This window comes from Canis lupus, chromosome 25, assembly GCF_011100685.1.
Source record: "Canis lupus familiaris isolate Mischka breed German Shepherd chromosome 25, alternate assembly UU_Cfam_GSD_1.0, whole genome shotgun sequence".
Lineage (NCBI taxonomy): Eukaryota > Metazoa > Chordata > Mammalia > Carnivora > Canidae > Canis > Canis lupus.
In genome coordinates, this window is record NC_049246.1 from 7,649,347 (window position 1) to 7,750,524 (window position 101,178).

At 36.0% G+C, this 101,178-nt stretch overlaps 1 protein-coding gene and 1 long non-coding RNA gene across 13 annotated transcripts; one reads left to right on the plus strand and one right to left on the minus strand.

Moving 5' to 3' along the window:
• Positions 1-4,167: 4,167 nt before the first annotated feature.
• Positions 4,168-24,506, minus strand: LOC111092442. The gene is made up of 3 exons (XR_005378362.1): positions 23,763-24,506; positions 23,364-23,487; positions 4,168-4,443 (listed from the first exon to the last, which is right to left on the minus strand). It is a non-coding gene; the product is annotated as an uncharacterized LOC111092442 (long non-coding RNA).
• Positions 24,340-97,224, plus strand: N4BP2L2 (NEDD4 binding protein 2 like 2). Of its 12 annotated transcripts, none has more exons than XM_038573317.1 (10): positions 24,353-24,538; positions 26,006-27,246; positions 35,545-35,669; positions 38,982-39,070; positions 39,464-39,540; positions 42,714-42,860; positions 88,639-90,398; positions 93,303-93,388; positions 94,643-94,686; positions 96,778-96,959. In XM_038573317.1, exons 2-9 carry the CDS (start codon positions 26,006-26,008, stop codon positions 94,664-94,666), a joined length of 3,549 nt encoding a protein of 1,182 aa, XP_038429245.1. In that variant the 5' UTR covers positions 24,353-24,538; the 3' UTR covers positions 94,667-94,686; positions 96,778-96,959. The 12 variants fall into 12 exon arrangements, with proteins under 12 accessions (XP_038429250.1, XP_038429249.1, XP_038429248.1 ...); XM_038573324.1 differs by having other exon boundaries at positions 24,356-24,538; positions 90,196-90,398; XM_038573321.1 differs by lacking the exon at positions 26,006-27,246 and having other exon boundaries at positions 24,342-24,538; positions 96,778-97,224.
• The last annotated feature ends 3,954 nt before the right edge of the window (positions 97,225-101,178 follow it).

Here is a 101,178-nt window from a genome sequence, read left to right on the forward strand (position 1 = left end):
AAGGAAATAGTGCCATTTACAGCATGGTCGGATTATGCTAAGTGAAATAATAAGTCAGACAGAGAAAAACAAATAACATTTTTTTAAAAAGGCTCACAGATGCAGAGAACAAATTGGCAATTGCCAGAGGCATCGGTTGAGAAATGGGTGAAATGGGACAAACCTCCACTGATTAAAAAAACAATCATGGGGATATAATGTATAGTATTGCAACTATAGTTAATAATTCTCCATTGCAAATTTGGAATTTGTTAAGAAAATAGATCTTAGAAGTTCTCATATAAGAAAAAAATGGCATCACTATGATGACAGATGTTAACTGGGCTTTTAGTGGTGATCATTTCACAATATAAACAAATATCAAATAATTATGTTGTACATCTGAAATCAACATAATGCTGTATGTCAATTATAGCTCAATAAAAATTAAAATTAAAAAAGTAAATTCCAAGGGGGAAATAAATGAGCCATGGAAACATTTTGAGCATTAAAAGAGATTAACTGATTAAATGCAAGCATGTACCTACTTGGATTCTGATTCGAGAAAACAAAATGTGAAAAATAATTATGCATTTATGAGACCATTGGAAATTAGAACACTGGATATTTAATGATAGTAAAGAATTATTGCTTAGTTTTTAGGTGTAATAAAATAATAGCATAAAAAGTAAAGGCTTAATAAATAATAATAGTAATGGTAAAAAAAATTTTAACTGGTATGAAGGATTCTGTTTGTTTTTTTAAGATTTTATTTATTTATTCATGAGAGACAGAGAGAGAGAGAGACATAGGCAGAGGGAGAAGCAGGCTCCATGCAGGAAGCCTGATGTGGGACTCAATCCCGGGACTCTGGAATCACCCCCTGAGTCAAAGGCAGATGCCCAGCCCCTGAGCCACCCAGGCGTCCCATGATTCTGTTTCTTGATCTAGGTACTAGTTGCCCAGTGTGTTCAGTTTGTGAGAATTTGGTGTGTAGCACTGGACTTAAAAATGGACCAAAGACACCCCACCACAGAAGATATACAGATGGAAAATAAGCATATGAATAAATGCTCCACATCATATGTCATCAGGGTGTTTGAGGAGCTCAGTAAGAGGATGTGATGGTCTATTGACTTTTTGGCTGGACCTGGACAATCAGAGCTCCTCACCCTCATCCTTGTCCTTGGAATGTGCATTTTACTTGACTTCCCCATGGTAGAACCTGCCCCAAGGACATAGCCTTAAGAAAGTTATGTGGTGTGTGGTGTTGAGACCATCTAAACAGTATATGACCTCTACATATACTTTTAAGATGGATGTGGAGATCTACTTGCCTTTTGGACACACAGGACAAGACTTGTAAATAGATTTCCCTTGCTTATTAAAACTGCCTCATACCAACCTAAAATGGTCTGCCTCTTCTGTCTCTCTTTGCCCTGCATGTATGGGGGCTAGTTTTGTGAAACAACACAGAGAGACACAAATTAAAACAACAATGAGATTTGCACCTATTAGCATGGCCAAAGATCAGAACACTGACAAGACCAAATGCTAACAAGGAAGTGAAGCAACACACATTGCAGGGGAGAATGCAAAATGGAATAGGTATAGCTACTTTGGAAGACACTTTGGCAGTTTCTTACAAAACTGAATATATTCTTACCATATGATCTAGCAATCACACTCCTTAGTATTTACCAAAAGAAGTTGAAAATTTATGCACATATAAAAAGCAACACAGATATTTATAGCAGCTTTATTCATAATTTCCCTAACCTGAAAGCAACCAAGATATCCTTCAGTAGGTGAATGGATACAGAAACTATGGTACATCCAGACAATGGAATATTATTCAGGACTAAAAAGAAATCATCTATCAAGTCATGAAAAGACATGAAGGAAACTTAAACATACTAGTGAGTGAAAGAAGCCAATCAGAAAAGGCTCTACACTGTATGATTCCAACACTCTGTGAAGGGTAAAACTATGGAGACAATAAAAAAGATAATGGATGTCAGTGGTTAGGGGTGAGGAGGAACAGATGGGGTGCAGATGATTTTTAGGACACTGAAAATATTCTATGATACTCTAAGAATGGTATATGTCATTATGCATTTTTCCAAATCCATAGAATGTACAACACCAAGTGTGAATCCTGATGAAAGCTATAGACTTTGGGTAATTTTAATGTGTCAATGACGGTTCATAATTTTAACCAATGTCTCACTCTGGTAGAGGATGGTAATAAGGAGAGAAGTTCTGCATGTGTAGGGGCAGAGGGTATATGCGAAATCTCTGTAATTGCTTCTCAATTTTGCTGTGAACCTAAAACTTCCCTTAAAAATACAATCTTTATTTTATTTTAAAGATTTTGTTTATTAATTTATGAGAGGCACACAGAGAGAGAAGCAGAGACATAGGCAGAGGGAGATTCAGGCTCCCTGCAGGGAGCCTAATGTGGGACTCAATCCCAGGACCCCGGGATCATGACCTGAGCCAAAGGCAGGCACTCAACCCCTGAGCCACCCAGGTGTCTCCCAATCTTTATTTTTAAAAATTTGGTAAGCAGCACATTTCTCTCTCTTTTTTTTAAATTCCAGTATAGTTAACATACACTGTTATGTTGGTTTCAGGTAAACAATATAGTGATTCAACAATTCTATACATTACTCAGTGCCTGTCAAGATAAGTGTACTCTTAATCCCCTTCACCCCTTCCTCCAGTCCCTCACCCACCTTCTCTCTGGTAACTATCTGTTTGTTCTCTATAGTTAAGGGTCTGTTTCTTGGCTGGTCATCTTATTTTTCCTTTATTCATTTGTTTTGTTTCTTAAATTCCACATGTGAGTAAAATCATCATAGTATTTGTCTTTTTCTGACATATTTTGTTTAGCACTATTCTCGCTAGATCCATCCATGTTGTTGCAAATGACTAGAGCTCATTCTTTTTTATGGCTGAATAATAGTCCATTATATATATGGCTGAGGTACCTGGCTGCCCCTCCATTATATATATTTTTATATATATATCATGTCTTGTCTATTCATCTATTGATGGATACTTGGGTTACTCCCATAATTTGGCTATTGTAAATAATGGATCAGCATATTTCTTTTATTTTTCTCTAAAGATTTTATTTTAAGTAATCTCTACACCCAACATGGGGCTCAAACTTACAACCCCAAGAGTCACATACTCTACTGGCTGAGCCAGCCAGGTGCCCCTGGAATAGCACATTTCTATGTATATATTACACTTCAGTGTAAAGTTAAAATGTAAATTAAAAACAATGACATAAAATGATTTTTTTAGAAAAAAATGATAAGATATCTAGAATTCAACATAATACAGATAGGAGGAAAAACGTGGATTATATATGAATCAAGACTGACTCCTAGTTGATAGTTATTGAAGTTAGGTGATGGACACATGGCAGTATATTATATTCTTCTGTCCACTTTTGTATATATTTGAAATATTTCAGAATGATGAGGGTTTTTTTAAGTGGACAGATTTTAAAGTTTGGGTACATATTATCAAATTACTCTCTATAACATTGTTCTAATTTTTACTCTACCAGCAGTGCAAGTGAATACCCATGCATACCAGAATTCATGCAGTTTTATAGAAACAAAATTAGGGGTAATGACATCACTAGGTATTTTAGTTTATACGCCAATTAGTTTGAGATTTTGCTTGGTACAGTATTATAAAGTATAATAAATATCTCATATGAACATATAATTTGTTTTCATTAAATAATAGTTACTGAAAGGTCTAATGTCTAGAGACAGACTGAAATAAATTATAAAGAAGCTTAATTAAAAATGAGTTAAGTCTTCAAGGTGAAACCTACCTAAAGTATTTAAGTACACACACAACACGTCTGCACAGAAAGGCATTGTAAGTTTGTGTAAAGAGAGTGGATTTCAATCCTAACTACACAATGTCAATCTTGGGCAAGTTATTTAACCTTTCAAGTACTCAAATTGGTGATTTGTAAAATCTAAATAATAATATCAGCCACCTTTCAGAGATGTTGTGATAATTCAAAGTGTTGTATATGAAGCCCCAAATACAATTCTTGGGATATTGTATTCACTTAATAAGTGGAAATTATTATTAAACTCTCTAGGTAAGTAATTTTATGTTCTATAAGAAACCTCTTAAACTCAGGTTGGCATGTTGCTATAATTTTTAATGTATTTTTTATGTATTTTACAAACACGGTAAAGAACAAGAATTGGTAACCTTCCATAGATGGTGTGGCAAATCTTCACCATTCGATTCCTTGGCAGGGACACTGCAATTCTTTTTATGACTTGGAAGCATCACCAGGTTGCTAAAGGCACTGATACCATTTCAAAAGCATTTCCTTAAAAAAAGCAAAGTTTGCAGTAGAGGGGATGCTGGCGATGAGGAGGCCACGTTTAAGTCAGCAAATAGCTTAATTGTCAGCTGCTGCCAGTAGAAAGGAGAAATAAGTGAGCCAGAGGCTAGGCATGAGGGGGAAGCTCAATACACAATTTGCTTTACCCAAGACCCCCACTTCTATGGTTTTACCTCCAACCCTCATCAATGAAAGAGCCTCCTCTTTCTAGCTCTGTCCTCTTTATAACCAAACCCCCACAAAGCTCTATAAAGCAATTCTTTTTTTTTTTATAAAGCAATTCTAATCTTGCCATTGCCCTACTTCCCTTTCCTACGAGTCATAGCCTCAAAATCTTTGTATGCTTTACAGAGCTTTTGGTGACACTTACCCCAACTTATCTTTCTAATAAAATATACACAATGTATGCTCTGGCAGTACACAAATTATTTGGAATGTTCTCTGTCTTGCCTCCTTGACTTTAAATATTCTAAATGTTTTATGCCTTTCTTCTCCAGAAAAATCCCTAGACACTCTTTAAGACTCAACTTTGTCCATCCAGAGAAGCCCATCATAATGCCTGGGTAGACTTGGACAGTCCTTTAACCATCTTCTCCATGACCCTTGCCTAGTATAACTTTATTCTCACTCTACCTTGTATTTTTGTTATTTGTTTATGTCTAAATCCCCCACTACACCATGAGTTCCTTGAAGATAACCATAATTTATGTTTGTTTTCTGAACTGTTTGTTAGGCTAGAGAGGGCTTCCTATATGTTGCATGAATAAATGTAAATGGCTATAGAATATGAAAGATTTCATATAGATGATGAAAGATGGTGATATTTGTGTACTGGAGGAATAATAGGCAGAACAGCATAAGCTAAACAAAACTGAGCTAGCAATCAGACTCCAGACTTAGTAGCTAGCTATGTGATCTTGGAAGATATACTTAACCTTTTTGAACCTCATATTTTCTCACTCATAAAAGTCATTTTTAAAAAGACTTTATTGGGCAGCCCGGGTGGCTCAGTGGTTTAGTGCTGTCTTCAGTCCAGGATGTGCTCCTGGAGACCCGGGATCAAGTCTCATGTCAGGTTCCCTGCATGGAGCCTGCTTCTCCCATTGCCTGTGTCTCTGCCTCTCTTTCTGTGTCTCTCATGAATAAATAAATAAAATCTTTTATTAAAAGACTCAATCCCAGGACCCTGGGATCATACCCTGAGCCAAAGGCAGACACTCAACCACTGAGCCACTCAGGTGCCCCTATTTTCTCACTTATAAAATGTTTTATGACCCTCCATTACAGACCTCTATCATTTCTCTCTACACTGAGTATATTCTAAAATGGAAATCTGACCAAGTGACTTCCTGGATGTAATGGCATCTCACTACCCTGAGAATGGATTCTCACTTAGAATTAGTACAAGATCCTCAACCATCTAGCTCCTGCTAAGTGGCATAGCCTCCTATTTCTCCCTAAACCCGGAGGGGCTTTGAGTCCTTTGAAAGGCCAGGGCACTTGACAGCCACTATGAACTAATTCCAATGGTTGCCTTGAGATGAAATCTTCTTGCCAACCTGGATTGAGATGTTTCTTTCTCTGACCCTTCAAGTCTGAGTTAGGTGTCCCTTGTATAGGCTTCCATTTTTATGGTCTGATTTACTTTACTTTTTAGAAAATAATTTGTCACCTTGTGGGGAATGGGCTATAGAAAAAAAGAATAGATAGCAGCAGCAGTCTGCTTAGGAAGCTATTTCAATAATTCAGGGGAGAAATGATGAAGGTGTGTGGCCACAGTAGCAAAGAAGAGGGAACAGAATTAAGAGCTATTTAAAAGGTGACAGATTAGATGGAGAGAGATGGAAAAAGTCAAGACATTCAGATTTGAGTCTTAGGGAATTAGTTGGACAGTGGTATCATGAAATTGGAATAAAAAAACTTGCAAGAATGGGCCTTGTAATGGGGAACAGGTAACGATGAATTCAAATACAGCACTTTTGATTTGCCTGGAAGATCTCTAAATAGTGATGTTGAAGATATATTTGCTGGATTCAGGAGCAAGGTTAGAGATAAAGATACAGGGAGTTTTCAGTAAGGAAGAACTAGTCGAAGCATTAGGACTTGGATTAATTCATGTAAAGAGAATATGGAAACAAATATTAAAGTAAAAGGCTGAGGTCAAGATCTTCAAGACTGTTGATATTGGACAAGAAGAAAGAAGAGGAGACTAAAAGAAAGGAACACAGAAGTAGGAGGACAAAGTATCAAAAAGAGAGAAACAGTCAACAATGTCAAATGCCACTGGCGGAGAAGAACAAAAGGGAATCCATGGATTTGGAGATTAGGATCTCACAGGAGATATTAAGGCAGGCAGTTTTCATGGCACAGTGAGGGATGAAAGGTTGTGGCAGGGTTTAACTGTGAATCAGAAGTGAGAATACTCTCTTTTTAAAGCATAGCTATGAGATTGTTATGATGCCCGTGAGATACTTTACAGTATTTCCCATAGACAATGTGATAGAAATGTGTGTTCAAGCTACATTCTAGGTGCAGCTAGCATTCTCATCAGTCATTCATGTGGTAAGGGAAGTGAGTCAGCTAGCCTTATATCAGAAAGGCCATGTTCCAGAGGGTATTACCACCACCCCTTTGGCTATTCATATCTCCATCAACACCACTTTGCTATCTAAGGTCAGAAATGAGTTTTCACAATTAATAGACTTGTAAATATCGTGAAGGATGTTAGAAATGAATTTTCATTGGTGAGATGAAAAGTATTCAGACTAAAATATTCTGGGGATGCTGCTCGCTTGTACATGAACAAATGATAAGCATAGAGAGAGACCTGTGGTCTGTACCCTTCGGGATGGTATTCAACCACAAGTGAGGAGGGTTTCTGGTTCTCTAATGCCAACTATGAAGAATAACAGAATTTGTCTTTCTGTTTCAAAAGAAACGTTCATGCAAGGTGGTGGTCAGAGCACTAAAGAAACAAAGAACAAGCTTACGGAAAAGGTTCTGTGAACTCTTTTGTGTTCACGTCTAAATGTGACTGTTAGTAAATATCTGTAAGTGAAACAGAAATTTGCTTTCAAGGTGATGGGGCAAGGGTGGGGAAAGTAACCCGGACTCAATGCTAACTGATGAAGGCAATTATCTATCAAAAAAAAAGAAGCTAAGGACACCTGGGTGGCTCAGCGGTTTAGCGCCTGCCTTCGGCCCAGGGCATGATCCTAAAGTCCCGGGATTGAGTTCCTCATCAGGCTCCCTGCATGCAGCCTGCTTCTCCCTCTGCCTGTGTCTCTGCCTCTCTCTGTGTGTCTTTCATGAATAAATAAATAAAATCTAAATAATAATAATAATAATAATAATAATAAGGTAAAAGTTGGGTATTACTAAATGGGCTGATGTCAGCTCAAAATAGAAATAAAAAAGAAAGATGAGGGCCTCCAAAGGAGGGATGGAGGACTTTGAGAATATTCTCTATGGTACCAGCTGTTTTGCCTCATCAAAACTGTCATGGCCTTGGTGCATCTGGGGTTCAGTCGGTTGGGCATCCAACTCGATTTCAGCTCAGGTCATGATCTCAGGATCATGATCTCAGGATCATGAGAGTGAGCCCTATGGGTTCCAGGCTCAGTGGGGAATCTGGTTCTCTCTTTCTCCATTCCCCTCTGCCCTCTGCCCTCTGCACCCCGCAACCCTCATCATATGTGCATGCTTTATCTCTCTAAAGACAAAAAAAAAAGCAAAAAACAAAAACAAAAAAACCAAGCCTGCAATGACCTCACCATTCTCAAATGCGTGACCTGTTCTACATGAGATAGATGATTTATCATTGCTTAGATGGCAGACTTAATCAAAATTCTGTGACTTATTCCTCCAAGGAAGAGATCCCAAAAGTTAAAAAATGAGAGTGATAGCTGCATTTTTTACCTACAAATGGTTTAACAATCAATATTATCATTTTATTTTGCCATAATGAAAATCATGATAGTGACAGAGATACCTAGTAGGAGAACAAATAGAGATTTTTAGGCACTTGGATAGAAAGAAAATTCTTTGAAAGAAACTAAGTGGAAAAAATGGCATTAAAATATTATTATGTAAAATACCAGAAAAATATTGCTGCAGAGATGATAGACATATTTCTTGCTTGAAATTTGTCCTGTTCCTCCATTAACTTTTCCAAATAAGGGAATGTAGCTGCCAGATCTGGCAAATCCTGGGATTCCACTTTTTTTTGAGGATATGGTATGGTTTCCTTTCTGATGTTAACTGCACTTGATGCTCACAGGATGTAATCCCTTCTAATCTCTAGCAATGAATAAAACATAATGCTTTGAGAGGGGGCTTTGCCTTGATGCATAAATTACACTGAAGAATAAAAATGTCACACTTTTCCTTAAATGTTATTAGAATAAAAATTTTACAAATCAGCCTTAAGTAAAAAATCTAATGGAAAATGTTTATCACTTGACCAAAAGGCAAGGTAATGAAAGTTTCCTTCCACCCCACTATTGGATACCCTAAGCAGGGTACTGGCTTCATGGACATGGTACCTGGGCAGCAGAACCAGGGACAACACTCAGAAGGGCCAGCATTTGATTTAATGCTCTGCTGTCACTATCCTGAAATTCTTAATAATTCTTTAACAAGAGGCCCCATGATGCATGTCACTGGTCTTGCCCATGAGCTTTCTACAAATTAAACCTCTGACCACTTGGTTGTCCTTTGGCTATCCCAGGCTTCATTTGGGCCCTGCCAAGGACTGATTAATGTTGGCCAGTGCCAACTGATCTGGTCTTGGCATCAAAATGGGAGACACCTCAGCTACCCATTTCTCCCAGACAAATACAGAAATGCCTTTTGTGGGATCCCTGGGTGGCGCAGCGATTTGGCGCCTGCCTTTGGCCCAGGGCGCGATCCTGGAGACGGGGGATTGAATCCCACATCGGGCTCCCGGTGCATGGAGCCTACTTCTCCCTCTGCCTATGTCTCTGCCTCTCTCTCTCTCTGTGTGACTATCATAAATAAATAAAAATTATAAAAAAATAAAAAGAAATGCCTTTTCTTTTATGGATTTGCCTATTAACAATTATAAGGATAACGCAATTGCCAAAGGAACAATTCCAAAGACTTCTCAGCAACACAGTGTCAGTGGTGTCCTTTCTTGCGAACAGTTACAGTGTCCTTTCTACAATGGCCACAGGATCATCTTAGCCATGTCAGATACCCACTTACAGACCCAGGCTATTAGTTAGACAGGACTCATTTTTCTTCAAAGGCCCTTTTGCCCAACACTTATTGGAAGAGGGAATTTCCAGAGAGCAGCGGAATGCAATACCAAAGTGAAATATTCCCCAGCAAAGGACTGGAAAAAAAGCAAGTGCAAGAACATGTGAAGGGAATGATCCCATTTTGTGAAAAGAAGGAGCAGAAAGAAGGAAGGAAGGAGGAAACCTGATACATATAAAGATTATAAGGTTTTATTTATCCATTTGAGAGAGAGAGAGAGAGAGAGAGCATGCGCAGAGGGAGGGGCAGATGGAGAGGGAGAAGCAGGCTCTGAACAGGGATCCCAACTCGGGGCTGGATCCCAGGATCCTGGGATCATGACCTGAGTTGAAGGCAGACACTTAACTGACTGAATCACCCAGGTGCCCCCATATGTGTGTATGTATTTGTATAAACATTGAGAACGAGGGGCACCTAGGTGGCTCAGTGGTTAAGCAACTGCCTTCGACTCAGGGTATGATCCTGGCATCACCGGATTGACTCTTTCAACCAGCTTCCTTCGGGGAGCCTACTTTTCCCTCTGCCTATGTCTCTGCCTTTCTGTTTCTCTCATGAATAAACAAAATCTTTTTTAAAAAATGGAGAATGAAGTGGAGGGAGATATGCCCTCATGTTAACATTGGTTACCTCCGAGGAGTTGGGTGGAGTGCGGGCTGGTGGGGAGATGATTATCTTTTCCTTAACATACATGTGTTTTTGACTTATTATAATGAGTATATTATGTACATTTTTTACAAGTTCAATTACATTTTATAACACCCTTGAATAGATCAAACTTTTTATAATAATCTTGACATGAACACATTCAAATTCTCCTAAAGTTGAATATATTTACATATTTCCTACAAGACATTTCTGCTTTAAGTTTAGGGTTAGGAGTATGGGCCCAGAGGAGGATTACAAAGTTTTAAATTCTGGTTCTGCCTCTTACTAGTATCATTAACCTTAAGCAAGTTACAGCTATAAAATCCTTCTGAGCCTCAGTTTCTTGGTTTGTAAAATAGGGATCATAATAGCATCTACTTCATAGGACTGTTCAGGAGATTCAATGATTGAAGTATGTAATGCTGTAGAAGAGTGTCTGGCACTATTTGTTAGTTACTTTAAAAAGCTCTCTGGGTTGAGAACACATCATTTATGAATGTAGATTATGGCAGCTGAGGCTTTTGAAATAAAGTATTTTTTATTGCTACTGTATTAGTAAATATTTGTGCAAATATAAATAAAACTGCCACGTACAATGAATTTTAGGTAATATGCTATCTATAACAAGTACACTAAAATGTTCTATTTACTAGGAAGTTTAAATTATATTAAAGAACTTTCTCAGGTTAAACTACATGAATAATGAGCATAGAGTAGAGGAGGCAGCTAGAACACTTTCACATGAAAATCAAATCTATTATGAGAAAACAATAATGGGTGCCTAAGGATTGAAAAATGGCCCAGCGCTGTGGGCTGGGCCGTGGAAGGATCCTGGTGAGTGCAAAGAGGTGGATATACTGAGGAAGCAGTACTAGGCAGGCTTGGTGCTACCTTGTAGGACAGTTCACCAGATTCTTCACAGCAGGAAGGGTGGAGACAGTCTCTGAGCACACCAGGCAAAAGACACTGCCTGTAGATTGTCTTTCCTCCATAAGTGAATGTCTTCTCCCTTTTAGATAATGTCCTTCATCCTTGCCTCTTCACCATGACCTTCTCTCCATTTGCCCCATGCTTGACCTTTCTATGGAATTCATCACTCCCAACAACTGGGTCAATTTCCATCGTCCCCCTCTCTAATGCTCCGTTCTGGGGCACTTCACTACACTTGTACCTCTCTACCTTACACAGTGCAGTAGATCTTTGGATCTTAAGTCTCTAAACAGAGGCACACAGAAGATTATCCTTTTCCAGTACAGAAAAAAAAATTTTTTTTTTACTACACAGCGTTCCATTGTGTGAATGTACCATAATTGTTTAATTAGTCTTCTATTGATGAACATAAAGCTGTTTCCAGTCTTCTTAATGTAAAGATCCAGTTCTGAGTTTCTTGTTTTTCTTATTCTATATTTTTTCCCTTGAAGCAACTTGTTCAATTATGGCTTTACTGATTATTAGGCACTAGGCAGCTGACAACCACATTATTTCCTGCTCTGATTTTGGGTTTTTGTTTTTTGGATATTTTTTAGTGAAATTAAGCCACACATTCTCACCTGCCTACTAGGAATCTCCTTTAGAAGAATCCACTCCCTCAAACTAAGCATATCTAAAATAAAGAATAATCTCCCCCTCCCACCCATCCTGCTGTGTTAATTTTATCTGAGATGCATGGCATTTATTCACAATTCCATTCACTTATCCCCACACATCCATGCTGCTGTTGCCACGTTTGTGGTGTTCTATTATTCAATGCACAACCAACTACTATTACAGAAACAGAAAAACCAGAGTTGTACAGTTGCATAGCTGGATGGAGATATCTAAGAGACCATCAGATTGAAGGTGTGAGTACATGATCTTGAAATGACATTTGAGCTATACCCCCAATCTCATCATTGAGAACCTTTAGAAAGTGTTCTTTTAAGTCTCATTTCAATCAGTTTGTCTTTTATCTCTTTCAATTTTAGAGACGTTTAGCCAATTTGAGGGGAATCAAAATCAACTGGTAACAAAGATGGAGTTCCTGAAACTGAAAGAGCTTTCTAATGTAAGGTAGGAACTGCCTCGTGAGAACAACAGGAAGAAAACTCCTTGTGTTTAGGTCTAAGGCATGACACCTGTGAAGTAACATCTTACCAAGGAGAAAAAACAGAACAGCATAGAATCACTTCCCAGATGGAACAGGGCAGGTAAACTTTGGTGAGGGAGTCACAGGAGAGCAGCAAGGTGTGGGATAGGAGAGAGTACTGGGAGCCTAACGTTTTTTAAGTTTTTAAATTACAGACATGCTTATATTTAGAATTTTCTGTCTCTTCTCTTTTCATCATTTGGTGAGGATTTTAGTTTCTGAAGGCAATCCTGTGTTGGAATATCTATGGCTTAGCTGAATAAAAAAAAAAAAAAGAGTCTAGTTCATTTAAAATGTTTCCAGTCTAAATAGAAACCAGGAAGAATACCACAAATAAACAGGACATTTTAAGGAATCTTTTAGAAGATATAATGTTGATAAGATTAATTAATACAGAATCAAAAAAGCTATACAATAAAATGCACAAATATGAGTGCAATTTTGGTGTTTTGAAATATTCACCTGTGAAAGCAAAAACACAATCAAATTTAAAAACATAGCCACACTCCCAAGTATTGTGCCCCATTGCAATCCTTTCCTCCTATTCTTTCTTCTTCTTCTTTTTTTTTTTATAAGGGGCGCTACATTTTCAGATTTCTTTTTTTTTTAATTTTTATTTATTTATGATAGAGAGAGAGAAAGAGAGGCAGAGACAGGCAGAGGGAGAAGCAGGCTCCATGCACCGGGAGCCCAACGTAGGATTTGATCCCGGGTCTCCAGGATCGCGCCCTGGGCCAAAGGCAGGCGCTAAACCGCTGTGCCACCCAGGGATCTCCCTATTCTTTCTTCAACTCCAAACCCATCTCACCCTCCCCTGATTCCCTATGTTATTTTGCTTTTTGCCACTATAGGTTAGTTTACAATTTCTAGAACTTTGGATGAAGGGAATCATACTTTACTGTCTGTACTCTGTTTTGCCTGGCTTTTTTCACTCCAAGCAAAAAATAATATTAATTCTATTAATTAATCTTATCAACATTATATATTATTATCTTAAGAGTCATCCTTGTTTTGCAATAGTCCTTTTTTTGCTGAGTAGTCTTCTATTGTATGGCATGTCAATTTATTTATCCATTGACCTAGCAATGGGTATTTTCCAATATCCAATATCCATTATTTCCAATTTTGGACCAGATAGAGTTGTGATAAACATTTTTTCATTTGTCTACAAGTATTCATTTGGATATATGTTTTCATTTCTTCTCGGCAATGCCTAAATTGGAATGGCTGGATCATACAGTGATGGATCTTTAACTTTGAAGGAACTACCAAACTGTTTTCCAAGTGTTGGTAGCATTTTATACCACCAGCAATGTATGAGAATTCCAGAGGCTATATATCCTTGCCACTATTAATTTATTATATTTTTATTTGTTAATATTAATTTTTTATTTTTTCTCTTGACTGATAATGTTGAGCATCTTTTCATATGCTTATTTGCCATCCATTTATCTTCCTTAAAGTGTCTATTCAAACTTTTGCCCAATTAAAAAAATTGGGTTTTATTACTTTTGGATTTAGAAAATTATTTATATTCTGGCTACATATCCCTTAGCAGATAAGTGATTTGCAAATATCTTGTGCCAGTCTATGGCTTGTTTTTTTATTCTGTTAATAGGCCTTTCAAAGAACACAAGTTCTTAACTTTCATGACAATCATAATTTGTCAACCACTAGTTTTCTTTTATGGATTATGCTTTTGATGTTGAATCTAAGAATTCTGCCTAAACCAAGGCAAAAAATAATTTCTCCTATGTTTTCTTTGAGAAGTTTTGTGTTTTGGAGCATTTTTGAAGGCCTATAATAGAGTTTGTGATATGATATAAATCATATGATATAATTTTTAGATATGATATAAATCATGGATCTTAGTTTTTTCTTTTTAAAAGTTATGGATTTCCAATTGTTTCACCACCATCAGTGATACATTTGTTCAGTACTTCTATAACTGAGATTTTGTTTTTGAAATATAGTTTCACTGGGTATAGAATTCTAAATTGACCTTTTATTTTATTTTTTTTTTTTTAAATTTTCATTTATTTATGATAGTCACAGAGAGAGAGAGAGAGAGAGAGGCAAAGACACAGGCAGAGGGAGAAGCAGGCTCCATGCACCGGGAGCCGGATGTGGGATTCGATCCTGGGTCTCCAGGATCACGCCCTGGGCCAAAGACAGGCGCTAAACCGCTGCGCCACCCTGGGATCCCTAAATTGACCTTTTAAAAATTAATTTAAAGATGTTACTTCATGGGGTGCCTGGCTGGTTCAGTCCAGTTCAGTCCAGTTATTACAATAACTACATATTGTAATTTGTGCAATAAAAAAACCTAAAGGACATGCTGTGATAGAGAATAACAAAGAAATATAGTATAAATAAAAACGTTAGGAAAGTATGAGGAGGCAACAATTTCAGCATAGACTGGAGAATGAACACTGATGAATAAATCACATATTTGGGGATGTGGGAGAATCAGAGAAATCTGGAATATCTGGCTCCAATTTGAGTCAAAATATTTTGAATTTGGTCAGGACTGGCTAATAATTTCAAGTCCCCACATAAAATGAAAATGCAGATCCCATGTTCAAAATGCAGCAGAAAAGTATCATTAAAGGTACAAAGATATAAAACTTTTTCCTGTCTTGGTGATTTTTATTTGCCATTTAATGTCATGCTCCATTTGATGTGGGAATACTCATGGGGCAAGTGTAGGCCCTCACAGGTGCCAGGTGCACTGCCCATTTGCCTTGAGGATCATGCTGGATTCCTTCTGCTGCCAGTGTCAGAAGGAAGCTCTGTATCCCAGCTCAGGATGAGGGAAGTTAATCTCCCCTTCCCAAGGGCCCATCTCCCTATCCTGCCACAGATAGGAAACTGCAAAGGATTCCGTTTCCTTGCTGGTTCATACTTGGTACCTAGATTAGGGATAAGCAAGAGGCTCATCCCTGTTGGGTTGCCTGCCAAACATACTGTGGTGCTGCCAACCCAGGATGGAGACAGCTACCACCCTGTTTCACCCAGAAATGACACTGGAGGGTCACCAAGCCTCATTTTTTTCTACACCCTCACCTAAGATCCCTCTGAAGTCAGAGGGTTTTAGTGGAATGCAGACCTTCCCCCTTCAGTGTGACCAGGTCACTACCCGAGGTAGACAGTATTTGTGGAAATAAGGAGACAGAGTTTTCTTTTTTTTTTCTTTTCTTTTTTTTTTTTTTTTTTTGAGACAGAGTTTTCTACCGGTGCAGAAGGGTCCTGAGATGGAACCCAAGAACCAACCAAGAACCCAACCTTTAGAGGTAGGGAGCTGGCAGGAAGCTTCTGAAATGTGTACCATATCCCATTTGCCTTACAAAACACAAATTCAAAAATTTAATGTTTAAGAATTTCAAGATGGCAATCACAGAGTACTAAATCCTTCATGGGATGCCATTCTGATCACGGGCCCAGTGCAATCACATTGGTTGCACACTTATGCACTAAATGTCTGTGTCCTCCTATAGTTCATATGTGGAAATTTTAACTTCCAATGCGATGGTATTAAGAGGTGGAGCCTTTAGGAGATAATTAAGGTCACGAGTGTGGAACCCTCAGGAATGAAATTAATGCCTTTATGGAAGGAACACCAGAGAGATTTCTCTATCTGCCATGTGAACATACAATGAGAAGACAGTGGTCAGCAAATCAGGAAGCAGGCCCTCACCAGACACTGGATCTGCCAGTGCCCTAATCTTGGACTTCTCAGCCTCCAGAACCATGAGAAACAAATATTGTTTAAACAACCCAACCTCTAGTAATTTGTTAGAGCATCCTGGATGGACTAAGACACATTCCTATGAAATTGTCCCTGAATCTGGTTCATCTGTCAATGGATAATAAGATCAAAATATTTGGTCTGCTAGTCTTGTTTTATAGAATTATTTTACCCTTAGAAATCTCAATTTCCAACAGTAAGGAAATATTTATTTATTTATTTATTTATTTAGATTTTATTTATTTATTAATGAGAGACACACACACACACACACAGAGAGAGAGAGAGAGAGAGAGAGAGGCAGAGACACAGGCAGAGGGAGAAGCAGGCTCCCTACAGGGAGCCCGACGTGGGACTGGATCCCGAGTCCCCAGGATCAGGCCCTGGGCTGACGGTGGTGCTAAACCACTGACTCACCTGGGCTGCACAGGGGAAATATTTAAGTACATTACTACACATATGTTGTGGGTAATTATTTGACCATTAGCAATGACTGTAAACATTTTAATCATGTAAAAAAGTGCTTATGCTATGTTGGTAATTAAAAGAAATAGGACTTTTAAAAATTGTATTCTGATTCTGTGATTCAAATTATGTAAAGAGCAGAAAAATGCATTTAAAAAGCCTGAAGGGAGAGGTACTGAAATGTTAACTTTTCTTTGGATTGTAAACTTATGTGTAATACTTTTAATATTTTCCTAAGGGATTATGGTCATTTTTTGGCTGTTTAATATCTGATTCCAACCTTTCCAATGGAATAGCCAGCTACCTGGCAGAGAATACCACATTCTACATAGTCTTGGTGGTAGGTAGAGCTGCAAGGAGAGTTGAAGGGGCCAGGCTTACCATTTCCCCTATTCTGGCATAGTCACTACGTAGGCACATGACCTAGGATTTGGATAATCAAATGTTTCTCCTAGGATTCTGAATCTTAAACTAATGTTTAAAAAGTATAGAGGGGCACCTGGATGGCTCAGTCTGTTAAGCGCCTCTTAATTTTGGCTCAGGTCATGATCTCAGGGTCCTGAGACTGAGCGCTAAGTTAGTGGAGTGTGGTGGGAGGGGGGGAAATCTGTGCCCAGCGGGGAGTCTGCTTGAGATTCTTTCCCTCTCCCTCCTCCCCTTCCCTTGCTCATGCTCACTCTCTTTCAAATAAAGAAATAAATCTTTTTTTTTTAAAGGAATATGGCAAGCAATGTTCACTGTAGTGCTGACAAAACTTTTCTGCAGATATAATTACTGCTGCCATAATTCTTCTAGAGAGTCACTCCTGAAAAACCTTGCAGCTATTCATTCATTTCCATGCTGGGTGCCCAGCTGATCCTGGGTTCTTTATCCTCTGATAGCTTTCCCCTAAATTTCCTTCTGCTTAATCTAGTCAGAGTTGGAACCTATGGCTAGCACCAAATAATATAACTTCTTTATCATTTCTGTATTTCCACATTTTCTGTGATAACAATGCATCAATTTAATAAAATAGAGGACAAAATCCTAAACAGGAAAACCCACTAAATCATCCTTCAATCACTCTCCTCTCAGTAGTCTTTACCAATCATTGAGTTAAAAAATAAATTCAGCTTCTGAATTTGTAGGTTCTAAAAACAATAACTATCATCTTTATATAGTGAAATGTAATTATTTTTAAAAACTAAATTTTAGTGCATGATAACTACAAATATTTATAATGGAAAAATCAATAAATCACATTACTGATGGAAAATTACTGAAACCCTGCAATTCATATATGAGGTTTTATTGAAGCTGCATAGTTTTTTAAAAAGCAAATATATTGACTAGCTGCTCTGAAAAATTGCCTACAAGGTATACTTTCCAATGACCTTGGCACTAAACAGCCAAGAAAGATGTTATTTCTGCAACTACTGATTAGAAACATAAATGGTTTCATGTCCAAATCCAAAAAAAATTTGTGGGAATTAATTATATTCCATGAAGTAAAACTATAAAATATTTTATTGCATAAATTAACTTTTTTTACTCAGCCCCCCGAAATTTCCTATTATAGATATAAAAATTATCAAATGCAGATTTTCTTTATGACTAGGATAAAAATTTATGTGGCAAGATAGTTTTAAGAAGAGCTTCCTTAGGGGATCCCTGGGTGGTGCAGCGGTTTAGCGCCTACCTTTGGCCAAGGGCGCGATTCTGGAGACCCGGGATTGAATGCCACGTCAGGCTCCTGGTGCATGGAGCCTGCTTCTTCCTCTGCCTGTGTTTCTGCCTCTCTCTCTGTGTGTGACTATCATAAATAAATAAAAATTTAAAAAAAAAAACAAAAGAAGAGCTTCCTTAGACTTCATTTGAAAAGAATATTTTATTTCTTCTTCCATTTCTTTGTATCATTTTATTTGTGTGAAGTCTGGTACACCATACCCTTTGTAAAGTTTGGCTTTTTTGTGAAGATAGACTGAGAAATGAGTGGGTGTAAATAATGCCTATCACCAGAGAACATACTTGTTAGAAGATAGAATGATGGGCATTGTAAGATCTGGGCCAACTTGAGAAGCTAGCTGGCCCTTGCCTTGGCCTCATTATACCTGTGCTGTTACCACCTTCCTTGCTGTCATCACTGCTAATGAAAAACACTCTCCATATTTTCTCTGTTTAGGATTTACTCACACTGTCACTTTTAGAGACAGTGCACTGAGCACAATAAGTAAATAAATGTGTTATATTCTTATTTACAAAATGCCTCCTATGGTCATTTTGGGAGCAGGGCAATACAAGTGGGAGAGGCAGGACAAAGGAACCGGGACTTGGTTTATGTCCTGTTGTAAGTTGTGTTTAGTTTATTTTTAAATAATTAAGCATAAACAATGTGGCTACATACAAAAGTTCAAAGATAGTGCACTCCAAGGATAGTCCTTATTCATAAAAATATTAATATAAAAGTTGAAGGCCCACAAGAATCAAATGTGAGGACAGCAAAATGTGGCTTATTAAAGAATGCTTGGAGAAAGATCAAAGGAGACTGGGAAAGTAGAACTCTCAACTATTTGTTTTTAATTTCTCCATCAGTGACTAGTCTTTGATACCTAAACCTAATTATAATATGACCAAAAAATTTACAAACCAACATCATTTATAAATGTCAATACAAAAATCCTAGATAAAATACAGTGAATAACTGCCAGTATTACACTAAGAAAATAATGTATTATGACCAAGTGGGACTTTTATCAAGTATGAAAGAATGCTTTAATATTAGGAAATATTAATGTAATTTGCCATATTAATACATCTAGTTGCTGAAAAACACTAACAAAATTCAACACCCATTCCTAATTTAAAACTCTTGAGAAAATAGAAATGGATGGATACTTTCTAACATGACTATAAATATATATGCATATCTTACTTGATGGAGAAAAATTAAAAATATTTCCACTAAAGCTAGGAATCGGGAAAGATGATCATTATCTTCATTTCTATATTGTGCTGGAAGTATTAGACAATGTAATTAGACAAGAGAAATCAATTAGAGATATAAGAATCAAAAATAAGAGGAAAAACGACTTCTGTTACAAATGACATATCATACCTGTTAAACTCTAAGAGTCAATACTAAACCAACTCAAACAACAAAATAATTCAGTAAAGTAGCAGGATATGAAATTAATATGAAAAATAACAGCCTTAAAAAAAAGAAAAAGAAAAATAACACCCTTAACTTACACAAATAATAACCAGTTAGAAGATCTCAAGAAAGAAAAAAAGAATGTATCATTTACAATAGTAAGTAAAAAGATAAAATACTTGGGAATAAACTTAATAAATGTTCAAAACCTATGTGAAGGAACTATAAGTATTCCTGATGCAAAAATTGATTTAGAGAGATGTCCAATCTTAGGATGTGTCATTATTATCCATATATCATTCTTCTTTAAGCTAATTTATGAATAGAGTGCAATCCCAACTTAAAAATTACCAAAAGGCTTTTTCTTAGAGCTAAGGAAATTCAAAGTTTACATGGAAAAATACACACTTGAGAATAGCTAGGAAATTACTAAAAAGAGCTATTGGGGAGTGGATAAGGCCTACAAAATACTATTAGAAGTATAGTATTGGTACATGGATAGATAGCCTAATAGAATAAAATAGACAATTCAGGCTTATGTGGACATTTAATATATGATAAGAATGGTATCACAAAACACTGAAGTAAATATTACTTGCCTAAATTATGTTAGCGAAAATTAGAAATTCATTTCCTATACCATATATAACTATAAACTCCAAATGGATTGGAGATCTAGCAAAAAGCATAAAATAAATTCCTCTTAACCTACATGTCTGTAAAGGCTTTCTGGCTATGACTTAAAGTACAGATGTAATAAAACCATGATGAGTTTTTCCAAAAAAATAAAATTTTTACGTGGTGGGGAGAACCAAGCACATGTGAACAGACACATAAATTAGGAGAAACTATTGTGAGAAATATACCAGGTTAAGGGCTAACATCCCTAATATGTAAATATATTTTTAAATTGAGTAAAAAAAGACTAAAAAAATCAAATACAACATGAACCAAAGCCAACAATCTGCGAAAAGATACAAAAAGCTCCCTAACTTAGAATAAGAAAAAAGTAAATTAAAACTACACTGACATACCATTTCTCACTCATTATGTTGGCAAAAGCTCAGGTAAACTGGCACTTTCATAAATTGGTGGTGGGCATGCAAAATGATACGATCTCTATGGAAGAGAATTTGACCACATGCAGTACATATTAATTTACCTTTTGATTTAGCAATCCCACTTTTGGGAGCTTACTCCAAAGATAATTCTCTTAAAATATAAACACACAGGGTACCTTATTGCAGCATTATTTAAAATTGCAAAATGTTGGATACTACCTAAATCAGCATTGGATTTTAAGTGAATAACGATAGTATATCTACATCTACACAATGGAGTGTTATACAGCTGTAAAAAAAAAAAAAAAAAAAAAAAGAATGAAAACCGTCTCTGCAAATGGATGCAAAGTGATCTCCAGAAGATATGGTTAACTGAAAAAAGCAAAATGCAAAACAGCATATGTGATATGTTCACTTTGGAGTAAAAAACAAGAAAGAAAGAAACATACATTTATCTGCTTATTTTTACAAGAAGAAACACAGGAAGGATACAATTAAATTGTATACATATAAAGGGTGGTAGCAAGATGCTGGATACTACCTAAATCAGCATCGAATTTTAAATGAATAACGATAGTATATCTACATCTACACAATGGAGTGGTTCAGGAAAAACAGAAGAGTGTGATATTTCTCTGATCATACTTTTTTGGATGCTTTAGATTTTTGGAAGCATTCTATCTTATATATTCCAAAAGTAAAATGAAATTACCAATAATGGAAGGAAAAATAAACTAAAACTAGAAATATAAACAAGTGAATTGATGTGTATTTCAAATAACAGAAACCCACCAAAGTAGGATAGATAGTGTAGGGTGAGAGAACTAATTCAAGTTATTTTTTGCACATAGCACTTTGACTTTCAACCTTCAATATAGGGGTAAGAACTACAAACAAGGCATGAGCTCCTTCTAGTAGTTTGCTTTTGTAATTATAGGAATGTAACAATTCTGAAACTATTTTATGTGCAATGCAGGACTAGGTAAATAAGTAAACATTGCTGTTAGGAAACAAGGTTGTCACTGTTAATGAAGGCAGATATAAATATGAAATGGAGGCGACAACAGAATGGTAAGAATTGGATTGGATTGTAAGTATCAATATTAATGATTTCTTAAATGGAAATATATATCTATTCCTTTCTCCCTCACCTCTGTCTCCTGAGAGGGCCTAAAAGCAGTAATACCCCAGTATCAAGAAGCACATTTAGTTCTAAGGTCTTAGCTTCTAAATACCATTCTCCAATTAAAAAAAAAAAAAAAGAAGAAGAAGAAACTGTGGACTCCAGGATAGGAGTAACAAATGTACTAGATAAACTTGGAAAATTATTGTGTCACAAAAGTAAGAAAATGTTCAACATGGAGGTCAAAGGGAGCCACTCTGAAGCCAAATCTGATAATTTGAGCATCAAAATAAATAAGGATAGGGAAGAAGAGAACAATATCCCATGTGGAAGAATTCTAAATAAATTATATACATACTCTAATGGAGGAGATTAATAACCAGAAATGTGCACTGTGCACAGTGACCCCTGGAAAGGGGGAAACAGAGTAACTTTACAATGGAGAAATTTGACAAACACTGCTTTAACCAGGTGATCAAGTTTAACATAAACAATCATAAATTATGTTGGTAGTATGTACCCCTGCTAAGATGTGATGAAAGTTACACTTTATTGCTGCGGTCTTCTCCTCAAAAACCTATAACCTTAATATAATCATGGGAAATCATGAGATAAATTCCAGTAGAAGAGCATCCTACAAGATATCTGACCAATTTTCCTCAAAATTATCAAGGTCATCAAAAACAAGCAGAGTCTGAGAACTATCATAGCCACGAACAACCTAAAGAGAAATGACAACTACATGTAATATGGTATCTTGGAAGGAATATTGGAACAGAAAGGGGATTAGGTAAAAATTAAATCTAAATAACTATGGACTGTAATTCAGGTGACTGTATCAATATTTGGTTCACTAATTGTAACAATGTATCATCATAATAAGATGTTTATAAAGGGGAAACCTGTGTGGTTGGGAAGGCGTAGTCCCTGGGAACCACGTACTCTACCCAATTTTTCTGTGAATCTAAAACTGTCTTCAAAACAGTCTAATATAACTAACTACCTGAATAACAAAAGACAGTAATGGATTTTTTTGATGGACTTTTTGAACAAAAAGGAAAATCTAAATTCATGCTGATAGTAAATAAGGAGAACTCTTCTTTATAGTAGTATCATCACTATTAAATGTGGAGGGCTTGAAGGAATTAGGGTGGGGGAAAGCTAGTTTGTAACCATCATTGAAAGATTGGTTGCAGCAAGGATCATCAGTGGAGGTTGAACCATAATATGGGGCTTGATTGGCAGCAAGATATTTGCGTGCTTTCAAAATACCTCCTCAAAGATTGCTTATTAGTTGCAAGGGATACAATAAACAGTGGAGAACTTGGAAAACATCTTGATAAGGTGGTAAAGATTAATATCTTTATAATGAACAGACATCCTGAACCTCCAAAAAAGACCCAACTTCACTTACATGGTTGTTTCCACTGAGGATACATAACTTGGATCTAACGACGAGGAAACATCAAAGGTTGATTCTTTCTTTGTAAGGGGATGGTCTGCTTTGGTCATAAGCCTAAGCCTTCTCGGTCATAAAGCTGTTAAATAATCAAACGCAAATATTCCAGACTGTGATTTTAACTGTTATATTGATAAACTAAAAACTACCACAATAGAAAGATTTATTTAAAATCGAAGACGTTAGCGGTTTCACTTGCAGTGGCAGGAAAAACTGCAGGGGAAGGAGCGGATTTAGAGGGTGTGGAGGTGGAGAGGTGGGAAGAGAAGGGGCTCTAAGCTGAGGATTGCCAAGTCGTTCGGTTATTAAAAAAAAAATTCTATTTTAAAAGACACGCAGCACTTATTTATTTACCAGCTGCGATTCTGAGTGCTTGTCACAAATTAACTTTTTAGACGGGAAAGCTCAGTAATTGGTCTTTGTTTCTCAACGAAAAACACAACACGGTGATCCTGCGAAACGACTTTCTCCTAAGTACTTAAGGCTCTGCTGTAGTGATTGTTTCCAGGGACAGAAGAACACGAGCCTGAAATTACTGAGTGGTTTTTCGTAGAAACGCCGGCAGTCCTACTTGGATGATCATCACTGGGGTGATGCCAAATGTCGAGAGCCCTTTGAAAAAGCCTGATTCCTTGTATCCTAGAAAGTCTTAAAAGCATGCACCGAGAGCGGCTTATGTATCTGTTTGGGGTGCCAGGGACTCTCTTTTCTTTTACGGATGAATCGCAGAGTAGGTCGCTGCCTTTTTCAGCTAAAGTTGACAGTTCTAAATAACTTCCCAGCTCCAAATCTGGGAACTAGTTAGGGTTTACTTTGGTTATCGCTACTGCGTCTATCACGCAATGGATTCTGGGAGACCGAGTCTCCGAGCGCTGAGGTTTACCAGGCCCAGGGCGAACGTTGGACTTCAGTTCCCACAATGCCGAGCGCAAACCTGTAATTCCTGCCGGGGTAACCGCGAGGTGGCAGCCATCTTGCGTACGGCGGTGCAGGTCCCCAGATGCCGAGGGCTTGGGCGTTAGTTCCTCTCTGCTTTGGGGTGGTGTTTGCGCGTTGCTTTCGTCTTTTCAGATGTTCGTGTCTTTCTAGACTGCGATTTTATTGGGAAGTCACAGTCAATGTAGTGTAAGGTGAGTAAACACCCCATTTTAAGGGTGGGGTAGTGGTGGTGACGTTTTTCTGGGTTTTTGGCATCTCGTCTGCTCTGGGCTAAGAGCACCCCTCTGATAAGCTTTGTAAACGTGGAAACCCAGAGTGAACCTATGAGTCTAGGAGATCTATTGAATTCCTATACAGAACCTGAGCATGTCTCCGTGGGAGAAAGAAACTGGGTGACGCACTTTTGCCCGGGCCGCCTTCCTTGGAGGTCGGGAGGCCGGCGGACTCGGGTTGTGTATAGGCCATGCTGTTGTCTCACTGTTCCTGGAGACTCTTAATGATATTTCGAATGAGGAAATGAGAACCTGAGAGGTGGTTGGAGGCAGGGAGAGGGGGTTCCGATAGGATGGCGTTCTTTGCAGTTGTATTCTTTTTGTTTCTGTGGGCCTACCTGTATCGCTGTCTAGTTCGTCTTTTTTGCCCTTTTCTTGTTATCTCCTGTTGGAGAATACCAGAGGGCGGGCAGAATGAAGAAATATTGAGTGAAACAGCCTTTGGGATTGCAGTTTTGAAGGCCCTTAAGAAATTTCAAGGGAGGCAGAATTTATCTTCGACATAGACCAAGCATGTGGAAAACATGAACGCTTTGATTGGGAATTGCCGGATTTCTAAACATAACATGACATATTTGAGTCATACTTAGTGCAACTGAAGTTATTTTTTTTTTCTTTTAAATTAATGGACTATACCCATTTGGAAACCACGTGTACACTACTCATAGGAATAGGGTCTGTCAAATTTGATTACTGAGGAGATGCTGAGGTTTGGGAGCTGGATCCATTTACTCCGAAGCATATAGTGGTTTTAAACAGTTTATGGAAACATTTGTCACAACTGGTTTGGATATGTGGCACTTTGGCTGGCAGATTTAAGATTTACTCTCCATTTTAGTACATAGTTGTGTACCTATATCATCAAAATATATATTATTGATTCAGTTTACCAAACTTAAATTCTTCAAGTTCTTTAAGTTCAGAAATGCATCATTTAGATTAAAGGTGAGATCTGTCTTTTTTTATTTTTTTATTTTTGTAAGATTTTATTTATTTATTCATGATAGACACACAGAGAAAGAGAGGCAGACACACAGGCAGAGGGAGAAGCAGGCTCCACACCCGGAGCCCGACGCGGGACTTGATCCCAGGTCTCCAGGATCACTCCCCGGGCCAAAGGCAGGCGCTAATCCGCTGAGCCACCCAGGGATCCCCGAGATCTTTTTTTAAAAAAGACATTTGTACTTACCTTCCGTGAGGCCCCTCCCCTGAATAAATCATTATAACAATACTTAAATAGTGGTTATAAAATTACAACTTTGTAATTTTTGTATTTTAGGAAAATATTACCATTTAAATGTCTTTTCTATTTTCTTGTTTCTGAAAAACTTTTGTTTAGATATTTAAAATATTAGCTATTAGTTATATGATTTATTTGCTCCTCAGATGCCTTATGGTGAAATTGAAGCGAAATCCTTGGGTCATGGTGAAGAAATAACAGGTGAACCATGCTATAAAAAATTGAAGTCAGCTGAAGAGACTTATGTTTTTTCCCATCGTGGTAGTGCTAATTTTCTCAGAATCCAAGAGAAAACTGGGAGTGATTGGGTCCCTGTGACCACTGTTGATGTCAGAGGACATATTTATGCTCAGAAGGACAAAACCAAAGCTACAGACTCACTGAAACCTGTGCATGAAGAGATGTGTAGTAATAGTAGATCAGATGTTATTGAATCCATTGATCCAGGTCCTGCATTGGTATCCACAGATGATGAGATATATAGCACAAGTAAAGCATTTATAGGACCCATTTACAAACCTCCTGAGAAGAAGAAATGTAACGAAAGGGGAAATCACTCCGTCACCAGCAGTGGTATAGATGGCAAAGGGAGACGAGAACAGAAACAGAAATTCAACTCTAAAGTATCAGAACTTGACAATGAATTATTCCAGTTTTACAAAGAAATTGAAGAGCTTGAAAATGAGAAAGATGATTTGGAAGGCAGTTATAATGAACCTGAACCCTCTGAGGAAAAACTTGTTACATATTGTCAGGATCATAATAATGATTTGTTAAAATCTGAAGAAGGAAAGGAAAGAGATAATAGTAATGTTCTTCAGTCACATTGTGGTTACCAACAGCACGTGGGGAACGAGCCAGGCAAATATCCTTATAATGGACAAGTAATACCTACATTTTGTGATGATTCATTTACTTCCTTCAGGCCTGAATGGCAATCAGTGCATTCTTTTATAGTACCCCATGGTCCTCCTCCTCCCAGTTTTAACTATCATTTAAATATTCAAAGATTCAGTGCTCCACCAAATCCACCATCAAATATTTTCCATGTCCAAGATGGCTTTCAGCATCAAAATGGGTATTATGTAAATAGTTGTCACATTAATTGGAATTGTTTGACTTTTGATCCGAACAATGACTATATTGACTGTAGTGAGAATACCAGTAGAGATCATTCCTCTACAAATGACTACAGTGAGCAAGATGAATATGTGAGTAATGGTTTCTGTGAAACCAGGGAAGGATGCTGGGAAAATCCTATGGACAAGCATAATGGAACAGGCAGGCTTATGAACCAGCATTTTCAAGAGGAAAAGTTAAATAAATTGCAGAAGTTACTTATTCTTTTAAGAGGTTTGCCTGGTTCTGGGAAAACAACGTTGTCTCGGTGAGTAAAGGATACCAAGTGAATGCTTGGTAATTCACTTAAAAATCGTAGATAATAGTAATCAATGACAAATGCATCCATGTTTCTAGTAGAAAATCTTTGTTAACATTTGATAATGACATCTGACAGTGTGAATATTTAAAAATATGTTTTCTGATGGAGGAAAGGAGAACTGGCATATAAAGATTCTGCTGAGAGTTTTAAAAATAGATATACCATGTATAATTATGACAGTGATGTAAGTAAATGCTATTTGAGAACTGTACTGGCCTTCCCTTTTTAGGTCAGCTCTCCAAGAAGAACTGGACTTGGGGTTGGAAGATTTGGGTTTTTGATCCACTTATTTCAAACTTTATGGCCTTGGACAAGTTTTGCTATCTGTTAATAGAATGAGAATTGTTATTTTTCTGGAATAATTGTGAGAAGCAAATGAGATAAACCAAGGAAAGGAGGTGTGAGTTTGTTTTTAGCACTGTGCCGTATTTATACCTTTGATTGGTAGAGGGAACTCTCTTTGTTCTTTAAATTTAAGGAGTGTGAAATAAGTAGTACCTGAGTTATAAATCGAGTTAGAACTGGTTATGTTTTATTGTATAACAAAATGTTTCAAATTTCTGTTTTTGTTTGCATTTTTAAAAAAGAATATTGATGCACTTGAATTCATTTGTGCAGTTGTGAAAAATAATACAAAGAAAAGCAGGACGAATTGTTCACAGTTTTTGTAGGATGACTCAAGATTTATGCCAGATCAGGAGAAAAGGAAAATTGTTTGGTGTCTTCCAGGAAGGATAAAAAAAGTCCAAAGAACCATTTTATGAATTTATATTTACTTGCAAAAACAATCTAAACAGAAGTTTCTCCAGAAGCAATAAATTAAAGATTACACTTAGGATACATTTCAAGCTAAATTGTAAGCTGTGATTTTTGTAAATGAATTTAAATTTAGGTCTTTGCATTTTGATTCTTATTTTTAAAATATTTTTAAAAATTTATTTGAGAGAGCAAGAGAGCATGGAGGAGGGGAGGCACACATAGAGGGAAGAAGCAGACTCCCTGCTGAGCAGAGAGCCAGACTTCTAGGGACTCTATCCTGAGACCCTGAGATCTTAAACTGAGCCAAGGCAGATGCTAACCTGACTGAGCTGCCCAGGCGACTTGATTCTTCTTATTTTAACGAAGATTTCGTAGAGAAGATGAAACTTCCAACTCTTTAGAAAGGATAGAAATCGAATGAAGTCTCACAAACATGGGTAGTCTCCTAGATTTAGAATATAATGACAGAGGAAAGAAATAGTTGAAATTTGGAAATTATAGGAATCTCCTAGCTAGGGTCACCTGACTAGGTGTGGGTATAAAATAAATTTGAGAAGGAAGGATTAGATTTGGAATGACATTGGGGTATGTTGAAACTGAAGATGAATAAAGTAGTGGTAGTACAATAAAATTTCAAGGAGACATAACAAGTGGAAGGTGATAGATGCGATTATATATAATATGCATATTTGAGGAATCAAATGTATAAGAATGCAAGCTATATTAGTAACTACCATTTGTATCATGATTTACAGTCTAGAGTACTTTCATATATAAAAATCTTGTAAGGTGGGTTGTGTTGTTTTCATTTCATAGAAGGAGCAGAGGCTTAAGAGGATAAGTTCGGGTTAAAGGACTTGGGAGAAGTCCAAAGAACTGGTAGGAGGTCAAACTAGAGGTGTAAATGAAAATGTGTTTTTTCCCTGCGCCTTCACTTTAATATCTGTTGCATCCATGGCCCTATACCTGACTCCTGACTTTCAGGAGCTTGTTTAAAGAAGCAGGAGTACCTGTTTAGGTTCTTCACATTTTGTATGACTTAAGATTGGTTGGTTGGGATTGGATAGAAAGCCATTTATTCTGTGGTGGGGAATGGCTTTATATAGGAGTTAGCTTTCAAAATGAGCTTTGAAGAAAGAAAGGAGTAAGATTTGGTAGATCGGAGTTGGGTTCATTTGGGGCACTAAATTAAAGGTACCATTATTTAGTATTGTGTGGTAATGAGCACAGGAGGTTAATGTTCAAATTCTTTGGGGGGTAGTATTCAAGTCCTCTTCTTCCTTAATTTAGTTTTTACCCACCTCTCCATCTTCATTTCTTTCTGCACTTGGACTAGCACCTACCCTCCACCGCAGAGACTTACTTGTTCGTTCATTGTTTTAGGACCTCACTTATTCAGAGGTTCTCTCAAATGCCTCTGCTTTTTGAGGTTTTGGTTTATCATCTCAGTCCTCTGTAATCCTTCTGAACTCATATAGTATTTGTCATTACCAAGTTTTTACTAAGTTGCTTACCCACAATCTGCTAACAGATTTTAATGAAATCAGTTTTAGGTTAAATTCTAACACAAATACAGACTTTAAATATTTATGAGTAAGCTAGTGCAAAACAGTTTATCCATCTTTGTAGGTATGTGAAAGTCCTCTTTGTCCTTTTACACAAACCGACAGCACTTTGATGAAAGGTTCGTCTCAGGCACAATTCAACAAATTCTAAATGTGGAATTTTGTTACCATTGTAATTGTATCAGCTAAACAGAATCCTCTAAGTCAGTGATTGGACATGGGACCATTTAGGGATCAAGCCTTGGGTGTCATTCCTCAGGGTGTAGGCTATACATTTTGCTAGAATTCCTATACCCTGTTCATATGAGGAGAAAGGGTGAACCTAAAATGTTTTAGCCAATATGCATTTCTTCTACTGCACTGATTTCACCAATGAGAGAATGTATTTTCAGAAACAGACTAATTTAATTACTGTATTAGGAAAATATTGGGAGTTGATGTTGATCAGAGATAAACACAAGTATTTTCAAAGTGGAGAGAAGATGTCACACTGCTGGTTTTGAAGATGGAAGAAGGGACTATAAGCCCAGATATGCAGATAACTTTTAGAAGCTGGAAAATTTGGCAAGGAAACAGGTTCTCCTTTGGAGCTGGCAGGCGGAATGCCAGCCTACCTACACCTTGATTTTTAGCCCAGTGGAATTAATTTCAGATTTCTGACCTTCAGAACTATGCACATTGTCTTAAACCACCAAATTTGTGGTAATTTGTTGTAGCAATCATAAGCAATTACAGTTTAAAAAGAAATCTCTTTAAAAAGAGATCTTCAAAAAAAAAAATAAAAAGAGATCTCCCTGCTTTTGGAGATCTCAGTTTAAACTCTGGAGGAAAGACTGACCTTTTCTTTTGTAGATCTTTTCTTCTGTATTCTTAATTGAAGGAGTGTCAAGAGAGTGAAGTGCCCCTGTAGAGTGATTCTGGGATCGAGGTATGCAGGGTCACTCAGTAATTAAGGAGATAAAGAGTTAATTAAAGTATCAATTCTATTCAGATATTTTTGGGAAAATCACTTCTCTTTGTATATGCACATGGGTGTACTAAAAATAATGTACAGTTCTTAGAAATTTTAAAAACAAAGTATGAAAAAACCTATTAAAGTTAACTTTCATAATAGGCCATGTGAGGAAATAGGGTTCCCAAAACTGGGTTAAAGAACAGGATTCAGGACAGCCCCGATGGCTCAGCGGTTTAGCACCACCTTCAGCCCAGGGCCTGATTCTGGAGACCCTGGATCGAGTCCCATGTCGGGGTCCCTGCATGGAGCCTGCTTCTCCCTCTGCCTGTGTCTCTGCCTCTCTCTCTCTGTGTCTCTCATAAATAAATAAATAAATAAAATCTTTAAAAAATATTTTAAAAAAAGAACAAGATTCACTTGTTCTTAAGTGAATTTTATAAGCATGGACTGCGTTAGTTATCTATGGCTGTGTAACAAATTACCTTATTAAAAACTGAGTTAAAGCAACAAACATTTCACAGTTTCTGAAGGACAGGAGTCTGCAAGCAATTATCTGGGTGCCTCTGGGTCAGAGTCTTTAACAATGCTGTGATTAAGATGTTGCCTAGGGCTGTGTTCTGATCTGAAGGTTTATTTTGGGGTGGATCTGCTTGGAAGATCTCTCTTGAGGTTGTTGTGAAGACTTAGTTCTTGTGAGCTGTTGGGTGAGGGGGCCTCAGTTCGTTTCTGGTTGTGTATAGGCTGGAGACCTCCCTTGGTTTTGTGCTCCTTGTACTGCTCACCACTCACAGCGTGATGAAACAAAGTGAGCCAGCTCTGAGCCCAAGACAGAAGCCACTTTTTTTTTCTGTAATCTAGTCTCAGAAGTGACATTTCTTTTAACTGCCATATTCTATTAGTTGGAAACTAGTCACTGACTTCTACCCACAGTTACGGGGAAGGGATTATATGTGAATACCAGGAGGCAGGGATTGGTTGTAAGCCATTGGTTTTGGCTCCCCCATGCATCTGTGTAAGCCATTGGTTTGTAGGCCATTGGTTTTGGCTCCCCCATGCATCTATGTAACTCTACTCTGGTGGCCTGATTTCTGAAATCATTTTCTTTTCTTTCTTTTTTTTTTTTTTTGAAATCATTTTCTTTTTCTGGATTTGTAAATGTCAAATAAGCAAGGGTGTTATGAATATTAAATGGGATGTAGATAAAATGCTTGTCATTCAGTAAAGTTTCAAAAAGATAGACATGAAAAAATGTAAATCAAGTAGCCAGTGAGCCCATATCTCATTTTTTTTTTTATTAGACACTTGATTTTTCAGAGTTCTAAGTTTTAATGTTTGGAGAGTTCATTTTAATACCTAATTTAACTTGTGAGAGTTTTAATAGAATTGGACTATAAGAATTGTGGAAATACTAATATTCCCAAGTAATTTATTTTTGACTCAAGTGATTAATATGGCATCAGATATATCCAAATTGATTATAAGTATTTTTTTTAATATAAGTCCCCAAAATATAGCTTTATAGTTTGAGATAATTCAGGGAATTTTATTATTTTTTTTTTATTTTTTATTTTTTTTAATTCAGGGAATTTTAAAAAGCTGCATGAACAGTCTGAAAGGAAAAAGTCTCTAACCTAAAATTGTTTGCTATAACTATGATTTATATTCTTAAGATATTCTTCATAGAGATTTATTCATGTTTGATGTTTACTTGGTTTAATGATGTAAATTGATTTGCTATCTCCTACCCTCTGTCTCCATGCCTCCCCCACCCCCACCTTTTTTGAGGTTAAAACATTTTTTGGAGAGAAAAGCCTCTATACTCTTGTAGTATTATATTATTAATATTTGAAAAATCACTGGTAATAATGTAATAGAATGGAAAAAATGAAATGGTATTTAAGAAAGATGGTAACAGTTTTATGGTACTGTTAAATATAACTAGGCATCATGAGGTTGATTATGATCAAAATCATTTTAGGTAATTGAGCTTTGGTTTGGAGTGCTAATATTGTAGCTTTTTTTTTTTTTTTTTTTTCCCCAATGAGAAGCTTGAACTCAGAACCCTGAGATCAAGACCTGAGCTGAGATCAAGAGTTGAATGCTTAACTGACTGAACCATCCAGGCAGCCCATAGTAGCATTTTTATATTCTAGGTTATAACAAGTAAGATGCCAAATATGTTAGATGGCATATTTTGAGAAAATCATGCTGGCTTAAATAAGATATCCAACTCTAGCTTCACAACCAACCAACCATTTAATTTCACTTGCTTTGCTTGAAATAATTTGAACTATAATTCTGTAAGTGGAAATGCATGTTTAAATTTTTAAAATTTTTGTATATGCATTTTCTATAAAATATACAAACATAACTTGTTTAATTGCACATCATAGATACTGCACTTTTTACAAATTGAAGGTTTGTGGTAACCCTGTGTCAAGCAAGCTTTTGGCTCCATTCTTCCAACAGCATTTGCTCACTTAGTGTCCTTATGTCACTTGGATAGTCTTACAATATTTCAGACTTTTTTGTTAATATATTTGTTATGGTGATCTGTGATCAGTCATCTTTGATGTTACTATTGTAGTTGTTTTGGGGTCTCATGCGCTGCACCCGTATAAGATGGCAAGCTTAATTGGTAAGCATTGTATATATTCTGACTGCTCCACCAACCTGCTCTTTTCCCATCTCTCTCCTGTTTTCAGGCCTTTCTCATTCCCTGAGACACAACAATATTGAAATTAGGCCAATAAATTACAATGGCCTCAAAGTGTTCAAGTGAAAGGGGGAGTTGCACATCTCTCACTTTAAAATCACAGGCTGGAAGTGATTAAGTTTAGTTAGGATTAAGCATGTCAGAAGTCTAGATAAGGCTTCTTGAGCCAAACAGATAGCCAAGTTGTGAGTACAAGAAAAGGGTCTTGAAGGAAATCAAAAGTGCTACTCCAGTGAACACACAAATGAAAAGAAAGCGAAATAGTCTGGATAATAGATCAAACCAGCCACAACATTCTCTTAAACCAAAGCCTAATCCAGAGTCCTAACTGTAATTCTGTGAAGGCTGAGAGAGCTGAGGAAGCTATAAAAGAAAAGTTAGAAGCTGGCAGAGGCTGGTTCATGAGGTTTAAGGAAAGAAGCTGTCTCCGTAACATAAAAGTACAAGGTAAAGCAGCAAGTGCTAGTGTAGAAGCTGTAGCAAGATCTAGCTTAGATAATTAGTGAAGATCTAGTTAAGATAAATAAAAGTAGCTACAAAAGTGACAGATTTTCAATGTAGACAAATGGCCTTCTACTGGAATAAGTTGCTGTGTAGGATTTTTATAGCTAGAGAAGTCAGTGCTTTAGCTTCAGAAGAAGCTGACTCTTCTTGGGCTAAGGCAGCTGATGACTCAGTTGAAGGTAGTGTTCGTTTACCATTCTGAAAATCCTAGGGCCCTTAAAAATTATGCTAAATGTACTCTGTCTTTGCTCTATAGATGGAACAACAAGGCCTAAATGATGGCATATTTGTTTACACTGCAGTTTACTGAATATTGGAAGCCCGCTGTTGAGACCTTTGGCTCAGAGAAAAAGATTCCTTTCAAAATATTACTGTTCATTAACAATGCACCTGGTCTTAAGAGCTCTGGTGGAGATGTTGAACAAGATTAATGTTGATTTCATGCCTGCTTCCACAACATTCATTCTTCAGCTCATGAATCAAGGAGTAATTTTGATTTTCAAGTCTTATTATTAAGAAATACAGTTTTTAAGGCTGTAGCTGCCATACACACTGATTCTCTGAAGGATCTGGGCAGAGCAAATTGAAAACCTTCTGGAAAGGATTCACCATTTCAGTTGCCCTTAAGAATATTTATGATTCATAGGGTGAGGGCAATATTAATATGAAGAGGAGTTTAGAAGTTGATGCCAAACTTATGGATGACTTTGAAGGGTTCAGGTCTTCAGTGGAGGAGACAACTGTGGATGTGGTGGAAACAGCAAGAGAGCTAGAATTAGAAATGGGGCCTAAAGATGGGACTGCATTGCTGCAATCTCATGGATAGCAAGGAAAGTGGTTTCTTGAGATGAAGTCCACTAGTGAAGATGCTATAAAGATTATTGAAATGACAACAAAAGATTTAGAATACTCCATAAACTTAGTTGCTAAAGCCATGGCAGAGTTTGAGAAGATTAACTCTGATTTTCAAAGAAGTTCTCTTGTGAGTAAAATGTTATCAAACACCATCACATGTTACAGAGAAATTGTTTATGAAAGGAAGAGCCAATGGATGGGGTAAACTTCATTGTCCTATTTTAGAAAATTGCCACAGCCACCCCAGCCTTCAGCAACTACCACCCTGATCAGTCAGCATCTATCAACATTGAGGCAAGACCCTCTACCAGCAAAAAGATTACAACTCGCTAAAAGCTTAGATGATGGTTAGCATTTCTTAGCAATAAAATATTTTTGAATTAAGGTGTATACATTGTTTTTTTAATAATAACTTTTATGTACTGGGAAACCAAAAATTAATTTTGACTCTCTTTATTGTGGTACTCAGTTTATTGTGGTGTGAAACTGAACCTGCAATCTCTCTGAGGTATGCCTGTATACAATTTTATAATAAGCTGAGGAAAGGAGAGAGATGTTTATTTTAATAGTCGAAGTCCTTCTTATTCCTTTGTATTAGGAGGTATGTATTCTTGAATCATCCCAAGACTATACTCTTACATTCTTAATCCCTTCCACCATTTTCCACTAAATATAAATGCCACCTAAAAAAGTACCTGGTTGTAATTGTGTAGATTTAAGTGTGAAGTGATATTTGAAATCTGAAAACTTTTAAGGTTCAGCTCCTGTACTATTATTCTGTTTGCAGTATATTTACAGGTAAGTACCAGAGATTCATTTAATAACCTTTCCTATGTGGCTTATTTTTTTGATGGTTATAAATGGCACTTTGTGATTTCTTTTATTAACAGAATTCTGCTTGGTCAGAGTCGTGATGGCATTGTGTTCAGCACTGATGACTATTTTCACCACCAAGATGGGTACAGGTATAATGTTAATCAACTTGGTGATGCCCATGACTGGAACCAGAACAGAGGTTTGTTTTGGGCCAAGTCTCTGGGATGGTGTATTTGACTAGGAGTCAGAAGACTTGAGTTTTTATTCTTGACTTAACTTTTACCAGCTGAATGACTTTGGCAGGCCATTGAAATAGCTTTGAGACCCAATTTTTTCATCAGAAGTTACACTTGCTTTACTTTATTAGGTTATTGACAAATTAGAGAATTTAAATAGGTATATTTTGTAAACTGTAAATAGTGTACCAATATAAGCTGATAAAATAGAGGTGTAGGATATTTTGATAGCCTTTATTTTATACCTCATGAATAAATTCAAAGAACTCTTCATACTGTTATATATTCCCCAAAGCTATTTCCCTAAGAGTAATAAATGCTGATGTTTTCTAAGGCTTAATATAAGGTCTTTGAATATTAAAGTTTTCCCTATTGACATTACTCTACAAAAAATGTACTTTAATACTTTTTTAGAAGCATATCAGTCAATATTTTCTCATTCTGGAATAGTGATTTGAACATTGACTGCATATCGTGTGTTTCAAAGTAACCTTTTTCTTATTTAACAGCATCTTATTTAACTGCAGTGCCATCATCACACTTAAAAAAGAAAAAAAAAAAGACAATTCCTTGACATCATATAATATCCAGCTTGTAATCAAATTTCCTGTTGTCTTTACACTTGTTCTCTTTGAATCAGGATACAAGCCAGATCCTGGCAGTGCATTTGGTTTTAAGTACAGTAATATCTATCCTTTTTTTAATCCCTTCTTTTTGCCTTTATAACATTAATTTGTTGCAGAAATTGGTTGGTTGTCCTATAGAATGTCCCATATTTTTTAGTTGTCTGTTTGCTTCCTTGTGGTAGCTATTTAACCTGTTCTTCTTTCTCCTCTATTTCCTTAAATAGAACTTAGTTCTAGACAGGAGGATTTGTTAGTTTCAAGTTATTTTTTTTTCATAAGCATATGTCTAGTTGTCCTAGTTTTAATAATACTAAGATTGATTAATAGCTTCAAAGAGACCGCCTACTCTCTCCATTATCAAGTTCCCTATCAAACTTACATGTAATGGTTTTATCCATCAGTGAACTGTTTCCCGAATGAGACGTTTCATTAAACATTGCAAAATGGTGATTTTCTAGGTTTAAGATTCCTTCCATGTTAGAATTCTTCTATAATGAAGAACATTTCACCTAGAAATAGCTTTAGGAAAAAAAAAAAAGAAAGAAATAGCTTTAGGGTTGTCCTAAAGTACAGTATATACAGGAAGAACAGGATGAATGCTTTTCTTTTTAATTGTCAATTTTCACAGTAAGGAATTTCAGGATATCTTTGAGTAAAATCTTTAATGTGAAATAAGTTTGATTTTGAGATTATTTCCTAGTGTTGGTTCTCTGACACTCTAGGATTCTCCACAGAGCATTATGCCACAGAACATTACTGCATAAATCAAGTAATAATGGTATTGCAATTCTGAAAAATATTTGGAGTTATTGGACTAAAGTTAAGGGCACTAGTAGTAGGTGATGAGTGGAATGAATAAGCAGTCACTATACTGTTGGAGAACTGTGAAATGTGTTTATGTAGGACAATTTTTTTCTCTTTGCAATACCAGTCTAGAATATTACATTGAAATTTCATGCCATGTGAGTTAATACTTGCTAAACAAAAAATGGTGTTTCGATAAACTACTAGTTTTATTATAACAGATTTTTCCAAGGTAATGATAGTAATGATAACTAACAATTGTTATACATTTTGCGAGTTATAAGTATGATACTTAGAACTAAATTTTTCTTTTCAACAGATGTTTATTGAATATTTTTAAATGCCAGCTACTATTCTGGCAATCTCTGCTTCATGTGTGTTATTAGAAGAATCCTAAATTCATGTTAGATCACCTATAAATTAAAAACCTCTCCAGGGTGTCATTCTGTCTCTTAGAGTATGTAGTTATTTTGTTTAAGAAATGACTCTCATTATTTGGGTAGTCAAACATTGTTTACTTAGAAACTCTTTCCTCCTAGAGTACACTGGAATGTGGTATTGCATTATGATTTTTCATGAAAAGTAGATCATCATCTCATTCCTGCAAATCAGAGATTTAATCTTATTATTAAGCTGCTCTTCTAGGATATAACACCTTAACAGGTGCCAGCCTAACTATCAGACATTAAGACAATTAGTTTAGCAATTTTTTTTTTAATGAAAGAGTTTATCACTATTTATGATTGAGGATAGAACACTGTAAGATGATAGCATCTTGATATCCTATTTATGACCCAAATTCTAAAGTTCTTTTGGTATTTCAAGACATATTCTCCCAAATATATATTCCACCATAGTCATTATAATTTAACCCTTAGAATTCTCTCTCACCCTTAGACATCCATGTAAGTGTTTTCATTATATAGAACTTAGTGTTTTGATTTTAAGTCCCAACAAAACTCCTATATCATTGCCTTTTGCCTCAGCCTTTTAAATTGTATTGTAGGTTCTTGATTATGTTTCTTGTCTATTTACATTTAGGGGTACACACACCTCTGTCGTTAACAGTGGCTCACTGTGGCAGTGATTCTTATTACCTCTTGGGGAAAGAGAGGGCAAAGGGATAGGAAGATGTAGTTTAGAAAATTTCTATGTGATGCCGGCTCCAATTTGAGAATTGCTAGTCCTAAGAAAGACTTACAAAGTCAGTTGAACTGTGGTCCTTAGCTACTTGGTATGTAAGTTCTTATTTCAGAAACATTATTTGTAATTGTAGAACATTGGAGAATATAGATAAGCATATATTGCTGATACTACCATTACCCTCAGATGACCACTTAGGATATTTAGTTTCTCTTCCCAGATCTCTATATTTTGACCATAATAAGGGTATACTTACATATTGTGTTATAATTTGCAATTTTCAGTTAACAGTCTTCCATCTTTCCATGTCAATAAATGTTTACCTCTTTTCATACTCAGACTGTATTCAGTGTAACTTGCTCTTGTATTTCCTGTAAATCAAAGTTAGCTCTAGACTCAAGGCTTCCTTACCTGTAGCTCAACAAAATGTTTTTCCCCAAATGTCATTGTCAACACCAGCAGCTGGTCCAGAGAATACACATTACCTGTGGTTATGTCTCTTAATTCTCTTTTAATCTAGTAATCTAGTGGAGTCCTCTTTTTTGTTCATGACACTAACTCAAGAGATTGCATAGTTTTGGTTTTAAATACAGAGATATAGGAAATTTCTTAATAATGAATATTTAAGTTTTATTTCATATATTTTATTCTAATAGTTCTCTGGTTTCTGTTTTTGTTTTTTAAATTTATTTTTTATTTCAGCAAAACAAGCTATCAATCAGGGGAGATCTCCAGTTATAATAGACAACACTAATACACAAGCTTGGGAAATGAAACCATATGTGGAAATGGTAAATATGTGATATGGGAGAGTTTTAATATTTTATTCTTACCATTTTTTTCATACTCTGAAATTTTGGTTACTTTGATCTTCATTACATAAACATTTGTCCCTGTTTTCTAAAGAGGTGTGTTTGTTAACTTGGTTTTTAAAAAACTGGGAATGGTACTTACTAAAAAATATGCTCATCTTGTTAGTTTTGCCTGGACTTGAAGACAGTAATTCGAAATTGTCCAGTTATGTGGTCTTAACATTTTTATAAACCATATTATTTAAAAGTAAAATTTCCCTGATCAAACAAATTTAGAAATATTGTCTAAATGAAGCCTCTATTTATCTGACTTCTTTTTTTACTTTAAGAAGTATTCTCTGGGTTTTTGTTTTCTTCCTTTCCTTTGTATAGGCCATAGGAAAAGGATACAGAGTAGAGTTTCATGAACCTGAAACTTGGTGGAAATTTGATCCTGAAGAATTAGAAAAGTAAGGCACTCAAATTTTTTTTGAATCCTTTATCTTTGAAAAAATTTTTTGAATCTTTATCTTTTTTCCTTTCTCTTCTCCTTTTCACAGTTTCTTTACTAGCTTTTGCTTGTCATATGTTTGCTATTTGTGAATAGGGACTGTTTTCACTTTCTGTCAAGAGGAACATTGACTTAAATTCAACGTTTCTTGGGATACCTTGCCTTGATCAATTTTATTAAATTTTCCTTGTTAAGTGTGTGTGTTACTTTCTCTTATGTAAATTCCTACATTGCTTCATAGTTATTGAATGCTAGCAGGGATCTAGAACACTTTGAGGGAAAAGTGAAGTAGGCTACTTACCTGCATCACTTTTCAAACTTTTCTTCCCATTTTAGGTCACATCATCTTTTTACCTGGGTCATCTTCTCTCTCTTTACCATCTTTACTACTATAGATTCATACTCTATAGATTCATAAACCGAGATCCTTGTAATCTGTGTTTTAGAATTCAGGGTCTGTTTTTGTTTGTTTTTTTTAATACAAAGGTAATATAATGCATACACATAATCATAATGCCCGTAGCAGAGTTTGGGGTAGCGTGTCATCATCACATATTCTATTTTTTTTCCTGTGACATATCACTACTAGTCCTCTAAGTAGATAAGAAAGATTCTGCATAATGTACTTTCATTCTGAGTAGATTGTGCTGCCAAATGAGTATAGGTTTGGTTAGATTTTGCTGCCACATGAGTCAACAGAAAACTGAGTTCTTAGGCCATTTTAATTTCAAAATTTGTGGTGAGGGATTGTGGACTTTTATTCCTTTCATCCCTGGCCTTCCATTTGTGTTTACCTTTATCTCTTTCCCCTCATGTCACTGGTTTTCCTATGACTCTTTTTCTTTCTTTGTTTTTATTCTCCTTCTCTGCTTTTGGTAACAACTTTGAAAAATAATTCACGTACCATACAATTTATGCATTAAAAGTGTACAATTCATGGTTTTCAGTACAGTTGACTTTTTTTTTATTTTTTTATTTTTTATTTTTTATTTATTTATGATAGTCATACAGAGAGAGAGAGAGAGAGGCAGAGACACAGGCAGAGGGAGAAGCAGGCTCCATGCACCGGGAGCCCGACGTGGGATTCGATCCCGGGTCTCCAGGATCGCGCCCTGGGCCAAAGGCAGGCGCCAAACCGCTGCGCCACCCAGGGATCCCTACAGTTGACTCTTAATGCAGGAGTTAGGGGTGCTGACCCCCTGGGACAGTTAAAAATCCATAAATAATGGATTTTTGAGTCAATTTTTGATGATGACTTTTGATCCCCCCCAATCTTAACTACTAATAGCCTGCTGTTGACCAAAAACCTTACTGATAACATAAACAGTTGATTAACACCTATATTTAGTTACATGTATCATGTACTGTATTCTTACAATCAAGTAAGCTAGAGAAAAGATGTTACTAGGAAAATCAAGGAAGAAAAAGTACATTTACAGTACTGTATTAGGTCCACTTACACGTGGCTTTTTTACTGTACTGTATTTATTGAAAAAGCCACGTGTAAGTGGACCTGGCACAGTTTGAACTTGTGTTCAAGGGTCAACTGTATATTCACAGAAATGTGCAACCATCCCTTCCTTTAAAAAAACAAACAAACAAACAAACATTTTTTTCTTCCACCTCAGCTTGCCCTCTTCCAACTTATAGCTGTTATTCTGTGTATGGTATTCAACTAATTTCTTTTTCCCTTGCCTTTTATTCATTTGGTTACCCTTTTTCCCTTTCTGATTTGCACACTATGTGTTCATACATGAGTAAAATGGATAAATTAATAACTAGTATTATTCATCTGCTTCTGTGTGTGTTTATTACACCTCAGGTAGAAGAGACAAATTTAAAAACTAAAGCTGTTTGGATTAATGCAGAATAAATGAATTGATGAAATACAGTTAGGCTTCATTAACATTTGAGGGACCGTCGAAATGTATTAGTATTCTTAATATTTGACTTTACAAAATAAAGTCAATTTAACATCTTGCGAATTTAGTCATATTTTGCCAATTTCAACCTCAGGTTCCTCTTTTTTTTTTTTTTGTCTTCTAGTCCTTTTTGCTTTTCTAATCTTTAACATGAACCTCAGTAATTTTAAAAAGTAAACATTTCCTTTGTGTCCCTTTTCTGGGAAAAATGAATTAGCATTAGTAAATCTAGAACTGTAACAGTAAATATAAAGTATGTTCCTATGTGTTTTGCCTGTCCAAGTCAAGTTATAGAAAACTACAAGGGTAAAATAAATTGTAAAATGTTTTTTGAGGTTCAAGTATAATTTTAAAATCACTTTTTGTTGTCATAATTAAATTCAGAGAAAATTACATATAATATAAATTTACAGCTTAACAAATTTCTTGTAAGGCAAATACTCATTTAACTGGTACCCATGTTACAAGAACATTATCAACACCTCAGAAGTTCTTTGAATTCCTTTCCCAGTAATAATTCCTTGGTGGGAATTATTTTCTTTAATGTGTCTTTTTTTTCTTTAATGTGTCTTTTTTTTCTTTTTTCTTTTTTTATGTTTTTTTATTTTTCTAAAACATATTTTGTCTAACACCATAGTTTAATTTTTTTCAAACTTTATATAAATACAGAATGTGTTCATTGTGTCTAGTTTCTGTCACTCAACATTATGTTTGTGAAATATGCCCAAGTTGTTGTCTCTAACAGTAATTTGGAATTGATAATAAATTTTAAAAATGCAATAGGAAGTGTCCTAAAATAACTTTGAAAAGTGATAAATATTTTATATTGATTTTTATAATTGTAAAAGTCCACTCAGTTCCTGTGTAATTCCCAAAACACTGTCTCATAATCTTCAATTTTGTTTTAAGGGGAAGGGGTTAACTCCATGGTTCAGTGAATTGGTAGTTAGTTTTATGTGAGGAAGAGGGATATTATCAGTTAACATTTTGTTATGATTTATGGTGTCTTTAAGCCTTTTTAAAATATTATTAAACTTTTTGAGAGCCAGTATAACTTTTTTTTATCTAAAATGTAGGTAAATGAGATGTATCTTTTAGTATTTATTTGCAAAACATAATTTAGAATCTGTACTCTGTTACTCTAAAACAGTTTAATCTCTAGGCCTGCACATTCTAAAGAATTAAAATCCTTTTATTTTTTTTTTGGTAGGAGGAATAAACATGGTGTATCTCGAAAGAAGATTGCTCAGATGTTGGATCGTTATGAATATGAAATGTCCATCTCTATTGTAATGAATTCGGTGGAACCGCCACACAAAAGCACACAAAGACCTCCTCCTTCACAGGGGAGACAGAGGTGGGGAGGCTCTCTAGGCTCACATAATCAAGTCTCTGTTACAAATAATCATTAAATTGGCTCTTTTCAGCTAACATGTTTGTTGCTTGCCCTTGAAAAGAATTAGTGAGCCTATCTTGAAGTTTAAATAGTTTCAAATTTAAAAAAAGACTATGTTGCCTCACAAAGGATGTTACCAGCAAGCTGTTTAAATCCTAAAGTGTAAATAAAAATTATATAAAATTGTTTTTAAAATGTTCTTATAATTTTTTGTTGTAATTCCCTTGGGTTATTATGAAACACCTTAGAGAGTAGGTAGGACCTAGAATAGTTTTTCTACAACTGAATTTTAAACTAATTGTATCTATTTTATAGGTAATGTTGAATAGTTTTATAGCTCATACCTAAATCTAATTTTTCATAAAACATTAGTATTTTTTTAACTACCTTAAAAATATAAGAAATACTAACTTGATATAGGCACTTCAGTTGATTTTTCTATAATACAGGTAAAATTAGGTTTCTGCAAATTCATCTGACAAAAATATTTCTAAGCTATAATTAACGTATCAGTTAAAACAAATTCTCCATCAAATGCTATACAGCAGTAGGTATATCAATCACCTGGGTGGTTTTCTCCATAATGTACATATCCATAATATATAATAAATACATATTTTCACCCTTCTCAAACCATCTCCTGTCCCTCCACACTCCCCAGTTCTAGAATGAATAAATAAGGAAATCACTGTATATTTAGAAAAAGCTTTCCAGGTTATTTTGATAATATATCACTTTTCTCTATTTAACACTGTATAATTCTAATATAAAAAATAATTTGGACATGTCCTTAGTATTAATTGTCAGAAGATTTGTTGTAGTATATTTTATTTCTCCTGGTTTTAGTTTTTTTGTAGATCAACTATATGTCTCATTGGATAGTTTTCTTTGTTAGATTGTGTTTTGTCACTTAAAATTTAAAAACAGAATTCATTTCAGAGATTTTGTAATTCATCCTCATCTTTGATTTGCTCTTTTTAAGGAAAAAAATCTCAGCTAATTACATGCTATTAAAAAATGTTACCTTCAAAAGTTTTACATGATAATATTTCATGGCCCGTTAACTTTCTCCTAATCCAGCCCATCCTAAATCTAGTAATCTTTCTTCATGTTGTTTAAACCGTTTGCTGTTATTTTCAACTTTACTTTAAAATGTTCTCCTACATCTATATATTACTCTTTAAGTAATACTAAGTGCAAGGCTCAAAACTAAATACAGTACTCTCAACAGGTCTGTATTACATTGCCTTTAGTGAAATAAGAGTATGATTTCTATTTATTTGTACTTTTCAGTGCTGTTTACATTTGGATGGATACTACTTTGCTTTATTTTGTTTAACACATATGTTTGTATGTATTTGTTCTTAACTAAATATGATATAGTAAGAAAATGCTAACTCATGTTTTGTGTGTAAATGTATATATATTTATACATATACACATTTTCTTCATCCACTATTTTCATGTATTCTTTTGCTTCAGAGTAATACTTCTTGATATTTGGGCTATATTTTTCAGTGTTTTATTATGTACATTAGCACATTTTGAAAGTAGTACAGAAGGATTTAATTTGGGGACAGATGAAACCACTGTTAGATATATACTGTGTGTTCCTTTGTCTTTATAAAACTGTTGGGAGTAATAGTGCTATGAATCTATAGTTTTTTATTAATGCTTCATTAGCCAAATTTATTTTAAGGAGGTAAATGTCTTTGAAAGGTACAAATTATAAAGAAATATGTCATGTTAGACAGTAAGTCTGAAATAAATTTCCAGATTTTATTATGGATCAATTTCATCTTTTAGTACTTCTGAATACTTAAATAATCATGCAGAGATCATTACTAATTCCTGATTTTTTTTTTAGTATAAATCCATAATGAGGCAAGGGAATTAAGATTCTGAAAGTTTTTTTTTTTTAATAGGTTTTATTTATTTATTCATGAGAGACACAGAGAGAGAGGCAGAGACATAGGCAGAGGGAGAAGCAGGCTCCTCACAAGGAGCCTGATGTGGTACTCGATCCTGCACCCTAGGATCATGTCCTGAATCAAAGGCAGACAGACGCTCAACCACTGAGTCACCCAGGCATCCCAAAAGTTGTTTTTTTAAAGACAGAAAAATTAATAGTTCCTCTAAGCATATTAAATTAATACCTCCTCCATTTAGCTTATTTTAATTCTTTGAATAATAACAATTAGGCATGAATACACAATAAAAGATACCAAAATCACTGTTACAAGTCATTGCTTTGACTTTATTTTTTAATTTTTTCATTGCTTTGACTTTAAAGGTCTATACAAATCTTTAAAAAAATCAGAAATTTACTGATTAGAGAGGTATTTCATCAAATTTTTCTTCTACTCATATTCTTGAGTTTGGTTTATTTTATTTTAATTTATTTTTTTTCCAGTTATATTCCTAATGAAATAGCTTCCTGTTGCTCTGCCCCATTCTGAATTGGTCTCCATCCCAAAGAATAAATGAAGCATTAGTCATATTTAATAAGATAAAATTCATTTAGTTAAGCAGAATATAGCTTAATGTAAGTTGTTTTTTCATAGGCTTGGTATAAAAATCACTTCCTTTTTGATAAGCAAATTTATAGTTTTCTATATGTCCTAATCCTGCTAGCAAAAATACTTACTGTTATTTATTTTTCTTTTTTTACTGTTATTAAGTTGAACTTGATTTTTAAATAGATAATCTTTATTTTTAGTATTCACCTTTTCAGGAGAAAATGTTAACTTTTTAATATTTTATGTCTATTTTAATGTACAATTGTTTACAAAAGATTGGGTTGCCTTTTGTTGGAACAATAGGTGGATTTAAGTACTTGAAGTTTATTTTTTACCTAATTAATATAGATTGTAGAATTTTCTAGTTTTATGTATAGGTAAGTTTTGAAAGAGTGCATTATTTCAGAGGATATGAAATATTTATTTTGACCACATTTGAGTTTTTATTTTGGGAAAATGTCTGATTTTCTGAGCTTGGTTTTTTAAGTATTTATAAAGAAAATTGGTAGTTCTCTTTGGGAAATGTTGAAAAAATGTGGTTATTTATATATTAGTGCCTTGAGCGGATAGGTTTGCTAGTCTTTTTTGAAATTTTATGTAATATTCTAATATGAATGTAGTAACTGAGAATTTGTTATTAGGGCTGAAGAGAGAGAGAGAGAGAGTGTGAGTGAGTGAGTGTGTGTGTGTGTGTGTGTGTGTTTTAACATTTGGAACCCATTAGGTCGAGTAACACTAGTCTAGAATCATGACAAAGTATTGTTAAGTTTTTGTTACAATGGCCATTCAGAATAAATATTTGGTGGTAGCCGAAAAAGAAGCTTGAGGTAGTGGTTTTAAAGTTAAATTTTAGGATCCCTGGGTGGCTCAGCGGTTTAGAGCCTGCTTTCGGCCTCCAGGGCGTGATCCTGGAGTCCCGGGATCCAGTCCTGCATCGGGCTCCCCGCATGGAGCCTGCTTCTCCCTCTGCCTGTGTCTCTGCCTCTCTCTCTCTGTGTGTCTCTTGTGAATGAATAAATAAAATATTTAATAAAAAAATAAAAAATAAAGTTAAATTTTACAGGTTTCAATTTATAAATAAAACATTTTTTTCCATTAAAATTGTTAGCTGTAATTCTTGTGAATTTACAGAGGAAGGAGGGAGTATATTAAGAGGTTAATGAATATCTTTGGTGATGGTTTTCTTTCTCTTCACAAAATTAAGATTGGCATACCAATTTTTATTTTTAAGATTAAAATATTGTTAAAATAATTGATCTCCCTATATGTATATCAGATTTCTTCTTAAAATAGGAGGTAAAAGGTACTATTAAGTTTGTTGAATGTAATGGGTTCTGAAAGAGGAGTAATTAGTGGTTTTCTCCTGTGTCTTTTTGATCCCTTTTTTCACATTTAAAATTAATTCAATTGATTTAAATTGCTAAGTATTTTAAGCCTAAAAATTTTCACTTTTTGCATGGTTTTACATTGCAGAGCAAACCCTGAAAATTTTATAATGATGATGTTAGCAACTTGGTTCAGAAAACTTGTAATAGAATGGTTATCATTTACATTCAATATCTTTATTTAGACAACACTAAAAGGCATAATTTTTGTAATAGAATATATATTTGTAAGCTTATTTTTTTATTTTTTTTTAAGATTTATTTATTTATTCATGAGAAACACAGAAAGAGAGGCAGAGATAGGCAGAAGGAGAAGCAGGCTCCATGCATGCAGGAAGCCCGATGTGGGACTTGATCCCGGGACTCTGGGATCATGCCCTGAGCCAAAGGCAGACACTCAACCACTTACCACCCAGGTGTCCCATAAGCTTAGTTTTTAATATATCTCCTGTGGAAATTCTTAATACATTGTCACTGTAAAATTATGTATAGAAACAAAGGGAAAAAGCATAAATAACTTTTTGAAAAAAGAGCCTCAACCAAAGTGGAAAAGGTGTCTGTTGGAAAATTTTGACTTTTGGGTGCATATAATAGAAGTTTATTATAATCATTTAGATTAGAAATAGTCTTTTCTTTCTCCTTTTTCCTAACAAATCTTGTTCTCTGAATGATAACCCTGTTGGGTTCCAGGTGTGATAATTGTAGTAATCACATATTATAATACACTTCCCACTATAGGCCCTATTAACTTCAAAGCTGTCTTAAATTTAAGTAATATAAAATGGATTATTTTATAGTTAATAGTTTGTCTGCTAATCTTAGAGCAAGACACTATCGCATTAATAAGCATTATCCCTACTTTGGTGAGTAACTGAAGACTTTATCTAGGAATGTATTCCAGTTGTAAAAATATTTCAATTATCTTTAATTGAGCTTTTTGTAAATTAGTGGGAAGACTGAGAGATTTTTAAGATGATCTAGGTGCTTTTGCCTTTAATTTATTAGTAACTAAGAAAAATAATAATCTGTTCATTTATGTTTAAAATTGTGAAGTTGAGTCCATTGAAATATGCTTTATTTGGATTTTCTTGTCCTGCATTTTCAGAGGACATATAAAATCAGTTTTACCCTTGGGTTAGTTCATCTACAGCTGTTATTACAGTTGTACAGCTCTGTAGTGTCTCTTTAATTATAATCCTGAATTCTTCAGTTTTTTTAGCATAACAAAGTGGAATTTGATTTTGGGAAGGGATTGTGGGTTCTTCCTCTGCATTTATTATTTTCTCTTTTTTTTGTCTTAATAGTATTAGAAATCATGTTTCTTGTTTCTTTCTTTTCCTGTACACATTTTCTTTTTCTTCTGTCCATTTTCTGCTCAGCCATCCTTGTGTAACTGCATAACATTTTTAATGAAGATGATGGGATGGTAAGTGGCTGACCAAAATGGAGGTAAATTTTTCCCTCCTGTTTCACTGAACTCATTGTTCCTTATGAACCTTATTTAGTTAACTGCGTTACATTTATAGATTAGAAGCTTTGCAGTTGGTTTCCTGACTGCAGTTTAGTAAGAACTTAGATATGAAATTACTTGGAAAGATTTATAAAATTCTAACAATGTGTTACTCATTGGTTAAGAATCCCATAAACATAAATAGTGTTTGAATGTATGAATTCGAGAAAAATTTATTTTATAATACTTAAGCATCATGATAGACTTGTTGGTAAGTAGTAGTTGGGAATTCAGTAGTGTAGAATTCACTATTACATCATGATTCTCCAATCCACCCTTATTAAAGAACTGAGTAGTTTTTAAGGGAAGCTAATAGCTTGTTTTGACAACCTCTACAAGTGTTTCATATTGTGCAATGCTGCTACAGTGTGCAGTAGGAATTTAATAGCAACGAGCCTTAATATAATAATGTTCATTTAATAGCTGCCATTTATTTAATGCCTGTCAATGCCAGGTTCTGTTGTAACTGTGACTGTTAACAGGCTCCACGTTTTCATAACAGCCCTATAAGGGTTTTAAGAAGAGGAAACAAAAACTTAGGTTAAACAAGTTCTCCAGCATAATTTCTCTGGGGGGAGATGTAACTGGATTCCAAATCTAGTTCAGACATATTCCTCACTATAGCCCATTTTATCCTTTAAACATAGTTATCTTTTTAAACATTATCTTCAATATAGCCTTTTTTTTTTTTTTAAGGTAGGAAAGAATTTCAGGTGAAGAGTTGAGTGCATCTTTAATGGTACTTTTGAATTTGTAGGGTTGAAGGGATGTTGATTTATCAACGACGTTGAGTGAAGAAACTTGTAAGTGGCCATTTATTTAGAGTCCTGTTTTTAAAAGTCAAGACAAAGTAGAGATACTGTTTAGTATTAAATGTTTTCTACAAAGTATGCATTGATATAATTGATAATCATATTTCAGCAACATCTTTTCAATTGAATTTTTATATATGCTGTTGTGCTTTAATGTTTCCATTTATTTTAATTTTTAAATTTAATTCATTTTTGAAATGTGTAGTATTCAATAAATGGTTTGTTAAATTATATAAGCTGTTTGTTTTGCTGATTTTGAGGCAGTACTTCCCAGAATAGATCAGCACTGTGTGTAAGTAGTCTTAATTTTTTTCTTTTAATGTTCACATATTTTGTAAGTGTGCTATAATAGATATTGTGGAAATTACCTCAGTTTTCTGAATTTCTGAAGAATTCAGCATTTCTTTCTTTTGTAATAGCATCTTTTTCTTCTGCATTGTTTAATTTTTCAAAATTAAAGAATAAAAGAGCCAGTTACTAAGTTTACTATATAAATAATATATTGAGTTAATTAGATTCTACAAGGAAAACCTTTAAGTACAGAGTGAAGAATTCTTGCTGTTGAATATTTGCCTTATTTTGTTTTAGTTAACCTAAAAAATAGAAGGACTGGATCTTGTTTGGTTTTTCTTAATCCCTAGAGTAGATTATGATTTTTAAAAATTGTAAAATGTGAAATCAGAGGTAGAATTTTTGTTAAATAAAGAAGGCTTCTTAAAAAAATAGCATTAGTTTCATCAATCGATTAAAATAGTTCGGGACCTAGAAAGCAGCATGTTATGGAATTGAGATTATTGGAATCTAGTACAATGTGTAACACTGGCAAAGATGTGGCTAAAACATTTTAATTCAAATATAAGTACATTGAAGTATGTACAGGAAATATGATAGGGTCTGGGCTAGACATTTTGAATTAAGATTAGTGAGGGAAAGACCCTATTTTTAAAAATATTCCAGGGAATGATAGGAAAGAAATTGTTAAAGCTGGAAGGATCCTGGTCAAAAGTAGTATTTCTCCCTGCCTGTTTTATCTTTGCTTTTCAAAATCCAGTAGCCTAAGTTATTTAAAAAGATTATCTTGTATCCTAAGTGCCACAAAACAGGGTGTTTCTTGTCATTCTTGGTCACTACTGGGTCTCTTTGGATCTTTGTTCTTCAAAAAGAGTCAATAAAATATTTGTTGAATTTAGACAGTCTTCTCCCTAAAACAATTAATAACCTTTTTATATTAAGGACACAATTGATCTAAAACTTTATAGGATAGTTTGTAATTAGGAAACATGGAGATGGATTGTGAATTAGTTGGGTTTGATACTTGCTAGAGGTGAGTATACAGTTAAATGCTCATCCATTTAACTTGACATATCTAATACCATCAGAACCTTTTATTTCATGATTTATGGTCAAGAAATTAAATCTTAGAATACGGACAACTAAAGCAACCTTCAGGCTTTTGATTATCCATTTCTTTTACAATTACTTAAAGATTATTCTCCCTGCTTTCTGCTTTAAGATTTTGCAGAATTCCCAAAAAACTGAGAAAAATACTTCACGTATTTATCCTAAAGTGGTCATTTTTCAGAACCCTTCTTCAAAGAACTGTGATCCTAATAAAAAAAAATCAAGTGCTTGATCTCTTTTCATTTTGAATACATTTATCTTTATTCAGCATAAAGAATAGCTGGTACTGATACATATCTTCATATAATTGTTTTTTTATTTGAAAAATAATATATATTGAGTTATTGTTTGCCTTCTTTAGCTTAAGTAATCTCAGTTTAGCTTTTCTTTAGTTTGTTGTCCTACTTAGAACACTTTCCAGCATATTCATGGCATAATTTTAGTGAAAAGAACACGTTATTGTAAGAGTCATACAATATGAGTTCCCCTTCCTTTTTTTTTTTTTTTTTTTAATTTTATTTATTCATGAGAGACAGAGAGAGAGAGAGAGAGAGAGAGAGAGAGGCAGGGACACAGGCAGAGGGAGAAGCAGGCTCCATGCAGGGAGCCCGACATGGGACTCGATCCCAAGGTCTCCAGGATCACACTCTGGGCTGAAGGCGGGGCTAAACCACTGAGCCACCTGGGCTGCCCTTGAGTTCCTCTTCCATTTGTATCCATTTCTTTTCTACTTCAGTAGAGAAGGTAGCCCTCCTCCAATCTAAACTCCTGTGTTCTGGATTGCACCTCATACTACTATCTTAGGAATTTTTATATGTTGTCAGTTATTTCTTCTCTTTGTAACTTAAGTCTTGCCATCTTTGTCCATATTCAGACATGATCAAGTCTCATCTCTTAAAGCCTGCCTTTCTTGACACCTCTCCTTTACAACCAAACTCCTCTAAAGAACTGTGACTATTGTCATTCTCCCCTCAACTGTTTCTGATACTATCAGCCCACTCCATTTTAGTTTATTCCTCTATCATTCTAAGTAGATCTTAAGTAGATCTTGTATTGATTAGCTTTTTTCAGTCCTATAACTACTCAGCATTTGACTCTTGACCACTTTTTTCCTTAGTATGTTTTTCCTGTATAAGGTTTTTGTTCATATCTCTAGGAGTATTTCTCAGTCTCAATTGCTGCCTTCTCTTCCTCTTGGTTTTTGCTTTTTAGAATTACTTAAGTTTTAGTTCTAGACCATCTTCTCTTTTTACTCTTAGCTTTCTCCATAAGATTACATCATTTCTCACACATGGTAGTCTCCTACTTTTTTCTTTGTCACCCTATAATTTTATCCACAGAGCAACTAATCTATAATTAAAAAAATTTTTTTTAATGTAAATTACATCACTTCCCTTCCACTTCTTCCCTGATCCTGACTTACGCAACTCTCCCCTTCCATCTATACTGGTCTTTTTTGTCTGTTCTTCAGACATGCTAAGCTTGATTTTGCTTTAAGCATTAGCTCTTTTCCTAGAATGCTATCCTACTCTTTTCTACCTAGCATTGTTTTCAACATTCAGGTCTCACCTCAGATGTCACCTTTGCCAAGATGCCTTCCCTGATTATTTCAATCTTAATAGACCTGTCACTCTTAACTACGTTGTCGCATTTTGTTTTCATCATAGTACTTACTAGTAGTTGAAGTTACCTTATTTGGTACTGATTTGTTGGGGGTTTTCCTGAAAAAGAATATAAGTCCCATGAGAACTTGTTTATTTTATTCACAGCTGTATCTGCAGAATCTAGACCAGTGTCTATAGGAGCTCATTAAATATTGGCTGAAGGATTTTGTGCTCACAGCTTTTGTAATTAATAGTATTGATCCATAAATGTATTTTCTGCTTAGACCTGGTTTGAGCTGGGCAGCTCAGGTGGCTCAGCGGTTTAGTGCCTGCCTTCAGCCCAGGGCGTGATCCTAGAGACCCGGGATCGAGTCCCACATCAGGCTGCCTGCATGGAGCCTGCTTCTCCCTCTGCCTATGTCTGCCTCTCTCTCTCTCTCTCTGTCTCTCAGGAATGAATAAATAAAAATCTTTAAAAAAAAAAAAAAAAGACCTGGTTTGAGCTTCAGCCTGTTTACTTATCTGCCTACCTAATATTTCTACTTTTAAGTCTGGAAAATTGGACAGGGACCTCTCCTATTTCTGGATTTCTAGGATTTCCTTATATAATACATAGATATACCATCCATTTCTGCAAGCCAGATACTCGGGAGTCTTCTTTGATGCTTCCTTTCCCCCTTCATATTCAATCCGTCAACCAGCGTCTGTGGATTTTGCTACTTAAATATCTCTTGAATCTATCCATTTTTGACTGCCATCTTTCTAGTTTGAATTATCATCTACTTTGAATTATCTCTTACTGAGAATTGAGTCCCCACATTCCCCACATCAATTCTTGCTTTGTTCTAACCCTTTCTTTGCACATTCTAAGCAGACTAAAGTATAATGGACATACGGAAAGGTGCTTAAATTATAGCTCGTATTTTCACAAAGTGATCATATCCATGTAAACAGAACTCTACTCAAGAAATGGAGCATTACCAGCATCCTCCTAGCTGAAGTAGAACCTTTAAAATAAAAATATAATGTGTAAAACTTTTTAGGTGCTTCCCATTGCTGTTAGGCTAAAGACCAAAAACTGTGCAGTGATATTAAGACTCTGGTTGATGTGACCCCTACCTTCCTGCCCAACCTCATGTTTTACTATTATTCTTACTTTTTGTACTACAGCCCTACTGGCCACTTCTCAGTTTCTTGATTGTTCTGTTCAGTTTCCCTTCCTGGAAAGTTCAGTGTGCACACACCCCTTCCATACTCATCCTTCAGATTTGAGCTCTTCAGAGAAGTTTTGGACATAGGTTGGTGCGGACCAAAATACATGGTATATGTTTTCATGTACTTTATTAATTTATATATGATTGTTTCCCCTCCGTATTTTTAAGTCATATTTTGAGTCAGACATTGGATCTGTTTTCCTCACCTTTACATATGTGGTCATCAGCTAGACAGTGGTTAGGAAAGAGTGATATTCCATATTTATACAATAAGTGAATATGAGTAGCTTCAGCTTGTTGTGGGCTGAATTGTGTTGCTTAAAATTCATGTTTTTGAAGTCCAGTACGTAGAATGTGAATATTTTGGGATATAGGGCCTTTAACAGTAACTACATGTGGCTGGGCCTGAATCAAATGTGACTGGTGACCTTATAAGAAGAGATTAAGATAGTCACACACAAATGGGAGACCTTGTGAAGACACTGGAGGAAGACTGCTATCTAAAAGCCAAGGAGAGAGACCTTTCAAGAAATCAACCCTGCTGACACCATCATTTTGGACTTTGAACCTCCAGAATTGTGAGAAAATTAGTTTCTGTTGTTTAAGCCACCCAGTCTGTGGTACTTTGTAGATCTGGCAAACTAACATAGATTTTGGTACTGGGAGGTGGGATGCTGCTCTAATAACTACCTAGAAATATTGAAGTGACTTTGGTGCTAAGTTATGGTAGAGGTTTGAAGAATTTTGAGGTGCATGTTAGAAAAAGCCAGGGTTGCCTTGGGAGATTGTAGGTAGAAATGTGAATGCAGAAATGTGCTAAGTAAGGGCTGTGAAAGAAAAGAGATGGTTTCTGTTGTTTTGGATCACAAACAAAGTCTTGGTAGAAATGAGAAAAATGCTTTAGTGAAGCCTCGGAAATCTTATTGGAGAATGCGTGAAAAGCAATCTTGTTAGAATGTGGCAAAGAATTGGCTAAATTGTATTCCAGTGTTTTGTGGGAAATAGAGCTTGTATAATGAACTTGAATCTTTAGCTGAGAATTCTAAGCAAAGTGTTAAGATCCACAGCCTCGTTTCTCCTTGTTGATAGAAAAATGCAAGAGGAGAGAGAAATTGAGGAAGGAATTGTTGAGCACAAAGGAACCAAACTTGAAGATGTGGAAAATTCTCAGCCTATGGTTATTGTGAAAAGTTAGAAAGTATGTGTTCTGGAGATAACATATAGGTTACTGCTAGACAACCATTTGCTGAAGAGATTACGGTCTTGTGACATAGGCATCCATTAAGTCACCTCAGCAGAAATAGAGATGAGATTATGCTAGCAGAAACTAACAGCTTGGACTAAAAGGGATAAAACAGGCTGAAATGAAGGGAGGCCCTTAGATTTCTGGGATTTCTTGAGACCAGTTGGTAGAGCCAGCTGGCTGTGATCATGTATGTCTTTCAAGAACATAGAAGGATAGCCCTGGAGGCAGTTCAGAAACTGACAGGGCCGCCACTGCTATTGTGGGATCAGAATGCTGTAGGCCCAGAAGGCAGGGCCTTCACCTGGAAGACCAAGCATGGAGCCAAAGAGGGATTCTTTAGCCTTAAAATCTAATGCAACTTGCCTTGTTAGGTTTGAACTGGTTTGTGACCCATTACCCCTTTCCTCTTTCTGATTTTTGCCTTTTGGAATGAGAATGTCTATCCTATGCCTGTCCCACCATTGTATTTTGAAAGCAGATAACTTACCTAGATTCACAGTAAAAGAGGAATTTTGCCTCAGGATGAATCCTAACTCAAGTCCACCCATATCTGATTTAAATGATATTTAGTTGAGGTATTGGACTTAGAGTTGATGTTGGAATGAGTTAAGACTTTAGGAACTGTTGGAATGCAGTGAATATGTTTCACGTATGAGAAGGCCATGAACTGTGGGTGAACTGTGGGGACCGGAAAGCAGAATGTTACAGGACTAAATATATATGCTAAAGTCCTAACTCCTAGTACCTTAGAATGTAGCTATTGGAAGATAGGGCCTTTAAAGAGGTAATTAAGATAAAGTCATGTGGATGGGTTCTAATTTAATATGACTGGTATCCTTATAAAAAGAGTATATTAGGACACAGACACAAAAGGAAGACCATGTTGAAGACATTGGAGGAAAACAGCCATCTGTCAGCCAAGGGGAGAAGAGGCCTTAGAAGAAACCAACACTGGTGACAATTCAGTTTCAGACTTGAAACCTCCAGAATTCTAAGAAAATAAATTTCTGTTGATTAAGCCACCCGGTCTGTAGTACTTTGTCACAGCCTTACCAAACTAATGCACAGCTATTACATTTAGCTAGTTGAGCATTTGTGAGACATTTCCTTCTCTCTTCTGCAATTCCTTCATGTGTATAAAATAAGGATATTTGGATCAGTGGTTCTTAATTTTTAATTCAAAGCTTTCTGAAAATGGCATGTATTTCATTCAGAAATATGAATTGCCTGACACTGGAGATGTTCACAGTATGATAGAGTTCTGTGTTTTAGACTGTTCCTTCAAGGTACCCTAGGGATTGTTGTGAAGAACAGAAACCTCCACTTGTATAGAGCACAGATTTTGAAATTGCGCAATTAGAACATAACAGTAGCAGTTCTGACTACAGCTTAGGTGAGCCACTTAACTTTCTGAAACTTGCCCCCATAATTAAGGATAATACTTTCTCACTACAATATAGGGTTATTGAGTGGAAAAAACGAGATGGGTGTGTTAGAGTTTCAGCTGAAATAGCTCTTTGTTAGCCTTGAAATTCTGTGATTTTATTTTACCTCTTGATGATTTTACCTCCTTTTGATATATACTAGGAATAGGCAGAGAAGGAAATAAACCAATTTTTTAATACTAGTTAGAAATGCTGAGAGATATGTGGAAGAAGGTTATTTATCAAAGATCTTCGTATTTCTCATCAGTATAGGCACTTGAGTTAAGCTGTAAAACAGCTGAAAACAAATTTTGAAGATACATGTGCCTTTCTATTATGTATATCAGCACTATTAATTCATCTGTGTTGTATGGATTGTTGGTATGATCTAATCAATTTAATATTCCCATTTTTACTGATAAATTTGGTATGACCAGTTTCACAGAGTAGTGTCTTGGCAAGACCACACAAACCTATTTCTTTAAAAGAAGAAGGATTTTGTTTTGTTTTAATGTCAAGCATTAGGAAGAAAAAAAAAAAGCATTAGGAAGGTAGTGAGCCTTTTCAACCTCCTCCTTGTCTTCGTGGAGACAATTTTCCCCTTGTTTTTCATACATGAACTTTCAGGTAATGTTCCTGTCATGGTATGGTATCAGCTTACCTGTAGTTGTATGAAACAGTTATTGTAGTCTGAGCTTCTATGAAATGAGTTATTCAAAATGGGAACATCAGTTTGAGTGTCCATTTTCTATTTGTATAATACAATCAGAGAAGTGATAAAGAGTCGCAAGATTTATTAGACAAAGAGGAAGAAGATATAAGTTGGAAGGTAAGAGGCAGGTTGTAATATTTTAAGATGTAATTAGTACCTCATTTTATTTTTAAAGATTTATTTGAGCACACACAAGTGGGTGGGGGTGGGGCGAGGGAAAGAATCTCAAGCAGACTCCCTGCTGAGCATGGAACCATACACAGGATTCATTTCAGGACCCTGAGATTGTGACCTGAGCTGAAATAAAGAGTTGGATGCTTAACTGCACCACCCAGGTGCCCCTGATTGTATTTTTATAAATGATAGCATTCTAAATTATTTATAAACTGCCATTCTTTTGGACTCAGATTATTATGTACTTTTACAGTGAAGTAAAAAAAATTAGTGTATTTAGAAACAATTTGCTTATAGAAAAATGACATTATTCATAAGCAGGACAAATAGCATTGAATGGAGAAGGGAAATTAGAAGAAAAAGCAGTTTTTAATTAATTAATCTTGAGACTTCCCAAGTAGGATGTCAGTAAATTCTGTGGTATGGAAATAATGTGGAATGTTCAAGACGTGTGTTTGGTTATATGATTCCTCCATTTATAGGAGCTACGTTATTGGGTTTGCTGAGAGCACAGAGCCAATAGTAGGTCTCCAGAACTGAAGCTCAGTGGAGCATCTTGCCCACAGCAGGAAAAAAGAGCCATAATGGGTCTTAACTATAAGTCTGAGAAAACACTAACATTATGCTGAGGAAACATAAGTTCAGTAAATAAATATGAAGCAAAGATGCGGTAAACTGAAAGACAAAACCAGAAAGTGAAATAGAACTTAGTAACTAAGGCTGCATACAAGGATATCATGAGTGGTGTTGAAATGCTGGAGGCCTGCTTTATTGATTGTTAGCTGCATCATTCTTGGTAGGAAATGGATTAATTTTAGGTTACAGAATTGAACTAGGAAAACAAGGTTTCCTTGAATTGCCTTGCCTAGTGCATATCAGAGTGCTTCATGTTTCTCCTAAGTACATCAGGTATATCATGACTCTTGGAACAATCTATGCAGATATGCAGCAGAAGTACTCCGTGCAGTAGGGTAATAGGTGGAAGCAGTAGCTACTGAGAATGGAATGGTGTTTTCTGATTGGAGGAATGTGTTTGGGAAATACAAATCAGTAATGAGGCAATAAAATATTTTCTGCTTTTCCACTGCTCAGTTAATGAGTTGGTAGTCCATGAAATGTGAAGACTTAGACTTGGGGAAGTCTTCCTGGAGGAGTTGAGGCCTAAGCCTAATTTAAAAGTGGGATTTTGGCAAGGGCTTGTAGGCAATACCACCTGAGTGGCCAAGGGATCAGGCAGGAAACAGTAATGCATTTATTCATGCATGTATCTATTCAACTGTATTTCATGCGTGCCTACTATGTGCCAGGAGGCATTGTTCTAGGTGACAGAGATACAGCAGTGAACAAAACAGACAAATCTTGTGCCCCCCCTGGAGTCAGTGTAGAGAAGCAGACCCTATACCAATAAACAAGTATCCAATAGGTCAAGTTTAGATAAGTGCTATGGGAAAAATTAGAAACAGCATAAATGGGACAAGGAGAGTGGGGCATAGGGGAATGTGTGCCACTTAACCTGTAGTCATCAGTAAAGGCCTAACTGAAGAGGTGACATTTGGGTAGAGTGAATTAGCCAAGACAGCAGTGAGGGAAGAACATTCCAGACAGTGGATCCTGCAAAGTGAAGGCCCAGATGAGGTGAGACTGGGCTTAGTGTGGTTCCTGTGGAACTAGCAGGAGATCCATTTGCCTGGAGCCAAGTGATCATAGGGCAAAATAGTAGAAGAGACTCAAAGAAGAAGCAACAATATAACATCGGCCTTATAAATTATTGGAGGAACATAGGTCTTTACTCCCCTTGAGATGGGAAGCTATTTGAGAGTTCTGAGTATAACTCACAACTTGTGTTTTGAGTTACACAAGTCAGTTCTGGCTGCTGCCTTGAGAATCAGTTTTAGGCAAGAAGGGAAGCAGGGCTCTTGTCATAATCCAAGTGAGAGATGACCATGACTTCAACCATGGGGTAAAGGTGTAGGTGAGAGTTGTTGAAGCGGAGTTGGCAGGATTTGCTGAATAGATAAAATAATGGGCATGAGAGAAATATTATATAGTTGCATTTATTTTAGATAGGTACCTTTCAAACTGGTGAAAGATTTGTTTTTAAAAATTTCTAATCTATCACAGTCTGATAGCTCAGTAAAATGAGTTATAGAAAAAAATTAAATATAAATAAAATATTTTATTAATTCAACAGATATAAAAATCCAGATTGCTGTAAAAGTTTTTTTTTTTTTAAAGATTTTATTTATTTATTCATGAGAGACAGAGAGAGAGAGGCAGAGACACAGGCAGAGGGAGAAGCAGGCTCCATGCAGGGAGCCCGACGTGGGACCCGATCCCCGGGCCTCAGGATCACGCCCTGGGCCAAAGGCAGGCGCTAAACCACTGGGCCACTGGGGCTGCCCAGCTGTAAAAGTTTTTAAAACCTTACTCTCAGTTTCTATAGTTGTGGACTAGTAGCACACTGTTTATGGACTGGCATCAGTATGGATAATCCTTTTGAGTAACACTGTTTGGAATGATTATACTTCACAGTGAGAGTGGTAATAGAAGGAAACAAATGTGGACATCTTACCAGTTAGTTGGAAAGCCACCAAACATTTTGTCATGTTTGTTGATTATGTGGAATGACCTAAGGCAGCCTCTTAAGGCAGTGGTTTGACAGAGGCATAAAACTTGCGGTGGGGCTCACTCAATTGGTAAGTACGAGTGGCTATTCTGATAATGTGGTCTCTGCCATTTCTTCTTCAGCATTCTGCTGTTGTGGAGCCACTCCGGGGTGACCTGGAACTTGGTCAGTCTTTTGGTTGGTAAAATCTGATTATTTGTTTTAGTTTCAGTGGTGACCAGAGGGTTACAAAGGATTTGGGTGGAACACGGTAGAATGACCTCTGTTGTTGCCTGGTTTTCCAGATCATGTGACAGAAAATCACCTGGATTATTTTAGCTGTCCGATACATAGGTTATAAAAAAACAAAAAACTTTGGAGCAAGGGGGTCTCTCTGAATTGACTAAAAGATGGTGGAATGATTAGCCTTTTTGTATAGTTAGCGCATGAAGGCTAACCTTGTCTTGGTAGAGCCAGTGTTACTTGTTGTTCCGTTTCTCTTCTCCTACTAAAAGCACCAGCATTTAATAGAAGAAGATGAGATTCTCCTGAATTCATATTATGTTTCTCTCTCTGTATTCTGGAGGACCTGAGCTGCACCCTGGAAGTGAATATAATGACCATCTGCCAGAGATGTGGGATCACCAAGTATGTTATTCAATTGAACTTTTTTTAGTTATTTGAAAAAGGCCTTGTTTGTCTGTGGTAAGCACAGATCTACTTCCATTTGTATGGATTCCTCACCACACCCCTACTTAGCCCTACTCACCCTAACTTGGGCTGATGGCAGTCAAATCTCGGGCAAGAATAGTGAGAAGGTGCTGTCAGGTTAGAACCCATATTCTTGGGACACCTGGGTGGCTCAGTGGTTGAGTCATTTGCCTTTGGTTCAGGGCGTGATCCCAGACTCCCAGGATCAAGTTCCGCAGCAGGCTTCCTGCATGGAGCCCACTTCTCCCTCTTCCTGTGTCTTTGCCGCTCTATGTCTCTCATGAATAAATAAATAAAATCTTAAAAAAAAAAAAAAACATTCTTAGGGTAGCTGATAGATTTGAGTGTTCTTTATTGATGAAAATATGCTTTCAGTGAGGGGATCATTACAAGATGGCTCTTGAGTATATAGTCAGATTTTGAAATCTGGTGGCATGTTAACTAAATGACCCATTCCTTGGTACCGTCAATGAGTGTCTTGGTTTTCCCTCACCAGAAGTGAGTCTCAGGTATGTCAAAAGGGTGGTCAAAACCCAGAGGTTTTGCATATGTGTTTTTGCAGAGGTAATGTTCAAATTATTTAATGGTGTGGTCAGTTGACCAGCTTGTGCATCTGCTCTCTTTCTGGCTCTGTCAGTCAAAATTCTGGGGGAAGTTGCAGTTCTCCTAAGTAACCACATGAAGGCAACTCTGAAGAGAATCAATGGTGAGTAGTAACAGCCTTTTGGTCAGGGGGCCAAAAGGGCCTGCTGAGACCAGTGGTACTGCAACTGGTATCTCATGTCCCACTGTCTTCCAGGCCAGCTTTGGCAGAGGGATGAGGATCAGGATCTGGCTGGCTGATTGCTGGTTCCAGATCTGTTCCTTGTCAAGACCCACTTGAGTTTCCCTAGGAATGCGTGGGAAAAGCATGTAAAACAGGCTTGCCTTTGGGAGATGCGGGTGGTCCATCCCTGAAGGGAGGCAGTAGCAATGTTCGGAGGCAAGATTTTTGAGGATTGATTGCACAGGCAATAATGGTCATAATGAGTCTGGTCACTGTGCTAGAGAGGAAACCTATGGGCCCTTTGTGGTGCCAGTCACAAACCTGTTGGTGGGTCCATGGGGGTCCTACAGAAGGGGCTGGGCTGCACACTAGAAAGGGCTGAGGATAACTGTATGCTAAGTGGTACAGAAGAATTTAAGTATTTTAACAAGTCATGTTGGCCACATTATTTTAGCCCTTTGAGGTCTGAGAGTCATGGACTCTTGGGTATCCATGGCAGTTTTTACATGTAAAGGAAACTCTACTTTCTCCAGTTTTTTTTCTAATTCTTTTCCTGGAATAGGTGGTGTCTCCCAGAAAGACTTGAGATGAGAGTGTCTGAAATTAGGTGAATAATATCTCCTTCACCTCTGCTATTGGCTGGAATTGATTGGAAGTTAGAATTTGCCTCCTCCCCTCTCTTTTCTGAATCCATGGAGCAGAGTATGCCTCTCACTTGTACATGTTGAATTAACAGTGTCTCTGTGCTTGCTAGTTTTAGGACAAGTCTGAAAACTTGTGAAGGAAGATGGTAGCAAATGGACTTGGTTGAAGTTCTGGTCAGACAGGTGGGCCAGAGTGCTTATGTCTTGGAGACCTCAGATAGGCAAGGATATTTTTAGGGAAGCCCCTAAGCAGAAGGGACATTCAAGCCAAATCTTTGGAATACTCATTTCATAAATTGATTTCCAGGATCAAGAACTTGGGAGTCCTAGAGGGAATGTGAGTGAGAAAGGCCACCAAAAGAGGAAGGTCCCAAACTGTTGAAGCAAATAGTATAAAAAAATCTCTGATGTCCTTTTCAGTCATTTGATATTTACGATGTTCTGGGTCTGTTTAAAGGTACAAACTCCAAGCAGATACTGGTCAATGTAGAGATGGTAGTGACAGATATTTCTGTGTGTGTGGTTGAAATTTATTAGAAAATTAATAGAAATTATGTAGAAAATGATACAAATACTATATTCAGAAGTCTAAGGCATGTCTCTAGGAAATAGGTGATAAAGTATCACTGGTAATTATTCCAATGAAAGTTAAGGGACAAAGAGAATGAAACAGAGACTTCAAGCAGGAATTGAGCAGGGTAGTTTTGAGTACATTAGAGAGCAGATTGGTTGATTGAGGGTGAGAAGGGTTAAAATGTAATCCTTTGTAAATCTAACAAAACAGCAACAAAGATTGTATAGTGAATAGAATACTACAATCAAGAAATTAGAATCATTGTTCTCATTATATTATAGTTTTGTGACCTTTTATAAATTATTGTCCCAGTTCATAACTGAAAATGTTGCATATAAAGATAAAATAACCTTTTTGGGGCACCTGGGTGGCACAATCTTTTGAGCATCCAACTCTTGGTTTCGGCTCAAGTGGTAATCTCGGTTGTGAGATTGAGCCCTGCATCAGGCTCCAAGCTCAGTGCAGAGTCTCAATGAGCTTCTCTCTCCATCTCCCTCTGCCCCTTCCACTTATGCTCTCTCTCTCTCTCTCTAAAATAAATCTTAAAAAAAAAAAGATACCTTTTTGTTTTCTTACAAATACTGCAAATATTAATGAGGTGCTATTTATGGTATACTCTAGATTCTGAAAAAAAATACTGAACATATTGGTGGTTTTACTTGGCAGAGTATTTTAATATGTTAAAAAAAATGGGATGTTTGAGCTGAAAGGGATTTTTAGGACATCTAGCTAAAAACTCATATTTGTAGATGAAGAAATTGAGGCCCAAAGAGGTAAAATAACTTACCACTTAAATTCAGTGAAGGTGCTAGAACTAACCTCTAGGATTCCTAGCTTTCAGTCATTTTGGTATTTATGCTGAGTAATATTAGCTTGTAATATCTTAATAGCTCTTCAGTAAGTCTGAATCCGTGGCAGTTGCCAAGTTGGATACCCAGAGAAATTCATGAAAATTTTTAAGGCACTTACATGAAATTTGATTTCCTTCTTCATTTATGTACTAAAAATAGCATAAAGCATGATTGAAAATAAACCCAGTTTTAGTCACGTTTTTAACTACATTTAACATTTTAATAGAAAACACTGACGAGACTTTGCTATAATTTAGGGGTAGGGTGGGGACACTTACCCAATTCAGCAATGCTCAGCATCTGGGGTTCTTCAGATAGTCATAAGGAAACCAGAAGTTATGTGACACTTTGTAAACTATTTTGTTGAATGATTGTGGGGCTAATGGCTAGTGAGAAAAGCCTAAGGAAGACCAAGCTCATGTACCAACTTAAAGCAAGAAGGTACTATATATAGGTAAGGTTTTCATTACTTTTACACAACTTAAAATTAGCTCTACATGTCACAAAATCACAATTCTATGTGTGCAACACAATAATGTATGGTATAGAGAAGTGAAAACTGAATCCAAGAAGTCAAGCTGTTTGCTGCTTGGATGAGAGCCAGAAAATGTGTTGTGCCCTATCTCTTAGAAAAAGTCTATTTCTTTTTAGAGGTCTGGCTTTTATGGCCATAGACTTAAACAACCTCAGATTGAACTTTTTAGACAGTTTCTCCTTTGGAACGTGAAGGGAAAAGTAAAATCATTGTTGAGGTCCAGGAAAGCAGCCAGCCCATTACAAAGATTATGTAGTCTGGGTCATAAGTCCACTGGTACTCTATGTCTTAGGATCCACTTAAGTAATAGGTCATGAATCAAAAAGGGAAGAGCTGCAAGCAGGAAAGCAAAAAATCTACCAGTGTACTCTGAAGCATGATTTAAAACCATGCTCTTTAACTGTCACATGAGGGAGGGGAAAAAACTTTGGTTAGCATGCTATGCAGCTTTCACAAGCAGGAGCTGCTCCCTGTGAGCATTTCTTGGGGCAAGAAGAGAGAACTCCAAGTATGACTGGCATGTACACAGTGAAGACAGTCATCCAAAGGACATAGTGTGGAAATGATATGTTGTGCTTGAATTGTCTTTGGATACACAAACCAGGATATAAATTATACATACAGATAATTCAGGCATGACCAAAAAAAATTTACACAGAAAGAGATGAAGCAAAAGTAACAGTCCTTTTTATTCCTAATTCCCTTCACATTCTATATCCTAAACAGAGTTAACAGTTTGGTTTGCATCCTTCAGGCCTTTTTTTGTGTCTGTGTTAAGAAAAATGAAATACACAAGTGCACATGCGTGTGTGCAGGCAATAGGTATAGACATTAATTGACGACCTATTATGTTCCTGATCTTGTTCTAGATCTTGTTTTTTCACTCCAAACACAAATCACAAATACAAGAACAGCTTACTCATTCAGTAGTCATTTCCTTATGAACTTTGGAACATGACTCAAATCTCAAAAGTAAGAAAAGAGTTCTGATTTGCTAAAGTAGATGGCACATGCTCTGTATAGCTACATCCCTATTTTAAAAGCTATCTCTATGAGGCATTTTACATTTTCTATACACAAATCTAATAAGGCTATTTAAATGGTTTCGTTACCACAAACCTAGCAGTAGCAGGTGGTGGTAAAGTTGGAGCAGTCCCTGAGAGAAGAATAAGAAATTTAGATTTGAGGGGATCCCTGGGTGGCTCAGTGGTTTGGCACCTGCCTTCGGCCCAGGGCGTGATCCTGGAGTCCTGGGATCGAGTCCTGAGTCGGGCTCCCTGCATGGAGCCTGCTTCTCCCTCTGCCTGTGTCTCTGCCTCTCTCTCTCTCTCTCTCTCTGTCTCATAAATAAATAAAATCTTAAAAAAATAAATTTAGATTTGATAACCTGAAAACATTTGATGATATAAAAACACATCAAATGCAGATAGAAGAACTCAAAAAAGCTGAACTATGGCTGTTTGAAAAAACCAGTAAGTCAGTTTCCAATACATTTGAAGTCACTTAAGGTAAAACTACAGCTCAGTGCAGTAACTTATTTGCAGGGACAATGCATGGAAGGCAGTAATTGACATAAACATTTAAAATATCTGGGGGCATCAACCATTTTCCAGTGAATAGAATTATTGATGTCAGTTGACCAAGTCGTATATGATTCTTGCATGTGTTAGAAAATAAGAACTTCAAAAATGCACGCATTTTATTGCTCTCCATCAATTCTATTTGCATAAATGATGGGCTTAAAAGTAACCCCCAATTTTTTGTTCTTATGAACCATCCAGTTTTGGAAATTGTTTATTCTTAGAGGGGATGATATTTTCTTCTTAATTTCATGTTTGGAAAGATTTAGATGTGTAGTTGCTATATTTATTTTAAAACACCAGCTGTGACTTTCAAATGTGTCAAACATGTTAAGAACTTGAGAAGTTGTAGCAAATCAGGACTATCATCTTAAGACTGCTTGCTACTAATGGGATTTATCAAGCAAGAGTAAGTTTGCAATTTGAAAGTATATTAATATTCTTTTCAAACATAGTAAGTTAATAAATTCTCACTTAAGTCATATTAATTTTTTTAAAGATTTTATTTATTTATTTGAGAGAGAGAGAGGCAGAGACAGGCAGAGGGAGAAGCAGGCTCCATGCAGGGAGCCCGACTTAGGGCTCGATTCCGGGTCCCCAGGACCACGCCCTGGGCTGAAGGCAGCGCTAAACCGCTGAGCCACTGGGGCTGCCCAGTCACGCTAATTTCTGATAAGAAAACATGTTGAGCCTAAAAATACTTTCAGGATGCTTGTAGGAAAAATGATTTTAAAAATTTTATTTTGGTGTTTGGGCTGTTTAAAATAAGCATCATTTGAAAGTGCTAAATCCTAGGGCAATAGGGGTGATGTGCATATGAGATCATGCATGGGTATCACATATCTCATTTCAGGCTTAGGATAAGAAATAAATGAGCTTCGTCATATATTTTTCTTCCATGGTTTTCAGAAAGTCATTTAGCTTTAGCGTTTAATTTGTTGCTTTTTCAAATTGTCTGAATTAGGCCTTCTGGGGGGAATCTATAAAAAAGATTTTTTTCACAAAGTAATTATTTTTTCCATATATGCAAATTCCATAATAAATGAGCATTTCAACCAGGAAGAACTTCTGGTAAGTAAAATTCTTTGCTGATAAATTGTTGTGAACTTCTGGGGTTTTTTGCTTGTTTTGTTTCCCTTTTGATTCTTGGCTTCACTACTTTGTGGTCTAAAGTTTCTTTGATATGACTAGTCCATCAAAAGATATTGTTAATAGTTTCAAATTACTAGAACTTTTTACTAGAAAAATATACAGAAATTCTCTGTCTTGGTATTTGGTCTCTGCTTAGTATAACATGAGTAGTTAGGTGATATTAGGGATATTGGAATCTATGAAATTTACATGAATTCATATGACCATGTAAATTTGTCATGTTGAATTGGGGAGCAGAATTGCATAGTGTTTAAGAATGCAAACTTTAAATGCCAGAGACCTCTACCACCTAACGTTTGGGAAAATTACTTAAATTTCAATGTCTTCTATTTGTAAGGTGGGTTTTTTAAATGTCTACTTCATAGGGTTGTTGTGTAGATTAAATATGATAATATGTGTAAAGTATATATAGTAAGTACAATGAGGAAGAATACTGATATGATTAATAACTAAGAAGAGTCATGTGAGACCCAAAGAATATAAAAAAGAAAAGCGGCCCCTTACCCCCTTTCCCTACAAAATCCTATACCTATGAATTTTCTCTGCATGGGTTTGTTTTGTATTTTCAGGTTCCGGGCCACTGTCCTAGGGATATAAGCCTCTCTTCAACTGTGAATGCATTGGTATGTCTCAGTTGAGGCTCCTGGAGAAATTGTTTTCCTGCTCTAAACAGGGTGAAAAATGAGGATTTGCTCTAATTAGAAAATTAAATATTGCATTTCCCATATATTTGGAAAAGTCACCAAATAAGCTCAGACAAGAGCAATAGCTGCTCCTGTGGTTAACCTAGTAGTAAAATCGCATTCATTTACCAGCACCTTTTGATGTCACAGGCACTATCCTAGGTAGTGGGGGTCAGCTGGGAGCAAAACAGACAAAACTTCACAAGTACTCAAAGAAGACAAATTAATCATGTGGTATGTTAAGAGGTGATAAGTGCTAAGGAGAAAAATAAAGCAGGAGAAAGAGGATAAAGAGTGCCTGGCCTAGGGTAAGAGGATGTGTGTTGGGGGTGCGAGGGAGTGGTTGCAATTTTATTTTATTTTTTTAAAGATTTTATTTATTTATCCATGAGAGACAGAGAGAGAGAGAGAGAGAGAGAAGAGAAAGAGAGAGAGAGAGAGAGGCAGGCAGAGATACAGGCTGAGGGAGAAGCAGGCTTAAAGTCAGTGGACAGGATAGGCTTTACCTGAGAAAGTGACATTTAAGTACTTAGTTCTCCTAATCTTGGTTTAAAGTTATTAAGGGAATTTTTGAACAACAATGTCCAAGCCAAGTTTTTTAGTATTTATTTTGTGATCATTTAACAAAATAAATTATAATTAACTGTATATTTTTCTTAGTGAATAGTAGGTATCTGTGAAGCAATACTGTCAGTGTAAATTATTTCTTAGCAGTGAAAATGAACTGCAAGTATCATTTAAAAAGAATTAGAACTGTCCAAATCAAAAAAAAAAAAAAAAAAAAAAAAAGAACTGTCCAAATCTTGGCAATTAAACCAGATTTGTAATAGAAGATAGGAAATGTAATTGATAAAACTGGAGTTAATATGTTAGAATATTGAACTCATTTACCTTTTTAATCATGAATTTTATGCATGCAGCAGTGTGATCTTGTCAAAGGAAAGTAAAAAGATTTTTCTATTTGAGGCAATCCCACTGCAGTAATGAGAATTTATTTGAAAAGGTGTTAGAAGATTGGGAAATTAACTAGTTCCCTTGGGGAATTTAACTTCCAGAAAAATGGTGACTTTTATCCAATATATTTTAAAATATATGCTACTTTGTCTTTTCATACATTTTTAAACAATTTGAGGATGGATATAATGAAGTCAATACATTTAAGAATAAGCTAGATGTTATCTTTGAGGACCTGCAGTTTGTCATCATTACTGGCAATAATAACATTTAAAGCAAAGTGAAATCTTCAGAGCTCCCATGATAGAAACAGGAAAAACTGATTCAAAACACTGTGTTAGAGTTCTAATTGGAGTTAGACTTATTCATAACTGATGAGGATATAGAGAGGTCATCAAGTAATAAAGAGCTTTTTTAGAAGATGGGTGTTATTTTTGGGTATTATTAGCTAGAACTTAATTTGCACACAGGCTATTTTTGTGTGTGGGATAAGTTTATATTCAATCAATGCACAAGTATATTTATTATTCTAGGGCAAAGCTTAAATGTTGAAAAAAGTTTAACATATTTATATTTTTTCTTTGCCTAATTTATTTACTGAAGAAGATCCCAGGGATGCACTTATGTATTTTTTTATATTACAAAAGTAGGACATGCTCAACATAGGAAGTTCTGGACACACAGAAAATCACAAAGAAATAAACCCTGTAATTTACCACCACTGACATTTTGTGTATTTCCATGTTTCGGAATATATGTACATGTTTTAAAATACGTAAGTATATATCTTTATTGTAGTTGGGAGATATATAATATTTTTTAAGATTTTATTTATTTATTCATGAGAGACACAGAGAGGCAGAGACATAGGCAGAGGGAGAAGCAGTCTCCCTGTGGGAAGCCTGATGTGGGACTCACTCCCAGGACCCTGGGATCATGCCCTGAGCCAAAGGCAGATGCTCAACCACTGATCCGCCCAGGCATCCCTGGGATATATAATTTTGACGGCTATGTAGCCTAATGATTGAAAACATAGACCTTGGAATTAGACTTGAGTTTAAGTCTAACTCCCCATTTTTATTAATTATGTGGCCTGGGCAAGTTTCTGAGTCTCAGTTTCTTTATGTGTTAAGTGAGGAAGATGATGATAGTACTTTCCTCACAGGTTGTTTGTAGGTAGGATTAAATGAAAGTCTATGTATATAACAAATTTCTGCCCCATGGGTATATAGGAGATATGATGCATTATTGCTGTTTTATAGTAAATTTTTTTTTTACTTCAATATGTTGTAGGCAGTTTGACAAGCTCAATCTTTATTTTTCTGAAGGGTATTTCCTCCTTTTTTTTCCTACTGTATTAACAAATTTATTATATGAATATTTTATTTTTTCTTTTAAAATTTTAATTAAAATAATGACATATAACTTTAGTTATAACTATAAAAAAGGTTTATGTTCATATTTTGTTACTGCCAGCAAAGTATATAATTCAGCAAGGAGTACATAATTTTCTGAATTCCAGTTTCTCCACACCCATTCTTGTTATTGTTGATCTTTTTTTATTATAGCCATTCTAGTGGATATGAAATGGTATTTCAGTGTCTTATTTGCATTTCTTTGATAGCTAATGAGGTCGAGCATCTTTTCATGTGCTTATTGGCCATTTGTATATCTTTTTTGGAGAAAGATCTGTTCTTTGTCCACTTTTAAATTGGGTTTGTCTTTTTATTATTGCATTCTAAGAGTTCTTTTTATACTCTGGGTACAAATTTCTTATCTGATACATAATTTATAAGTATTTTCTCACATTCTGTGGATTGTCTTCATCATCTTGAGATCCTTTGAAGAACAGACTTTAAATTTCGATGAAATCCAATTTATTTTTTTATTTGGTTGCGTGTATTTTTGTTGTTATCTCAAAAACCATTGTCTAATTCAGGAGGATGGAAATATACATCTACCTTTTCTAATAGGGGTTTTGTGGTTTTAGCTCTTAAATTTAGGTCTTTATTTTGAGTTAAATTTTGCATATGGTATGAGGTAGGGTTCAACTTGATTCTTTATCATATAGATATCCAGTTCTCCAACATTTATGTAAAAGGCTGGTCTTTCTCCATTGAATTACTTGACAAAAGTCAGTTGGCCATAAATACACGAGTTTATATGTGAACCTTTAATTTTCTTCCATTGCTCTGTTTGTTTATCCTTCTACCAGTACCACCCAGCCTTAATTTATATTGCTTTATGGGGCAAGTTTTGAAATTAGGAAGTCTGAATCCTCCAGTTTTGTTCTTTTTTGAGATTGATATGGCAATTCTGGGGGCCTTGAATTTTTGTATAAATTTTAGAATCAGTTTGCCAATTTCTGCAAAAAAGGCAGGTGAGATTTTTGATAGGGATTGCATTGAATCCCTATCCCTAGATCAATTTGTGGAGCATTGCTATCTGAACAATGTTGTATCCTCTGGTTCATGAATATGAGATCCCTTTCCATATACTTAGATCTTCTTTTAAGAAGATCTTTCATGTATAGAAATACTATTGATTTTTCCATATTGATCTCATACCCTGAAACTTTTGCTGAGCTAGTTTATTAGTTTTATTTATTTATTATTATTTTTAAAGATTTTATTTATTTATTCATAGAGACACACAGAGAGAGAGAGAGAGAGAGAGAGAGAGAGAGAGAGAGGCAGAGACACAGGCAGAGGGAGAAGCAGGCTCCATGCAGGGAGCCTGACATGGGACTCAATCCTGAATCTCCGGGATCACGCCCTGGACTGAAGGTGGTGCTAAACTGCTGAGCCACTTGGGCTGCCCTAGTTTATTAGTTTTAATAGTTTTTAGTATATTCCTTAAGATTTTTTCTATATAAGAAAGATCATGTCATCTGTAACAAGAGATAGTTTTACTTCTTTCTTTCCAATCTGGATGATTTTTAATTTCTTTTTATTTCCTATTTGCCCTGACTAGAACCTCTAGTATTATATTGAATAAAAATGATGAGAACAGACATCTTTGTCTTTTCCTTCCTTCCGTCCTTCCTTCCTCCCTCCCTTCCTTCCTTCCTTTGTAAATTTTTTATTTTTATTTTTTCCTTCCTTTTTTTAAAATTAAGTAGGCTCCACACCCAAGGTGGGGCTTGAACTCACAACCCTGAGATCAAGAGTCACTTGCTCTATTGACTGAACTGGCCAGGCACCCATCCTTGTCTTCACCATTAACTATGATGTTAGCCATGGTTTTTCATAGAAATTCATAGAAGTCTAATATCAAGTTCAGGATGTTTCCATCTGTTCCTAGTTTTTAAAGTGTTTCTGTCTTGAAAGAATCTTGGATTTTGTAGAGTTTTATCTGCATCTATTGAAATAATCATGGGGTTTTTGTACTTTATTGATATGGTGTATGATTATAATCGACTTTTGGATGTTAAATCAGCCTTCCTTCCTAGGACACATCTCACTTGATCGTAGCGTATAATTCTTTTTATATGTTGCTGGATTCAGTTTGCTAGTTTTTATTTTTTTGATATTTCTTTTTTAGGTTTTTGCAGACATATCCATAAAAGGTCTGTAGTTTCCTTAGGATGTCGTGTTTGATTTTGGTATTAGAATGATACTGACTTCATAGAATAAATAGAAGTGTTTTTCTTCTTGTTTTATTTTTTTGGAATAGTTATGAAAAGTGGGTATATTATTCTTCTTTAAATACTTGATAGAATTCAACTGTGATGGTGCCTGGGCCTGTGGGAAGTTCTGAACATCTTTTAAAGTGTAAGTTGGTTTCCTTTCCAACTTTTTAACTTACTTCAGGAACTCTTTTTCATTTCTTCTTGAATGGGTAAAAAAGTATGACCCTACTCTTATTTGACAAGAATAATAATTATATTATGCCACTTTCAAACCAAACCAAACAAAAACAAAATAGAAAGAAACAAAGGAGAGTGGGAACAAAGGAAATAAAACAAACCACACATTTTCAATGAAATGTTTTTGTGATTGGCCTGTGGATAATGTCATTTTATAGCATTGTATCAGTTTTTGCTTCACAGTAAAAAAAAAAAAAAAAAAAAAAATTCAGCCATTTAGGAAAGTATTCTCTGCATTTTAAGTATTCTCAATTCTTGTTATATTCTCTTTCTCTTTTTTTTTTTTAAGATTTTATTTGTTCTTGAAAGACACAGAGAGAAAGAGACAGAGACATAAGCAGAGAGAGAAGCAGGCTCCCTGCAGGGAGCCTGATGCAGGATTCAATTCCCGGACCCTGGGATCACAACCTGAGCCAAAGGCAGATGCTCAAAAGCTGAGCCACCCAGGCATCCCTATATTCTGTTTCTTATGTTTTAATTTATAGCTAAAGTCTGCGCCACATTATGGTAATAATTTATTATAAGGTTATCTATGTAAAAATGATCCAACATAGTTTAATAGTATTTCATATACTTTAAAGTAATACTAGATTTTCTAGGCATATTTTAATAATTACAATTTTAGATCATAATCATCAAAAGTAACATTTAAGAAAAAATTACTGCACAGCCCCGGTGGCTCAGCGGTTTAGCGCTGCCTTCAGCCCAGGGCGGGATCCTGGAGATCCAGGATCGAGTCCCACGTCAGGTTTCCTGCATGGAGCCTGTTCTCCCTCTGCTTGTGTCTCTGCCTCTCTCTCTATGTCTCTCATGAATAAATAAATTAAAATCTTTTTTAAAAATTACTAAGAATGGAAAACTTTTGGCTAAATGTTTTAAAATGATATGTGTGAAGTTCAATGCAATTTATAATACTTCAGACTGATTTAACTTAGACCAACTTACACAACTTCTGGTATTGAGCCTGACAGTAACAATTCCACCTTGTAAATGTGTTCTGTAAATGCTAAGGGATGTTAGTAAGAAAAGCTGTGGCATAAAATTATGCAATTATTATTTTATAAATTAAGTTTTAAAAGTAATAATATAAACAAAATAAAAGTAACAAAAATAAACATTTATCATGCAATACCATTACCCATTCCTGCTTTACACCCATTATATATAGGTAAGTATAATAAAGGGTACCCGGTATGTTCTGGTCTTTCACTGTATTGTCAATCTAGATACCAGATGTGTCTGAAATTTAATCATGGGCATCCTCCAAAAATCAATTGTATTATTATGCACTAATGAGTACTACTAATAAGTAGTTATAAGCGAGAAACATAGTTTTAATGAAATTTTAATAAGACATTATAGAGTATCTAGGTTAAAATAAACTGAAGAGAAACAATCTAGTCATCAAATGCCATCTTTGTTCTTCCTTTGAGTTTATTCTTTCAAAGACAAGATGGCACTTCTTCCCATCAATAGCATATGAACTTGACTTATTTTTCTAGTACCTTGATGGATTTGCTTTGCTCATTCCATGCTCTCACAGGACTCATCTTCAGATAAGCACATTTGTAAAAATGCTGGTTATGAAATACGTGTATATAGTCATGGGTAGGAGGAGAGTTTACCAACTTGAAACTTGATTTGGCTTATAAACATTAGTGCTAGGCTATAAGTGATCTAGTAAAGCTAAAATAATGGCTAGTGCATTCAACATCAATGTTTGGGTTTATCACCTTAGTGAAATAACTAGAAAAAATTCATGGAAATTGAAAAAGTAATTGAATGGAGAATACACCAGTATAAACATAAAAGTCCAAATATGTGTGTGTTTGCCAAACAAACTAGTAGTATATAAAATCAAATACCAAAATTCAACATAAAAGGTAATATGGTGACATGGAATTAGTATAAGAGAAATTTAAATTTTGTATTCAAAACAAAATGAAACATTAACTGCTCTTAAGACAAAATAACATGAAAATATATGTAAACTATGTATAGTTTTATAATCTTTACTTTTGTTCTCTAGGATTCAGGGTAGAAGCAGTCTTTTTTTCATCTACCTACCAAGAGGAAACCTATATGAGATATGATGAGAGTAAAGAGTCTAATTATAGGCAATCTATTTATAATCACACTAGATATAAAAAGCCTACTGATCAGTTCTTTGTATATATTCAGATATACCAAAGATCAATGCATTTTTTTGTCATCTAACTTTAATGACAATCTGATATAACAACTAAACCCACTATGAATAAGAGTTCATTTATTCACTAAATTACTTCTCACCACCCATTAAGAATCAGGCAATGGCTGATTCCAGTATTCTAGGATATTGGAGAGTATCATTTGGTTAAGTTTTGTATAACTTTCACTGACATTTTATTTTATTTTATTTTTTAAATTTTTATTTATTTATGATAGTCACACAGAGAGAAAGAGAGGCAGAGACACAGGCAGAGGGAGAAGCAGGCTCCACGCACCAGGAGCCCGATGTGGGATTTGATCTCGGGTCTCCAGGATCGCGCCCTGGGCCAAAGGCAGGCGCCAAACCGCTGCGCCACCCAGGGATCCCTTCACTGACATTTTAATGCAATATTTAAGAAATTTAAAAAGATGAAAGTAAGCCAAAGTATCTTTGGCCAGCCATAAATATTGTAAATATTGCTGAAGGTCTCTGTATACATACCCTTTACCCTGGAAGATATAAGCAACAGAGCCAATGAGGGTTTAAATTATATGTATTTAAAAAAAATAAATTATATGTATTTGCGTTGACATATATACACACATACACATTTAAGTTTTTTTTTAAGATTTTTTATTTTTTTAATTTATTTATTCATGAGAGACACACAGAGAGAGGCAGAGACACAGGCAGAGGGAGAAGCAGGCTCCATGCAGAGAACCTGACGTGGGACTCGATCCCAGGTCTCCAGGATCACACCCTGGTCTGAAGGCGGCGCTAAACTGCTGGGCCACCCGGGCTGCCCCACATTTAAGTTTTGAACTGTGTTATACTATGAAGTTCATTACACAAAACAAAGACAGTATGGGCCACATTTGGGTTTAGCTCCAGAGGCTGCAGTAATACAGGTCACTGTCTCATTGGGATATAAATTTACAGAAACTGGGCTAGACTGAGTGATGTATTTTTTTTTTTTAAGATTTATTTATTTGAGAAAGGGATGGGCAGAAGAAGAGGGAGAAGGAGGAAGCAGACTTCCTGCTGAGCACAGAGCCAGATGTGGGGCTTGATCTCATGACCCTGAGATCATGACCTGAGCCGAAATCAAGAATCAGATGCTTAACTGACTGAGCCACCCAGCCACCCTCTGAGTGATGTATTTACAGAAGAAATTGAATAATGGTCAAGGAGGAATGCAAAAGAAAAAAACAGGAAAAGTGGTCATGAGTATGAGTTGAGGTGTGAATTAAAACCATGATATGATGAACTGGAAACAGGGTATCAACCTTTTTTGGGTAAGAGACCACTTTAAGAATTCAATGAAAGCTCATAGTTTCTCTTTCTATAAAAATTACATACATGTACATATTTACACTTTACTCCAATTTCAGGGAATTTACAGATCCTCTGAAGTCTTGGATACCTATACATGAATATTGGCATAAATTTGGGGTAGAAAATACAAAATGGGTTAGAGAAAGTGGTTTGGGTCAGAATATGAATGAGTTGGAGGCTTCATAAAATGAGAGAAAACTCATGGCCTCAAAAAGCAATAGGCTTCAGATATCCCACAGAAGACTTATTTTCAATCATACCTGAATAAAAGGTGGTGGGGGCGAGAGTTTAGTTACTGCTACAATTAGGTAGTAGAAATCTGGGAAACTGGGGTTTTGGGGCACAGTCTTCAATCAAATGAGCTTTCTCTACTTTTACTTGTTTATTTGGATTCTTTTAAAAATATTAATAGATGGGTTCTACTCCTTGTAAAGATATTCATGTATCTTTTAAGACACTGCTTTCAATTATTTTGGGTACATACCCAGAAGTTGAATTGTTGGACCTTATGGTAATTTGACTTTTAGTTTTTGAGGAATGACCAACTATTTTCCATAGAGATTGCACAATTTTACATTCTCACCAACAGTAATGCATAGGGGTTCCAATTTCTCCACATCCTCACCAACATTTGTTTTTTCTGTTTTTATTAATAATCATCCTAATGGCTGTGAGGTAGTATTTCATTGTAGCCTTGATTTTCATTTCCCTAATGATTAGTGATATTGATAATATTTTTCATGTATTTATTGGCCCCTTGTATATCTTCTGTGGAGAAATGTCTTTTCATGTCCTTTGTTCATTTTTGAATCAAGTTGTTTGTTTTGTTTTGAGTTTTGGAAGTTCTCCGTATGTTCTGTATATTAATCCCTTATCAGATACATGGTTTACAAATACTTCCTACTGTTCTGTGGGTTTTTTAATTCAGCTCATATGTTTTTTTGACTCTATGAACTATATGTTTGTTTCTATTTTTATAAATACATAACTGGGATTTAGAGAAAGATTGCAGTGAATCTGTTGGACACTTGGGTAGTATTGACATCTGAACAATATTAAGTGTTTCAATTCGTAAACATGGGATGTTTCCATTTATTCATGTCTTCTTTAATTTTTTTTCAACAATGCCTTATAGTTTTCATTGGACAAGCCTTTCACTTCTTTGGTTAGTTCCTAAATATATTACTCTCTTTGATGCTATTGTAAATGGAATTTTTTATAATTTCCTTTTCAGATTTTCCATTGTTAGTGTATAGAAAGGCAACTGATTGTTGTGTATTGACTTTGTTTATGCTGCTACTTTTTTGAATGTATTAGCTCTAACAATTTTTTGTGTAATCTTTAGAATTTCTACGTGTAAGATTATATGATCAGTGAACAGGTAATTTTGCTTTTTCCTTTCCAGTTTAGATGCCTTTTATTTCTTGCTTAATTGCTCAGGCTATAACTTGTAATACTGTATTGAATAGAAGTGATAAAAGTGAGTACCCTTGTCTTGTTTCTAATCTTAGAGGAAAAGCTTTCAGTCTTTCAACAATGACTATGATGCTCATGTGGGTTTTTATATGGCTTTTATTATGTGGAGTTAGTTTCCTTCTATTCTTGTTTGTTTTATTTTTTTTTTATCATGAAAGAATGTTAAATTTTGTCAAATGCTTTTTCTGCATCTATTGAGATGATCAACTGAGTTTCTTTTTCCTTGATGGTATATGACATTGATCAATTTTCATATGTGAACCATCCTGGCATTCCAAGAATCACTCCACTTGGTCATAGTTTATAATCTATCTATCTGTCTGTCTGTCTATCTATCTAGTTATTTAATTTATTTTTTAAAAAGATTTTGTTTTTAAGTCATCTCTACACCCATCATAAGGGGTCAAATTTACAACCCAAGATCAAGTGGTACATACTCTACTGACTGAGCCAGCCAGGCAGCTCTATAATCCTTTTAATATGCTTTTGAATTTGATCAAAGATTTTTGCTTTTCATGTTCATATGACCTATTAATTTGCAGTTTTCTTTTTTTGTGTCTTTGTCTTGCTTTGGTGTCAGGATAATACTGGCATCACAGATTAATTACAGTGTCTTCTCCTCTTCAGTTTTTTGGGAACACTTTGAGAAGGGATTCATGTTTTAAAATTATGTGATAAAATTCATCAGTGAAGCCATCAGACCCAGGATTTTTTCTTTGTCCAGAGATTTTTTTCTTTAAGATTTTATTTATTTGAGAGAGAGCAGACAGCACAAAGCAGGAAATGGGGGGAGAGGGAGGCAGAGGGAGAAACCGACTCCCTGCTGAGCAGGGAGCACGATGCGGAGCTCAATACCACAAACTCAGGATCATGAGCTGAGTGAGCCAAAGGCAGACACTTCACTCACTGAGCCACCCAGATGCCCCATGAATTTTTGATTATTGGTTCAATCTCCTTATCAGTTGTAGTTCTATTCAGATTTTCTATTTCTTAGTGATTCAGTCTTGGTAGGTTTTGTGTTTCTAGGAATGTTTCCATTTCATCTAGGTTATCCAATCTGTTGGCATACAGTTTTTCATAGTACTCTTTTATTATCCTTTTTATTTCTGTAGAATTGGTTGTAATGTCCCCATTTTCATTTCTGATTCTGTAATTTGAATCCTTTTTTTCTCTTAGTCCCGCAGGCTAATTATTTGCCAATTTGTTAATCTTTTTGAAGAACTTGTGATTTCATTAATTTTTTTTCTATTGTCTCTCTATTCTCTCTATTTCACTTGTCTGTATTCTGATCTTTATTGTTTCTGTCCTCCTGCTAGCTTTGGATTTAGTTTGTTTTTTCTAATTCCTTAAGTCTTAAAGTTAAGTTGTTGATTTGGAATCTTTGTTTTCTTTTAAAAATGTGTTTATAACTTAAAATTTTCCCCTTACTGCTTTCACTGTGTGCCATACATTTTAGTGTATTGTGATTTTATTTTCATTTTTTCAAAGTATTTTCTAATTTCCCTTGTGATTTTTCTTTGAGTTATGAGTTAAGAGTGTGTTGTTTAATTTCCACAAATTTGTCAGTTTTCCATTTTTACTTTTTTTATTGATTTCTAACTTTATCCCTTTGAGGTAGGAGAATATATTTTGTATGATATCTATCTGTTAAAATTTATTGAAACTTAATTTGTAGCCTAATTTATAATCTGTTCTGGAAAATGTCCCATGTGTGCTTGAGAAGAATGTTTGTGCTTTTGTTGTTAGATACAGTGTTCTATAAATGTTAGGTCCAGTTGGTTTATTTACTATATTAAATCCTCTATTTCCTTATCTTCTATCTGGTTGTTCTACACATTACTGAAAATAGAGTATTGAAATCTCCCAAAATTTGTAGAACTGTTTCTTTCTCCTTTCAGTGTTGTCAATTTTTGCTTCATGTATTTTGATGGTCTGATATTATGTGCATGTTTATAATTGTTATATGTTCTTGTTATCTTGAACCTTTTATTGATATATAATGTTCTTTTTCTCTTGTAATCTTTTTTTTATTTAAAGTCTATTTTGTCTGATATTAATATAGATACCTTTTTCTCTTTTGGTTACTATTTCTGTGGAATATTTTTCCATCTTTTCATTTTCAATCTATTTGTATCTTTGGAGCTAAAGTGAGTCTCTTGTAAACAGTATGTATTTGGATCATATGTTTTTTCCATTCTATCACTATCATTTGGAAAGTTTAAGCCATTTACATTTAAAATAATTACTGATGAGGAGGGACTTCTGTCATTTTGCTATTTGTTTTCTGTATGCCTTAATTGATTTTTGTCCATCTTTTTCTGCCTTACTGCCTTCTTTTGTGTTGATTTTTTGCAGTGAAATGTTTAAGTTCCTTTTTCATTTCCTTTCATGTATATTCTATAGATATTTCTTTGTGGTTATTATGTGTATTTTAACCTCAAAAGTTATAAAACTCTAATTTGAATTTATGTCATCCTACCTTCAATAACATGCAAGAACTCTGCTCCTTTATATTTCCATCCCCAATCCTTTTGGTTGTTGATGTATCAAAATTACATCTTTATACATGGTGTGCCCCAGGACATAGAGTAACAATTCTTTTAAATGCATTAGTCTCATGTAGAAAACAAAATGTGCAGTTACAAACCATAGTTACAATAATACTAGCTTCTAAAGAAATTGTTTTTTAATGTATTAATCTAGTGAATCATATAGAAAACAAAAAGTTGAGTTACAACTTGTTACTACAATAATAATAGTTTTTATAATTGCCCATGTATTTACCTTTGTTGAGATCTTTATTTTCTTCATCTGGCCTCAAGCTTTGTCTAGTGTCCTTTCATTTTACTTTGCAGAACTCCCTTGAGCATTTCTTACAAAGCAAGTGTAGTGGCAACAGAATCCTCAGCTTTTGTTTATCTGGGAATGCCTTAATTTCTCCCTCATATTTTAAAAAGATTTTATTTATTTGAGAGAGAGAGCAAGCAAGCGAGAGAGCATGGATCAGATGGGAGAGGAAGAGGGAGAAGCAGACACCGCACTGAGTAGAGAGCTGAATGCATGGCTCAATCCCAGGTCCCTGGGATCATGACCTGAGCTAAAATAAAGGCAGATGCTTAACTCACTGAGCCACCCAGGCTCCCCTTGCCCTCATTTCTGAAGTCTAATTTAGCCAATATAGGATTCTGAGTCAACCATATTTTTCTATTAGCCCTTTGAACCTATTAGCCCACTGCATTCTGGTCTGTTAAGTTTCTGATGAGAAATCTGCTTATATTCTTATTGAGGATCCCTGCATGTGACAAGTTGCTTCCCTGTTGTTCCCTTTAAGATTCTTTCTTGGTCTTTGTCTTTTGAAAGTTTGTGTGTCTTTTTGTGCTCCTCTTTGAGTTCATCTTGGAGTTTATCAAGCTTCTTGGATGTTAATATTCAGGTCTTTCATCAAAGTTGGGAAGTTTTCTGCCATTATTTCTTCAAATATTCTCTCTTCCTCCCCCCCCCCTTTCTATGGGACTTCTACAATGTGTATATTTACCCAGTTGATAGTATCCAACAAGTCCCTTAGGCTCTGTCATTTTTCTTTGATCTTTTTTCTTTCTATTCCTCAGACTTGATAATTTCCATTGTCCTATACTCCAGTATAGGGACAGCTGCCTGCCATGGAACTTTTTGTCCACCTTCACCCATTTTATCCATCCTCCACTTTATCCTTCTGCTAACCATCAATACGTCCTTCTATCTATGGGCTTTTTTTTTTTTTTTTTTAGATTTCACATAAGGGAGATTACGCAATATATGTCTTTCTCTGTCTGACTTATTTCACTTAATATAATGCTGTTAAGGTCCATCCATGTTGTCACAAATGTCAAGATTTTCTTTTTTTTATGGCTGAGTAAAATTCCATTACACACACACACACACACACACACACACACACATACATACACACCAGTTTTCTTTATCCATTCATTCATTGATGAACATGTAGACTGCTTCCATTTCTTGGTTATTATAAATAATGCCACAGTCCTTTTATCTTTTAAGCTCTCTCCTGGAACTGCATTTGCACTTCCCTTTTCTAATTTATTTTATTTTATTTCATTTTATTTTATTGAGTGAGAGAGAGAGAAAGAGAGAGAGAGAGGGTAAGCAGGGGTGCAGAGAAGGGGGAGAGATAATTCCAAACAGGTTCAACACCCAGCATGGAGCCCAATGCAGGGCTCAATCTCATGAGACAATGAGACAATGACTGAGGTGAAAACAAGAGTCAGTTGCTTTAACTGAGCCACCCAGGCATCCCTTGTGCCTCCTTTTTCATCCTTAAGACTAAATTGCTTTTTTCTCCCTTTGATTAATCTTACCAGGGGTTTATGAATTTTATTAATCTTCTCAAATAACCAACTTCTAACTTTGTTGGTCCTGAATATGGTGTGTTTATGTTTCTTTGTTATCTTTTTGATTCTTTATGATTCCTTCCCTTTTACTTTTTGGATTTTTGTTCTGCTCTTTTTTTTCTAACTTCTTCAATTATGTGGTTAACTTTTTAACTTTGCATTTTAGCTTTTTTTTTTTTTTACAAAAGGAAAGGAAATATCCCTTCAAATGCCATTTTTATATGTAGTTATTTTTTACTGTTATTCACTTCTATAGATTTCCATTACAAATTTTTCTATCTATGAATTTTTCAACATTTTAAAATTTCAAAAAAAATTTATTACTAATTTCAAAATTAATTGTATTATAGTCAAAGAATATGGACTGTACATTAATAATGCTTTGAAATTTGTAGAGGCTATCCTGATGGCCTGGTTAATTTCTGTAAATATTCCATATGGTTTGAGAAGAATATGTTTAATTTTTGAATGTAGTGTCAACTTTTCTTTTTTGCATAAATCATGATAGTCTCATTGTCACATTCTAATCTTGAATAGTATACTGAGGGCCTCAGTGAAATGTATAAGATGATTTTGTTGTTGATTTGTGATAAAAATAAGAGCTGTCATTTACGAAATATCCACCAGGTGCCAGAGATTGTGCTAGGTGCTTTATTTACAATAAAAGTCTTTTTATTTAAGATAATTGGAACAAGTAGGTAGTTAGTTCATTGAAAAAATTGGTTGAAGTCAGGAATCATTAAGAAATGATACATACATTAAACATTTTATTTGAACTTAAAATGCATGCTTATATACACAGCCATTCATTAATTTTTATGTACGATTCTGTTTAGTGTGTGATTATGCTTATTTTTTATGTATAAACCATGCTTGCAATGTATTGTCAAGAATTTCTAGTTTTTACTGATGTAATTTGGAGGGAGAACCCAAAGAAATCTTCAAATCTTCATACTGAGTGCAAAATTATAGGTTTTAATGATTTTGAGCCAAACTTCATAGTTATCACACTCATTTGATAACAACTGTTTAATGCCTCCTCCTTATTGAGTCACTTACTTCAATTTTATTTTTTATAGAAACTTTCTAGTATTCTTAGTCCACTGGCTGATGTAATGTTACAGGGTATTTAATCAAATCACATAGTTAGAGTAACAATTACAATTAGTATAAACAGACTTGGGAACAAACTCATCTGTCTCCTTGTAAATATACAGCCCTAAACAATGGGAGTAGGAGGGTGTAGTTTTACTAGAAGGCAGCCATTTAGTTGGGAACATTTTTTTGTACCATTAGTATCAGCCCATTATGTTGTACAGAGGCAATGGAGATAATTATTAAATCTGCCATGTCAGTTAAGTAGAGGTCATTTAGGAGCATCTATATTAGTATATTTTACAGCTCTGCAAGGAGGTAATGTTATCTCCATTTTAGAAGGGAGATCTGGTTTGCCCAAGATCCCAATACTAGTTATTACTGAACCAGGACTAGGATCTAGGCTGGGATTAGTTCAACTACAGTCATTCCAAAAAGCTGTGAGAGCTCTTTTTTATAATCTGTGTGCTTTAATTGAATTTTACTTCATTTATTGCTCATGCTTTATGAATTAGTATGTTGGCCTCTGCAATGGAAAATACCGGTTTTAGCCCCTTATTCATTATTTTCATGAAATTTAGGCACTTAGGATACTTTTTTTTTTTCTCCCTAGTAGTTAGTTTTGGCTTTATCTGGATATTTTTCTCACCTCTGTCTTCAAGTCACAGCTTACTGGGTCAGGTTAGCTTGTTTCTGAACAAACACTCTTTTTCTCATTCTTAAGAGGTACACTCACTCATTCCTACCCAGGAGCTTGGATTCTCAGCCATCATCTAGAAAACAAAATATTATTAATCAGAGATGTGTTACTATTTGTTCATTTCTTACTCTTTTCTTTTCTAAGCTACAGCCTGTGCCTCCAACTCTCCTGATTTCTTCTCCATGACTAACTTCTATGTAGTCATGTTTCTTTTCTTTTAATGGTGCCATTCATCCCTAAATGAATGAGCACAAATGAGATCAAGCTTAATGAGCCTTGGCACAGGTTTGATGAGCCTCCCACACTTTATAAATACATCTACTATTGAATAGCCACCTTCCATGCCTACACATTCTAACTCAAATTATCATCATCATCCCTTTTCCTCTCTCCCAAGTGCTTCACAAGTCAGTTATTGGTTTGTGTTTCCTTTCTAGAAGGCCTGGTCCAAGTACCAGAACAAGTATGGTAGCTGTAGAGAGCTTCATGGTACAGAACCAGTACAAGTTGCAGGCACACTTCTCTGTGGAGTCAGCCTTTTGATTTTCATACTTCTTGGCATTGTGCTGTATTTTCACTTGAAATTCCAATCCTTAGGGTCTCCTTTGGCTGACTCTTTTAGCAAACTACCTTAATAAATTGCCTGATCTCTCAGACTTTGATAGTTTATTTTTTAAGCTATCTCATTCTTTCATGATCTATGTTAACTTCTCTACAAACATGAATTTTCATCATTAGCAGGTTTCTACTATTCTTTCTCTAGCTATCGGATTGTAATCCATTCAACAAACAAAAGAACGCTTGAGGTGTATTGGCAAAACCCTCATCTTCTCCACTTTCTAACCTCTGCTATAAGGACAGATTAACTTATTGGTTCAAACTCTGAACTGAATTTTGAGCCAACTGATTTGGCAACCCTGTCTCTAAACCTATACCCTTCATAGGCTTCTTTCTATGTCTCAATAAATGGTCATTTTGTCCCTTCAATAGGCCCAAATCCTTTTGCTCATACTTGACCTTTTTCTAATACTCTATATCCAATTTATTTTCAAGACTTGCTTGCTTTTCCTTTAAAATATATCCAGAATGTGATCATTTCTCACTACTTCTACCCTGTGACAAATACCCAGAAGAAGACCCTTATGTCCATTATGCCTATCTGAGTTTTAGGCCATCTGTCTAAAACTCATAGGGACCCTTGACATAAAGGCTGATTAGGGAGATGGGAATGGTTCTGCTCCACACCATTTCCTCTCAATTTCTGTTGCTGTTTATTATTTGCTTTGATTCAGAAGGAGAGAGGACAAGAGAAAAGTCTATATACTAGGTGATAATAGGAGTCAAGGCCCAATTTCCATTGGAAGGATTCAGCCCTTATCAACTGAATATCTCTGTGTTTATGTATATGTGACAATTCAAAGATGAAAGGAAGGAGAGAAGAAAGAGAAGGCAAGTGATTTTATAAAATTCTCTTTTTTTTAAAATCAAGAGGCAGTTTTGCATGATGGTCAGAGTGTGGACTCTCAGAGACAGCTTTAGTCTGAATCCTGCTGGTAGCCATGTGACACTGGGCAAATTTTTTTCTTTTTCCAGTTCTATTGAGAAATAATTGGCATCTATCATCATATAAACTTAAGGTATATAGCATGTATAGTTTGATTTATATATGTTGTTAAATGGTTACCACAATAAGGTTTAGTTAGCATTTTATCATGTTATATAGATGCAATTTAAAAAAAAAGAAAATCCTGTTTGTAATGAGAACTCTTGGGATCTGCTGTCTTCACAACTTCTCTGTATGCCACACAGCAGTGTTAGTAATAGTCATCATGTTGTATATTACATCCCTAGGACTTATTTATCTTATAACTGGAAGTTTGTGCCTTTTGACTACCTTCCTTTAATTCCTCCTCCACCAGGCCCCAACATCTGGTAACTATAACTCTGATCTCCTTATCTGTGACTGGGGGGTTTTGGTTTTGTTTTGTTTTGTTTTGTTTTGTTTTTTTTAAGATTTTATTTATTCATGAGAGATACACAGAGAGAAGCAGAGACATAGGCAAAAGGAAAAGCAGGCTTCCTGTGGTGAGCCTGATGTGGGACTTGATCCCAGGATTCTGGGATCACAATGAGAGCAGAAGGCAGATGCTCAACCACAGAGCCACCTAGGTGTCCCTGTTTTGTTTCGTTTTTTAAATGTCACATATAAGTAAGATCATAGAGTATTTGCTTTTCTCTGTCTCACTTATTTCATTTGGCATAATGCCTTCAAGTTCCAACCATGTTGTTGTCAATGATAGGATTTCCTCATTTTTAGTGAGGAAGTAATATTCTGTGTGTGTATGTGTGTGTGTGTGTGTCTGTGTGTGTGTACATACATATATATATATATATATATATTTATATTTATATATACCACTTCTCTTTTTTTTAAGATTTTATTTATTTATTCATGATAGACACAGAGAGAGAGAGAGAGAGAGGCAGAGACACAGGCAGAAGGAGAAGCAGGCTCCATGCCGGGAGCCCGACAAGGGACTCAATCCCAGGACTCCAGGATCGCTCCCTGGGCCAAAGGCAGGTGCTAAACCGCTAAGCCACCCAGGGATCCCCTATATACCACTTCTTTATCTCTTCATTTCTCAATGGATACTCAGGTTGTTTCTGTCTTGGCTATTAGGCTGCTATAAACATAGAGGTGCAGATATCTTTCTGAGTTAGTGTTTTTGTATCCTTCAGATACATTCTCAATATTCTCAGCAGTGGAATTACTGGATCATTTGATAGTTCTGTCCTTAATTTTTTGAGGAAACTCCATACTACTGTTTTCCACAGTCGCTGTAGCTGAGCAAACTCTTTAAATTCTTTTTTTCAATTGTCTTTTTGAGATGGGGATAAAACTAGCATTTGCCTTACTGTTGTGAAGTAAGGCAAGTATCATTGCTGTGAAAATTATATGAGTTAATATGTGTAAAGCAACTAGTTTTAATACATAGCAAATATGCAGTAGTTTGTTTTGTTTTGTTTTGTTTTTTTTGAGTCAGTTTTCAAAGTCACATTGTGGGCATTAGGATTCCTGATATCATAGAAAGTTATTAACATTTTGGTCATGAATTGTACATATCAGCATTGCTTAAGTGTCTTAGTTTGGGGCTTTTTTTTGTTTGTTTGTTTATAAACCTATGTGTGTGTAGAGATTTTAGGCATCTTCTGATGTCTTCCCACCCCTATTCACTGGCTAAGAGGTCAGGAGTAGTTCCCTTTTTAAAATTTTCTATTGATACATACATTCTAGCTGTCAGATGCTGTCAGTCATCTTACCATTGATGACCTTTGTTTATGTAGTCCTTGCATCTCCAGAAGTTGAGCTACAGTGGATGTATCTGTTGTTCAATATTCATTAAGTGGCATGCATTTGCAACTTGCAGTTTATTTTCACTTCTAATGTAGTGATAAAAAAATAAATATAATCCTTATGTTGAGAAAAAAACTCCCATTTACATGTGTTAGGGCTCCCTTTTCCTTGTGCCATGGAAAGCTATTTAAAAGTATAAGTTAAGTGCATTTATTTCCATAGAATCACCAGTCCTGACATGAGTTTAAAGTCCTCAGTCTATTACCATTTATTTTAGTAAATAAGGCAACAATAAACTCTACCCATTCTTTTCCTCCTTTACTTGCAACAGGATGCTTCATGTTTGGGCAAAGAGAGTGGTGGGGCCTGGGGGCTGGCTGGCCCTCCCAGCTCTCCTGGGAGCCTGTGGGAGGATGATCAGAGGTTGCTGAAGAGTTTGTGGGTTTTTTTGTTTTTTGTTTTACAAAATGATTCAGCTTTTATTAATTAGCATCTTAGAAGAAACAAAAGATAAGAGAGCCAGCAAAGCTCTGAACAAACACAATGAAACAGGTGCAGACAGCCCTCAAGAAGCCATTTGAACAGATGGAAGCAACACCCTCCTCGAGTGGGCCCTGACCCAGGGGTGCTCCATGATCTGGGCCAAGGGTAGCCTTTCCAAAGGCTGGTATCTGAGAAGCTTGGAGACTAAGTCCTAGGCCCCCAAAGGTAATGATGGGGGAAATCGTAGGTCTACCTTGAGGATGCGTCTGTAGGTCTCATTATGGGAAGGGCTCTCAAAGGGTGGATATCCTACCAACAGCTCATAGCAAAGTACTCCAGTGCACCATAGATCAACCTTCTCATTGTATGTTCTCCTCTCAATCATTTCTGGGGGCAAGTAGTCCGGAGTCCCACACATTGTCTTTCTCCTCAGAGATGGTGTGTGCACAGACCAGCCGAAGTCTGCAATTTTCACCTCACCCTTGAACCCGAGCAGTAGGTTCTCTGGTTTAATATCCCCGTGAATCACCTTTTTCTCATGGCAGTAAGTCAGAGCATCTGCCAATTCCTCCATTATTGTGGCTGTGTTTTTAGAGTAACATCCTAGTCTATAGTATGAGTTTCATTAATTTATTGCACCTTAGGCTTCTGCTAAAGCTTTCACTGAATCAGCTTTTACTGACCATGATGAGTTACTGCCAATGTTGGCATTCTTTACTTGATATCTTTTTTACAGAAGTCCTATCACAACTTCTCCTTAGTAATTTAGCATTCCTTAATGTTCTTTCTATGCTAACATCCAGGAATGTGGAAACAAGGGCAGTAGCAATTAGGTGACAAAGAACAAGGTGTTCAGGGCTCCTGTCTATTGAAAATTGCCTGACAGCATGGGATGAAATAAACCAGGCCAGAAGACAGGGGTAGATTCAACAAGTTCCTTTGTCCAACACCCAGCCAGTCAACTGAATTTTTCCTTCATTATTTCTTTTGGCTTCCATGTTTGTTTGCTTGTTTAATTGTTTGTTGTTTGTTGTTTTGTTTTGTTTCTGTTCTCTATCCTGGATTTTTTTTTTTCTCAGCTGTGTCTATTGTCCTTCCCCCCACTGCATTTTACTATGTCTCTATCTGTACCTTATAGAAGATAACTAGATCTTTATGTTCTAAATTAGATAATGTTCTAAATCCTCTTTTTTTTTCTTTTAGAATCAAAAGATTATCTTTAATTAAGGAGAACTGTGAACTTTTAGTGTGGTCAATGGAAATACTATTATAGTAGGAATAAAGAACACTATATTCTTTTAGGTGGGATAATTTTTTACTGTGGTATTGTCCCTGGCATTGCAGGAAGGTAAACACCCCTGGCCTCAGTACCAAGTGCCAGTAACACATCTCCAGTCATTGTGACCACCTACAATGCCTCTACAGACTTACAAACCTCATTAAGTAGTGATAGAACCTCTGCTTTAGAACCACTGCGAGGTAGGCAATTAGAAGCATCTGCAAACCCTGGATTTTGCTGTTTGTCATCAAATGTGCTTTATAATTTGTAAGTTACTGATTTATGAAACAAGTATGTGAAAATGACTTGTAGCTTCCTTAAAGTGTACTCATTTTTAGTTGAGAGAATTAAAGTTTTTCTCTTTTTAAAATTTTAAAACTATACTACAAAGTACACAATGCTTTAAAATCTCTTGTACTAGTGATTTGCACATTAAGAGTATGTTTTAGTTGCTAGTGTTATACAAATAATTAAGTGATAAATGTTCTTAATTCTTTTATATTTCAGAGAAAGAGATTTGAAGAAAACTGGGCACAGGCTCAGCAAAACCAAACAGAAGAGAAACAGAAAAAGAAATAAAAAGCAGAACAGTCATAGTAAAATCATGGGAGAAAACTCATTTGAAATCTTAAGTTACCATATACCAGGGGATCAGGACCCATCCCAGAGTGAAGAGGAAGACCTGGAAGACACCAAAAGAGAATCGGTGCATGACTTCACTGATGAACTGGGAGATGAACTAAGAGATTTAGTAAATGGCCACAAAGATGAAGTGTGGAAAAGCATAAATCCTGAAGAGAGTTTTCCAAATGTTACATCTGAAATTGAGCTGGACAATGCACCAGAAAATTACCTCTCTAAAGAAAACAATGATTTGTTTCTAAATATGTCACTGATGTCAAATGAAAACTCTGTTACTTGCCTGACAGTGACTCAGGATCTTTCCTGCGTAGCAAGTGATGACTACACGAAGATAGGAAAGCATACTGGAAATGGGCAACCCATGGCATCAGACATCCAGGGTGGATCCACTGACATCTCCTGCTTATCTATGCAGAAGAGAGAGAAGGTAGATAAAAGACTCCCAAATGAAACAATTCTTTGCCATCAGTATGGGTCCAGAACCTTAGAGAAAGATTTAAGAAAGAAACAAGGAATAAATGCAACTGAAAACAACTATTGGGCTTTTTTTCCAAACAATCTATCTGATGAAGAATTATGGATGGGCTCTGAGAGACAACCCTGTTTAGGGAGCTGGCCTGAGGGACCTCATAAGTTTATATGTGAACAAAGACCAAAGAAAGATAGATGGCAAAAGCTGGTCTCTCCGGACAGCAGGGGACAATTGATTACATTGATCTCTGCTTGTGAAGAAACTTCAGTATCAAGGAGCTGTCCAGAAACATTGATAGAGGAGAAACTATTGATAGAAAATGAAGATTTGTCACCTCCAACTGAGAATACAGATTCATTCATAGAAACTGAAACAAGTATCATTAGAATCTGCTTGCCTAAACTGGATATCCCAAAGAGTGACTTACACTCAACAAAGAATAAGAAAAGGAGAGAGAAAAGGATTTTCAATTTGGCACCAAACTTTAACTTACTGGAACAGAGATATATCAGTGTAAAAGAAAGAGGGTCATGTGGCTTGTCAACAGAAAGCAAAGGACTAGAAATTATTTTGGAAGAAGAAAAAGATAGAATTTCAGAAATAAATCATAAAAAGGAGAATACACGAAAACTTATGACCTTGAATCATTATCATCATCCATCGTGGTTTTACTTTGATATTATCAAAGATCTTCCTCTAAATGTTGGTAGACAATCTTATTCTTATTACCTGCCATTTAATAGACTAAGGCACTCTGTATATTTTTACAAAAACCCTATTCCTTCTCTTGTGCTACAATATACAGCTAGCTTTCAGATGGTATCTTTTACAAGCAAGAAATCATTTTTGACTTTCAAATCTCAGACAAGAGTAGATAACCAACTAAGTGACCGAGGATTTAGTTCTTCAGAAATTTTAAGTAGCCAACCTGATCCTTTCTACTCTTTTAGGGTCACTTCTGATCTTCACTTTTTAAGTGAAAGTTTCGACAAAAGGCTGAAGACGTGGGAAGAACCTAAGCCCTTACAGTTCTTGCAAACTGAGGATGACCAAGATTTAACAAGCACTGGCTTTGATTCCCTTGAGCTGCAATTATCACAAGTGTTTGCCTTTCAACTAGTAAAGCTTTTTGGATCCCCCGGAGTTCCAATGGGTAAATTATATTTATTCCCTCCAAAAAAAAAAAAAAAAAAAGTTCATCTTAACATATATGAGTAGTTTTTTGAAGTGTTTCTACCCTGTATTAGTGATTTCATGCAGTTAATTGATCTCCCTTCACTTTTCAGCAGTAGAAGTAGAGGACCCATAGCAAATGGTGCTTGATCTTCAGTCATGTGCTGGCCTCCACCTCAAGGACCAGCAGTCTTTTTTTTTTTTTTTTTTTTTTTTTAATGATAGGCACACAGTGAGAGAGAGAGAGAGGCAGAGACACAGGCAGAGGGAGAAGCAGGCTCCATGCACCGGGAGCCTGACGTGGGATTCGATCCCGGGTCTCCAGGATCGCGCCCTGGGCCAAAGGCAGGCGCCAAACCGCTGCGCCACCCAGGGATCCCAAGGACCAGCAGTCTTAAATGTCTTTGAGCACTTAGAATCCTTGGACTCTCTATATAAATAGACACTGAGGGATCCCTGGGTGGCGCAGCGGTTTGGCACCTGCCTTTGGCCCAGGGCGCGATCCTGGAGACCTGGGATCGAATCCCACGTTGGGCTCCCGGTGCATGGAGCCTGCTTCTCCCTCTGCCTATGTCTCTGCCTCTCTCTCTCTCTCTGTGACTATCATAAATAAATAAAAATTTAAAAAATAAATAAATAAATAGACACTGAGAAGAACAAAGGATGAGGCAGGCAAACAGTAATGAAACAAATAGAGATGGGTTATCCCCCTTTTTTTTTAATCTTCCTATTTTATACATTTTCCTTGTTTGGCAAATGGCCCTTTCCTTTCTCATTCGCAGTATGGTTCATAGATAACAGAATAGTAAAGAGGGTGGAAATGTGAAGGTTAAATGATGAAAAAATATCTGAAATAAGTTGAATTTTTAAAACTATCTGAAAAAGATACAAAGATTCCTTCTGGCTCTTGTTTTTGGAAATGAAAAATCCACCTATTATTAAAACACATTAAAATGTTTTTGTAATATCCTAAGTAAAATTCTAAATAAACTTCTAAATAATATATTTAAGATGCCAAAAGTCTTAGGAAATTGAACACATATTCCAATTTTTCCTTATCTGTAAATCAGTTGCAGTGTTAGTGATTTAATTGAGTTGAATGTGTCCTCTTCCTTGGGGACAGAAACTGTAAGAGCCAAGAAGTCAAAGCTCCATTCCCCACAGTTCTCCTGTATCTTTTTGATATTCTTTCTTTTCTAAACATACCAGAAGTAGAGGACCCATACCAGGGTCTCTGGGTCCTGCTCTTCTCTCAGAGCTTATCTTCCAGAGGTTTTTACATTGCTCCTAAATTTCTGCTGTTCTGGACAAAATTGGGGCCCAGATCCCAGACCCAAGACTGGCTAAGTCTCAGGGTGAGGCATCAAGCAGTTATTAACCTGCTCTTGAGGGTCTAGCATTATGTTTATCATTTTTGTAAACTGTGAATAATCACTCCTTAAACTGTTTGCTACAGTATGCTATCCTAGACACACTGGAGAAATGTACCAATTAAAAAAATTAAAATGCATTTGCTTTAGGGAATTTTGAAAGATAAGTGAAGTCATTTTAGGTCAGGGGTCCTAGTCCTAGGTCCATATTCTAAATGAATGCAAAAAATTTTTGTGTCATTTTGAACCATTTTTCTGAGAAAGTTAATAGATTTTATCACTTTCTGGGACGGGGGGGGGGTGGTGTCAGCACATGACTTGAAAAGATTAACAATCACTGTCTTAAATTAACATCAGAAAACATGAAGGCACTGGTGTGAAAAGATTCTAAACCTCCTCCTCCCTTGAATGCACAATACCATCATAATCAACAGTAATGATCAAGCATCCATTAATTAAGCTTTGGAAAGCTTTCCAGAGGAAATAGACCTCATTCATCAAATTGCTTACCTTCTAAATGGGGAGCAAGACTAACACAAAACAAAATTATTGCACACAGAAAATATAAATGACAAACTTATGAATATTCTATAAGCCAGGTTAGCAGTGCTTAAGGGATTGTTGAAGAGAATATGGGGTTATGGTTTTTTGGGGGATGGCTTTAATGTAAAAATGAATTATAAGCAGTGCTTATACAAATGTAGCTTAAAAAATATATAGGGAAAGAATTTCACATTTGGATATTGTGGGTGCTTAAAAAAGGAGAGGAAAAACTTAAGTGGAAACTGTCAGCTGATTTGTTTGGCCAAGTTGGAGAAGCAAAGCTTTGATGCATGTATGGCTAGTGGCCTTGTAAATGAAGCAGGGAGCTCAAATGAATCCTAGTATTAGGAGGTATTATATAGTAAAACCACACACAGGTCTGAAGAAACCAAACTATTCATATTGCCAGGGACATGTGTGTATAGGAAAAAAATTTTGTGTGATTTGATATGGCTGATATGTATATATCAGTGTTTGGACTTATTTGTGAACATCTTAATTGTCTGTGAGGATTTTTCCCCAGACACTCTTATGTGGAAGGAATAGTTTACAGTAAGACTAAACTTGCTATAGTTGTGCTGTTTCTACCTATCACGGGAAAGGATAACTACCTGAATTTCTATGCCCTGTGACAATGCCACTTGAAGCAAATATATATATATATACATATATATATATATATGTATGTTATAATATATTTATTATTGATATATATTTTTACTTAATGAAAATTTGAACTATGATACATATCCCTTTACATGTATAAATAAGCATTTCCATTGTGTCAGGATAGTGTTTAATAATAAAGGCCTGAGATAAACTAACTCCTGCTCTAGCCATCAGTGAAATATCTTCCAAACCAGGTTCTTACCATTATATCAGTCTAAATATCATGTTTGCATATCTTCACATTTAGGGTAAAAAATCTGTATGACATTGGAGATGAAATTTGTTCGCTTTTATTTTCACAGAATCTTTGATGCCTGATGACTGTGTGGTTTCCCTTGACTGGAAGACACTGAAGATGATCTATTCGCAATGGAAGACTTCACTAGAGGTATATTTTTATGGCTTTCAAAGAAGAACTTCTCTAACTGATTTCTTAAAACAAAAACAAAAACACAACAAACAATTGGACAAAACCTGATCACCAAATGTAGTATGAAGGGCTACATCTCTTATATTAAATTAGAGAAAGACTGTATGTTGATGGGTGGCTAATATATGCTCTTTCAGTTAGTTCCAAAGAGAAAACTGTGTTTAATTCCCTAACTTTGCTGTAATGTAGGCTGATATAAGGGCCTACTGTGGATTACTGAGGTGCCCATTTTAGGAGAGCTCTTTCTTCATTACATCTTCTGTCCAGCCCTCAATCTTATCCTGGTATGATAGAGTAATAGTTACAAATTAGATTCATATTTACTTGACTTGGAAGCACCTCATTATTGGTATTTTCTGTTGGTCCATAGTGAGAGACATGACCATTCTGACAGGCTGTTAATTTTCCAGGTAGGTGGAGGAAGACTGGTGGGGAAGATTAGAAAGGTAATAGAAATTCTGGAAAAGGCAGCACACCGTATAATGTAATGGGGAGAGAGTTGACATTAGTTGATAGTTATTTGAATATTCCCAGAGGCAATGCTAGGGGTACATTGTGAGATAAATGGTAAAAGCAAGGTTTAGTGAAACATAAAATTATATAGTGCAGGATAGTAGGTATTTCTTAACGGTTCATATAAGCACAGCTGCGGGAAAAGTAGATTTGTTTTATGTGCCCAGTTAGTAAAACTAAGTAACATTTTTCTAAACTTCTTATTTCTTTTCAATCCCCATGGAGAATTTATTGCTGCCTAAACACACACACCTACACACACACACATACACACACACACTCTCTCTCTCTCTCTCTCATACACATTCACACATACACTTACACACTCTTACACCAACCCCAATATTTTATTTTTTAAGATTTTATTTATTCATTAGAGAATGAGCATAAGCTGGTGGGCAGGGGCAGAGGGAGAAGCAGGCTCTCCACTGAGCAGGGAGTGTAACTAGGGGCTTGATTCCAGGACCTCAGAATCATGACCTGATGACCTGAGCTGAAGGCAGATGCTTAACTGACTGAGCCACCCAGGCGCCCCCACAACCCCAATATTTTAAATGTTTAAGTGGACATTTGTGGTTATAAGGTTTATTTTGCCATTTTGAGAATGTTCCTACACGAGTATAATGATGATAAATGATAAACTTAACCCCAATGCCAAATATTAATCATTATTTTATGTATTTTAATTATAATTTCTAGAAAAGACAGAAGAAGATTGGTTAAAAATGAGAATATCTAGAACTGTAAGTACAACTTATTCCAGAGACTTCTGTATGATCAGAAGGAAGTGGATGTTGACATTATTTGGTTGTAATAGCTCCATGTACCAAAATCGAAGAGTAAATATAAAAAATGTAGTCTATTACCATAGCAACCCTGTGTGCTATTGCACATGTGATTTTCTATTTCCTTTAAATGTAGATCTTTTTATGAAAAACAACAAAGCTTAGATTGTTGTTACCAAATTTATTTCTCAACTTTATTGGTTAGAACATATTTTAGAGCATTCTGTCAACACACAGTTTATGAGGGATTACCACCCCCGCCCCTCCACCCCAGATTGTTGTGTGATAAAAGCTGGGAGTTAGGGATAGAGGTTATATTTAAATATTAAACAATTCTTTAGGAAAGGAGGTAAAACATGTAGACAGATTTACATTCTATTTTAAACTTGACATCAAGCTGACATTAAAATAAACACATTGCACTTTTTTTTCAAATGCCTAAATTAGGAAATAAACACAGCTGCTATGATTTTGGTATATATGTGCATGGTTTTGATAAGAAGAATTGAATGCACTCTGCATTTACCATATGTTTTCTTTCTTCCTTTTAATTTTATTTCTAAGAGTTTTCTGTGTTTCCATTTTTCAGCTAGAAATATACATATACCCAATAAAAATGTTTTTGTTTCTTTTAAACCTGGTTCTGCTGTGAGAAGGACGAAAGGTTTAGGAGAAGAGTTTGAGATTTGGGGGACTACTAGAAAATGTGGGATTAATGTAGTCTGAGAAGGGATAAGAGGCTAAGAGGAATTCCAGAGAAAGCAGGTGAAGAAATTAATTTATTCGTTTAACAACTATTTATTGAGTAGCCTCAATCCAGACATTGTTTGATACCTGGGGGCTATAGCAGTGAAAACAGTCCTGCCCTCATGGAGTTTATGTTAGGACTGAAGTTAGGAAGAAGTGTTTTCCCTCCCTCCTTCATGAGGCAGCTCCAATGTGACACCAGTACAATACAAGCTGCACGCAGCCAGCATGGACATATTTGGCTGTGGCCATTTCACGAGTCATTTCCATCTGCTAAATTTGGATATATTGTGTCAAGGACACTTTCTGGAATATACTTTTGATTATTATATTCATCTTTCACATTCATGCTACACTGCTTTCTGGTCTTCTCCTACAGACCAGTCACCCCTAATTATTAATCTGTTCTTATGGGGGAACTTTATGAGTGTTGTAGCTATGTACAGGTTTTTTTTTTTTTTTTTTTTAACAATTATGATGAGAACATGCCTCCCTGTTTTGTGTTTGGCATAATGTACTGATTAGTGGGCCTCAAGGGGTAGATAGAAATGTATAAGGAGGGAAATAGCAGGAGAATGTGGTTGGCTCTAGGAGCCCCAAGTCCCTGCCTATTTCAAGATCCTCTTCCTGCTGCTGGTTGCTAGGGTGTTTTATTGTTGCTTGGGTAAAGAGGTGGGGCAGAGTGCTGGAATGAGGATGTGTTCCCATCTTGTAGCTCTTGCTGTCTGGCTGTGTGATCTTAAACAAGACACCCTCTCAGAGCCTCAATTTCTTCACCTGCAAAAAAGATTTATGATAGCAACCTGTCAAGGGAATATTAAATGAGGATTAGTGACATAACTTGTGCAAAGTACTTAACATAGTGCCTGAAAAATAATAGGCTCTTAGAAGGGTTAATTCCCCTTCTCTAAATACCCCTTGGGTGCCGGCATTGTCTTTGAAATGTCCCAGGCAGAACAGAAATTGTGTTTCTGGCAACAACATTGACTCCACAAACTTGGTAACACATTTGCATGAATTAGTGTATTTATTATGAACTTTCTAGTGTAAATAGCTGGATCCTCAGGGAATGGTACAGAGGACAGGTGTGGATTTAAAGACAGGAGGTCAGGCACTGTCAGGGAGACTGCCTCTGTCTGTCACATGAGGTGGGACCAGGCAGGGTGTGGGGATTGTGGGGGAGAGTGAAGGTCTACATGCAGGGGAGTGGCATAAATAGGGAAATAGCCTGAGACACTGACAGCTGACTCCATGTAAGTCACTGTTTTGTCTGGACTTGTTTGGCCTGTGTTTTGTTTGTAGTTGAATTCTTCAGTCTTCTTGGTGCTGTTGAAGATCCTCACCATCAAGAAAGAGTGCTCAGTGCCCACCCAAAGGATTATTGTCAGCCATATACTCACAGGATACCAAAACTGGTTTGGATAATCTTTTCAACTGTTCTTGATTAGTTATTTGAATAATAAAAAACTCAACAAAAGAGGTAACAACTTGAACTTTTTATTATCTAATTGTGAAGATGTTTGCCCTACTTTAATTTGTTTTATGGAAGTAAATAAGGCACAGAAAACTTGAGTAATTTATTTTAAAAATCACATCAGGTTGGAAGGGTAGGCCTTATATTCAAGTATGGGTCTGTGATTCCATTTCTAAAATTCTGAAATCCAAAAAAGCTCTGAAAATCAAAAAGTTTTTGTTTTGTTTTGTTTCTTAAATGTTTGGCATTAAAGCTAAGTTGTGAGCAAAACTTGACTCAAACAGCAAAACTTAGTTTTACTCTTTATTTATCCTACCTAGTGTGACTGTTCAGTTATAACATTTCATTGCAGAAATATTAATGTGTTTAATTACCACTGGCTACCCAGCCCCCACTCAGAATGTAAGGTGTTATATATACACATACACACATACTGTATACAGACACACACACACACTCATTCTGAATTCTGAAATCTATCTGACTTCAAGGATATGGATTAGCAATTGTGGGACTTCCACCATATGACAGGTAACCATCTTTTTAAATTGTTTTAGTTTAGTTGTATTTAACAAACTTCTGATGTGAAAATTCATCTTCGAAAAACAGAAATTAGGGGTGATTACTCACTATCCAACATGTAGGAGTTTACTTAATCCTTCCATTTTCAGAAAGGGAGCCCTGACTGTCTTATCTTACTCCTACTCCTCCCTATCCAGTCTGATCTCCAGGGAATAAACTTTCCTGGCTTCTCTAGGAGATGGGCAACTGCCTGACTCTGGATATTTGTTTCTTAAACAGACTTCCAACTGACCTTCCTGTTTAGAGCCCCAGTTCCAGCCCCGGATCTTCTAGTTCCTGAAATTTTGGGGTTTTGCAGGGTAAATTCTGTTAACTCATGGCTTTCTATAATTCAGGGTTTTTTAGGGGAGAGGGTTGGGGTTTTGGGTCTGGGCTTTTTGTTTGTTTTTGCTAAATTAATTAACACTTGGTCTTTCCAGTTTTCAAAATTTTGGTGCTATTAATCTTCTCTCTTTTTTATTATGGTTTATGCTTAAAAAGATTAACAAAACAACTGCCCCCCCCCCAAAAAAAAATTTAGTGAGGTTTCAAAGAGGGAGTAGAAATTAAATATTTGTGTTCCATCTTCCATCTTTATTGGAAATTGAGGGCTTTATTTAAAATAGCTCTATATTTTTCCTTATACTCATTTCATATAGCTCTAGAAGAAAGCTATCTTTCTCCTAGATGGTGAGTCTGTTCCAGACGGAGACCAGGGTCGTCAGTGTTTGCTTGAACTCCTCAAGAGTCTTGCTTCCTCTTCAGGCTCCTAGAGCCATTGTGAAACTGGCCTTGTTTTTGGTCCAGGATGGGATGATTCCAGGGAAGAACAACAGTATTAGCATCTAAGCACAGACAGCTGTGGAGGAGACTCTGGCATCTGGCAAATCCTTGTTTCCTTAGGGGGCCTTCACTGGCGGTATTTATGGATGTCTAATGAATACATAGAATTCACACTGCCATGCCTTCCCCAAGGGTAATATTGTGAATATTTAACAATTAGTAAGGTATGCGTAGTGACCAGTTCTGAAACACCTCCATGCTGTACTGATGCAAAGCAGGTGACCATCTATCCAGGCTTGTACTTGGGTTCCAGAATGTCTCCAGCTTACTCCAGCCCCTATCTTTATTATCTTGCCCTAATTTCCAAGATGGAACTTTAGAAAAATGGGCTGGGGCCACTTTCTCCTGCTCCCAGGCTTCCTCCTTAAAGCTTATAGTCCTCAAGTGCCCTTGTGGCTAGTGAAATAGGTGCTGTGGAAAAGAAGATATGGTCCTCACCTTGGGGAAGGGGTATGGTACTAAAAAAATAAGGAATGGATTGTGGGAGGTAGAGGCAGGTGGGGTACAGTGAGCAAAATCAGTCTTGTCCAGGGAACGTTCCACATGGCAGACTTCTCCCAGGCCACCAGAGTCCTGTGCATGTCCTGTTAATTCAACCAAGTAGACATATACCTGCTACATTGTTTCTCTTCCCTTGTCCCCCTTCCCCTAACTTCTAGCTTCCTGCAGCTTCCATCTGGCTTCTAAGGGAGGATGAGGGAAGAGCCATGAGGGAGCAGTGTTAGTAGAGAGGGACAAAGTCCTATCTCTGATTGGTCAGATTGTGCAGAATCTGTGGCAGCAGGTGCAAGTGGAGGTGCTAGAGCAATCAGGAGTCCACCACAGAAACAGCTAAGCAGGCAAAGGTAAACTTCTTTCCAGTCCTTTCCATTTATACCAGTTATATATAACAGGAGGAGCATGTATGTGGATAAGACTAATTTATATTTTTGAGTAAAAACATCAGAAAATTTTTGGTAGGGAAAGAAAAGACATAGGATTAAAGAGGATTGGGATAGGTCCTGCCTACATATTTTAAATGGTTCTACTATGTTAAAAGGGCGTTTGGTTAAACTGCTTTGGAAGCTCCATCTTGGTTTCAGACTTCTTGCCATCTTGGCATCTCTGGGGTAGAAACCGGGGGCTGATTTACAAATAAGCATTCTAAATCCTGAGTTATTTGGAACTGTAGGTTTGAGGGTTACATTCCTGGTTTCCACTAGTTCTTGTTGTGTACCTCCTTATTTTCCCATGTTTTTAAAGCAGTCGTAATTAGAGGAATATTTGAAGGTTGCATTTGTCAAAACTTACTTATATAATTTTCCTTACACCTGTCATGCTAATAGTTTCTAGTGCAGCAAAGTCAGATTGTGCTGGTCATCACATGAGGGAGACATGGAATGGAACCCTCAAGCTGAAAAGTTGTTTGGATGAAATGAGGGCACTAAGGAGTGTTATCGCAGGGATCCTCTGACTCCGGTGTAGCCCAGCTCTCTGGAAGCTGCCACCCAGAGAGAAACAGTAAAGATCTGAATGCGGCTAATAGCAAGCTAGATCTCTGATCCGTCAACATGTTTACTTACAGTTTACTCTTTAGCTGACATCACCACGATCTTTGTTTATTTTTAATATTTAGTAAATCCCAAGCTCACACTTATCTATTGAGAAAGTGGCTCAGGTTCACATACACTTACTGAGCACCTCCTGAATCCCAGGTGGTGGTGTTAGATCTTGGGGTGACAGGGGTGACACTGTTCCTACTTATACAGTCTAGTGGGGGGATACAGAAACACAGATAACTTTAAACAGTGTGGTTTAGAGGACTAAATCAGAAAAACAGCCAGAGCTTGTTGACTGGTTAAATGTGGGGCTTGAAAGAAAAGTGTGTAGGGTCACTTCCAGGTGTTACTGACCATCTTCTCCTCCTCGAAGCTCTTTTTCCCTGGGCCTCCATACATCTCTCTCTGTTTCAGAGTTATGTCTGCTTTGCTGATCATTCTCTTATACTCTCCTTTGGCAACTCCACTTCAAAGACACAGTACTTAAATACTGGTGTGTCCAGTGCCCCGTCTTCAGCTGTCTGCTCTATCATCTATCTTCTCACCTGGAAAGGATTCCCAAAGCTGTCTCTAGCTCAGACCTCTCTTCTGAGCAACAGTCCTATTTCTCAGCCTCTACTAGGGTGTTCCATCTGCCACAGACACTGCAGACTCCATATGCCGAAACCTCTAGACCCCCAAATCTCTAGCACCCCCCCATGCCCTTTCCCACATTGCCTGGGGCCGTCTCTGTAGAAGGAAATAGAAATAGATGGAGGTCTCATGCAGCACTAATAGAAATAAACCATCCACATATGTAATTTAAACTTTTCTAGTAGCTGTATTAAAAAAGCTAAAAGAAACAAGTGAAATTAACTTTAATTCTGTGTTAACACACCGACATATTACTATTTCAACACAGTCAATATACAAATTACTAAGATATTTTACATTTTTTTCATGTGTGTGTATTTTAATCTCAATTTGCACTAGCCACATTTCAAGCGTTCAAAAGCCTGTATCGTACAATGCAAGTCTAGAATGAAAAAGGTAGTAATTTGAGGGTGGGCAAAAACTCTTATAAGAAGTATATAGAATACATAGAAGTAGAGGATACCCATATTAAAGCATCACTATTTTTATGAGTCATGCGTGTTATCTGTTCCTTATGGTTTTGCCCTAATATAGAGAGAAGCTTTTGAAATTCTAGTTTTCTCAGCAGTGCCAAGATCCTTCCTCTGATTCTGGGAAGGGATTTTCAAGGGATAGCAGGTCATCTCCCTGCCCCACCTCTCCAGGGGAATCCCA

Excerpts from the sequence above, each read along its gene's own strand:
- N4BP2L2 (XM_038573317.1), top strand. The coding sequence starts at position 26,006 with ATGCCTTATGGTGAAATTGAAGCGAAATCCTTGGGTCATGGTGAAGAA. Across the intron at positions 42,861-88,638 it reads CCTTCACAGGGGAGACAGAG|AGAAAGAGATTTGAAGAAAA; the intron begins GTGGGGAGGCTC and ends TTTATATTTCAG. Across the intron at positions 93,389-94,642 it reads AATGGAAGACTTCACTAGAG|AAAAGACAGAAGAAGATTGG; the intron begins GTATATTTTTAT and ends TATAATTTCTAG.